Source organism: Paroedura picta, chromosome 4 (genome assembly GCF_049243985.1).
Source record: "Paroedura picta isolate Pp20150507F chromosome 4, Ppicta_v3.0, whole genome shotgun sequence".
NCBI classification, from domain to species: Eukaryota; Metazoa; Chordata; class Lepidosauria; order Squamata; family Gekkonidae; genus Paroedura; species Paroedura picta.
This window is the reverse complement of record NC_135372.1, coordinates 126,871,475-127,015,653: the sequence shown is the minus strand read 5'-3', so window position 1 is coordinate 127,015,653 and position 144,179 is coordinate 126,871,475. Positions and strand designations below refer to the sequence as shown.

Here is a 144,179-nt window from a genome sequence, read left to right as displayed (position 1 = left end):
GCAGGCCCGTGTAGAGTTGGACTAGATGGGCAATATGGCCCCTTCCAGTCCTATGACTGATCTAAACCTTCTTTGATAATCGGATCTCATTTGTCCTTGAAGGCAGGGGTAGGCAACCTGTGGTCCTCCATGGGCTACAATTCCCATGAGCCCCTGCCAGCAAACGCTGGCAGGGGCTCATAGGAATTGCAGTCCATTGACATCTGGAGGACCACAGGCTGACTACCCCTGCTTTAAGGCATTGGGCAGCAAATGAAAACAGGATGGGAGAAAGCTGTCAAATGCCAGGGGAAAGGACAGTTTTTCCATGACCTAAAGATGCTCAGCAGTCATGTGCTCCGTGGCCTCCTCACCAGGAACTATAGAAATGATACAGAAAGTAGGAAACCCTGCCTTTCCTTGCAATTGCACGAATACCTCAGCAAGTAAAGGTCTCAGTTTTTCCCAGTTGGGTCCAACCAGCCAAAGTAGAAGAAGTAGAAGAAGTAGAAGTAGAAGCAGAAGAAGAAGAAGAAGAGTTGGTTCTAATATGCCACTTTTCTCTACCCGGAGGAGTCTCAAAGCGGCTTACAGTCGCCTTCCCATTCCTCTCCCCACAACGGACACCCTGTGAGGGAGGTGAGGCTGAGAGAGCCCTGATATTACTGCTGGGTCAGAACAGCTTTATCAGTGCCGTGGCGAGCCCAAGGTCACCCAGCTGGCTGCATGTGGGGGAGTGCAGAATCGAACCTGGCTCACCGGATTAGAAGTCCGCACTCCTAACCACTACACCAAACCTGGCTCCCAAATCCACATTTTAAGTGAATAAATAACTGCTGATAGGAGCTACCATGGACAATATGGGCATCAACCTCAGAGCCCTTTTTGCAAATGAAAGAGAATATGGGTACACAATTTGGGCTCCTGAAATTGGAGTCACTACACAAAGCCTTTAGGACTGGCCAAACAGTCCCAACCAACAGTTGGGACCCTGACCTTGCTTTGCAAGAGAGACATTCTTTTTGCCTGCTGTTGCTTCTGGCTCCAGGTTCTCATTTCCCCACCCTCCAGCTCAAGGCTTGGCTCTCATCAGTGACCACGGGGACCCTGAATGGGAGATCACACCCTTCAGATTAGTCTTCCATGTACCTGTCCACACAGCCCTAGCCTGGAGTTCCTCTGGCAGCTAAACCAGCACTGTACGTAGGGCCTCGACGAATCCAGACCCAAAAGTAATATAAATAGGACAAGACTCTGGCTCTGCGTTTAAAGAGTCTGCCTTGAAAGACAACCAGTGGTGTCTGCAAAAGAGTTAGCAAATTAAGTATGCAAGAAGAGTCCTTTTGGATCAGACCAGTGGTCTATCTCAGTGGTCCTCAACCCCCGGTCCGGAGACCGGGACCGGGACGAGGACTGGGACTGGTCCATAGATCAGTTGGCTCCGGGCCATGGCTCCTCCTTGTCCTTTTCTCTTTGGTGCTCTCCAGCGGCCGCCATGGCTGGCGCTCCCCCTCGGCGTGGCACTTCCCCCCAGCGGGCGGCAGGAAGTCAGGGGCACCAGCAGGAAAGCAAGTGGAGCAGGGGCTCAAGCAGCGGTGGTGATGTCCCTCGGCAAAAGACTACCTCCCCGGGCCTCAGTAAAATTGTCAATTGACCGGTCCCCAGTGATAAAAAGGTTGGGGACCACTGGTCTATCTATTCCAGCATCTTGTCTCTCACAGTGGCCACTCAGTTTCTCTGGATGGCCAACAACAGGACAGAGAGGCTGAGGACTTCATAGGAACATAAGAAGAGCCCTGCTGGACCAGACCAATAGTCTACCTATTCCAACATCCTGTCCTCTGGAAGGCCAAGCACAGGGCACAGAGGCCGAGGCCTTCCTCAGATGTTGCCTCCTGGTTCTGGAATTCAGAGGCTGGTGGCTTCTGGACCCTTTTGACCACCATGGCTAGTGGCTCCTGATAAGCCCATTTTTCATGAATCAGTCGGATCCCCTTTTAAAATTGTCTTCACCTGTGGCCGTCACTACGTAGCCTAGCAGCGAATTCACTCGTTGCATAAAAAAATATTTCCTTTTTCCTCATTCCCCAAAAGTGAGCCCTGAAAACATCCCACGTTCTGCTGGCTGGGCAACATGTCCCAGGCCCAAGGGCAGCCAAGAAGAAAGACACCTCCTGCCCTTGCCTCCAGAATCTCAAAATAAGTCCATTGAAAGAGACACCGCTGTTTCCTCCTTTTGATCTCCTGCTATTTTTAAGCCACGGATCGATTCTCCATTTGTCACTGTGTTTATATTTGCAGATGTCTTTATTTTTAGCAGATGTATTCCCCCAGCTTTGGCATCCAGGGCCTGTTTCCCCACCTCTCCACTCATTATCCATTTCCAGCCCAGCATTGTTTGCTTCTATAGATCTCCCCTCTGTAAAAAGGCACTTGCGTTTTTTGTTGTTTTTTTTTTAAGCTGCCAGCCCTATCACTTACACTGATCTATAAATCCCCCTGGGACCATTCTGGCCTCTCAAGCTCTTTACATTGATTAACCTGAATGAATTTCGACTGGAGGCTGGCCAAGGTATTTCTCTGATATTTCCCGCTCGTCCGTGGAAGCCCCGCTTGGAACACCATAGAGGTGACATGGCAAACAGTCAGGGGAGGGAAAGAGCCCCATTTTTTTTTACCACTGAGGCAAGCCTGAAATATGCTGGGAGATTGTACTAGAAATTGGCCTGAATAAACCTTTCATTTCAAGTAGGATGTGGACAACATTGAGAGGGTGCAGAGGAGAGTGACGAGGATGATTTGGGGCTTGGGGGCCAAGACCTGTGAAGAAAGGCTGAAGGCCTAAGGAATATCCCACCTGGAGAAGAGGAGGCTGAGAGGAAATACGATGGCTTTCTTTAAGTATTTCAAGGGTTGGAGGAGGGCAAGGAGCAGTTCCTGTGGCAACAGAGGATAGGACCTGCAGGAATGGGTTTAAACTACGTGTAGCCAGCGTGGTATAGTGGTTAAGAGGCTTCTAATCTGGTGAGCCGGGTTTGATTTCCTGGTTTTCCACATGCAGCCAACTGGGTGACCTTGGGCTTGTCACAGTCCTGATAGTACTGTTCTCACACAGCAGACCTGTCAGAGCTCTCTCATCTTCACCTACCTCATAGCGTGTCTATTGTAGGGAGATGAAGGGAAGGGGATTGTAAGCCACTTTGAGATTCTTTCTGGTAGTGAAAAGTGAGGTATAAAAACCAACTCTTCTTTTTCTAGAACGGTACCAGTTAGATATCGGGGGGGGGGGGATTTCACAGTCAGAGTAGTTCAGCAGTGGAATTGACTGTCAAGATGGTATATTTGGCCCATTCCAATTCTGTGTTTCCATGATTTCCCCCTAAGGTTATATATCAGCCTTATAAATATAGCTAAGGGTTAAATCCCTGTAGGACCACCACCTGTCATATGAACCTACTTGACCATGTCGATCATCAGACACCCTGTTTTGGGTGTCACTGCCACCTGAGGCTAAATAGGTAGCAGTAGACCTGCCAGATTTGGGGTGAGAAATTCCTGGCAGTTTGGGGGTACAGCCTGAGGAGGAGAGGATTAGGGGAGGGGAGGGACATCAGAGCAATATTCTGTAATGTCTACCCTCCAAGCAACCACGTTCTCCAAGTAGACTGAATTCTCTAGTCTGGAGAGGAGTTATAATTCCAGGAAAGGGCCTTTTCAGTGATGGCACCACAACTTTCCCCAAGAAAACCTGTCTATCTTCCCTTGCCTGTTTCTTCTGGAAGTTGGTAGTGACTTCTTTGTTTGTTTGTTTGTTTGTTGTTTCCTCACTCCTCATTAACCCTCCGTCCCGTTTGCGTGTGTCTCATTTGTTTGTATTCTTATCATTTGATGGGCTTACATATATTTAAAGTTTAATGTTGTGCAATGTTTGCAGAGCTTTAACTGGAGAGCTGGGCGGAAAGATGGCATTGAATAAAGCAAACAAATAATTTAGATATGCGATCGGAGATCTATGACTTGATCTTCTGATTTTCGGAGGCCCTGAGAAGAAGAGCCCCTCCCCTGAACAGAAAAGGTAGGAAAAACAAACAGAATACCAAAGAACCTGGTTTCTTATTCCTACCAAATATAAAATCAGCCTTCGGTGCCATTTTGCTTAGAAAGATAGCATGGGGGGTGGGGGTGGGAATGTTACCTCCTAGTATTTATTTATTTGTTCAGCTTTTAGGCCGCCCTTCACCAATAGTCAGGTGGCCTATAACACTTTTTTAAAAACTCATACAATAAAATATAATTAAATCTTAGAATGAATCCGTTCAAAATTAATCAAGAACACGGCCCGTTTTTCCCAACGAACCAGTGATCTCATCAGTTGGAACACAAGAATCATAGAATCATAGAATCATAGAGTTGGAAGGGGCCATACAGGCCATAGAATCATAGAATCATAGAGTTGGAAGGGGCCACACAGGCCATAGAATCATAGAATCATAGAATCATAGAGTTGGAAGGGGCCATACAGGCCATCTAGTCCAACCCCCTGCTCAACGCAGGATCAGCCCTAAGCCCTAACTTCCTGTCCAGACTCATTTGAGGGGAGTGAGTCATCGGAGAGGGGCCTGTTCTGATCGTAAGGAATGCTGCCCTTGGCCTCAACCCCATGCCTGGTGGAAGAGCGCCATTTTGCAGGCCCTTCAGAACGTCGGCAGTTCGTAAGGGCCCAGCTCTCTGCGTACAGCTCATTCCACTTGCTCTCCAGATGGTAGCCCATTGACAAGAGTGCTGCCACTGCCAGTTTAAAGTCATTTAAAAAGCCTTTGGAGGCCTGATGAGGCCTACAGCATGCTGGGCCTGGATGCTCTTTATGTCATTCTCCCCCCATGACTTACCAAAATGGCCTCACCCCTGCCGCCCATGACTGTTTTGGCACTTTAAACGCTGCATGGGGACTGGACCAAGATTGGGCCCTCATGGCCTTTTAGCGTGACTTTGAAATGGTGGTGATGACGGACACTATCGCATCTTGTTTGGCCCTAGGATAAATATGGGGTTGAAGTAGAGTTGGTAGCCTCCAGGTAGCATCTGGAGGTTTCCAGGTAGCAGAGATCAGTTCACCTGGAGAAAAGGGCTGCCTTGGAAGGTGGATTTTTTGGGATTATATCCCATTAAAACCCTTCCTCAAACCACCCCCTCCTCAGCCACTACACCCCACACCCCCAAATTTCCTCTGAGGAAAGTCAAATGTGTCAGGGACTTTTCCATTCAGAAAACTAATTAAGGGGAGAATCGACGGAAGTTCTAGGCACCAGGTCTACCATAGCAGAAGGAGGCTAAAGACCCTTTTCTCCCACAAAGCTACATCTCAGGAGTTATCCAATGAAGTTGATGGGCAGCAGATTCAAGGTAGAAAAATTCTTCTCTCAGTGAGTAATTAGACTGCAGAATTCACTGCCAGGGGATGTAGTCATGGCCCCAACAATAGAAGACTCTGAAAGGGATTAGACAGATTTATAGAGGAGAAATCCATCAATGGCTACTAGCCAGGATAACTAAAGGGAACCCCTGCATCCAGAGGGAGTCAGCCTGAATACTAGAAGGGAAGGCCTTGGACTCTAGGGACTGTTTGTTGGCCCTCCAGAACAACGTAGCACGAATCATAGAATCATAGAGTTGGAAGGGGCCATACAGGCCATCTAGTCCAACCCCCTGCTCAACGCAGGATTAGCCCTAAGCATCCTAAAGCAATGAAAGAGGATGTCGGGCCTGGTCTGACCCAGCAGGGCTATGTTCTCATGGCTGAGCCTACTGGAAATCTGCTCAAAGTCCCTTTCCCTGAATTTCAAATATCAGTCAGTTCCAGGTTTGCCATCTTCCAGGTGGAGGCTGGAGATCTCCCAGAATTATAACCACTTTCCAGACAACAGTTCCCCAGGAGAAAACAGCTGCTTTGGAGGGTTTGGCCTTTTGCTATTATACCCTATTGAGGCTCCTCCTCAGGCCCCAGCCCCAAATATCCAACAACCCTAGTTCTGGGAATGTCCATCTATCAACATTGGTTTTACCAGAGCTGATTGTGGCTGCGATTATTTTTCTGACTGAAGCAAGACTGCAGCCTACAGGAAGCTGACAGAGTGCCACCCCCCCCCCACCCGCAACATTAACAGCACAATCCTCTTCCACAGGGGACAAATTAAAATCCCGTTAATGAACGTAAACTGAGTATTGCACCAGTGAATTGATTATTGATTCCTCCCTCTTACTTGAAAGGGATTCGGTGTCTGGCTTTAACCCGCAACATATTATTATGCTGACTAAATGACTTACGTCAGGGGTAGTCAAACTGCGGCCCTCCAGATGTCCATGGACTACAATTCCCATGAGCCCCTGCCAGCGTTCACTGGCAGGGGCTCATGGGAATTGTAGTCCATGGACATCTGGAGGGCCGCAGTTTGACTACCCCTGGCTTACGCTTTCAAAGCCCCAACGCACTTTCGGCTGAGAAACCGGCCCTAATAAATGACCTTCTTTGCCTCTTCCATAGAAGAGGGCAGCTCAGGACCGGCCATAATAACTCATGTGCCAGATGTGCAATTATCTCAACTTGTGCTGATGCAATGAACACACGCAACAGAATCCTGTGATGGGGATAATTTCTTTCAAATTGGCAGTGCTCATAGCTGGGGAACGTGTCGGGGAATTGCATGACTCATCAATAGTTTCAGGAAGGCAAGTTGTTGTTTTTCTTTTAACTTGATGAGTTGTGCATTGGATACTGAGAGACTTAAAGTCTTTGCTGCTTGTATCAAACGCTGCTAAATCTGTTTTAGGGTTTTTTTTTGTTGCTGTTGTTTTTGTTTTGGGTGGCATGGGATACATCAAGTGACAATTAGTTCCCTTCCCAAAATCGTAGATATTTATGCACGAAAAATGCAAGTTAGGAATCGTGCGTCCTAGCGGTTTGGCTCTAAACTATTTTTTTTTCCTCCAAAGTACAAGGGTGTAGTTTGTGTCGTAAGCAGCGCCATTCACCTATCTGGAAGGTCTGCTTTGTGAAGGATGGGGAGACATTGCTTTGAGAAGCGCGAATGAATTAATAACATGGGTTGGAGTGCACAAGGAAGAAAGGATTTATTAAATAGTCCTACGGAGGCGATAAACATTAGGGGGAACCTAATGGAGCAGAACTTCTAAGTGAAAACCTGGGAAAGAGGGAAATCAATTTCAAGGTAATGCTTTTATATTTACATAATTCTGGAGATGGGCAGTGGAGCTCAATGTTGGTTGGAGAAGTATGTCCACCTGGGCTTTTTTTGGGGGGAGGGGGAGTTGAGAGATGCTGACAGAAGCAGTGTTGATCAATGTTTAGAGGAGGAAACAAAGGGCATGTCGGCTGATTACTTTGTTTCTGGATTGTACAATGTGAGTTCACACTGCGAAGGACACATTTCCCGTGTAGTGCCTGCTGTGGTCATTTGCTTTCATGGCGGCCCACCTTAGCAGCTAGAAGCTGCCTTGTACAGAATTAGACCCTGGATCCATCATGATTTGTTTTGTCTATTCAGACTGACAGTGGCCCTCCAGGGTCTCGGGCAGAGGCCTTTGACCTCACCTCCTACCTGGTTGTGTTTTTTTTTTTTTAAAGCTGGAAATGCTGGGGCCTGAACCATCTACATGCCAAGCAAATGTTCTGCCACTGAGCCACAGATATTTGGAGGGGGGATAGTGTATCAGTCTCCACTCACCATACAGTATCTATTCATACGTCTGTTGTGTCTATCATGATGCCCCATTTCTTATTCCACTCTTGGAATTGGGGCCACTGTGGGTGGGCAGGTTGCAGGGGGTTGGACTACATGACACTGGAGGGCCCTTCCAACTCTATGATTCTATGATTCTTCCTCCAATAAGTGCACAGTTCTCCCTTTCACCTTTCTCAGTTCAGCTCTGCCTCTTGTCCCACCATGCCGATCTCGCTCTTTTCCGCTGCTCCAGACTGACCAAAGATCTATCTCGATCTACTCCCCAAGGCTGTTGTGTAGATGGAGCCTCCCCAGCCAAGCTGCTTGCCCTGCCACGACCTCTGTGAAAGGGTCACTTTACCCCCAAAGGGGTCCAGACCCCCAGGTTGAGAGCCACTGCTGTATGTGAAACATTTTAAGCATGTAATTTGTTGTTGTAAAACCAGAGCTGATTTATGGCAATCCCGCAAGGTTTTTAAAGCAAGAGACATTCAGAGGCGGCTTACCCTTACCAGCCTCTGCGTAGCAACCTGGGACTTCCTTGGTGGTCTCCCATCCAAGCATGAAGCAGGGCTCACGCTGCCTAGCTGCCAAGAGCATGCCATATAAGCGGATTCATCATCATCACCACCACCACCATCTTTATTGACTTCATTCTTATTTTAGCAGGGCACTGCAAGCCATACATTGCAAACCCACAAATGGTTGGCATTGGACTGGTGTAGCTCTTATCTCCCTCGTTTCACGGGGCTTGCGGGAGATTTCAGCCATTCATGCTTGGCAAAAAATGCTCTGACGCTCCAAGACATTATCCATGTGCTAAGTGTTGCTATTTTGAGGCATGCAGGTTAGGTTGCGACGGGGCTATCCATCAAGGCTTTTCATACTGTACTCGCCCATCAGCGCTGGATCTGCTGTATTTTATTATAACAACAGGGTTGCTAAATAGCAGCTCGGCTGTTAGCAAGTGCCCTTTTCTGTGCTACGCCATCCGTGGCCTGCGGGAAGGAGATAGGGCTTTGGGTCGGGGGCTGAAGTCTTTGATTCCCCCCTATAGATTAGGCCCCAGTATCAAAAGCAGCTGTTTGGACAGCTCCCGGAGCCATTCATCCTACCTGAAAACACTTTTCTTTGCAATTGTCTCCGCGTTCCTTTTGAATGACACCCATGGGCTTGTTTTTCCTCCCACTGTAAGATGGACCCCTCCGTTTGCCCTTCAGTGTGATCCTACACACGTCTGGAGCATAATGGGGCTGCAAGCAGTACAGAGTCAGATTCTTTACCTTTTCCCGCCTTTCATAGTTAGTTGTCTTGACTGGGACCTTTCTGGAAAAGGGCTTGAAAAACTGGAGATAGCCAGAATGGATCTCCAGCAGGGCCACCCAAGCAACCCAAGCCAGTTTGGCTCTCTCGGCCTCACCCACCTCACAGGGTGTCTGCTGTGGGGAGAGGAAAGGGAAGGCGACTGTAAGCCGCTTTGAGCGTCCTTCGGGTAGAGAAAAGCGGCATATAAGAACTAATTCTTCTTCTTCTTCTTGGGGCAGCATGGTGCAGGTGATGCCCCACAGTGACTAGACTGACAGTCAGTCCTCAGCTATACAGGAGGTGATGGGCAGTCCCTTTGGGTGCCTGCAGCTCTGGTTGAAGCCTCAGGGGCCATGCCATAAGGGCTTGGTTTGGACCTAGCTGGCAGCAGCAAGGGCCCGGGGCGATGGGTGGCCTTTGCTTGAGATAACAAAATACTTTGAACCTGTCCGGGGTATATCACTCATTCATAGTCCATCCAGAGCCTGTCTGTTTCCTCTGGCCTGCTTTGAAACCACCTAAGAACCTTAGAGGCTGAGCAGCAGAATACTAAATGTTGAAATGCAAACATTTATAACTGCTGATGTGCACACTTAAGATTTTAAAAACATCAATATTAATGGTACGCTATTGCACAGATCCAATACATGGATAAAGTGACCTAATACAAAGGACCAAAGGCATTTCAATCCCTCTTGGGGTCTTCCTCAGTGGTCCGATATTAAAATGCACTGATTATGATGATGTTAGCCATTCAGTTGGGTCTGACGCTTGGTGAACCCATGGGCCACCTGTTGCCGTGTTTCTTTGATCTTGCACTGCTTCCTTTAGTTGCATAAAGCTCTGACCAGCGTCCATTTGGATCGTGTCTAAGCACCGCATTCTTTGTCAGCCTGGTTTCCTTTTACCACTGACCAATCCTAGCATTGGACAAGAGCCTCTTGTGGCGCGGAGTGGTAAGGCAGCCGCCTGAAAGCTTTGCCCATGAGGCTGGGAGTTCAATCCCAGCAGCCGGCTCAAGGTTGACTCAGCCTTCCATCCTTCCGAGGTTGGTAAAATGAGTACCCAGCTTGCTGGGGGGTAAACGGTAATGACTGGGGAAGGCACTGGCAAACCACCCCGTCTTGAGTCTGCCATGAAAACGCTAGAGGGCATCACCCCAAGGGTCAGACATGACTCGGTGCTTACACAGGGGATACCTTTACCTTTAATCCTAGCATAATTGTTCTCTCCACTGAGTTGGATGCATGCTACAGCCGAAGTGAGTGAGCTGAAGTTTCATGATTTTGCCTTCCGGGGATCTATCAGCCTTTATGCACTGTAGTATTTCCTTGTTTGTGACTTTTGCTGTCCAGCGAATCTGCAATGTTGCAATAGGGGCTATAAGGTGGTCAAAGGAATTCAAAGAGGCTCCTGCTAGCATTAAATGTCTCCAGATATCTCTTTAGGAACACCTCATGCAAAATATGTATTTTCTGAAGTTCTTCCCTTCTTATTGCCCTGTCTTAGCCTGGATGCATTTTTGTATAATATAGACCAGCCTTTCTCAACTTTTTTTAACCATTGAGAAACCCCTGAAACATTCTTCAGGCTTCAAAAAAGCCCAGAAGTGGCGCAATCGTGCAGAATATAGTTGTTTATTTGTTTATTACTGCAATTTATTTCTCGCCACTCCCCGTAGGCTCGTGGTGGGTTATAGTTGGGAAGCATAGCTGTGTACACGCCGTCCCCACCCCACCCCACCCCCTCTAGGCCCATCATTGGCATTTTGGGGAGGAGGAGCACATTGACATGACCATGTATTGTCATATCACCTGATGAACATTCAGTACATTTGAAAAAATATATAAAAAATTAATTAACTCCCACCCATTTGGAAACCCTTCCAGGAGTGTCAAGAAACCACAGGATTTCATAAAACCCTGGTTGAGAAAGGCCGAGGTAGACCTACGAGAAGGCACTCAGGTTAAATTGTATGGCAAACATGCAGTTAACCGGTCCACGTTTTTGCTGTATGGAATAAAGAAGATTCTGTGCTTCATCACACACAGGCTGCCAGTCAGTTTTGACTTTCTAACCTCCAGGGGCAAGTCAATGCGGCGGGCACCACATCTCCACTGCCTTCCCTCCTGTCTCCAAATTCCTCCCACTGCCAGGAACAATCGCCTGTGGGCAACCTTGATTTGAAGCATCTCTCTGTGTTAGTCTGTCCAGGCGTCCTTAGCTGCCTCTTTGTCTTTCAATGGAAGTTTTTCATCTCCCACTTTCCCAAGTTTGGTAGATTACTGGTGAGGACAACGGCTGCCCATTTTGGGGTGAGGATTTTGAGGGTGGGGCCTGGGGAAGGCCTGGTACGAGGAGGGACCTCATGAGTATGTTATGCCATCGAGTCCCCCCTCCAAAGCTGCCATTTCCCCCAGGGGAACTGATCTCTCTCCTCCAGGGATAGCCGGAGCCCTGCAAGCTACACCTGGAGGCTGGCAGCTCTAGAGAATCCAAGCACCTGGGAAGGGATGTGTGTGCATGTGCAAAGTACAGGCCTAGACCATCTCCTGTCTCCATTCTCTAGAGTTGCCAGCTCTGGGTTGGGAAATATCTGGAGACTTGGGAGGGGGGGGGTGGATCGGGTGAGATCTGGGGCAGGGAGAGACCTCATATTGTTTAATGCTACAAAGCAGCCATTTACTCCAGGCAGACCTGCACATAGGGATTTTTTTAAAAGGGGGAGGGCGGTTTGCAAATCCATTCCAAAACCTCCGTGAAACTTAATTAGACCCTTCTCACTTTTAAATTTGTGAACTCTTCATCCTGTACCACTTAATAGGTTTTCATTGATTCAACGAGTAAGTTTTTTTTTAATTTCAATTATTGCGTCATTTCGTTTATTTAAACTTTTTTTGGGGGTGGGGGAAAGTTAAAACCAGCCAAACTCGCCCCCCCCCCCCGTGCTCGGCTCCGGCGGAACGGGTCCCTTTGGCCTGGAGATGGCCGGGATTTCCGGGGGATCCCCGGGACCCACCTGCAGGCTGGCAGCCCTACTCCCCTCCCTCCTGTCCGACTTGGCTCCCACCCACGAGGAGACCCGCCGCGCCGCCGTTGCCCTTCGCCTGCTTCGTGCCCGCCCGCCGGAGGCTGCGTGTTCCCGCACACGTCCGCTGCCTTCCTTCGGCTCGCCCGCGCAGGTGAGTGATGGGGCGGCTGGCCCACCTGGCCGAGCGCCTCCCCACGTGCCGCGCCGGCCCAGGCCAGGCCAGGCCAGGCCCGCGCCGCCGCCCGGGCGAATCGTCAGAGCTGGCGGGAAGGGGATCGCGGCTGGGCGGCGCGCCCCCGGGCCTCGGCGCTTTGGTCACATTGTTTTCGCCTCTCCTGTCTTGATTATTGATGAGGCCCATTTGCAGTACGTGACGCTGTTCTGCGGCGGGAACAAACGGGGCCGCGGGGCGGGGGGAGGAGGAGGAGAGCCAGCCGCCGGGCGGAGGGGAGGGGCGGGCAAGGAGCGCCCCTCCCCTCCGTCCGTCCCTAAGTCGTGCGCCTGCTGCGCTCCGGATCGGGGTGAGGGGGTTGCTCCCGAGGGGAAAGGGCTGCAGTGCAGCGCGAGCCCGTGCCACTTTACTCCGGAGCCAAGCACGACGCAGGATCGAAGGACGCGCCCTCCTGTCCTGGGCGCCATCAGCGGTCTGCGCAGTCTAGCGCCACAGCCCCCCCTCCTCCCCCGTGGATCGGGTTGCCGGCCTGTAAAGAGGATTAGACAGGTCCATAGGGGATAGGTCCATTAGTGGCTAGTAGCCATGATGACTACAGGGAACCTCTACATCCAGTATTGGGATGCAGGACTGGATGGACCACTGTCTTGATCCAGCAGGGCTCTTCTGATGCCCCCTTCAGCCGGGCCTGGGTGCTAAAGAGCCTTATGTGCAGGCTTGGAGAACAATGTCCTCACCCTATAATGCAGTGGTTCTCAACCTTCCGAATGCCGCAACCCTTTAATACAGTTCCTCATGTTGTGGTGACCCCCCAACCATAAAACTATGCAAGGGTTCTTTCACAGAAATTAAACCGAAACTGACCAATGGCACAATCCACTGTTCATGATTGTATATAAATTGTTTTTTTCCTGGAGTTTATCAGTTCAGTTCTGCCACTTGTCCCGCCATGCTGATCTCGCTCTTTTTGGCTCTTTTCGGGTGTTCTAGACAGACAAATGCTCTATTTTGATCTACCCCGCAAGGCTGTTGTGTAGATGGCGCTTCTCCTGGCCAAGCTGCTTGCCCTGGCGCAACCCCTGTGAAAGGGTCGTTCAACCCCCAAAGGGGTCCCGACCCCCAGGTTGAGAACCACTGCTGTAACAAGGCTAAATGGGATGTTATTTGCCTACAGGCTGTGAAAAGATTCAGCTGCCCATTTCCACACATTTGGCCTCTGTTAAAGAGGCAGAAGATATTCCAGAGGTAGTCAAACTGTGGCCCTCCAGATGTCCATGGACTACAATTCCCATGAGCTCCTGCCAGCATTTGCTGGCAGGGGCTCATGGGAATTGTAGTCCATGGACATCTAGAGGGCCACAGTTTGACTATCCCTGCTAGGCTTATTGGCAAAGTGAATACTAAGGCATCTGTGCTGATCACCACGAAAATGCCCCAATGCATAAAAATTAGAACCAACCAAAATTACCCCAAAGTTACTATATAGGCCCCAATGTGTTGGTTATCTGGGCAGGTTACCTCCCCCCCCCCCCCCGACAGCTGTGTGAGGTTGCATATGCTGTGGTCAGGCTTGGGTTGGAAGAGAGGGGAGGTTTTTTAGATGGGGTTTTGCTGCCAGATATAGGATTGTATTTTTTGTAATTGTATTTTATATGGTTTTAAACTTTGTAAACCACCACGAGCCGGCAGGGTCCGGGACTGGCGGTCAATAAATGTGACTGTAAATAAATACATATATATTATAAATAAAATACTTTTTCAAACAGAGTTCCCGGATGCAGAGTCTGGCCAGTTATTCTGTAGTAGGACGATAAAGAAGAAGAAGAAGAAGAAGAAGAAGGAGAAGGAGAAGGAGAAGGAGAAGGAGAAGGAGAAGGAGAAGGAGAAGGAGAAGGAGAAGGAGAAGGAGAAGGAGAAGGAGAAGGAGAAGGAGAAGGAGAAGGAGAAGAGTCGCCTTCCCATTCCTCTCCCCACAACAGACACCCTGTGGGGTGGATGAGGCTGAGAGAGCCCAGATATCACTGCTCAGTCAGAACAGTTTTATCAGTGCCGTGGCGAGCCCAAGGTCACCCAGCTGGCAGCATGTGGGGGAGTGTAGAATCGAACCTGGCATGCCAGATTACAAGTCCGCACTCCTAACCACTACACCAAACTGGCTCTGGAGAGCGACAAGGATGATCTGGGGCCAAGGGACCAAGCCCTATGAAGATAGGTTGAGGGACTTGGGAATGTTCAGCCTGGAGAAAAGGAGGTTGAGAGGGGACATGATAGCCCTCTTTAAGTATTTGAAAGGTTGTCACTTGGAGGAGGGCAGGATGCGGTTTCCATTGGCTGCAGAGGAGAGGACACGCAGTAATGGGTTTAAACTACAAGTACAACGATATAGGTTAGATATCAGGAAAAATTTTTTCACAGAGTAGTTCAGCAGTGGAATTGTCTGCCTAAGGAGGTGGTGAGCTCCCCCTCACTGGCAGTCTTCAAGCAAAGGTTGGATACACAGGGCTATTCCGCACCGGGATCCATGTAGCAAATTGTTTGCTGAATGAAAAATCGCCATTTTAAATAGTGGAATTCGGCGTAACGCATACCTGCCTTTGTAGTGGAATCCAGTTGCGTTTCTATCGTTTCCCACAGGGTTCCGGTCTCTGCAAAAATCGCTAGCCAGGAAGTGCTATTGCTAAGCTGTGTCCCGCCCCTGGCCATCAAGCAGCCAATGGGCGGCCGTTATCATGCTCCCAAACAGCCCCTTTCCCTTTAAGGAAGTTAAAAAAACACACACACCCGTTGCAACGAATATGCGTTGATTCGTTGCAACGGAGAGACCCATCCAGCTAGCAGGTGGTGTTTGAGCTGCTGTTTCATTGTTGCCACGCTCCCCCCGAGTGAAAAAAAAATCCCCCTCCCTCACGGGTGCGATTTTCGGCCGATAACAGTGTGAAAATAAAGTGAAAATAAACCAGCAAACGGGCTTGTGCTTGGTGACTTTAAACAGAGGGGCTGCAGCCAGGGAAGCCTCGCTGGGTAAACGAAGGCTCGCTGGTGCGTTGATCTCCGCTCGTTCTGAGAAAAAAAATGGCGATCGCTTCGCCGGAAGATCAGAGGAGAGAGCCAGGGGGAAGGACTTTGCAGAAACCGCAACAATGGTAACGCACAGAACTTTCCCGCTAGTGTTGCAGATTGGTTGCAGGAGTGTAGCGCTGAAAGCGCTACAACGAAGCGCTTTTTGCAGATCGGTTTCAGGAGTGTTGCAGATTGTCAACGACGTTGTGCATAATGGCAAAACTGTAGCAATTTCATTGTGCTATTTTGGACGAATGCGGAATGGCCCACACTTTTCTTGGATGCTTTAGGATGCTTTAGGCTGATCCTGCGTTGAGCAGGGGGTTGGACTAGATGGCCTGTATGGCCCCTTCCAACTCTATGATTCTATGATAAAAGCCTATTGCCTACAGTTCGTTGCTTTGTGGAATTGTAAACCAGGATATGATGCAATCTTAACTAAGTTACAGGGTTTTTAAGATGCACCTGAGATTCTTGAGGGAGATTTTTTTTAATTAAAAAAAATTCATTTTCAATTTGAAGAGATAAATGCCGGCAGTTCATCAGACCCTCCTCCTGCTTTCCACGTGCCATCCGAAAGGCACTTTCTATGGAGTCAAAAGCTCTGGGACTTGCTTCTGAGCACACATCCAGCGGCCACCTTGCTTGTGTTTCATAAAAACACGTTTCGATGCATCGCAGAGCTGTCTATAAAGAAAAAGCCTTGGAGCTTCTTAAAGACTAACAGCTTTATCATGTCATAAAACTCTCTGTGACGCAGGGGCCGGGTTGTTTGGGCGGCAACAGACTATGGAAAAAAATCTATATAATAACAGCTTTATAATCAGATCATAGGCAGGATCAGATCAATGGCCCATCTAGTCCAGCATCCTCTTTCACTCAGAAGACAGTACCCATGGCTCTGCAGGGGCAATAAACTGCAGAGGCCAAAGCATGTCGCTACCACCCAGCAGTTCATATTCACAGATAGAGTGTCCCTGAACATGGAAGTTCAGTTTAATCATCCCCAGCCTGGATAGCTCAAGCAAGCCTGAGCCTGGAAGCTAAGTGGGTCAGCCCCTGATAGCACATAGGAGGGTGACCTCCAAGGGATACCAGGGTTGTTACGCAGGGGTAGGCAATGGCAAGCCACCTCCAGACATCTCTTGCCTGGCAGCCAGACAATCTTAGGCTCTCCTGGCTATATTACACACATGGCATACAATAGTTAAATAATAAATCGTTTATCTAATCTACTAGCTATTTGGGGATCTGTACAGCATGAATCCTTTGGGTTCCTATTTAAGGGAGAGGCTTTCACTCCCTCCTCTGTCAGGGACTCCCTAATTCTTTTGTCAGCCCTGATTCCATTTGCCCATCATCTTAATTAGATAACTTCCAACTTTTAGGATCACATGAGAGGGCAGAAAAGATTTCTGACTGCTGTCCAGACACATTATTTTATCAGCTTTTCAAATTGGTCTGTCTCCAAATAGCTCTTGGATACTTCCTCTTTCTGATAAGGAGGATATCACAGCATGACCTAGTCCTAAGGCCCCGGCTTGTGTCCAGGGATGAAGACCAGGGAGAGAAGGGAGTCTCTTTCCTAATCCTTGTTGGATGTCGTAGCAGCTGCATCGTACTGAAATGATCTCTCAAAGAACTTCCCCACTGTCTCCGCAAGGTCTTTCCTGAGTGGTTACAAACTGAGTTTGCCCCCCCCCAAATGGAGTTGGGGTTCGTACGTTGTAAATAGAAGCCTCAATGTATGCAGAGCCCTGTTTGTACTTTCTGGAAGGGGTAATAGAACATCGGCAGGAATGTGGAATTTTCATTTCTGCAAGCTTCTACAATGCCTTCATTTTCCTCTGTGCAGGTGGGTGTTAGGAGAATGAGTTTCAATGCCCTGTGCTTGTGAGGATGAAGGCAGGAGATGGGGGGAAATGGCTGCTCTTTTTATCTGTTTGTTGTGTAAAACAAGCATCATAGCCAGGGGTGCGGAACTTCATAATAAGATTTCTGTGTGACCATTTGGAAAGAATGGAATTAGGCTTCTATGTTAAAAAGAACCAACATCTACAGAGGTGCCATGCAGGAGCGAAGGCTGAAAGCAGGGCTGTAGGAGAGGGCAGAATGCCAAGCATGGCAGGCCAGACCTTCAACAGAGTGGGGTGCAGCAAGGGGGTGAGAAAGGACTGCAGTCCAGAAGTGAAGAAGAAGAGTTGGTTCTTATACGTCTCTTTTCTCTACCCAAAGGAGTCTCGAAGCGGCTTACAGTCGCCTTCCCTTTCCTCTCCCCACAACAGACATCCTGTGAGGTGGGAGAGGCTGCGAGAGCCCTAATATTACTGAAGAAGAAGAAGAGTTTGGTTCTTATATGCTGCTTTTCTCTACCCGAAGGAGTCTCAAAGTGACTTACATTGGCCTTTCCTTTCCTCTCCCCACAACAGACACCCTGTGAGGGAGGTGAGGCTGAGAGAGCCCTGATATTTCTGAAGAAGAGTTGGTTCTTATATGCGGCTTACAGTCGCCTTCTCTTTCCTCTCCCCAAAACAAACACCCTGTGAGGGAGGTGAGGCTGAGAGAGCTTCGACAGGTCTGCTCAGTCAGAACAGCTTTATCAGTGCTGTGGCGAGCCCAAGAGCAGATGATATCGAGGTGCAATAAATCTTATCCCCCCCCCGAAATGCATGTGGGCTTGGAGCTGCTCTTCCAGCCTGTTGCAGGCATACACTATGGTCAGCAAACGGATCCCCAATGTGGTTTAATGGTTGGACTAGGATCTGGGAGAACCACATTTGTACCACTGCTCTGCCATGAAGGCTTGCTGGATGACCCTGGGCCTGTCACTCCCAGCCTAATCGACCTCACAGGACAATGTGAGGATAACATGGAAGAAGAGAAATGATGTTACAGGCTGCTACCAGGCACTCCCCACTGGTGAGAAAAACAACATATAATTTTTTTTTAAAGTTAACAAATGTTTTTTTTTAAAATATGGGGCTGGTTGTGGCACAGAAAATTGCCTTTCACATGCTTGCATCACGTGAAAGTAATACCTTGCTAGGGCATCTATCCACATGTTTATTCACTTGCTTTGATGCTCCCCAGAGAGCTAGCTTAGTGTAGTGGCTAAGAGTGGTGGCTTCTAATCTGACAATCCAGGTTTGACTCCCTGCTCCTCCACATGCAGCCAGCTGGGTGACCTTGGGCCAGTCACAATTCTTCCAGAGCTCTCTCAGGCTCACCGACCTCACAGGGTGTCTCTTGTGGGGAGAGGAAGGGTAGGCGATTGTAAGCCACTTTGGGACTCTCTGGGGCAGTGAAAAGTGGGGCGTAACAACGAATTCTTCTTCCTCTTACCCTGTTAGCTTCCCTGCATCTGATAGTAAGAAAAAAGGAAGTGTCATGCTTCCCCCCCCCCTTCCATGTTTTGTTAAGAACCTTTTATGTGTTTTTTTCTTCCTTGGAAACTATGTGTCACTAAAAACAACAACCCCAAAACAAACACAAAAAACCCCCACGCTATCACAACCCTAGATATTGTCTTAATCTTTTCCTTATCAGAAGACAGGAGGCAGGCTAGGAGTTAATTTCTAGATCTTTGGCTCATGAAGGATGGATTGTTCTCCTGGCAGTTTCCTAATGGAAATAAATGACTTTCCTTTTTAAAAACCAAAACATCTGATCAAATGGGGCTCTCCTCCTGTGGAGTTTAGAACTGTGTGGAGTCCCAATTCATCTTTCATTTGCTGGTTTGGGATGTGGGGGGGGGGGGGGAGAGTCTCCTTGAAATGCCGAGAACATCTAGTTGTGATTGTAAAGTGTACAGCCTTAGAGGGAGAGAGAGAAGGGTTGTTTCTTGCGACTGTTACCTGAAGAATTGTGCATGCACGTGAAAGCTTGTACCCAGAATAAAGTTTTGTTGGTCTTAAAGGTGCCCCTGGACGCTGCCTTTGTTTTCTTGTTCCTTCTACTCAGAGTGGGGAGAAGGAGGAAACTGAAGAGGGCTGTGCTGCCACCGTGAAATGAGGGTGGAGAGGGCAAGGACCAAATATTGATGGAGAGAGAACTGGTCCTGATGCTGCCTCTTGGGCAAACTTCAGGGAACAGAGGCGATGGCTGTTGAACTTTTTTATTTTCAGGGAATCCTTTTTGTCCATTGCAAGTTATGCTCCAGAGTGTACCATGGGATCGGACAGGATGATTGGGGCACACACACCTTGCCAGATATCCGCTTGGGTCAATCCCACCCAACCTCTATCCCTGCCTGATGCAATGTACAGCTTGCTGGCATCAACAGAAGACATCCCATTGTTTTTAGTGGGAGCCTACCTGTAGCTGTTTGGGGAGACGGCTGTTCCGAGGATCATGCCTCATTGCAGGAAGCTTGCCCTTTTCAGCCTTATGATTCTACAGCTAACAATGTCACCATTTCCTCCTCCACTTTATTCTTACAATATAGGTCCAAGGTCACTCAATAAACATACAAATATAAGAAGAGCCCTGCTGGATCAGACCACTGGTCCACCTAGACCGGCATCCTGTCTCACACAGTGGCCAACCAGTTCCTCTGGAGGGCCAGCAACAGGGCTTTGAGGCCAAGGTCTTCATAAGGACATAAGGAGCCCTGCTGGATCAGACCAATGGTCCTTCTCATCCAGCATCCTGTCTCACACAGTGGCCAACCACTTCCTCTGGATGGTGAACAACAGGGCATAGAGGCTGAGACCTTCATAAGAATACAAGAAGATACCTGCTGGATCAGACTAGTGATCTCTCTAGTCTAGCATTCTGTCTTACACAGTAGCTAACCAATTCCTCTGGTGGATCAGCAACAAGGAATAGAGGCTGAGACCTTCATAAGAACACAAGAAGATACCTGCTGGATCAGACTATTGATCCATCTAGTCCAGCATCCTGTCTTGCACACTGGTCAATCTGTTCTGCTAGAAGTCCAAGGCCTTCCTCTGATGCTGATTCCTGGCACTGGAATTCAGGTTTACTGCCTCTGAATGTGGAGGTTCCTGGCAAGCCAACTTGCAGCGGGTTACAGATAAAACCGCACATAAAAACATATTATGTAATAAAAGGTAAAGGTATCCCCTGTGCAAGCACTGGGTCATGCCTGACCCTTGGGGTGACGCCCTCTAGCGTTTTCTCGGCAGACTCAATACAGGGTGGTTTGCCAGTGCCTTCCCCAGTCATTACCGTTTACCCCCCAGCAAGCTGGGTACTCATTTTACCGACCTCGGAAGGATGGAAGACTGAGTCAACTTTGAGCCGGCTGCTGGGATTGTACTCCCAGACTCATGGGCAGAGCTTTCAGGCTGCATGTCTGCTGCCTTACCATTCCGCGCCACAAGAGGCTCTATCATGTAATAATCCTCATTAAAATAATACCCCTGGCGGAACAATCTTCAACCTTCCTAGCCACTGAGGCTGCCTCCCCATCTACTGTAGCGGAATTCCGAGTGCCGGTAACCCACCAGTTGTGATGGATGGCCTGTTGTAGGTCTTCTTGATCTTCTTTCCTTTTTTGGGGGTGGGGGAAGGATGCCTGATCTTCTGTGCAGGGGGCATATTGTGATAGGTGGTCCTTCAGACCGCGAAGGGCCTTAAAGGTCAGAACCAAAAGCCTGAACCTGATCCGGGCCAGAACTGGTAACCAATGCAGCTGCCTCACCACCAGCTGGATATGGGCCGTATCTAAGGTGTTTCCGTGAGGTCACTAGCAGCCACATTCTGCACCAACTACAATTTCCGGGTCAGGGACAAGCGCTGGCCCACATAGAAGAGAATTCTCTGGAAGTGAATTCCACATTTTAATCACTCGCTGTGTAAATAAGTATTTCCTTTTGGACTTTTATGGCAGACTAGAACCTGCGTCTCCCCAATCTTGGAAATGCCATGAAGGAACAGTTAACCCCCTTCCTCACTTCCGTGGCCCTGATCCAAATTGGGGCCCACCACAGCTTGTTTCTAAGGCCAAATAACCTGTCTGGAGATCCCTTTGCAGAACTGCAATGTCACATGTCAATTAACACGTCCCACGTACCAGGTCTTTCATTTTTTAGCCTTATTCTCAATTAAAATAAAATCTCGGCAAGCACATGCCCAAATTTTACCTCGTGCCCCCCATGTTACCCCTTCTGTCATTCTCTTTCTTATCCCTGTGTTTTGAAATGCAGATTGTTAGCACAGGAAGTTGTCTTCAGCACAAAGAGCAGAAAAAAGTTTCTGGGTAAAGGACTGGGCATAGTCATGGTCCACAGTTTTTGATTAAAACACTCCCTTATAACATTTCTCATTGCTTCAGGTTTGGGTGGCATTACTTTCTTTGTTGGTTGCACCCGTGGATATAAATAAATGACAAGAAAGAGCGCTGTGGGCTTATTCATTCTGAATGTGGAAAACCTATTTAAGAAACTGTAATTAGCCAAGATAACAAGCCTAATAACAACAGAGGAAGAGGAGACAGAATATAGAACTGCAGCCAAGAGACGGTTAGCGATTAATCAAATATCATTAGAATGCGCTAACCAACCATTACATAAATTCCCCCAAGAAGTGGCAAACCCATTGGTTTCCAGCCCGGCAGATCAAGCGCGAACACATGGCCCATTCTGACTTTCGGTGAATCGATGCTTTTAACAATGACGAAAGTGTGCTCTGAGGAGTACCAGATAACCTTGTCTAATTTAAAACTAAAACATGCATACGAGTGAACCAGTGAAATCCAATAAATTCACAAATTACTTCCCAGCCGCAACACTATAAAACACCTTAATGCAATTCTGGACTCCTTTGCCCCTTCCCTTCTTCAGAAAAGAGGAGCAAATCCAATATGAAACTGGGGAGGAAGGCAGGAGGCACCTGTAATCAATATGGCTCTGGCTGCATCATAGAAGGGTCAGGAGTGCTTGGAACCTTAATAGCATTTTTATACGGGAGCAGAAGGTGCTTGTGGATACGGCTGGCGTGAGTGCAGGTTTCCTGAGGCAGAAGCCAGGATCTCCATTTCTCACTTTGGAAGCAGTCCCAGGTGTGTTGGAAATGGCTGATGAATTTGCTCTCTAGACAACCAAACCCATAAAGAGCCAGTGGGAGCGTCTTTTCATTTCCAAAGTGGGGTCCGACAAGGCTGCTAACAGTTTTGTACAGTTCATGTTACACTGCTTCTTGAAACGGGATGCACAATATAGCTTGGGGAGGGGGGTCGACATATGCTGGACGCATACGCACAGCTAGAGCAGTTCCTCGGTGGAACAGGCTTCTTCGGGAGCTGCTGGGTTCTCTTTCCTTGGAAGTTTTTAAGCAGAGGTTAGAGTCTGTGAATTTAGGCAGATTGAAAGTGGGTGGGCAGAAGCTTAGCTCTTGTGGCTCTTTCATGCATGCCCAGGGAAATGCCGATCGCCATTTTGGGGTTGGGAGGCAAATTTCCTCCAGGCCAGACTGTCCAGGGATTCTGTTTTTTTGGGGGGGATGGGGGCATCATCCGGGCATGGATTTGCAGTTACTGTGGGTAGGCAGGTAGCTGTCAGTTTCCTGCATTCTACAGGGGGTTGGACTAGATGACCCTGGAGGTCCCTTCCAATATTATGATTCTACATGGTGTAGCCCACAGTTTACATCACCAGCTCGGTGACTCCACAGGTGTTGTTGGTATTTCATGCCGGAATCGGCTGTAGTTCTAAGCCCAGTTCAGGAATATCAGGAGACCAATGAAGTAGCAGCACAGGAAATGGGTGGCAACTGTTAGGCAAACTGTCGAAAGGCACAGACCCCTGTGATGTCTTTCTCTTTGGAATGCAAGAAAGGAAGAACGGAGGCAGATTCTGAACTGTGAAACCAAGTGGACATTGAAAGGTAAGTCCTTCTCTCCTACACCACTTGGAGGCCAGTTGAGGCTTCATGTGTCTTTAGTGCACAATTACCTGCTGAGTACCCCAATGCTCCTAATATCTTGAGGCGTAAATGTTGACAAGTGTTCCTTGTCTAAAATGGAGAGACTTACTTGGTTATGAAAAGGGATGGGGGCCTGGGGACGTCATTCTTTCCCAATGTGATTGGTGTAGGCCCAATGCAGCTGTTTTGAGTTTTGTTCCTTGAGATGTCTGAAATGTTGAGCCCCTTTCTCTTCCCTGGCCCCCATCAGGAAGGAGGCAAGGTCTCAGAAAAACAGCATAGTTTATTGGCCAAGAAGTTATGCTGGACGGTTCTTTACTCCACCAAGAGCAGAGAGAAAATGCCTGTTAGTTTATACAGGAAGTGCATCTATCTTAAGTTAAACACAGACCACAATGAACGTCAAGCATCAGCCGTGACATCAGCCAGACTTCTTACGACTTCTCTAGTCATCTGTTTTCTGCGAACAAAGATATTTCCATTATCTTTCATTTTCCTATAACATATGGCATGATCGATATTCTCCCAACAACACCTTCTACTATACCAGGTTGTATCACCCACCTAATTGCCTTCCATGCTGACATTGGGGCCGTCTGCTTTCTGGGGCAGACTGCTTAGTTGTCATAGGTCACCAGGTTATCTGAGAAAGCTTTCAGTCCAGAGGCTGGCATTTAAATATATATTAGGCTTGTGTGCCTTATATATCCACAGCGTTGGCCGCTTCGGGCTTGAATGGCTGCCGAAGCGGCCGAAGCACACGAGCCTAGAGGGACCCCCCCCTCTCACTCAAAGATTTAATAGTATTTTTAACACAGCATCTATAAGTCCCCTTCTTTCAGGGGCTGATTTCCAACAAACACAATATCCCAAATGTCTCCTATTAGAATTACAAATCTATCTATTCTTCAACAAGCATTCGTTTGATTCAATTCGTTCATTTTCAGACCCTTCACCTCCCACTCAGAGGCTGGACAATCATCCTAGACCAGGGGTAGTCAACCTGTGTTCCTCCAGAAGTCCATGGACTACAATTCCCATGAGCCCCTGCCAGTGTTTGCTGGCAGGGGTTCATGGGAATTGTAGTCCACGGACCTCTGGAGGACCACAGGTTGACTACCCCTACCCTAGACTATATGGATTCTGGTTCGTAGACCATTGCTTCAAACGGCAGTCCATGGGCATTATGATTTATGCACCGTGGTTCTTGCCCAAGCAGGCCGCTCTGAAGCAATCTCCTCTTTATGGCAATCCTGCACAAGGGAAGGATGCTGAACGGGCAGCCGTTCCAGTAAACAACCTGGGAACTGGGGGATGATGTTAAATGGAAGCAGATGGTCAAACATTTCAAGTAGGGTTGCCAATTCCCTGCTTCCAGCTGGCACCCTCTGTGCCCTCTGCTCGTGCTCAGAGAGGCCATGAGGGAAACTGGACGTTATAGTGTTAAAGAGAAAGAAGAAGAAGAGTTGGTTCTTATATGCCGCTTTTCCCTACCTGAAGGAGTCTCAAAGCGGCTTACAGTCGCCTTCCCTTTCCTCTCCCCACAACAGACACCCTGTGGGGTGGGTGAGGCTGAGAGAGCCCTGATATCACTGCTCAGTCAGAACAGTTTTATCAGTGCCGTGGCGAGCCCAAGGTCACTCAGCTGGCTGCATGTGGGGGAGTGCAGAATCGAACCCGGCATGCCAGATTAGAAGTCCGCACTCCTAACCACTACACCAAAAGCCCACAGAAGCAGTGATGCCACTTCTGTGTTGTTGTTTTCTCAGACAGAAATGACGTTACAGCATTGTACAAAACTGTTCTTGTCTCACCCCAAACCCTCCTGCAGGATTTGTTTGTTTTAATTACCGGTGCAGAGAACTTGTGGTAGTTTTCACCTCAGGAACCATCACAGTATTTGGGGCTGGCTTTTGACCTCTGTTTAAGGGCACAGAGCGAGCCAGGGCCCAAGCATCATGTCTGCTGGCACAAGCTTGTAACACAAGCTTCCCTCTGTATCCCACCCACACAATTCTATCCTATGAGTCATGGAAATAAAAAAAGGCTTATTTCTGAAATGACAGAAGGAGACCGTTTCATAGTAATAGGCTTGGAGCCTTGCTCAGGCTTCTTGGCTCAAGGGCCTTCCCCCTCCCTTCCGTGCCAGAGCCTTGGATCAGGCAGGGTTTCTTTCAGGGACAAGCCAGACAAAATCCTGGGAATTCAGTGGCTGGGCCTCAGCGTATTTTGTTTTTACAGTTCAGTTATCAAGGTGTGCAGGGTCTTGAGACTGTGGTGTGAGGGGGCGGGTGAAATAAAACGGTTCTGGAGAGCGGCTGTATTCTTAACTGGCCCAAACACACAGCCCCACATATCAGTGCCTGTATGTTTCCTGACTGAGGTGAAATGAACTTCCCCAGGTTAATTTCAATTATAGTAAATTGGGGGAAGGGATTTAACCCCACCTTTCTCCCTTCACAGTTCTGATCCTAACCTGGGTTTTAGACCCCTGATAACCAAATAATAATAAAAAATACTGGGCATTCCATTCACCAACCTACTTTCTTATCTGATTTGGCCCCGAGAAAGAATTAGCAGGGATTTCTTGTTAGAATCAGTTTGGAACAATGAAGAGGAGGAGGAGGAGAAGAAGAAGAAGAAGAAGAGTTGGCTCTTATATGCTGCTTTTCTCTACCCAAAGGATTCTCAAAGCGGCTTATATTCACCTTCCCTTTCCTCTCCCCACAACAGACACATTGTGAGGGAGGTGAGGCTGAGAGAGAAGAAGAAAAGTTGGTTCTTATTTGCTGCTTTTCTCTACCCGAAGGAGTCTCAAAGCGGCTTACATTTGCCTTCCCTTTCCTCTCCCCACAATAGACACCCTGCGAGGTAGGTGAGGGTGAGAGAGCCCTGATATCACTGCTTGGTCAGAACAGTTTTATCAGTGCCTTGGCGAGGCTGAGAGAGCCCTGATATTACTGCTCTTTCAGAACAGCACATAGTACTCCAGGTGTGGTCTGACCACTGCTTTGTATCATTGCATAATGCTCTAGTCATATCCTGAGACCCACAGCGCTGCCCTCTGGGGCACCCTCTTAGCCACATGTCCCCTCCACCATCACCATCGCACCAGTCCTCACAAAGATTTACAAACATTCCCCAGATCAAATAGTGCATTTGAAATACAGCGTGTTAATTGAGCATGGTTATCGGCAATGGCAACAGGGAAGAACCGGGGAGAATGATGATTCTCACCTCCTTATGTTCCATTCCTGTTCTCTCCTTCCTGAGACCAGAAGCTCAATTCCCCCCACGTCCAAATGCCGTATTCATCGACAGGATGATTTTACTCGTGCTGCATTCACCTCCACTAAAAATATGCCAGCATCCTGATATATGAGCTTGGCTCCATGTGTGTCAGAGAAAAATGAATTGAGAAATGCAAGGAAAATGTTTGAAGATATGATAGTAATTAATTCAGGGACCAATCTTGCAAGTCTTCAGTGTACAGGAAACTTCAGCAATACAACCTGGCGCTATGCGAGAGATTTATACGCCCACCTGAGACTCTCCAGAATGGTGGGGTGAAAGGTACCCCCACTTTTCTTGATGACATGCTCTCTGCAGGCCTGAAAATATGCAGTGGCAGGGCCTGAGTCAAGAGGGAAAGAGCAAACCATGAAATAGAATATTTGGGGGGGGGGGGGGATTTCAGTCTCAGACTGTAAATATCTGTAGATTTGGCTATGCTGAGATTGAGATATATTAATGGTAAATTATAAAATCAGAGTCCAGTAGCACCTTTAAGACCAATAAAGAAAACCTTTAGGTATAATGGTCAGGTGTTTGCATTTAGTAAGAAAGGAAATATCAGTCTGTACCTGTGCAAGTTTCTTTGTAAGGTTGATGGAGTTCCATTCCAAGCGGCTAAATGTGGTGCCTTCCATAAGGATAGATTCAAATGAGTAGCCGTGTTGGTCTGAAGTAGCACAATAAAACCAGAGTCTAGTAGCACCTTTAAGAATTTAAGATCTTAAAGGTGCTACTGGATTCTGATTTTATTGTGCAGACCAACATCGCTACTCATTTGAATCTATTTTAATGGTCAAGTATGTCACTCTGGAAACTGATAGTACAAAACAAGCTTGGACTGCTGATTGTACATCCTGTGCCAAAATCCAAACAACAGTGGGCTTTGCTGCCTTATTAATAATACAAATGGAACCTCACATGTGCATATCACTTTACTTTGACCAATCCTCACAAAGAATTCAAAGGTTTTGCTGCACATACCACAGAGACTGGTCTGCAGAATTTTTACAAAGGTCACAGTGGGAGCCAAAGGGCACACAAATGTGCATTACACTACATGACTATGCCAGGCAGTCCAATAGGGATAAAACGAGCAGGAAAAGTTAGCCAAAGAAAAAAAAAAGTCTTCAACAAACTGTTTGGCTAAATCCACGTGCATATTAAAAAAATTGTCTACAAATATTCAGCTTCCCCTTCTGCTTCTTATTTAATTCACAGTGTTAAAGACCAGCTTCTGCTGCGTGAATCGGTGACATGGGAGATAATGTGAAAGTAGGGGTGAACCACACTGACTATTATTCATCATGGGGGACTCTAGTGAAATGCCCAAAATGCAGGTCAACCACCGCTGGGGAGCAAGGATGAAAATCTGCCAAATGTACCCACCTCTGGGCTACACTCACCTACACTTTCCCTCATGATGGTGGAACTTTCAGGAAGTGAGTGCTTATTGATCAATGGCAAAAAAAGAGAGAGAGAAAAAAATTGTTGCCAATGCAATGAAGCAAGATTGCCGAGAAGTTTGCAGCAAAGGTGTGCCAGCTCTGATTGGAGTTGCAAAAATGATTAGACAGGAAATGTCTGACTATTGCCTCGCTTTTAATGGGCCATTTGGAAACAGTTGTCAAATTAAATCTGTAACTTGGAGCACCACAGGCTGTTGTGACTATGATTCTTTATGGGTTGCGCCTCTGAAATGAGGGCATGATCACCAGCTCTGCGCTCATGATGTGCCGACGTCTCGTTCCCTTTTGCAAACAAAGGTTGTAAGCAACCAGAAAGTTAAATGAGATGTCACAGGAACAGAGAACCTCCTTTGCTGGTGAACTTGAGACTTTTAATGTATAGAAAACTGGAGAAGTGAGGGTAGGGGTTGTAGTGTTGCATAACCTTGATGCATCAGTCTTGTATATGGGCATGCTGGGAATCTGGCTGCTTCTATGCTTTCCAGGGTCTTTTGTCCATAAGTGTGGCTTTAAAGCAATGTATACTGCAAGCCAGTGGTCCCCAATCTTTTTATCACAGTCAACGCTTGACAATTTTACTGAGGCCTGGGGGGGGGGGTAGTCTTTTGCCAAGGGATGTCGCCACCACCTGAGTCCCTGCTCCACTTGCTTTCCTGCCAGCACCCCTGACTTCCTGCTGCCTGCTGGGGGCGCTGCCAGTAGCAGCTGTGCAATGCCAAGCTGAGGGGGAGGCCCAGCCATGGCGGCCGCTGGAGAGCACCAAAGGTGAGCTGGCGGCAGAGTGGCAGGGCAGCCCCCGAGGCAGCAGCCGGGGAGGAGGACGAGGAGGAGCCGCGGCCTGGTACCGACTGATCCACAGACTGGTACCGGTACTGGTCTCTGGCCCAGGGGTTGGGGACCACTGCTGCAAGCAGCTTTTGACAAGGTGGAGAAATGGGTTCTCTCGTCAACTTGCAACTGACTCATGACACAGGCCTAGCCAGACCAAAATCCTGCAATCACAAAAGTGAGATATAGAGAGCAAAAGGTTGCAGGCATGCACCCAATCAGTGCCTCCTGCTGTCTGTGACCTGATCAACACCAAAGAGAGGCTTGCAGGATTTGACTTGCCACGCAAGTATGGACGATGGCTAATAGAATACTGACAGGTTTTGGAAGTTGTGCAGTCCTGTTGTTGAAATGGGGCAAAATACCAGATCCCAAATGTGATTGTGGTACAGTCCATCAAACTATTTTCCAACTGTCACATATGAGCATCGTGCTTTCCAGTGAGATGTGACAGAGCTCTTTGCACCCTCCATAATTGCGACTGAGTGGACAGAAAACCTGGCTACATATTTTATATTAAGATATGCTTCCCATGTCTAACTCTGCCTTACAGTAAATAAATAAATCAATGACTCATGGCAAACCCTCATGGGCTTTCTAAACCAGAAGATGAACAGCGGAGCAAAGAAGAGTTGGGTTTTATAGCCCGCTTTTCTCTACCCGATGGAGTCCCAAAGTGCCTTACAATTGCCTTCCCTTTCTCTCCCTGCAACAGGCACCCTGTGAAGTAAGTGGGGCTGAGAGAGCTCTGACAGCACTGATCTGTGAAAACATCTCTAACAGTGACTAGCCCAAGGTCATCCAGCTGGCTGCATGCGAAGGAGCAGGGAATCAAACCTTGCTCTCCATCTTACAGGCTGCTACTCTTGACCACTGCACCATGCTGGCTTTCACATCACTCTGGCTGACCATGTTTTAAAAATCCATATGCCAAGAGGTTGAGGACTGTGACTATTCATGATAGCAGTACTAGGTGATAGCGCAGACCTGGATCTTGTACACTGTTCCCTTTATGCTTCCCTCCAGCCATTGCCGTAGCTTTCCTCTGCTGCAGCGTTCACTTCCTCTGCCGAGAGCACTTCCCATGCCTAACAGCTCCGTGAACCGGACTGATGGAAATGCAAGAGGCAGGGGGAGGAAGGAGCTGCAGCCGCAGACGGGAGCCTCTGCAATGGCCGGAGAGAAGCAGGAGGGGAGCAGTGTCCTAGGATCCAAGCCAAATCTTTCCTAGCTTTGCTAAACAAATTGATAATTGTAATTAGGGTTGCAGCTCTGGGTAGGAAATACCAGGAAATGCCAGCTTGGTGTTTTGGTTAGGAGTGTGGACTTCTAATCTAGCAAGCCAGGTTTGATTCTGTGCTCCCAGCTGGGTGACCTTGGGCTCAACACAGCACTGATAAAGCTGTTCTGACCGAGCAGGAATATCAGGGCTCTCTCAGCCTCACCCGCCTCACAGGGTGTCTGTTGTGGGGAGAGGAAAGGGAGGGCGACTGTAAGCCGCTTTGAGACTCCTTCGGGTAGAGAAAAGTGGTATATAAGAACCAGCTCTTCTTCTTCAGTAATATCAGGGCTCTCTCAGCCTCACCTCCGTCTGTTGTGAGGAGAGGAAAGGGAAGGCGACTGTAAGCGTCTTTGAGACTGATTTGGGTAAAGAAAGCAGCATATAAGAACCAGCTCCTCCTCCTCCTTCTTCTTGTTCTTGAGGTTGGGGGGGGATATCCTTGGGAGGTCAGGGCTTGAGAAGAGACCTTAGCTGGGTATAATGCCATCGACTTTCCCCTTCAGAGCAGCCATTTTTTCGAGACAAATGGGTCTTAGCAATCTTAGGATCAATTGCAACAGTCAGAGATCTTCAGCTGCTACCTGGAGGGTTGGCAACTCTTGTAATGGCTGAAGAATGCTGTGTTGGTCCAAACCCTGAGAAATACAGTCATAATTCTGGATTAATTTTAATTCAGCGGTTTTCACTATGGAGCTTTCTTTTACAACTGGATTTTTTTGTTTGTTTTTGGAGTCATTAAGGGGAATTGGTGGGGAACATCTTGCCAGTTGTACAACATCTGTGTGGTGTTTCTGTGTCCTTCCTTCCTGCAGGCATCAAGGTTGGGCATGTTCAGAGAGGTGAGCGGAAGAACTGTTGGGCCTTGATTAATAGCCTGTGGACCATTGAGTGAGCTAGACCCTGAATTTAAAATCTGCACAGAGTTTTGTTTCCTTTTCTTAGTCTTTTGTGTTTTCTTTGCTTAAATCAGTGGTTCTCAACCTTCCTAATACCATGACCCTTTAATACAGTTCCTCATGTTGAGGTGACCCCCAACCATAAAATTATGCAAGGGTTCTTTCACAGAAATTAAAGCAAAACTGACCAAAACTGAGTGGCCACAAAGTGCCACTCAGCCCAGCCTACCATCTCAGGGACTTAAACATCACACACTCCTGACAAGCGCTCATCCAGTCTCCTACAAACTCCCAATAAAGGAGACTCCACCACCCTCCAAGACAGCATATTCCATCTACAAAAAGCCCTCGCCATCAGAAAATGATTTTTAACATTTAAGTGGAACCTCCTTTCTTGTAATTTGAACCCATGGCTCTTAGATGTAGTCTGCACAGAGCTTTTATTCCAATCCCAGGTCGATTCAGTCCCTGCCATCTCCACTGAATGCAATTTCCATTTTGATTTTGTCTGATTTAAATTTTCCCTCTGCAACAAGCATGTTTGATCCGGAGTGACGCTACCTTTTCTCTGCAATATCCTAGAGTGGATATAACCCTCAATATTTGAAGAATCGGATTGAGAAAGCATGAGAAGGCATGCGAAGCTCTGCCTGCTTGGAATGTGTTCCTAAACTCTGCGGTAGAGAAGCCCTGATTGGCCAGGGCGTCAGTTCCTGGTTTCCAGGATTTAAAGGGGAAGCCCTATCTTTTCTCAGCAGAAGCTCCAGAAGCTTAAACTCCTCTCATTAGATTTGCCTCTTTTTTTCTCTCCCTCCTCTGCTGTCTCCAATCCTCTCCCCCCCTACTTCAACAGCTGCACTTGGCTCCCCCTTCCCCTTCTGAGCTTCCCTAACCACATGCAGAACACTTTTCTGTTTCAATGGGGGGTGGGGAGAGGAATACCCAAGTTCAAATCCATCTGGATTCAGCAAGATCCACAACGGAATAAACAAAGTAAGTGCAGACTCTGCCCTAGTCCTTGTCTCTAAAGCTGCAGTAAACAAGTGGCCCCCCTCTTCAACATGACTACTTTTTATGTAGTTAAACCCAGTGATCATATCATCCCTTGCCCCCCTCTTCTCCAAGCGACACCTCACCAACTCCCTAGACCTCTCCTTGTAGGGCATGGATTCCAGCCCCTCCATCATCCTAGTTGCCCTTCCCTGAACACAGCTTCCTTTCTCTCTGGTTCCTGTCTATACCAAATTCTAGAGTACACTAGGGCAGTCTAAAACAGGTCCTCCAGATGTTCATGGACTACAATTCCCATAAGCCCTTGCCAGCAAACACTGGCAGAGGCTCATGGGAATTGTAGTCCATGAACATCTGCAGGACCACAGGTTGACTACCCCTGGTCTAAAACACTGGCCTGCGTTGTCAAAACACCACAATAACGATTACAAATGGGTTGCATCCAGACGGAATTCTTTAGCAGTGGCATGGAAACATCCTGCCTCCCCTCTCCCCCCACCCCCCACCAATGCAGCCTACTGATCTCCATGAAATCCTGTCTGGGGGCGACAGGGTATCTGGAGGACTGAGATGGGTGGTCTGCAGTGGGAAGGAGAATGGGTGAAAGTCGGCAGTTCCATCTAAATCCTCCCTTTCAGAAATATATATTTGCGTCTCTTTAATATCTGCTGAAAAAAATTGGGGTTGCAACATGCAAACTCACTCGATGACGCTTGTTTGCGCTGGGAAGCCGGCAACAATATGGCTGAGTGCGTTGCAAACAAACAAACAAACAAAAAGGACTTGCTAAAACAGAGGTGTAGCTATATTAAGCATTTGTACTGCCTATCTCTGCTGCACAGCTATCAGCCAGCACGGCTACATTGGTCTGATGTCGAAAATACCCCCTTGTGGCAAAGCTTAGAACAGGTTTGGATATTTAATTATAAAGACATAAAATGAGGGAAAGGTCGCAATCTGTTAATGACAGAGCAGTTACGGTTTAGCCATGTCTGCCGTAAGTTGAAAATGAACACAAAGAACAAACGTCGTACTCCAGGATCGCTGGAATTGTTTAATACTCAATTAGGGTGGGTTTTAAACCTGCCTTAATCTCAGCTATAATCACCCGGTTACTTATTCATCTTGACTCGAGCTAGCCCTTCCTTGCAATTAACCCCCCCCCCCCCAATCTTCTCTCTATGTGTAACGGTTGATAAAAGTCTGTTTCGTGGTATCTGAAGAAGTATGCTCGCACACAAAAGCTTATTATACCTTGAATAAAACTTGGTTGGTCTTAGAGATGCCCCAGGAGTCAAACTTTGTGCTGCTGCTTCAAACCCACATGGCTACTCACCTGAAAAGACTATTGCTGCAATCCTTAAAACACTTTCCTGGGAACAAGTCCCTAATGAGTAAAATTAGGCTTTCTGAATAGACCCACTTTGCCTTGCTCCCTGTGTCACTTTGTTTGAGAGAGGAATGTCATTTTGTTCTCAGAAACTGTGAGAAGCTTTTGTGGGAGAAGTCTGTGGTGATAGATGCCAGCAAAGTAGAGTTTTTGTCTATAAGTACCTTCATTTATCACTGCATTTAGAGGTCACAGTAACCTTCTAAGTATTCATGATGGACATAACCTTGGTGGAACGGATCAGCTTAAGATAAAGTTTTCCCCCCTACCCTGTTGCCTGATTTAGACAAGTATGCTTGCATGGGTTGTTCTAATTTCCCCCCCCCCTCCCATTCTACAAACGACATTATTTGGTCTTAATGTGAATCTTTGGGGCATTTCCGCACATAAGTAAAAACAGAGTTACACCAGCCGAATGGCAAAGCACAATTTTTTTTAATGTGCTTCCCAACCCCTCCTCACCTTTTGGCTGTCTTGCTTTTGTCTGCCACCTTTGCAATTCATTCAGGCAACCAATCCCCTTTCTCCAACAGTTTAAATGTCCCGCAATGCCCACTCATTTTTTTTATTCATAGTTTTCCATTGCAATGCCTATGCATGGAATCATAGATGCATAGTGCTTTTTAAACGCCACCCCTTATGGGATCACAAGTCCTTTGATACATCTAAAAATTAATATCGTTCCTGATTTGTGGTGGGGGGGAGAGAAAACTTTTGAGAGGCATGCTTTGTGTTACAACTTTGAAAAAAATTCTTTTATTTCTGGCATTGCCTGCAAGCTTGTCTGCCTATTTGTTGCTCCAGGAAGTCAGCCATTTTAAAAAAGAAATTGCCATCCCTGGAAACAAGGGAGAGGGAGGCAGGTGCAAGGGCAAGACGAGGCAGGCTGAATGGTGGATGTAGCGAGCAGTTTGCTGCCCTCCCACGAGAAACTGGCAGCAGCCAAGCATGGTCACCACCCTGCATAATCAGTCTGTTTGAGATAGGCTGATGGACTTGATGGACCACTGGTTTGATCAACAGAGCCTCCTGTTTTTCCTGCCCTTATGCATGGAATGTGGTCAAAGGCTCCCTAGTTTCCAACATTTTAAATTCAAATTGCAGTTACTGAATGTGGATTCCAGGCCAAATTGTAGGGTTTTTTCTTCCCCACCAACCTGGATCTTAGTGGGATTAAACCAGGAGAGGAAAGATGGAGACCATGTATATGCCCCAAGCCTTCCTGTCTAGAACCAGATGTCCTTTTTTTAATGTCAGTTCTCTTTTGGGTTTTGAAAACACTGATGAAAATGCCCTCTTTTGGGGTTGAATTGATTAGGGATATTCCTAGTGAGTAGCCAATTATCGCAGGTTAAATAGTAGGGGCGTTCCAAACAAGATTGGTCCTAGTGATCACATGTTTGAAGTAGTCAGCCAGGAACTAGGTTTTGCTTTTCAAAAGATGGTAACCCTATTCCTGCCTCGTGCCCATTTGGGACATTTGAGTGGGGCCACTGCACCCGTATGATTTTGTTCTAAACTTAGATGCTGCTTTGATTTGGAGGGGGGGGGGAGTAATGGTTCGGTTAAGTTATTTTGCAACTTATCAATAAAATAGTGAGTGCAAGGATTACAGACTGGAGGGACCAAAGTTAACATTGCCATTCTAGGCTGAGTTACACCCTTCTAAGCACATTGACATAAACCATGCTTGCTACAGGACTGGCTCCCTGAGTGCCAGAGGGGATGGGCGTGAGTGGCCATGGGAGTCTCCTCTCTGCCAGCTTGGGGTAGTGGTTAGGAGTGCGGACTTCTAATCTGGCAAGCCAGGTTTGATTCTCTGCTCCCCTACATGCAGCCAGCTGGGTGACCCTGGGCTAGCCACAGCACTGGTAAAGCTGACCAAGCAGTAATATCAGGGCTCTCTCAGCCTCACCCACCTCACAGGGTGACTGTTGTGGGGAGAGGAAAGGGTAGGCGACTGTAAGCCACTTTGAGACCCCTTCTGGTAGAGAAAAGCGGCATATAAGAACCAACTCTTCTTCTTCTTCTTCTTCTTCTTCTTCTTCTTCTTCTTCTTCTTCTTCTTCTTCTTCTTCTTCTTCTTCTTCTTCTTCTTCTTCTTCCCTCTTCCACCTAGGGAGCAAAGCTATGGGTCATCCTCTCCAGGGCCCAGGTCAGCCACCCCGGATGCCCTATGGCTAAGGCCACCCTGTTTAGGGTTGCCCTATAAGTCACAGTGTTCCCACCAATGAGCCCACTTGTTTTCCTGTGCTTTATTTCTGCTGGGAGAACCTTTTCTATGTTTGTCTGTGTTCCTTGGGATAAATGCGTCTTTTGTTTAAGCATTGCTAAGACCCTGCTGCGTGTTTATTCAAGGATAAACTCATCCACCTGTCTTTGCTTGTTCTGTTTGGTTTGAGCTATTGGAGCATTGATATATTTTTAAAAGAATGTGGGTGGGTCTGGAAAGGGCTTACTGGTTTTCTAATTTCTATTTTATGTTGTTGTCGAGGAGGGCATGCATAGAAATGAGCAGTCTCCTTCTGCGCAATCCTAAACAGTTGAACCCTTTAGAGCCCATTGAAATCAATGGCCTTTAAAAGGTGTCATTCAGTTCAGGATTGCCAGCTTGGTGTAGTGGTTAGGAGTGTGGACTTCTAATCTGGTGAGCCGGGTTTGATTCCCCACTCCCCCACATGCAGCCAACTGGGTGACCTTGGGCTTGCCACAGCACTGATCAAGCTGTTCTGATCCAGCAGTGATATTAGGGCTCCCTCAGCCTCACCTCCCCACAGGGCGTCCATAATATTTTGCTACTTTTTAACATTAACGTTTTCAACGATGGCATGCAACCAATGGTGAAGGGAAAGAGAAGATGCATTTAAAAAATTGCAGTGATTCATAAAAAAAGAACATGGCACACTTTCTCTCTTGTCGTGTCTTTCCAAAACATTGTAAATGTTGCCCAACATTCAATAAATTGATCCAAGCACTGAAAATTATGTCTTTGGTTATCCGTTAACTGAAGTAATAATGCAATATTACACCTACAATGAAACCGTCCAGCCTCAGAAGGAAATTCTAGCTTTTTCCCTACTTTGCAGCGATAACCAACTTAGCCGTTGTAAATAAATGGAGGACCCGTTCTCTGCCCCCTCAAGCTCCTTCACCTGTTTGCTTTGAATGAGCAGGCTTGGTTGTGTGTTTGATCTCCTTCTGCTTGAGAGATGATCCACTGAGTGCGTGCAAGAACGGGGAAACGCATGCACAGCTTCAGCTCAGGAAACAAAAGCAAACCCTGAAGTAGTCAGTAATTCTCTAACAGTTCATTTGCATTAAACATCTGCACCTATCTCTATTATATGGTACAAAAAGACTACATGTTGTGATTAATGAGGAGTCTCTAAAATCTATCAGCAACCCCCCCCCCTCTTTTAGAAGGAAGGAATTTCTCCTCCCTAGGACATTCTCTCTCTCTCTCTCTCTCTCTCTCTCTGTCTCTCTCTTTCACACACACACACACACGGTCACACCCATGAAGGGTCAAACTGTCAAATTTTGGCACTGTCATCTTTGTCCCCTTGCATTAAACCTGCAATTTAAAGGATACTCAAGGCTCTTCTAGCTGATAGAACACCCCCACCCCCAATTCATGTCAAAAAGTCTTCTTTGCCAATGCGGAAGGTTATCAAAATATTTGGAAAGATAAAAATGTTGCCCCCCAGAATCTTTTCCTTACAACTGATACTCGCCCCGCTTCTACGATAACTGATATACTGTTGTTTGATGACTGTGCAGGACAAATGGTGTCAGATGCACGACATGACCAGCTCTCGTAACTGACCTGTATTCGCGATCAACTACTGTCAAAAACTGCATCGTGCCTATTTGGGTTATGATGTTATATGAAAAGCTCTGCTGGGTTCCCATTCTTTGCAGCCCAGCATTCTGTTTCCAAACATAATAATTATTATTTGTTGAATTGTATGAAACAAGAAAGGTATGTTTGGGGCAGGATGGACTGATGGAAATCAAGGCATTTTTTTAAATTATGATTCAAACCAGCAAGAGCACAAATGGCTCAAATCTGTGGTGTAAATCATGATCCCTTTTTTTGCAATTTGAGCTGAAATGCACCGTATATAGTTGCTCTCATAATTCAAATATATTAGTTTGCAAGTAAATCCACGTGTGTTTCGTAGGGGTCCAATCCTTGGCCATGCTGCCTCATGCATGTCTGTTCAGGGCTCAGATTGGGGACAATTAATGAGTAATGGGGGCTGTCATTTGAAGCATTTCATAGCAGGAGTTTGGTCCGGCAGCAGAGAAACTTGCCTTCCATGGAGAGAAATCACTTCCTTCCATGGATATCCTCCAAGGCTCAGTTTGGGAGTGAAAAACCTCAGACCATTTCTGCACAGAGAGATAAAATTCAAGTGGCTTCCTGCTTGCACATGCAGGATGGTAAATCTTGCATTTGCAACCCTCCTCATACAAGACCCCTCCTGCGTTTTCCCTCTGCTCGATCGGGCTGCAAGGGAAAGCAATACGAACTTCTCCCTTTGCTCCTTGGCTTGTCAATCACAGCAAGCCACCAATCACAGCACAGCAGTTCTCTTGTGGACTGAAACTTTCTCACATACACCCCTAATCCCCAAAATTAATTTATTAAAAAAAAACACTTTTGCATTGCTATGCAGTACTACCACAACACGGATGCATTTTCAATAATAATCAACACTGCCCCGTTGCTATGGAGAAACGCCAGAACGATATAGCATCCCCCTCCCTTTTTGAGATGCGTGTTCTTTTGGACTTTATTTATGTCTAGGTGGATTTCTGAGATGCAGAACATGGTTCCTGGACCCCCAAAAGTCATTTTGTATAAATGGCTCAGACCCCTGTATGATTGGGAGAAGGCTGCTCAATCACCTGCCCCCCATTTCCCCACCTCATTTCCCACCTCCAGTAAACAGAAAATGGGCTGTGTTTTGCCTGCCTGATTCCAAAAAGACTGTGGACACTTTGCAGAAGATTTTATTTTACCTTTGACAATGTATGTTTGTGGTCATGCAGGAAATAGAGAGGGGAGAGCAGGTGCGAGGGTGGGACAATGCTGCAGAGATCATTGCACCTTTCCCCCTTCATGCGGGCTTGCCCCTGGTTGTTCACTGGTTGCTCATTGAAGGGACGTGTGATTGAAGGTGGTAAACCCAGTTTTGGATTTCATGAGTTTAAAATGTCCAAAATTCGACTCAGCTCCATGACAGCTTTGGGATGCCGGCGATGTCATGTGGAGGGGGCTGTAAAAGCCACTGACATTTGAAGGCTGTCCAGGGCAGATTCCTTGTGCAGAAATGGCCTCAGTTTGTTAAAGCTCCTCTCGACTCTGACATTGCAAAAAGCCAGTGTTCACAGGCTTCCAGGGTTGTTGTACAATATTCATGGACCCTTCCTCATGCACACATCCCTCCTTGGGATCCTGGCCAGTGACTTTACTTGAGGTGAGTCAGTGGACCCACATCTAGGTGCTGCCAAGGTCTAGAAACCACCAGCGACATTAAGGCCAAGGTTTATGTGTCTGATTCTCCACAGCATACACGGTTCCACCTTCATTTCTTCCTCACAATAACCCTGTGAAGTAGTTTAGAGAGACTGACTGGCCCAAGCGCCAGGAAGGGATTTGAATCCAGGGCTCATTCCGTACATGTTAGGCAATGCACTTGCAATGCACTTTAGAAGTAGATTTTCCTGTTCTGCACAGGAAAATCCATCTGCAAAAGGACATTTAAAGTGCATTAGCCAAGTGGGTGGAATGGACCCTGATCTCCTGAGGATTATAAAGCACCTTTGTTGTTACGCCATCACAGCACACTGTCCCTGCTCCGGATTCTTTCTAGGCCTCCTTCGCATCACTCAGACCTCCTTTGAGGCAACAGGCTCTCTGAATTTAGCCCCCCCTTTCTCTACCCACTTGGCATCTCTTTCTGAGGTAAATTTTCCAACAGGCCTGGAGAAAAATGTCACAGATAGGCTTAACGGCTGTTATTTACCAGGTGATATTATGTGCCTCCATTCTAGGAAATTTCCACACCTTAAACCTATACTAAAGGAACAGGACGTTTTTCTTCAGGCCTGTTGGCAACACTAGTTTGAAGCGAGAACTGATGCGGGGCTTCTAGGATTCACATCCAGCGTTTTGCTCCCTCCGCCTGCTCTTCAGCTCAGGTGTCTGAGGGTGCGCCCTGTGGCTTAAAAGGGGAACGTGATGTTTATGCTGAGAGGGTGTGGAATTGCGTGCCCGCCGTTGCTCATAACAGGAACAAACTGGAACCTGTTTTGCGAGTGGTTTAGGCCGTCCTGCTCAGCAAGACCTCAGCCGTTGACATTACGGAGGTTAGCTGTGAAGAAGCAACTTAATCCGTTGCCTGTGCCCCACGCACAGCTGCCCGTGTAGCATTTCCAAGGGGCGGCAATTGATTTCTGTGAAAGGACTATTATTCCTTCTAGGATTTAGAGCTAAAGTGCTGTCCTGATGCTTTTCTTGTTTGTTTTGCTTAAGAACCTAAAGAAGCCCTGAAGCGTCTAAGCCCAGGAGACGATCCCTATCTCTCTGCCAGATGCAGCCAGCAGGGGACTCGGGGTGGCTTGAATGAGTTTGGGAAAGTTGGTAGACATGAAATCTGATCCAAGTACTGGGCTTGGAAGTTCCAGCTATTGTTTGTCCTGCTGTACGTCTGCAATGCTGAACTTACCTGGCAGTTCACAGTTTGGAAAGTGTGTGTGTGCGTGTGGGGGGGAGTACATGCTGCTCTACGTCGCTTAAAGGGAGAGAACTGTTCTACATTCTGTTTGGTACATTCCTGCCTCTTTAGGAACATGGTACCACTATAAACTTTTAGTTGTGGCACTGATGTATGCAGGGGCATACATTTGAAGATCTTGGAGGCTCGTTTTGTCATGGCACACAGATTTGCAGAGCTGGGCGAGTTTCGTACGCCTATGGATCTCACACAGGCTCGTATTCCTTTACTCAGATATGCAAAATGCAGCTATTTCACTGGGGGAATCACTTTTTTCTGCTTTGCTGAAAGATGAGAGCCTATAGGTCTATGTATTCAAGTACTGTGGCTGCTCACTTTAAGGCACTGAAGGTGTGCACACACACATAGCCTTCCTCTCTGTTTCATCATGTCTTTCTCCTAGTAGCACCTAGTAGCATCCATATATCTATTAGTGAAGGTGTGGCCCATGTGTTGATGTCTAAATCTGTAGATTGGGGCCATGCTTACCTATAACAAATAGTCTGCAAACTTGGGGGACTCCCCAGATATGCAGACAAATCTGAAAACTTTTAAAAATACATTTGGGGGTGGCGTTAAATCTCCCCCCCAAAAAAAACCTTTTTTGTCTATGCATGTTCAGACAACTAACCTACCTCCTCTGGCAGTGGCTCCAGTGGTAGAGTTTACGGCAGCTGTCATAGGCTGGGCAACAGAAGCTGGACACCACTGCATTTGCTGGCAATCTCTGCTTGGTTCACTGGAGGAGCTGGAGCTGTGCTGGTCTACCAGGAATGGATGGAGCATGGGGAGGAGCTGGAGATGCGGCAGGGAGCTGTACCAGGTTCATCAGTGGCTGGCATCTGCATCTGCATCAATAAGCCACCCCCCTCAGAATCCCATCAACAAGCCCTGGACCTGTTTGTGTTATGATTGTTTATTGTTATACTGTGTTGTGTTTGGTTGCAATTGTTGGTTATTGGTGTACATGTTCTACAGACTGTTTTATGTATGGTTCTCTGTTATAATGTAAACCGCCCTGAGCCTCCGGGGAGGGCGGTATAAAAGTATGATAAATAAATAAATAAATAAAATAAATCTTGCCATGTTTTTATTATATGTATGATATGTGTTTTTGTGTTCTCTGCAGGAGAGGGATAGAGCAAGTGTTTGGTGAGCTTTGGATTGCTTTGAAACATGGGGCTGTTTATACTTTCACTTTGAATTCTGTAGTGGCTAGGGGTGATGAAAAGAGCAAGAGTCAGTCTTATCTACTTAACACTATCTTTGGAGGCTTGGCATCTGGTGGTTGGGCTTTATACCTGGGCCAGCTTGATGTGGTGGTTAGGAGTGCGGGTTTGAATCTGCGCTCCCCCACATGCAGCCAGCTGGGTGACCTTGGGCTCGCCACAGTACTGAGAAAACTGCTCTGATCAGGCAGTAATATCAGGGCTCTCTCAGCCTCACCCACCCCATAGGGTGTCTGTTGTGGGGAGAGGAAAGGGAAGGTGATTGTAAGCCACTTTGAGACTCCTTTGGGTAGAGAAAAGTGGCATATAAGAACCAACTCTTCTTCTTCTTCTTCTTCTTCTTCTTCTTCTTCTTCTTCTTCTTCTTCTTCTTCTTCTTCTTCTTCTTCTTCTTCTTCTTCTTCTTCTTCTTCTATGTGCCTGGGAAAGTGGGGAAGTTACCTTCCACAATGAGGTGACATGACATGGTCTGAAGGTGCAGCCAGTGGGTAAATATCACAATCTGTATATGTATATGAGCTTAGTTCGTTTCTTTTCTATAAACCAATTTTGCTAGACATGACAAGCCTGGTTTTTTAGAAGTTGACTGGGAACCTGACAGCAATAAGGGTGGGAGGGACATGAAGCAAGTTCCTGGGAATAAGAGCAATGATTGTGGTGGGAGAGTAGGAGAAGGAATGTATGCCCCCCCCCCCCATGTGTATCACAGGTTCCCACTTGTAATATAAACTTTGCAGTCAGGCAGGATTATGTGGAAAGATCCACAATGGTGTCAAGCTGGACTTAACCAAAAAGTTCATAGAGGATGTTTCTGCACCCCTAACCATGCCTGTCAGGGGAGTCTGCCAAGGACTGAGATTAGAGACCCGGAACAGAATAGCCTTTAAGAGCAGTGAGAAGCAGTAGTAACATAATTAGGAGGCCTTCAGAAGAGTAGAAGCCAGGGGTAGTCAACCTGTGGTCCTCCAGATGTCCATGGACTATGATTCCCTTGAGTCCCTGCCGGCAGGGGCTCATGGGAATTGTAGTCCATGGACAACTGGAGGACCACAGGTTGACTACCCAGTAGATGCCATTTGTTGAGGCCCAGGTGCAGACCCGTATGTGAGAATTGCAAGAATGCCCAACTTCACAAAAGTGAAGATCTAATTTAAATCTGAGAGTGTCGATGGAGGGCCAAAAGATATTCTTATGTATGAGAAGTCTGCAGTCATTATTTTTGAATGGCCTTTCAGATAAAATGAAGCAAGCATGAACTAGCAGTTGTATATATATTTTAAGAAGACATGTCAAGTTTTGTTAACCTCATATGGCATTGGAAGCTGTAAGATAATCAGCTACAAGAATGGGCATCCTTACTAGGTGAGCCAGTTAACTATGTTAGGAGATGATTTAAAAATTCTATAAGGAGGGGAAGTTGCATTGATCGAGAGCTTATGGACTCGCGTAATTGCTCTCCTTTCATTAGAATCGTAGACTTGGAAGGGACCTCCAGGTTCATCTAGTCCAACCCCTTGCAGAATGCAGGAAATTCACAACTACCTGCCTACTGACAGTGACCCCATTTCCATATCCAAAGCACTAACCTGGATTAACAGAACAGAGCTGTGAAAATACCAGAATAGCCAGACAGGGCTGTTGAGGGAAATTGTGCAGAACATTTCTGTCTGTAAGCTCATGACCAATGCCTTAGTACAGGGGTAGTCAACCTGTGGTCCTCCAGATGTTCATGGACTACAATTCCCATGAGACCCTGCCAGCAGGAGCTCATGGGAATTGTAGTCCACGGACATCTGGAGGACAAGTTGACTACCCTTGCCTTAGTAGTCACAATGGCAATGAATGGAAGGAGAATCCTTGACCCATGGAAGCAGCTGTAGGCTTCTGAGTTGCCAATGAACCATGGCTGGTTCCACCCTCTCCATCCCTTCTGTATTCCAGCCCTCCTCCCTTGCCTGCTATAAAAAATACCCTACATATCTGCTATGCTGTGGGGGTGCTGTGAATGAGAGGACCAAGGAAGAATGGTCAGAGGAAAGGCAGCTAGATTGCATACGGAAACTGCAGTAGTAGGGACTCATTGTTCTGTTCTCCATCCTGGATGGAACGGTGCTATAGGATGAAAGTGTCATCTACCTCCAGTGGATCCCTTTTCTCATGAAGATGGATCAGCAGCTAGTTATTCAGGGGGAGATGGCATGGCTGTTTAAGAGCTGCTTGATCATGTTTTTGGACAGGCGAGCTATGAATGAACGGCACGGGCAGAGGGTTGGGACCGGATGGAGCATACCTGCTTGGCATTCAGAGCGTGCAAGCGTCATTCCTTACCCTCTCCGTATTAAAAGATCTCATGAAGCAGCTGGTGGGAAAGACCGTTCACAGCCGGAGAGCCCGGGAGAGCCCCTGTCAGTCGGAAGAGATAATTCTGAGCTAGATGGCTGCGGCTCAGAGACAGAATCCCTGCTTTGCATGTAGAGGACCCCAGGTGCAAGCCATGGCTTTCCCTCGACACAGGGGTGAAGTGGTGAAGCGGTTTGAGACATGGCTTAAGATCTGGGACACCGGGTGCATATCCTCACTCTTGTCAGGGAGCTCATGACCTTGGGCCAACAATGAGGATGACCTGAGGCCCGGAGACCAAGCCCCACGAGAAAGGACTGAAGGACCTGGCCATATTCAGTCTGGAGAAGAGGAGGTGGTGCAGGGGGACATAACTGCTCTCTTTAAGAATGCAAAAGGCTGTCACTGAGAGGAGGGCAGGGAGCATTTCCTCTGTTGGCAGGGGAGGACTTGCAATAATGGGTTTAAATTCTGGGTGGAAAAGTACTGGCTTGGCTATTGGGGGGGGGGAATTTCACAGTCAGAGTAGTTCTGCAGTGGAATCAATTGCGTGAAGAGGTGGGGGAGCTCTCCCTCACTGGCAGTCTTCAAGCAACGGCTGGACAGGTACTTCTCATGGATGCTTGAGGCTGATCCTGCATTGAGCAGGGGGTGGAACTAGATGGCCTGTGTGGCCCCTTCCAACTCTATGAGTCCCTGTCCATTTAACCTACCTAGAAGGTTGGCAGGGAAAAGCACAGTCAATTTGCAGCCAACTAATGTTGGCGCCAAAGGGCTTCAAGGCAAATGGATGTCGAGAGGTGGTTAGCCATGGTCTACCTCTGCGTAGCAACCCTGGACTTCCCTGGTGGTCTCCTATCCATGTATCAACCAGGCCGGATCTTGCTTAGCTTCGGAGAGCTGATGAGATAACGCTAGCCTGGTCCATTTGGGAAAGAGCACCTATCTCTCTGGGTCAGCCCTCAACGGTTAGTTATGAGGGTAAACTAGATGAAGGGAGAGCCCCCCAGTCTCCTTGGAATAACGATGTGGTACAGATGAACTAGTCAGAAAGAGCTTCCTGTGCCTGAGACCATGGAGATCCACTGCCAGTCGGAGTACCAAAAGTCTAGGGCCGACCCAGGACCATCTAGAACAGGGATTCTCAACCAGGGGTCCATGGCCTTTCCCCTCCTGCCTTAGTGGACTCGGCCACAAGCTAGGGAACTGGCTGTGTCTATTGCTCCCCCTCCCAAGTATGAGTTCTCGTGTGGTTTCTGTGCCTGGGAAAGGAAGCACCTGCCTGCCTGCTCCCCCCTTAAATCGCCTCCTGTCTCTCCTCCCTCAGTCCTCCTGGAGCCTGTCCGTTAACGCAGGTGGTGATGTCACTTCCAAGGAAGGTGTGGCAGGGAGGCGGGCCATTTGACATCACTTCCGCCCCCCCAAAAAGTCTGAAAAATTATTTCAGGGGCTCCTCCATGGTCAAAAGTTTGGAAAAGGCTGATCTGGAACAACCGAAAGGTTCGAAAATACCAGCCAGAATAAACAATCCCGAGCTTGCTAGATGAATGGTCTGACTCATTATACGGCAGTTTCGTATTACTGTGCTAAGGGCAGTCTGTGTTTGGGGAGGGGCCATGGCTTAGCAGGGGAGGACATGCCTTGCACGTAGGAGATCCCAAATTCAATCTCTGGCATTCTCTACTTAGCAGTCTTTGGCAACTCTACTTAAAGCATCTCAAGCAGTAGATTTTGGAACGGACCCTGGAGACTGGCTGCTGGTCAGAACTAGACGGTATTGAACCGGATAGACCAACAGGGTTTTCCATTCCGGTGAACAGACTCCAGTTCGCAGCTGCCCCTTTTTGCAGACCCTGGGCCCTTCGCATGCCTGTTTCCCCTGCACAGAGCTTTGCAGTTAAAGAGCCCCTTTTCCTATATTGAACCGGCTGCCAAAGAAAATCCTCTTCCCAGGGAGCGAAGGAACGGGAACTTGTCAAAGCGACAGTCGTGACGAGGCCCTTGCCAAACCCAGCGAGCCAACAGCCGGTTTGATTTCCTAAACACAAGCCGGGCTGAGCTTCCGCGCACACTACCAGTGGCCGTCAGCATTGTCTGAGCGCATGGCCGAAGTGACTCCTAGCCCGTTTCGCAAAAGGAACCGAGCGGACTTGCGTGGCTGAACCCAGTCAAGACGTAACAACGTCCCCTTCTAAACCTGCTTTATTCCTCCACCTCCTCTGGGCCTACCAGACTCTGCCCAACAGCATGGTAGGAGTGACAGCCTACAATGCAGGAAGTGAGTCAAGTCACAGCTGACTTAGGGTGGGCTTGTAGGACTTCCAAGGCAAGAGGCGTTCAGAGGTGGTCTGCCCTAGCCTGCCTCTGGGTCATGCCTCTGGTGTTCCTTGGAGGTCTCCCACCCAAATACTAGCCAGGACCATCCCTGCTTAACATGTGAGATCCGATGGGGATCGGACTAGCTCAGACTATCCAGGCCACCCATGGAATGTAGGCAGTAAAATTTATGGAAATATGAATGGGAATCCCTTCAAGTGGTGGCTATTTAGTCCCACTAAAAGGGCAGGTAAGCACCTTGAGAACGCTTAGGGTCTTCATGGTGTCATCTCTAGATATTTTGGATATTGTAGTCCAGGGGTAGTCAACCTGTGGTCCTCCAGATGTTCATGGACTAAAATTCCCATGAGCCCCTGCCAGCATTTGCTGGCAGGGGTTCATGGGAATTGTAGTCCATGAACATCTGGAGGACCACAGGTTGACTACCCCTGCCATAGTCCACTCATCGTCTGCCCGGCATCTGCCCGGGTAAAATGGCCAGGTGGAGAAATAAAGTTTCTGCAGACTTTTTTGTTTGCCAACAGCTGTTTCTTTGTCTTTCTTTTGCAGTGACATCTGTTTGACCTGTGTTGCCTAAAAATGTGTCCAGACACGTTGTGGATTCGTTGCACAGTGTGAGAAATAAAAGGAAAGGAAAGAACAAGTGTTTCAGGTGTAAGTGGCCTTAGTTATTTAGATAAACACCAAGAAGAAAGAGATTAGGTGGGAAAGTCTGGGGCGGGGAGATGTCAGGGGATGAGGCCGCTGTGTCACCTGCCTGCAGCATCACAGACTTGACAGGAAGTTTATGGATAGAGCTGGCCACATAAGCACTGCCATGAGCTATGTCTGTGCAACCCCTTGGATGATATTTCATTGCCAATCCAACACAGGAGCTGTCACACGTGTGAACCACACAGCTAAAGATATATATCAGGTGTGGGGCTGGCCCCTGGGGGGGGGAGCATAGTTCAGCAGCAGAGGCCATGGCTAGCATTCATAAAGTCCCTATTCCAGTTTTTTGGGGGGTTTCACAGCGAAGATTTTCAAAAAATGAAAAGCAGCTGTTGCCAATGGGATGATAGAATGAAAATGGGGGTGGGATGGATTAACCCAGGGGTAGTCAAACTGTGGCCCTCGAGATGTCCATGGACTGCAATCCCCATGAGCCTCTGCCAGCGAATGCTGGCAGGGACTCATGGGAATTGTAGTCCATGGATATCTCAAGGGCTGCAGTTTGACTTGCCCCTAGATTAACCCTTGCTGCTATTTTGCTCCCATCCACTTGCTTTTCCCATCTCTCTTTGGATCTGCTACCGCAGGATTTCCCCATTTCCTTTACTTCTGCTCCTTCCTGACAAAGAACCTGTGTTCTTATTGGTGCCAGCAGCTAATCTGAATTACTGGAGGTCCTTGTGTTTTCCAAAGAAAGCTGCCCTTGTCCGGAAGAGTATGCGTAACCTGAGATTTCCTTTGTACCCACTGTACTTTGTGTCTCCTTTACCCCTTCTAAAGTGCATTATGGTTTGCAGGCTTGGGCTCTCAGCTTTTGCTTCTTGTTTTATCCAGGCTGAAGAAATAGTCTAGGGAAGTTTGCTTATAACTTTGTGATGTTTTAATTGCTCCCAGTAAAGTATTATTTCATTCACACAATTTCCACCGTCATGCAGAAGGTCCCAGGTTCAGTCCCTGACATCTCCACTTAAAAGATCAGGCAGTAAGAGATGTGAAAGACCAGAGACCATGGAGAGCTGCTGCTAACCTGAGCAGATCATACTGGTCTTGACGAGCCAATAGTCTGATTGAGTAGAGGGCAGGATTTTTTGGAAGTCTTAGGAGCTGCTGGTGAAGGGAAAGATGGGAAAGATTCACACCTGCAAATGGACTTGTAATGGGGGCCTGTAGGCCAGCAGGTTACAGTGGTTAAGAATCATGGCCTCTATTATAGAACAGCTGGGTTTTATTCCCCACGCCTCCAACTGCAGCCAGCTGGCTCATCACAGTCCTGGTAGAGCTGTTCTCACAGAGCAGTTCTGTCAGAGCTCTCAACCCCACTGGTGTAATGAACAGGAACTCTGCACATGCTCAGCAGCACATACAGCAGAATAAAAGGCCACCAAGCTGTCCAGGGTGATCTTTTCCCTGTCTTTCTGCCTGATGTATATAACACTTCACAATACAGTGGGATGGAGCTCAAACATCCTTTGTCATGACCAATGGGTGAGTTTTTAAAGTGCTCCAACACTGGGGAGTATCACAAGCAGAATACTTGCTAGAACCCTCTAAGCAAATGCTGCGAGCCAAAAAAAAAATTGTGTGTGTATTTGGATATATATTTGGAACCATTTCTAAATGGAAGCATAAATGATAGAATTCTGCTCTGCTGTCTCTAAACTGATTTCATTTAAAGAAAGAAATCCATAATCAAATCCCACGACAGGCTCCACGGCTTAATTTCTGGGAGGAGGAGACTCAGGCTGAGATATTAGGTAGGGAATTCAACTGGAGAGAGCCACAATGAAAATTAATTGTATCAAGAGTTGTCACGCTGCCATTAGAATAACCATGAAGCATTACGATCTTTTTAAATATTAAAATTAATAGTGTTAAAAAAAAAACCAACAACAGTTCAGCCCAATTTAAAACACTTGGATACCAAATGGAAAAGATGGGAAACTGCTCCTTAATGGAAACGGAAATCTTTCCCTTCGCCTGGCCCGTGCAAATCCCAAACAGGTCTGAGTCCTCGGATTTACCCTGGAGCGGGCCTGGGTCTGCAACCAGAGGGGTTCACCCGTTTAAACCCCCTTTTGCGATCAATTACGGAGCTGCTCTCAATTCATCAGCCAGCGATTTTTGTATACTTTTAAAGCACCGGTATCTGCACAAAGGCTGGATGGCAGGAGCCGGTGAGGGCGCCGGGGGGGGGGGGGAGGGAGGGAGGAGGAGAGACTGTGCAGATCGTGCAGAAACCAAGCGCCCCCCCTCTTTCCAAACTCCTCCGTCTTGGTGCCCCAAACGACGGCGCTCCAGACGTGTCCCCCCTCCTCCATGCAAAGTCGCAGGACAGCCCTCCACCTCCCCCCCCCCGCCTTCCCCTGGACGCCCCTTTGCTGCCGCTGCCCGCCCCGTCGCGGGCCGTCCTGCCCGCGCCTCCCTCCCCTCCGTCTCTCCCTCCCTCCCCTCGTCCGCCGCCGCGCTCCGTGGGTGGGTGGCCGAGGGGAGGACTGCGAGCGCCTGGCTCCCTCAGCCGACACACAGTCCGGCGCCGCAGTGGTGGCGGCGGCGGCGGCAGCAGGCAGGCAGGCAGGCAGGCAGGGAGGCGCGGAGCGCTGTCCGCCCCCTCGCGGTGCTGAAAGGCCCGGGGCGCCGCGCCTGCCGCTCTCCTTGCCTGCCGCGGGCTCCGAGGAGGGCAGCCGGCCGGGGGAGCCCGCCGCTGCCATGGGCGCCTCCGCCTCCGCCGCCGCCCGCCAAAGTTTCCCGGTGCCCAGGAGCGAGCCCAGCTGAGCGAGGACGCCTCCCCAAGTCTCCCGCCTCTCCGCACGGAGAAGGTAAAGCGGCAGGCGGCGGCGGCGGGGACGGGACGGGGACGGATTCGCTGCCTCGTGCGCTTCGGGGCGGCCGCGGCGAGTGAGTGAGTGGGTGGGTGGGTGGCTGAGTGGGTGGGTGCGTTTTCGGCAGGCAAAGGGGCGAGGAGGGACCGAAGGCGCGGTGAACAATTCGGCACGTGAAAAGAGCGAGCGAGCGAGCGAGAGACCCCCAGAAAGAGAGTGGGTGGTGGATTTGACGCCCCCTCCCCCGCAAACGCACAAAAGGGAGAGCGCCAAAGCGTCCCCAGACCCCAATCCTGCACGGAGTTAGCCCACGCTGACACTCGGACTAGAGTAACTCCCCCTAAGATTGCGCCTTCGTCACCCATCAATTCCCGGGCTGGTTGTCGCAGAGGGGGGCAAAAAGGACAGCTTCCAACTTCGCAGGAGGGTTGAAGCAGTACCTGAGGGAGGGGAAGGGTCTCAGCGTCTGGGTGAAGCAGGGTTAGGGGCAGCTATTCCAGGGGAGCGAGTGCGAAGCGGGAAGGGGGTGGGCACCTTTTCCTGATCAGTGGCAGCGGCGAACATTCCAGCTCTCCACTGTGCCTCTAGGCAGCAGGACTCGCACTCAAGACCCTTGGAATGCCCTGGGACAGGAGAACGGGGTCATGTAGAGCAGGGGCCAGCAGGTGGGCTAGAACATGGGAGACCTGGGATGCAAGCCCCCACTCAGCTTGGAAGCTCGCTGGGTGAACTTGGGCCAGTCCCTCTTGCTCAGCCTGACCTACCTCGCAGGGTTGTTGGGAGGACAAAACAGAGGAGGACAGGATGATTTGTGCAACCTGGATCTCCTTTGTTTTTAAAGAACTTTAGAGAAGATAGAATCCCACTTTCGTGGTGTGAAGAGATGCACAGGAGTTTGTGCAAGATGGGGAAAGCCCTCCACAGCTGGTGCTCAGCCCTCCTCCAGATTTGTGTGCCTGGAGTCTCTCCAACACACCACAGAAGTACTACATAATTTACTACAAGCAATCCTAGGGAAAACAGGGGCTACGTGCAGACCCCCCCCCTTAAAGGGGTTTGAGTCCACCTTCTTCTCTAGCACTGTCCTCCCCACACATACTGCTAATTTTTTGAAGGAGAAGCTGCTGGCTGCAAATCAGCCATGCAGTACTGGGGGGGGGGCATTTAAGTTTCTCAACCCGAAAACCTGCAAACTGTAGAGATGCACATCTCGGAAATTCCCCTACAAGAGACCTGCAATGGGGGAAGACCAATCCGGCTGGGTGTTGTGGGATTCCCCCCCTCCTCCAAAGCTATCTGCCCCCGCACATACCAACTGTAGCAGAGCCAATCAGCTCCCGCCCCCAGCAAGACTCTTTTGTAAGAGAGATTCCTTTGGAGAAGAACGTGTAGGAGTACGGGGTGCGATACGACAGTCCTTCTAAACCAGGGGTAGTCAAACTGCGGCCCTCCAGATGTCCATGGACTACAATTCTCATGATGCTGGCAGGGAAATGCTGGCAGGGGCTCATGGGAATTGTAGTCCATGGATATCTGGCGGGCTGCAGTTTGACTACCCCTGTTCTAAACCAACCAGTCAAGGAAGGGGGATGTGAGGGATGTGTGGATGTGTGTATACATAACAGATCCCACATGCACACATCACAGCAAAAGTATCCCATAGTCCAAAATGAAAGTTGTGCTTCTTCAAGCAGAAATTCTTTGTCTGGGCGACATTTCTTTCACCAGAATCAGAAGACAACAGAAGTTCCAAGCTTATTCCTAGATTCAGTGTAGTGGTTGGAGCACCCGATTCTGACCTGCGTAGATTCGGGTTCAGATCCTCACAAAGTCCTGGAACTCACTGAGGGACTCTGGGCCAGGCACTCTCACCCGGACCTACCTCACAGGGCTGTAGTGAGGATAAAAACGGGGAGAGCATCTTGTGCCCCTCCACGAGTGCCTTGGAAGCATGGGGGAGATAAAGAGGGAATTTGAGGAATGGGTATGGGTTATTTACAAGCAGAGCAATCCTAAGCAAGGTTATACCCACCCAGCCTGTTGGCTGCAATTAACTTAGAAGAAACTTGCATAGGGATTGTGCTGCCAGTCAGAGAAGGGGGCTGAACATGAACAACTTTCACTCCAGCTTCTATAAAGCTGAATCACGGGGTGTGTATGGTATCAATACTTGACCTGGATAGCCTAGGCTAGCCTGATTTCATTAGGTCTTGGAAGCTAAGCAGGATTGGCTCTGGTTAGAATTTGGATGGGAGACCTCTAAAGCAGGGGTAGTCAACCTGTGGTCCTCCAGATGTTCATGGACTACAATTCCCATGAGCCTCTGCCAGTGCTGGCAGGGGCTCATGGGAATTGTTGTCCATGAACATCTGGAGGACCACAGGTTGACTCCTCCTGCTCTAAGGCATATCAGGGTGTGATGGCAGGGGCAAACCACCCCTGAACATTTCTTGCCTTGAAAACCTCACCGGGGGTTGCCCTAAGTCAGCTGGGACCTCCCTGGTCTCTTCCACTTTTGAAAATTGCATCTAGTATTAATGGCATTAATGCATTTCTGATGGGCTTCAGCACAAGGGAAAGGCACAAGTATTTGGATGCAGCCGTGGATCAGGCTTCCCCCGGGCGGTTTCAAGGAAGCAGCTTGACTTTCCTGTGTGTGGTGATGAAGACAGATTCCTCCAGGCAGTACATTTTCAGTTAGGAGAAGAAACGGGAAAAGTGGCTGTCTCCTCCAACCCCTCGGCCTTTCCACAGCAGGGACTAGGAGCACGAGAAAGAGAGAGAGAGAGAGGGAGAGTCAGAGAGGAACTTTCTTCTTAGAAATGTGATTTAAAGGAGGAAGCATCTCAAGGAGTACTTAAGGAAATTGGTTTCCCATCCAAGGATCAACCCTGCTTAGCTTTCATGATCTACTGTGTGGCTTTGCCACACCATTCCACAAACTGGGATCTAATGACATCCACCCTGCCATCTTGGACTCATCTACTGGTGCGTTACCTGCCACCATGTCTCATCAGTGCCTTTCTAATGTCTTCATAGGAGAGGCTCACAGTGCGGTATTGGCCATCCCATAGCATGAGTGCCCTTCTGCTCCATTCATAGGACAAGCAGGTTCACAATGTGAAACAGCTATCATTAAAACAGCCACCTTCAACATGTCAGTCTCTCAGGATTCATTTAAAGGTGTACAAAATATGTCCCTGGATGCATGACAAGTGAAGCAGGAGTCAAGCCCCCTCCCCCCATAAAACGTTTTTTTATATACAAAACAGAAACCCTTCAGTGCTACATGTGTGATATTCCCCTCCAGAGAAAGAACTTTCCGCGGGAGAGCTCTCGGTGTCTGGGCTGTGTGGGTGGTATGTGTGTTGTGGGGTGCGCACACAGGTGCTTGAGCCTGTGTGTACATTCTTGGGACTGACGTCTCTGTCCCCCAGGAACAAAGGCTCCCTGAGAAGGAAACTCTTATTTCCTCCTGCGTTTCTCTCCTCCAACACAGGATCACTCAGGGCCATTTCTGACGTAATGTTTTTGGAGGAAGAGGTTTGGAAAAAAAAACCCGTCACTGCAGAAATGAAAAATCTACATGGAACTCTGCAGGAATTGTCTGCTTTCTCCTCTTCCCTGCAAAACCAGGACAGACTTCTCATTCTGACATGACAGATCTCTACCCTTCCTCAGTGCATATTCAGTCATGGGGTGGGGGGCGGTTGAATTCACTATACAGAGAGGTCAGAATCTTACAGGCTGGGTAAGCAAAAGACCTTCTGATGGGTATTTTGTTATTGCCAGCAAGTCTCAGTTGACTTAAGGCAACCCCATAAGGCTGGAGACATTCAGGGTTTGTTAGTCATTGCCTGCCTTATGGTCTCCCATCCAAGTAGCAACCAAGGCTGACCCTGCTTAGCTTCTGAGATAGGACATGAATGTGTTGGCGTAGCTCTCCTAGTGCGGTACTTTATCAGAGATAAATGGATAGGTCTGAGTTTTGTCTTTCGAGACGTCCATGGACTACAATTCCCATGAGCCCCTGCCAGCATTCGCTGGCAGGGGCTCATGGGAATTGTAGTCCATGGACGTCTGGAGGGCCGCAGTTTGACTACCCCTGACTTACAGCAACTTCATGGGATTCTCGAGGGAAGAGACATTCCAGGGTGGTTTTCTTTTGCTTCCATCTTGCCTAGCAACCCTGGCCTTCCCTGGGGGTCTCCCATCCAAATACTAATCAAGGACACCCCTGCTTAGCTTCCAAGATCTGGAAAGATTAGGAGAGACCAGCAGGTTATTCAGATCAGGGCAAATTAATAAAATAGGTGTAGTAGGTCATTTGGAGTGTAATCTAGTGACAACTGTGAAAGAGACACAGTGAAAGGGGTTGTACCCTACCCTTCTGCTTAGCCAAATTGGAAGAAGAAGAGCTGTTTATATATATTTTGTTACTGTTTGAAGGAGTCCCAAAGCAGCTTACAGTTGCCTCATCGTCCTCTCCCTACAACAGACATCCTGTAAGATAGGTGAGACTGAGAGACTTCTGAATGAATGGTGACTGGCCCAAGGTCACCCAGTTGGCTGCATGTGGAGGAAGGGGGAATCAAACAGTTCTCCAGATTAGAGTCCGCCACTGTTAACCAGGACATCAGGCTGGCTTTCAAAACCTTCTCCTGGCCCACAGAAACGTCCTCCAATAAAAATGGCTTTTCTGCCCCTGGATGAAGGATCTTGGGATGAGAAGGTCGGTTCAAAAGTGGCTGAATGGAGTGGAAGGAACAAGCCAACTTGCCCTTACGTAGAGTTAGGAAACTAGGTTGACTCAGCCTTCCATCTTTCCGAGGTGGGTAAAATGAGTACCCAGCTTGCTGGGGGGTAAACGGTAATGAGTGGGGAAGGCACTGGCAAACCACCCCGTATTGAGTCTGCCATGAAAACACTAGAGGGCATCACCCCAAGGGTCAGACATGATCCGGTGCTTGCACAGGGGATACCTTTAGCTTTACCTTTTTAGAGTTAGGAATGCTCCTGATGGGGCTTATCAAATGGTCATGTATCCTTCATGTGTTCTCCAGCCCGCTGCATGACCACATGAGTCCTGATGAATTCCATGCTGGGAAATTGATTCCCAGGTATGTGGGGGCCTAATTCTGACAATGCAGGTAAGAAGAAATGGAGCATAAGCATCACCTGTGGACCATTTTCTTGACCTGAAATCACCCTAGAGAGCTGCTTCTTGCTCTGTTGGGGAAATGTGTGTGTCATTGATCAGTGCCCCATGGTTGCCCCAGAGGGGGCCATTTCAGTTTTATTTATGTTCATTTATATTTAAATTTATTAACCGCCACTCCCAGACCAAGCCGGTCATGGCGGTTTACAATAAAATACATAAAACAGAATAACAAAATAGATATCAAACTTAGCAGCAAAATCTCGCCAATTCCCTCCCAACCCACCAGTCCAGACCTAGGATACACTGCCTGCTGACCTCGGGAGAAGTCACCTGCCTAGATGGTTGGGCATCTGGAGGGCCTCTAAGGGCAGCACCCAGATCTTCCTTAGCCCGGCCTCAACCAAATGCCTGGTGGATGAGCTCCATCTTGCAGGCCTTGCAGAACTGTGATAGCTCCACCAGGGTCCTTAACTCTCCTGGGAGCTCATTCCACCAGGCTGGGGCCAGGACCAAAAAGACCCTGGCCTTGGTCAGCAGATTCAATCCTGGGGGGGGGGGAGGCTTAAACCCGTCCTCCTGTGTCCCATGATCCCGATCTGAATTGGTCAGTGCTTGTCTGGGAATTAAGATCTCACAAGGAATTTATGATTTATGGACTCAAGAAGGACACAAATTCAATGGTGTGTGCAGTTAGGTCTTCAGTTTTTGACATCTGTGCCCCTATCCCATATACTTAGCAAGGGCCAGGGCTGGGTCCATGTGTGGGTTGCAATTACCCCAAATTTGTATAGTTCTCCCCCCCCTGAAAGCTGTGAAGTGAGCAATGAATTTAACCTGGTTATTCATCTGTCTTCAACCAATAGATTGATTACATTTCATTAAACCTGCATACCGCCCAAGCCTTGATATGGGTGCTTTTTGGAGATATCAAAAGGAATGTGAGACAACTTGCAATTTTAATGAATAAAAGCTGATGTGCTTTGCTAGAAGGAAAAAACACCTTTCGTACTTGCTTTTCCATTTCTCTTTCTGTTTCACCAGAGTCCCCCCCCCAAAAAAAAGGTGAGAGGAAGCAATCAACACTGCTTATTAACATTTCCCATCATTGATTAAACTGCCTCCCAGGTTTAATTGAATGAGGATTTAGTGGAGAGCATGTCCATCCGAGCCTAAGAGAGTTCAAATTCTCACCAAGTCATGAACCTCTTTGGGTTGGCCATTTATCTCACAGGATACTATGGGATTTCTCCTACCCTTTCCATGACGACCACACTGCACTCTTGAAGGGAGAGGAAGACCCAACTGTAAAGCTGAAGGATAGAATCATAGAGTTGGAAGGGGCCATACAGGCTATCTAGGCCATCTAGGGCAGGGGTAGTCACGAGCCGAGAATCATCTCTCCATATTACCCTTCTTTCCTTAAACGAGCCTGACCTCCCTATTGCCAATCTAATGAATTATTTAAAACCAGTTTATGTCTTGTGACTCACATCAACCACGAGTAAAGAGAGACAGTGCTGTGGATGGGACTCTTAACACTTACCGTCAGCATTGTGTGTGAGTTGGGGGGCCCTGGGGATGTGGAATCATAGCACCATAGAGCTGGAAGGGACCTCCAGGGTCATCTAGACCAACCCCCTGCACAATGCAGGAAACTCACAGCTACCTGCCCACCCACAGTGACCTCAGTTCCATGGCTATGGTGTAACCTTATCAGAGCTCAGAAGCTAAACAGGGTCAGAGCTTTGATGGAAGACCACCCAGGAAGGTTTTGTAATAGAAGAGCTGGTATTTTGCATCCCGCAGGATGCAGGGGCTGGCAGGGGCTCATGGGAATTGTAGTCCATGAACATCTGGAGGACCACAGGTTGACTACCCGTGCCGCAGGAGATTCAGGGCTTGTCTACATGAACAAATCTCAATGTGTGAAAATTTTATAATAAGTTTGTATGATGTAGTACCGGAACTCATTAGGTTGGTAGATTATGAGACTTGGGTTAGTTTTGAAATGTATATTATTAATAAAGTTGTCATTTTAAAAAAAGAAGCTAAGCAGGGTCAGAACTTGGAGGGGAGACCACCCCGGAAGCTTCAGTAGAAGAAGAGCAGGTATTTCATATCCTGCTTTTTATTATCCAAGAGAGTCTCAGTGGCTTACAATCACCTACCCATCCTCTCCCCACAACAGATGCTCCCGTGAGGTTGCTGGGACTGAGGGAGCTCTGAGAGAACTGTGACTGGCCCAAGGTCACCCAGCTGGCTGCATATGGAGGACTGTGGAATCAAACCTGTTTCTCCTGATGAGAGGCCGCCACTATTAGCCACTACACCAATGGGAATGGCAAACTATGGCTGCTTTTCCCTTGCCATGAAAGTTCCTTGTCGAGGTTGCCAAAAAGGTTGTGACGGACCTAAAGGGTCCATATTTTCCAGCACATGGCATTAGTGTTGAGCACCGCACATCTGATGCGGTAGATCTGTGCCTAACTGGTGTTTTTAGATCAGGTAGAGTTACTAGAAGTAACCATTGGTTTTTACCACCATCTGGGGATTTATATGACAATACTTCTGTATGCAATTGTAGTTTTTTTAAAATGTTTATGATTTTTATGGGGTATTTTGTTTTTATTGTTGTAAGCTGCCTCGAGACGACATAGTCAGGGGAGGCGGGATATAAATTAAATTAAATTATAAACAAACAAACAAATAACCGAAACTCAGGTTTTAGAGGGTGTGTTTATGTCCCCTAAGCCTGGAAAATATGTGACTTGCTTGTTACACGAAACGGCCGGCAGAGTTCTCAAATAGAGATCCCCCGGGTAGAGTTCTCTCCCACTGTTCAAGCTTGGAGCTCCGACACAGTAAGGACTGAATGGCCCTTGTGTGTTTGTTATTCAGAGATGCAGAATCTATCTCAGACAGACTCCTTTGGGGGAGAAACATTCCAGAGGATTGACTTAACAGGTGGATATACCGGAGGCGTCCGGAGTAGCCTTATCTGATCTATTGTCTGTCTTTGTGTCAGAATTCACAGCAGACGCTCTGTTTTTTTTTATGAAAGAGCCTTACATTAAGCCAGGCGATTGTTCATCAGGCTTGGGATGGGGAGGGGGGATTGCCTGCTCCAGCTAACCGGGATTTCCAAGGCTGTGGACGGCAGTCTCATGGCTAAAAGTTGTCAACGGCCCTATAGGCCCCCGCAGAATCTGGAATAAGCAACAAATTCCTTATAATACCTTTGCTCAGGGCCAACCAAAATGACAGAGAACATTGTGCGAGATTCTGAGCACACTGGAAATCTTCATGAGGCAGGATGTCACAAAAACTTAAAAAAAAAAAAAACCAAGAACAAGGAGAGAGAAAGCTGATTTCTCCAGCTCCTAAAGACTGCATTTGCTCTGGGGAGAGTTGTTGCGAGTTTGCGCCGTTTACTTGGACAGAGGTCCAACCACCAGCAGAGAAGAGATCACTCACCAACACAGCCAAGTTGTTGCAAATTATTTACAGTGATTTATTTACATCCAGCATCCAGCAATACATTCAGCGGAGTTTCAGAATGTCCTGCTTAGCTCTCAATGAAGAAGGCAGACAGAATAACACTGGGCATATTTCATATATACAGTTTAACAGCCAATCACAACAGTGCTGACTCACTCAGGTAATTAGCCACAGGTGCAACACCTTATTGCATCATCCCAATGCATTCCTATGGAGACTCAGGCTGACAACTAGAGACATGCCTGGACGTGCCCCTTACATGCCTGGACATGCCCCTGGAATCCATTGCATTGACATACATTTATAGCAGTGACTGTATGATCAATACTTGACTGCCATATACTGACAAGAGTTGGTGTTTAAGAGGGAGAGCCTCTGTTCAGCATGGAGAAAGTTGCAGCTTCAATCCCCGGCATCTCCAGTTTAAAGGGTCTGGGAGGAAGTGATTTGGAAGTCCTCAGCCTGAACCTCTGGAGGACTTCTGCCAGTCCCAGTAGACAGGACCAAAATGGAAGGCCCAATGGCCCAGTTCAGTACAATTAGGATAACAAAGTAGTAATGCACACAGGAGGATATGGGCAAACAAGAAATAGAACACTCACCTCTTTTTTATTACCCAAGAGACTTTGGGCTCTGGCTGAATTTATTGGTCTCATGCAATTATTTTACAACTGAGGAAGTCCAGAAACGAAACTAGCTATTACCTAGGATACTAGCCTTGGCTGTATTTGATGATGATGATTAAAGATACTGAAGACAAGAAACTTTTCTTCTTGCTCAGCATAATGTCGGCCTCCAGTTGAAATACACAAGTTCTTCTGAAATGTACAGGACTGAATGAGCCACATGGTTTTTTCTCTTCTCTGGTTCTGTATAAGGCAGCTCAGTGTATTCATTCATTTATTTTTATACTTGCTTGCCACCCTTCCCTGGAGCCTCAGTGCTGCTCACACAAACACAATACCATCATGATATATAAAAATAAATCTATAACATTTATACTTGTCAACTTAAAGGACAGTTTAAAACACACCAGGAATGTAAAACAGTAACTAGTATCAGTCTGCTCAATTCCATAAGGAAGGGGGAGACTTAAAAGTGTTCTTCAGTGCAGTTTTTTGGGTGGAGCTGGGAAGGGAGGCTGGCAGTATCTTGGGTTAGATGTTATTCCTCAACTAGAAGCCTGGCAGAACACCTCTGTTTTGCAAGCCTAATGTTCTGTGGGGGCCTGATCTTGCCAGGTAGAGGATTCCAAGAGGACAGGGCCAAACAGGTCCTGATCCTTGTTGAGACCAATTTCATTTATTTTGGCCTGGGGACCCGCAGCAGATTTTGATCACTAAACCTTAGTGCTCTCAGAGGAACATAGTATAAAAGACAGTCCCAGACCATTTATCCTGGATTCTTGAGGCTGATCCTGCATTGAGCAGGGGGTTGGACTAGATGGCCTGTATGGCCCCTTCCAACCCTGTGATTCTGTAATCCCATGATTCTATGATTTAGGGCTTTTAAAGGTGATAACCAAAATCTTGACTCTGATCCGGTCTCCAATCTGGAGCCAGTGCAGTATCTGTGCTCTCCACTGGGTCCCAGTTAGGCTCCGCACTACTGCATTATATCTTGTATATTCTTGGTAAGTGGGCTTCCAAAGTGTCTGTCTAATATAGATAGCCTACATTGCCTGTTTGTAAGTACAGTATCAGGGGGGCACCATAATAAGAGAGTTCATTCATCCATTCCTGAAAGAAAACAGATCCATGGGGCCCTTGTCTGCTTTGGATTAAGCCGGAGACTCTATCCATGCCAAGCTGGCAGACCAGCATTATGCTGTGTAGGGGTGATGTTATTCTGCATGACAGAACTCTGGAGATATTCAGGACACCCACCCAGCCAACTCTTGCATCCATTTTAGAGATATCTGAGGATAAGTTTTGTCCAACATTAGCAGAAGACGGTTGGGTGAAAAACTCACCATTTTAAGACTTCTTTAAACTGAGATGTGTGCATGTGTTTGGGAGGGAGGGGGATACTTCTGTGGATCGCTTTCTGGAGCTGGCTTGAGCAATGGAACAGAAATCTCACAGCAGATTTACACATCTATAGAGTCCATGGCTCAGTCGGTTTTTAAAATATGGGAGTTGACCTGTGCCGGGTAGGAAAGGTCAAAATGATTTTACCCTTAGAGCATTAAAGGTTTATTACAGGTTGGTACGTGGCATCAAAGATGTTGCGGTGTTGGTAGGCCAGAACGTATCCCCCAAATCTCCAAAACTGACAAGGTTTTATTTCCTCTCTGAACAGATGAATGCTTCCCTTGAGAGACTGCACAATCCCTTGGGGTTCAAACCACACACTTACGATGATCTGGGGCTCGTCTCTCTATTCTCAGCCTCATCTCCTTGCAAGGCTGTTGTTGTGACCAATGGGAGCTGACTCCCAGTTATGTTTGCATAGGATTTCAGCCTGTCAGGGGTAGCAGAGAACCAAATGTTTCTTAAGGGAACAGGCTGTATATAACAAGTCCTTGGTTATACTGGGAATCATGGAGAGATTGTAGCTCAGTCACCACACGTGTCACATGCTTTGCATGCATAAAGTTTCAGGTTAAATCCCTTGCACTTCTGGCTAAGGGATGTCAGGTAAAAAGCCAGGAAAAACTCCAAATTGTTGCTGAACACACCAGGTTAATTGATCCAGAGTCAAATCACTGCTCTGTCAAAGGTGTAGTCTGCATGGGTTTTTTACCCACTCCCAGACTGACTAAATCCCTGCAGTCTACACTGAATTTGATTTCTATTTTGATTTGGGGCACTTTAAATTCTCTCTCTGCAACATGCACGATTGATTTGTGGTGACCCTACTTTTCTCCGCTATATCCTGGAGTGGAGATAAGCCTTGCTATTTCAAAAACCGCCATGATTAACTGTGTAGATGTCTCATTTTTGCGAATTAACTCACTGCTCCTTGCCTCGGAGCAAAGCAGTCTTCCCTGATTGCCCAGGGCATCAGTTCAAAGACTTCCTGGTTCCCGGTTGCAAAGCTTCCCTTAAAGTTACTGTGCTCCAGAAGCCCTAACTTCTCTCAGCAGAGATTTGCCTCTTGTTATTCCCCCTACTCTGCTGTCTCCAATCCTCCCTACCCCATTCAAGAAAAGAAAGAGACTCCTGCTGCAATTGGCACCCCTCCCCAGGAGCCAGAAATAGGTGGGATTTGGGACAGGGATGGACCTCAGTGGGGTATAATGCTCTGGAGTCTATCCTCCAAGGCAGCCATTCCTGGAGGGTTTTTTGTTGATGATAAAATGATGGAGGTCAAGAGAAACCTGATGGTCCTCTGACTTCCTTGGGAGAAGGGCAAGATCAAAAATGAAATCTTCCTGCAACATCCGGAAGGACCCATCCCTCAAGGTGAAGTGCTTGTGGTGCTGTCGAAGATCTACAGAAGTTAGCAGCAAAAGCGCAGTGGAGGTAACTGAATACAAGCTTCGATGAGGAAAGGGTAGGATCCCTACATCTTCTGAAGGACCATGACCCAACTCCTGGTCCCCAGACCCTCTGTTGCTGCCCTGTTGCCCCAACACCAAGGTCAGGTTTTTCTAAGTGTCTGTGCCCCCTTTTGATTTCTCCAGGCAGGTTTTCAAGGGGTCCAAATGCAGACGGTAATCAGGAAGAGACAAACTAGGCGCCTCAAATAAAAATCCAAGACGGAAAAATAAAGCCAGGCTCAGAATTGCAGCTGCAGCTCCTTATTGTAAAAAAAAAATAAGAAGGGGGAAAAAGAATCTCTGCTGTAAAGAGCCGGCAGCAAAATGGGCACATTTCATCCTGGGATGCTTTAACGTAATGTTTTCCTCTGGCAATATTAATATGACTTCCCCAGATGTAGCGATGTCCGGCACAAGGTGAATCTAAAGGACCCGTTTGATTGTCTCTTTCCAATGGCAAAAACTGACAAATCTCCTTGTTTCACCCAGAACTTACTTTGCAGTAAGCGCACCTTACTGTTAATGATAGCCACCCATCCATCACTCCGATACAGACATGCCTTTCACTGTAATAGCCGGAGTGATAGATGAACACCTTACAAATGACTCCGGCATAACCATAAAGACGGACACGTCTGACGTAATCTATCAGAAATAAAACTTTGTCTCTGGGATTTATTTATTTATTTTGGCCAGCCTGGTTTTGCAGCAAGCACGCACGCACACACACACACACACATATCCAAAGACACATCTGTTGCTTCCAAACAAGAGACAAAGTGGCAACGGATTTCAGCCTTTGCTAAGGAGGGACGAGGTGTTAGATTTGCAGGGCTGGATCTCCTGATGTGGTTGTTTGGGCCCTACAAAAGCCGTTGGGAGGGTTCGATTTGGACTGAAGTCATGGGGTTGGGAAAAGGGGTTCACTGAGGGTTGCCAACCTCCAGGTGGGGCCTGGAGACTCCTTGTTTTTGCAACTGTTCTCCAGACTACAGAGATCAGTTCCCCTGGAGAAAATGGTTGCTTTGGAGGGAGGACCCTGTGGCCCTGTGCTGAGGTCCCTCACCTCCTTAATCCCCACTCTCTCCAGGTTCCACCCCCAAAATCTCCAGGTAATTCCCAACTCAGAGCAAGGAACCCTTGGTTTAAGACCCTATTGCCTATTTGCCCTAATGCAGGGGTAGTCAAGCTGTGGTCCTCCAGATGTTCATGGACTACAATTCCCATGAGCCCCTACCAGCAAACACTGTTGGAGGCTCATGGGAAGTGTAGTCCATAGACATCTGGAGGACCACAGCTTGACTACCCCTTCCCTAATGTATCAGTTCGGATGATTTAAAGGAGATTTTGGCAGACAGTCTTTCCTCCACTTCACAAGCCGCATCTAACAAAATTCTTTTTTCCCTACACTGTCATTGCATGTACAGAAGTCCTTCCCCTTTGATCAGGTATCCCAGGACCTCACTGATTTATACACCATAGAATCATAGAGTTGGAAGGGACCTCCAGGGCCATCTAGTCCAACCCCCTTGCACAATGCAAGAACTCACAACTACTTGCCCACCCACATTGACCCCAATTTCATGCCCAAGTGTTCTCTCCACATAAAGTCTCCAGAATCCAGCTTGGCCTGGAGGAAATTCACCTCAGAAATTCCCTGGGGATGCAAGGAAGGGCCATAAGAGAAAAACACTGGCACATCCATTCCTGCCCACCCACTCACAATCTGCCTAAGTTCGTAAAATCAGTATTTCTGTCGGATGACTATCTAGCCTCTGCTTAAAAACTTGCAAAGAAGGAGAACTCACCACCTTCCGAGGGAGCCTGTTCCACTGAGGAACTGCTCTCACTGTCAGGAATTTCTTCCGGATTTTTAGCCAAACTTTTGTTGAATTAATTTAAACCCATTGGTTCTAATCCGACACTCTGGGGTAGTCAAACTGTGGCCCTCCAGATGTCCATGGGCTACAATTCCCATGAGCAAATGCTGGCAGGGGCTCATGGGAATTGTAGTCCACGGACATCTGGAGGGATGCAGTTTGACTACCCCTGCTCTGGGGCAACAGAAAACAACTCTGCTGCATCTTCTGTGACAACCCCTCAAGTATTTGAAGATTACCTCTTAGTAGTCTTCTCTCCACACTAAACAAATCAAGTTCCCTCAACCTTTCCTCATATGACTTGGTCTCCAAACCCCTCACCATCTTCATAGCCTTCCTCTGGACATGCTCCAGTTTCTCTACATCTTTGTTCAGTTGTGGTGCCCAAAACTGAACACAGCACTCTAAATAAGGTCTAACCAGAGCAGAGTAAAGTGGTAACATCACCTTGTGTGTTCTGGACACTATACTTCTTTTAATACAGCCCAAAATCCCATTTGCCTTTTTAGCTCCTGAGTCACACTGCTAACTCATGTTCGGTGTCTGGTCTACGAAGACCCCCAGACCTTTTTCACGTGTACTACTGCCAAGACAAGTCTCACTCATGAGATAGTGATGCTTCCACCTTTTATGGACGGGGACCCAGGTGAAGATGGGGAATGGTACAGCGTAGTCCAATCTTGTCAGATCTTGGAAGCTAAGCAAGGACCATTGCTTATGGTTGCCAGCTCACCCAGGCAAAAGCAGTCCAGTCCCCTCCCATGCTTTGGCCATGCTTTCAAGGTGCTTTTGCAGCTGGATTTTCCTGTGTGAAACTGGCAGTCTTCAAACAGCAGCTGCGCAGATCCTTCACCTCTTTGATAATTGGGGGAGGGATGGGATCTTTAGCCGTCGTGTTAGTAGATTGATGTTTTAATGGGAATTTTAATGGGATTAGTTGTTGTGACCCACCTCGAGCCTATCGGGAGAGGCGGGAAATAAATCTAATAATAATAATAATAATAATAATAATAATAATAATAATAATAATAATAATAATAATAATAATAATAATAATCCTGGATGCTTTAGGCTGCTCCTGCATTGAGCAGGGGGTTGGACTAGATGTCCTTCCAGTTCTATGATTCTATCTGACGTGTGTGGAATGGCCACTAGTTTTGCACCGTGGAACTTTCCCCTTTCCCATGCATTTCAATGATCCTGAGAGTCCCTCTCCCGCAGTCCACAGTGCAGTGTGTGGTTACACAGGAAAAGGCCTCCCCGTTAACAGCACCGAGGCTGCGGAATTCCCTTTCCCACAAGGCTTCTTTCGTCACTTCCTCTTAACATTTGTCAAAGGTTGGCTCAAGCCCTTCTGTTTGGGAAGCTTGTGATTAGAAGAACCTGCCGTTGATGGTCGGCATCAAACTGCTCTGCAAATGTGTAACAGCTGCTTGAGAGGCAAGCGAAGCATGCTGAGAACTTCTCAAGGCACAGATATCAGCACTGTCCCCTGACCCTCGCTGCAGATCCCAGAAACCACGGGGGGAGAGATGGGAGGGGGAAACGGCAGATCTCCCTTCATTCCAATGGTGGACAGAAGCCATTCCTCTCAGTCCTTGTTGCTCCACTGCAGGGAAATCATTGATTAACTTGCACCATTTATATAGCAGAGACTCATGGCAGATTGCAAGATTTTTAAAGAACTAATAAAACCACCATCATCCACCCGTACTGTCATTAAGCTCAGATGACAGCATTGGCAATCACAAGAATGACAGCGCTTCATGGTTGGTTTCAAGAGTGGCCACCTCTCTTCTGATCCCCCACTCTTCTGCTTGCAGCCAGCTGGGTGACCTCGGGCCAGTCATTGTTCTCTTAGAGCTGTTCTTGTTCTGCTAGAGCTCTCTCAGTCCCACCCACCTCACAGGGTGTCTGTGGTGGGGAGAGGAAGAGAAGGTGATTGTAAACTGCTCTGAGACTCCTTCGGGTAGTGAAATCGGGGTGTAAAAACCAACTCTTCTTCTTCTAAAGAGCCAGTGAGTCTGTCAATTTATAGTGATCCCAGACAGGGGCAAGTGAGAAGCAGAGGTTGTTTGCCATAGCCACCCCCTGCTGGGTCTTTCTTTGGCCATAGCCACCCCCTGCTGGGTCTTCCTTTCTATTCTCCAGGAATACCTGAAGCTGCCATGCCACTGAGCCATCATGGTCAGCACTGTCTACTCAGACTGCCAGTGGCTCTCCAGGGCAGCCTTTTTCGACCTTTTGGCCATGGAGGAGCCCCTAAAATAATTTTTCACTTTGAGGATCCCTGGAAGTGAAGTCAGTTGGCCATGCCTCCTGACCACGCCCCCAGAAGTGACATTATCACCGCATTAACAGGCAGGCTGAAGGAGAACAGGGTGGAGGAGAACCAGGGGGTGGTTTAAGGTGGAGGAGGCATAGAGGGGTATAAACCATGAGAGAACCCACTCACGCTCGGGATGGGGATCAGTGGAAGTGGCCAGTTCCCTAGTTTCGGGCAGGAGGGGAAAGGCCCCCTCCAGAGATCCTGCAGACCCCTGGGGATCTATGGACCCCTGATTGGGAAAGCCTGCTCCACGGTCACAGGCAGAGGTCTTTCATGACACTGTCTGCCCAGTCCTTTTTAACTGGAGGCAACAGGCATCGAACCTGGGACCTTCTGCATGCAAAGTGATCCTGCTTAGCTTCCTAGACCTGGGCGTATTCTGCACACAATAGATAATGCACTTTCAATGCACTCCAGAAGTACATTTTCCTGTTCTGCACAGGAAAGGACAGCTGCAAAAGTACATTGAAAGGGCATTATCCTGTGTGTGCAGAATGGGCCCTGGCTAGATGGGGCTCTACCATGCTATCTTCCCTCCCCAAAATGTTGGTACAAATGACAATACAATCAACAGAACGAACAGTGTGATGGAAGCAAAGCCACAGCACGGGGAGAACATTGCCATAAAAACAGTCTCATCAGTAGAACGCACAATGAGGTGAAGATGGATTACAAATTTAGAAAACAATGCAAAAAAAAAATTAGCTTGCCAGGTACAATAAACAATGCCATGGAAATCACCTAAATGTTTCCCAGACATTAAGGCCGCAAACCCTGTTCCCTTTGTCAAAGCACCCTCCTGAACAATTCTGTTTTGCCCATTCTGAAGAAGGAAGGAGGTGCAGGAGACAACGTGGCTGTGTGGGTCAAACCATTCCACTGGGGGGGGGGGAGGTGAGCCGCAGAAACTGTTCAGGTGTGGGCAGCCCCTCCCTCGAGGAAATCTGCCACCTGAATCACAAGTAAATTTGCATTCACCCTTTGGAAATCACTGTGGAGAGAAAAATATCCAGCAGACCATTCAGTCATGAGACATTCTTCTGAAAAGCCTGACTCCCAAGTTAGACTCCCAAGGCTGTGAATCGGATGCCCATAAGGATATAGAAGTATGTAGCCATTAAAATCTTTGACCTGCTGCTTTTTGTTGGGCTTGCAGTGATGGCATGTTTGCCTTTGGCTCATGCCACAAAATCTTGACTAATGTCCCAAGATTCTTTCAGGTGGGCGGCTGGATCTCCCTCTCCCAAGTCCCCCCCTCCCCCCGTCCTGGGTTCTTAAACTCTCTCAGGCCCTTGTTCTCATATCTCATTCTGAATATTATGGCTACCTCTTCCTGCCTTTAGGTATTAAGCTGTACATTTGAAGATAAGGGGGCACATTTTGCAAGATCACAGACTGTTGGAACAAATGGCACAGCTCCCCCTCTCCCTCTCCCTCTCCCTCTCCCTCTCCCTCTCCCTCTCCCTCTCCCTCTCCCTCTCCCTCTCCCTCTGTGTGTGTGTGTGTGTGTGTAGCAAGCTGGACCTCGATCTGCTTCAGACGTCTGTATGTTATTAGCTTCAGCAAGGAAACGTTCTATGTAGCCGTTACTATTCTCTCAATAAACGACTGAAGTTATTTCTAAGACTCAGAGTTTATCACGAAGAGATGGGGCGATCCGGTACCCTCCCACATCCTTGCAAACAGGCAAATGGATGCATAGAAAGGGGGGACTGCAAAACAGGATGGAGCCAGGTAAACCTGTGGCTATAATTTGCTGTGCAGTTCTGGACGGAGCACACAGATGTTTTGAAATGCATGTGCTGCTCAGGGTGGGCAACCCCCAGGCGGCTACTGGAGAGCCCCCAGAATTACAACTGAGCCCATGGCTCAGTTTTCCCCAGGGAAAATGGCAACTTTGGGAGGTGGGCTCTGTGGCGTTGAACCCTAATGCAGTCCTCCATGACCCACCCCCTCCCCAGGCTCCAGCCGCCAGATCCCCAGGCATTTCCCAACCCAGCCCTGGCAACCCAGGTGAGCAGAGCCTGTCCTGTCCTGTCCCCTGCTGAATGCAAAGGCCCGCATAGCTCTTGCTCAGGAGGAGTTCAGTGCAGAGGCCTTGGGCTTTGTACGGCACTAGAACTTCATCTTGTCTGATGCTCGTGCCTCTGGGGGGGTCGAGAGGTTTTCCCCCCTTCTGTGCCGGTGGGGAGGGACATCTTAAAGGGGGCTTAGCCTGTGATTCATTGAAGCTGCCTTAACTGAGTTACATCACTAGATCATGTTGCTTGGTGTCTTCCGCTCTGACAGGGTATGGATTTCCAAGGTTTTCAGGCAAAGATTCTCTCCCCCCACCCCAAGCTCTGCAATCATTTCAACTAAAGATGCAGCAGACAGAACCCAGTTCCTTGTGCATACAAAGTCTGCACATACCACCACTGAGCCATGGCCTCCTGCCCCCAAGTCAGCGGCTGGCTCCCGCTTAGGGGGGCCAAATGCTTCTGTCCCTTCCACGGACTCTTAATGGAACGTTATTTATCATGTGACCTCATTGACCTCCGTGCCATGAAAAAGCTCCAGCTGCCCATTTCCGCACATTAAATTTCTGCTAAAAGGATAGGGCAGTTTCCTCTGAGCTTGTTGGCAACCTTACAGCTGCCAAGAAGAAGAGCTGGTTTTTTTTCAATACCGTACCTTTTTCTACCAGGAGGAGTCCCAAAGTGGCTTACAAATACCTTTCCCTTCCTCTCCCCGCAACAGACACCCTGTGAAGTAGGTGAGGCTGGGAAAGCTCTAAGAGAACGGCTCTGAGCAAACAGCACTGACAGGACTGTGACTAGCCCAAGGTCATCAAATTGGCTGCATGTGAAGGAGCATGGAATGAGATTAGAGGCTGCTGCTGTTAACCACTATATCATGTTGGCTCTCAAGGGATTCAGGGCTTGAACTTAAGCACCCCTTGGCTTGAGGAGGCAGAAAATCTAAACTCATGAGCCGAATACGTGGGAATTCAAGAGCCAACTTGGTGTAGTTGTTAGGAGCATGGACTTCTACTCTGGCAAGCCAGGTTCGATTCTGCGCTCCCCCACATGCAGCCAGCTGCGTGACCTTGGGCTCGCCTCGGCACTGATAAAGCTGTTCTGACCGGGCAGTGATATCAGGGCTCTCTCAGCCTCACCCACCCCACAGGGTGTCTGTTGTGGGGAGAGGAAAGGGAAGGCGACTGTAAGCCGCTTTGAGCGTCCTTTGGGTAGAGAAAAGCAGCATATGGGAACCAGCTCTTCTTCTTCTTCAGTAACATCAGGGCTCTCTCAGCCTCACCTCCCTCACAGGGTGTCTGTTGTGGGGAGAGGAAAGGGAAGGTGATTGTAAGCTGCTTTGAGATTCCTTATGCTAGAGAAAAGCAGCATATAAGAACCAACTCCTCCTCTTCTTCTTCTTCTTCCTCCTCCTCCTCCTCGTGTCCTCACACTTTGGGATTCCCTTCCCTCTCGAAGGGCCTCATGTCCCTCACACCTGCCTTGTCCCCGCTGTCCGTCTAATGACCCACTGATGGCCTAATAAGTTTACACACAGCGTTCCTTTAAATCACTCAGGCACGAGAGGAAGCCATAGGTGAGAGCCTCCAAACATTCATCTTACGCAGCACCGTGAGATTGGTTTTTCATTAGCTATAAAATTAAACTCTGCAAAGCAGCTTTTTCATCCTGACAATTATGGAAACATTCAAAGAGAACCCATGCGCCTCTCCTCCTTTCTCTAGTTGGGATGCGGGGAACTTGTGTTGCTCTGGACCTCCTTGAGGATTTCCTCTGTACGGGACGAGAAGGGAAAACTTGCTTCGCCTTGCCCCGTAAGCTCTTTGGGCCCAGCTAGACAGCGTCTGACATCACATCTTGCTAGAGTTGTTCAAATCAAATTGCAGCAGGTAGGACCTCATTTTGAATTGAGGAGGGAGGTGATCTTTGACAGGGGCTGTACAGATACCTAGTCAGGAGGTAATCTACAAATCTTTGGGAATTTTAGGCAGCCCCTTCTTTCTATTTGCAAAAAAAGCTTTTTGCACGAGAAAGGGCATTGTATAGTGATTCAGAACAGTGGATTCTAATCTGGAGAGCCAGGTTTGATTTCTTGTTCCTCCACATGCATCCAGCTGCGTGATTCTGGGCCAGCCATAGTTCTCAGGACTCTCTCAGCCCCACCTCCCTCACAGGGTGTCTGTTGTAGGGAGAGGAAGGGAAAGGCAATTGGAAGCTGCTTTGAGATTCCTTCGGGCAGTGAGAAGCGGGGCATAAAAATTAACTCTTCAATCAGTGAAGGCTTTTGTACCCCTCAACTTCATTATGCAGATAAACCCACACTCCCTTGGCTGTTTTTAGTCCCAGGGAAGAAAATAAAAATCCCTGCAAAGAGAGGCTGCCTGCCTGCCTGTTACTCTTCCAGAGCTAATAACAGCTCTGGGGGCAGATGAATTAAGTGTCCAAGAGATTTTGATTGGTGCAGCCAAGTAGGGTTGGAAGGTTGGCAACCTCCCAGTGGGTGAACAGGGGGGGGGGGAATGTGGCTAAATTAATATTGTGGGTACAAAGCTGAGGAAGTCTAACAACGAAACTAGATGTTACCTGGGATTCTAGGTTCTATTCTGGGTTGTTTTGTTTGTTTTGTTGATAAGAACTTTTCATCATGTTCAATATTGACCTCTAGTTGGAACACACAAGTCCTTCTGTGCCTTGCAAGATTTAGAAGGAGAAGAGTTGGGTTTATACTTTTCACTGCCCGCTTTTCACTGCCCAAAGGAGTCTCAATGCAGCTTACAATTTCCATCCCTTCCTCTCCCCACAATGGACACCCTGTCAGGGAGGTGGGTCTGAGAGAACTCTGACAGGACTGCTAAGTCAGAACAGCACTATCAGGGCTGTGACAAGCCCTGAGTCACCCAGCTGGCTGCATGTGGAGGAGCGGGAAATTGAACCTGGCTCACCAGATTAAAGCCACCGCTCTTAGCCTCTACACCAGGTGTAGTCAACCTGTGGTCCTCCAGATATTCATGGACTACAATTCCATGAGCCCCTGCCAGCAAACACTGGCAGGGGCTCATGGGAATTGTAGTCCATGAACATCTGGAGGACCACAGGTTGACTACCCCTGCTCTACACCACACTGACTATGACACATAGTTTCTTTTCCTTTTTGCATGCATCCTCCTGTGTGAACATCCCAGTGGGGCCTGCAGATCTCCCAGAATGCCACTGGATCCCCAGACTTCAGAACTGGAGGTAACAGTTGTTTGGAAGGGCAACATGAGGCCCCTCCCTTTCCCAAGAACCACCCTTCCCAAGTCCCAACCCCAAATCTCCAGGAATTTCTCAGCCCAGAGTTGGCAACCCTGGCTGGAAGGATTAAACACACTTTCTCCCAGCACCTGAATTGGGGGTCTGCTCAGCTGTTATTTGTCCTTTAAACACTCTGTAATAACTGCGTAAATCTTTTCAGCATCTTGTCCAGGTAGGCCTTTTATCTTCACCTTTTCTCATACCTGCTAGCTCAAATTGTCTGGCAGCTGAGAAAGCACAGGGTGCAGGGAGGTCACCTACCTAGCAGAAGGCAGATACCAGATTCAGATAACATTCCTTTCAGACTTCATTAGGCTTGTGTAGAGACACACCTGCAGTGTGAATTTTGCTGCTGTGTAGGGGAAGAGTGTGGGCTTGTGATGGGCTGCAGAGGCGCAGAGCAGGGCCCACTCTGCACACATAGGATAATTGACTTTCAATGTGCTTTGGCAGCTGGATTTTACTGTGCGGAACAGGAAAATCTACTTCTAAAGTGCATTGAAAGTGCATTATCTGTTGTGTGCAGAATGGGCCCTGGTCAGGCTTCCACGGAAAGCCAGAACGGACTAGGATCCCCTGCACTCAGTCTGGGGATGATGGCGGATGACCCTTCCATAATGGACTTGCTGCAAAAACTATGTGTATCACTAGGGCAAATAATTTTATATTTATCTGTTTGTTTAGGGATCTATATTAAACCTCCTGTCTTTGGTGCTGAGGCCAACATGTTTTCCAGGGCTGGGGAAAGGCTATCCATCTGCCACGTTTTTGTTCCACCTCTCCCCCAGGGAAGCATCCTCGGTTCTTCCTTACTCTGTTTATCATCACGACAACCCTGCAAGGCAGTCAAAGCTGCCTTATACCAAATGCGAGGGCTCAGGCTCGGCCGTCAGCAGGACCCCCCCCCCCCCAAGCAAACACGGCTCCTGTTCCACTCCCTGGCCTTCCTCTATTTTTGCCTGCCGTCTTTTCTTCGGACGCCGAGGAAGTGTTCTTGGGATCACACGCCAATGTCCAGCCTTCGCCTGGCTCCCCTGGCAGGGCCCTGACCAGGGGTAGTCAAACTGCGGCCCTCCAGATGTCCATGGACTACAATTCCCAGAAGCCCCTGCCAGCATTCGCTGGCAGGGGCTTCTGGGAATTGTAGTCCATGGACATCTGGAGGGCCGCAGTTTGACTACCCCTGGCCCTGACCCTCGTGCTCCGGCTGCATCACCACATCTGGGGGCAGCTGATGTCACGGCGGAGCAGGAGCGGTGCCAGATGAGCAATTCCGTCTCGCCGCCGCTGATGTAATGGCCTCGCTGCCGGCCAGTCCTTAAGACGTTTACATCCAAACGGCCTTCGGCTGGCGGAGAAGAAGACCGAATCCTTAGCACTGTTTCCCTGGCCGAGCTCTGAGTGATGCCTGCACGGAAGGACTTCAGCCCTCCCCCCTCCCCCAGCCTCATTATCGTGGCCCCCTGGAAAGCGATTGTCGGTGCTCACATTTGCGGGGATGAATAGATAAAGCCTTGGCCGGAGAGCATGAGAGCTGCTCCCACAAAGGGACGGCAGGAAGCCCTACACAGCTGGGGGGGGCAGCATCTGGACAATGCTTGGCCCAGGCCGTGCACAGCTGGCCTGGCTCCCGTTTCTCTCTCTCTACTCTGGTGTCTTCCCTCCCCATCCCCTAAAGTAAAAGGCTAACTGCAGGATGGCTGGAGGAGGAGGGTCCACTTGCCCATTCCCCCCTCGGCCACCATGGGGAGGAGGAAGCAGAGTTGCCAGCTCTTTGCTGGGCCCATTCTGCACTTGTTGGATAATGCACTTTCAGTGCACTTTAGAAGCAGATTTTACTGTTTCGCACAGGACAATCCAACTGCAGAAGCAGAGGACAATCCAACTGCAGAAGCGGTAGGAAAACTGCTAGAGATCTTGGGAGGGGCCTGGGGAGGACAGGAACTTCAGTGCGGAATGAGGCCATACAGTCTACCTTTCAAAGCTTCCGTTTCCCCCAGAGGAACTGATCTCTGAATTTTAATTTTGGGGGATCCCAGGAGACTAGGAGAGGAAGTGGAGAGTATCGCTGCCTTTAGCGTGGGAGAGCGGAGCTCTGGTTCCCCTTCCCTGGCAGCCCTTAGAATCATAGAAGAATACTGGAATCATAAGAGTTGGAAGGGACCTCATGGGTCATCTAGTCCAACCCTCTGTACTATGCAGTCCCTTGAAGGGGCTTCCCTCCCCCTTTCACTGGCGTGGCTCTGCAGTGCTGCAGGGATGTGAGAGGAGGGCTGCGGGACCAAGGGGAGCCTTGGCAAAACCTTCCTGGTGTTTGTGCTTTTGTGCAGGCTCAGCAGAAAAGAGCGGTAGGGGGTGGGGAGGGTGTCTTCTTGCTACCCTGCTGGCAGCTGCTGCGGCCCGTTCTCATAGGCTAGTGTGGGACTGCTTTTCAGCCAGAATGCTCATGAGTACATCCCAGGCCAGTCAGTCTTTCTGCCTAGCCTACCTCGCAGGGCTGCAATGAAGATAAATCAGAAGGACCCCTGTGTACGTACTCAGTCTCTTGGAGAAAGTGCAGGGTGCCAATTCGGTAGACAAAAAATGACAGCTCCTTTCCTGGTTTTTAGCTGTCCTGGATAAGAAAGACGAACCATGAGCTGCAATAAAGGGAATACTGTTGGATTTGGGAAAATCGCCTCTAAGGAGCTCAGGGCACCACCTGGTGGCTCCCCCTCCCTCCCTCCCTCCCTCCCTCCAAACCACCTTGTGAGGTAGGTTTAGGCTAAGGCCCAATAGTGACATGCCCAATAGTGGAGGATGGCAACCTTAAACCCAGGAACAGAAAATGGCACATGGAAACCTCCTCCGGCATGAATGTAGCCACAGTAGCTGCAGCTGGGCATTTGGACGCTGCCCCTGCCATTGGCCCCACAAGCCTCATGCAGCCCCCTCCCCACCATCTGAATGTATCTTTCAACGAGGAAGGGGTTTGCCTCTCCATCTGGGCTTCAGACTGCCTGGAGATTTGCTGGAGAGGGAGGGAACTGGTGGGTGGAGGGCAGGGAGGGATCCCAGCAGGGTCCAAGGCCACTGACTCCACCCTCCCAATCAGCCATTGTCTTCAGGTCACCTGCTGCTCAATAGTAATCGTGAGAGTTGTGCTACCTGGAGGCTGGCACATCTAATTGGGGCCCAGTAGCTATTGGCAAGGCTAAAGCTGGATCGGGACCCGAGCCAATAGAACCACCAGACTCCACTTCTAGTGGAACCATTGCATGGAAAATTCCAGAAATGATGACGTGGTTCTGACACACAATCTAGCCATGTGCTACCCTATCACAATTGTGTTAACAATTCAGAAGAAGAGAATAACTGGCTTATTTGTACCCTGATTTTCACTACCCGAAGGAGTCCAAAAGTGGCTTACAAACACCTTTCCCTTCCTCTCTCAGACCTTGCCCTCTGCAGGGGCTGAGAGAGCTCTAAGATAACTTCTCAGTGAGAAAAGCCCTAAGAGAACTGTGACTTGCCCAAGGGCCCTCAGCTGGCTACATGTGGAGGAGTGGAGGAATCAAACCCAATCCTCTAGAATACAGTCCATTTCTCTTAACCACCATACCACTCTGGCTTTCAACTGAGGAAAGAAAGGGACGGGGTGGATGAACTGCAAGGATATTTGTATATGATCAAAGCAGGTCCTCAAAATTAATCAAGAATTCGGGAAAAGTAAATATCTTCACTCTGCAAATAAGCAACTACAACGCGGTTATTTGTTTCAAATTTATTTGGATGGTGTTTTTTTTTTAAAGGACTGTTTAAAGCAAGAGCTTATATTCATTTCCTTTTCTCACAGCACTCCAAAGATTAATTGCCTTCCCGTTCGTAGGGAAGGAAGTCTTTGTGAAACAGCTTAGCCCGGGCTTTTCTTCTCTGGGGACAGGAGAGGTCCCTGAAACTTTATCTCTGCAGGTTCCCAGCACCCATTCAAAATGTCCCCAGCTATTCTCCGTGTGAAAGCATAAAATATATGCAGGTATGATGAAATGGCATACATTAGCTACTAGTTTGGCCTGATCCTATAGCCCGATGTGCTGAGGCAAGCATATCCCATACAGTGTTGCCAAGCTGAAAGCTAGAGATACCGTAGTTTCCTTTTAAGTGTGCAGGGCTTTGGGAGTGACGGCAAAGACCATTTTCTTTGCCTCTGTGCTCTACCGGTTCTCGTCCTCTCCCTTATCCTTGCCTGCGGGGAGCACAATGAGAACCCTGCTGGCTGTAGCAAACCAGAGAAAGAGACAGCAGGCACCGGCATGCCCACACAAACACCCTTCTTCTTTCCTCCGTTTTATCCTCACGGCAACCTTCTCAGAGCCAGCTTGGTGTAGTGGTCAAGAGCAGCGGCCTCTGATCTGGAGAAGTGTGTTCCATTCCCCATTGTTCCTCCACAGGCAGGCAACTGGGTGGCCTTGGGTCAGTCCCAGTTCTTTCAGAGCTCTCTCAGCCCCACCTACCTCACAGGGTGTCTGTTGTGGGGACAGAAAAGGAAAGTGATTGAAAGCCGCTTTGAGTCTCTGTTGGGTAGTGAAAAGCGGGGCTCTTCTTCTTCTTCTTCTTCTTCTTCTTCTTCTTCTTCTTCTTCTTCTTCTTCTTCTTCTTCTTCTCATTATCATTAAGCAGTGTCCTGCATGGTGCAGGGGGTTGGACTAGATGACCCAGGAGATCCCTTCCAACTCTATGATTCTATGATTCTATGAAATCCCCACGAGGCCAAGGATGGCCTTGGGCCAACTACTGTCTCTCACCTTATCCTACTTCACAGGGCTGTTGTGAAGATAAAAGGAGGGGGGAAAGCAATGTCACCTACCCTGAGCTTAGAGGAAAGATGGTGGAAGAAAAGGGCTGGAGTCAGAAATGCTTTTCATGGTTTTGATTTTCATGGACTGACACTTCCCAGAACGCTGCAGTAACAGGATCGGGAAGGGCAAGCCGGTCCTGAGCTGTCCCCCTGCTGAGTGTGAGGCAGCTAGAAGAAGATCCCCTCTTTCCCCCTTTGGCAAAGTTATGGTTTCAGTGCCACTTTCCCCCGTTAGGCCTCTGTGACTGCCTGTCAGGCTCAGGATGTGGAGAGCAGGGGAAGCCACGCTCAAGGTTTCAGTCAAAGCGGAGCGCCGGGCAGAGGGAAGCAGAGTCCAATTGCTTCTCAGGGAGGCCGCGTTGGCAGTTGGCTCACGTCTCAAAGTCAATCGCTTGTCTGTGTCAAAATGAAATTTCGTTCTTAAAAACAACAGAGGCAGAAGTCTGGGTTAAGTACAATGGAAGCAGTTGCACCTGTTGTTGCCCAGGAACGATTTCATTCACTTCTGCGGAAGACAGATGTGGGCAAGCGGGAAGAAGAATAGGCCGCTCTTGGCTCAACAAGCCGGCGACTGAACTGTGTGCGGCGTTGTGGTGGGGAGGGTGGGGACGGAGGCTGGCGTGCGCTCGCTCCTAAGTGCAACAAGCAAAACGTCTCTGACTCTGTATTTTGCCTTTCTGCCATCCTTGAAGTGTTACCTGTAGCATCAGGCTGGCCCATAGAAGGAGCGCTGGTGTAGCATAGTGGCCAAGAGACTGGACTGCACTCTTGGGGGCTCTGGATTCAAATTTGGCTCTGCCACAAAAGTGGTCTAAGGCCTGGTCTCAGAAACTGCTCTTCCTGTATTTTGGATACCAAAGACTAGTGCTTCTTCTCCAGCTGTCCTAACAATGAGCTTGCTTCCTTGCCTGTCTGTGGTTTTTTCGTAGTTTCTTCATGCTTTGAAGACATGAATGTTTCACAGTCAGAGTAGCTCAGGAGTGGAATCGACTGCCTAAGTGGGTGGTGAGCTTCCCTCACTGGCAGTCTTCAAGCAGCGGCTGGACAGATCCTTATAATGGATGCTTTAGGCTGATCCAGCACTGAGCAGGGGGTTGGACCATATGGCTTGTATGGCCCCTTCCAACTTTGTGATTCTATGAAGCTGCTTTGATAGTCAGAGTCTTGGTCCTTCAGAGTCTGTATTGTAAGCCAAGGCTGGCTGCAGTCCTCCAGGGTCATAGGCAGAGGCCTTTCACATCACCTACTGCTGGATTATTTTTTAAACTGGAGTTGCCAGGAATTGAACCTGGGACCTTCTGCATCCCAAGCAGATGTTCAACTACTTTTGATATAATTTGAGAAACCGTGGAGAAAGAAAGCCCTCTGTTGCGTGGTTAAAAGCCTCTTATCAGGAGAATGGGGTTTGATTTTTCCGCTCCTCCTCCACATGTAGCCAGCTGGGTGACCTTGGGCCAGTCACAGTTCTCCTAGAGATCTCTCAGTCCCACCTACCTCACAGGGTGTCTGTTGTGGGAAGAGAAAGGGGGGGAGTGATTGAAAGCCACCTTGAAACTCCTCCAGGTAGTGAAAAGCAGGGTACAAAAAAGCAGCTCTTCTTCTTCTGGGGGGTGAAGGGTGGCTGCCATGCAGGGAGTGGGGCAGAGGAAATAGAAGAAGAAGAAGAAGAAGAAGAAGAAGAAGAAGAAGAAGAAGAAGAAGAAGAAGAAGAAGAAGAAGAAGAAGAAGAAGAAGAAGAAGAGTTGGTTCTTATATGCCGCTTTTCCCTACCCAAAGGAGGCTCAAAGCGGCTTACAGTAGCCTTCCCTTTCCTCTCCCCACAACAGACACCCTGTGAGGTGGATGAGGCTGAGGGAGCTCTGATATCACTACTAGGTCAGAACAGCTTTAGCAGTGCTGTGGCCAGCCCAAGGTCACCCAGCTGGCTGCATGTGGGGGGAGTGCAGAATCGCACCTGGCATGCCAGATTAGAAGTCCGCACTCTTAACCACTACACCAAACTGGCTCTCTTTTTAAATTACACATTCACAATACAATACTCATGAAGGATGATGAAGCATCCAGAATGGACAACTTTCCCCAAATAGCAATGCTGGAGCAGGATCAGAAGAGATCCAGACTTCCCACTGAGCAGACCACCCTGCTTCCCTGCAGTCTTGGTGAAAAGGACCCAACAAAGGCAATCGTAGAAAAGCCAGATCCCCACGATGCTCTGGGGGCAGTGGGAAGAACCCTGGGCCGAAGCAAACACAGCATGGAAAGGCCATCAGCCTTCAGGGAGGAGGGGAGGACATGCCTTTAAAGAACTGATGGCTCCTGACCTAGTAGCCTGCCTGGGGAATCAGGGGGGGAAACCCTATTTCCTGCAAGGGGATGCTTCCACAGAGGACATGAAGTCTTAGCAAATCGTGCACGTTGATCTGAGTGGAACGAGGTTGCCAGCGTCTGGTCTGGAAGGGTGCTTCGCCAGTGCTTTTAATAGCTGCCTCCGTAGCGATGAGGAAAGCAGTCATTGCTGTTGCCCTTCCGGCCAAGCCGGCTGCTAGAGAGGCTGGAGCCCTGTTTGGGTCACTTGCTGGCTCTTTCCCCAATGGAAGCAGATATCCCTTTTTGCATTTCTCACGTCTTTAAGTCCAGGGATCAGAGGGGGGTGAGTAGAATAGGCACGTTATCTCCCTTCCACTCCCAAGGTGGCTTTTGCCATCTCGGGTCAATAATGACTGAAGGAGGGCCGGTTCTCGGATGACCCGAAGGGGAGGTAGTAGCCTGAGGTAACAGCATGTCAGGAGAGGAACCCCGGTTCAAATTTACTCTGCTCTGGTTTGGCCTCACTTGGAGTACTGTGTTCAGTTTTGGGCACCCCAGTTGAAGAGGGATGTAGACAAACTGGAGCATGTCTAGAGGAGGGCAACAAAGATAGTGAGGGATTTGGAGACTAAGACATATGAAGAATGGTTGTGGGAGCTTGGTCTGTTTAGCCTGGAGAGGAAGCGACTGAGAGGGGAGCCCAGGAAACCCTTCCAGGGCTGTCAAGAAACCCCAGGGCCTCACGAAACCCTAGCTGAGAAAGCCTGCTCTATAACCCAGCCACCCTGGTGGTGCTGAATCTGCTGGGTTTTCAGCACCATGGAAAGAGATTTCTTTTTCACCTGTGTCTGGAGCCACCAGCCTTTTTGAGTCTACAGGCAGGGAATTCTGCCACGGCCTGGTGAGCTCAGCAACAAAATGGCGGCTGCAGGAGGTGGAGTCAGCCCCAAAAGCATTGCCACAGATTAACTTCAGTAACCCAAACTTCTAGATTAACTTCTATAACCCATAGCAGATTCTTGCACTGTGGCTGCAGCTACTGTCAAAGGAACGTTGTAAAAAGAACCTGCACAGCCAAACAAATCTCCACTAGTTAATCAGGACCCTGGCTAGGCAAAAGGCCTACAGGTCCCTGCCCACTTCCTAAAAACACTCAGGCACGGAAAAAGTGCCGGTGGCTGCCAGGGTGGCCACGAGCACCACAATGGGGACCCCCGACTCAGGCTATTTCCTGAGTGATGATCCAGGTTCCGATTGTGACATCGCCCCTCTCTTTTTGATTGGCCTCACATTCTGTGTTTCGCTTTGGGGCAGATTTGGCTTCATATTGCTTTTTATGCTATAAACGACGGAGCTTTTAAATTATGGCGCTGCTTTAAAAAAATTTTTTTTAACTGCATGCTGTTTTTATATTGGGTTGCAAATGAGTTTTGAAATGATTATGCTCTTGGCTCATTAGTTTTCTAGCGATTGCTGCTTTTTTGCCATGAATTAATGACTTGGATATTTATAGCTTTGTGATCTCTTGTTGGTGTTATGAGAAGCGGGGACTTGTAAACAGCCTCGGACGTCTGTCGGTGGAAGGAGGGGGCGGGCATCAGAGCTGTGTCATTTTATGTATTTGATAACTGCCTGATTCTTTCTTGGATCCTGGCCCAAGAGTCACTTATGAAATACCCTCAGGTCTAAGGGTAAAATTGGAGAGCCTGATAACGCTGCATACACTCCAACCATCTGTGAGTAGCAGAGACAGTCTCCATATTTTGCTGTCTGTTCCTGTTATATCTGTTTGGGAAAATGCCCTTTTACAGTTCCCTTTCGTGCATGATGGCAGAATTGTCATTCTCCGGGACTCGTTCCAGTGGACTGGATGCACCTTGCATCTAGTAATCATCTGCCTAAATACCTCCATGTGAATACTAAGGAGAGTAAGCCCAGAGTAGTGGTCAGCACAGTCATCACCTGGGAGATCTAGGTTTGAATCCTGAGTCTTGTCAGGAAGCTGACTAGGTATTAAGTTCTCTAACCTCCCTTGCTGGCATAGCTGGCTCGGGGTTGTTTACTACATTTTAAATCCATACAAAATCTACCTTGACTATAATATAAACAATAAAATTCAGTACTTCAGTATAAAAACACAGATCAGTCAAACCCACTAGTATCTGAGATGCAACATATCACATCACTCAAAACAAAGGAATCCCCAGGACTCAACAAGGATATTGGTTTCTTATCTCACTACATATGCCAGCCTCATCCATCTCTTATATCTGCCTTCTTTACAATCCACTCTTCATTTTTTTTCATTTGGGACAATGGGACTGTGATGTTATGTAATGAAGCACACAATGTAATTTAAAATCTAATTCGGGTGGAGACTGACCTTAGTACAGCTTGTCACTTGTGGGGATGCTTCCTTGCTTGGGTGGAGACAAATGGGGCTAGTAAGAGGTCTCTTTTTATTGTTTGTGGTCACAACTGGAAAAGCATCTGCCATTAATCTTAACATTTGTATCCCCTTGTGTTTTTGTGAACGGCAATTGAACCCAAAGAGCTGATGAACTTTGCTACTCTAGCAAATCGTGATTTGACTGTGACAAACGTCTTCATTATGCTCCACGTTTGTTGGATATCTCCATGATGGTGCTTACTAATTTACTGCTAATTTGCTCTCTCCTTATATCTGTACTCCTGTCCCATTGTCTGAGGAAGTGTGCATGCTCACGAAAGCTCACACCTAGGATAAAAAATTGTTGGCCTTAAAGGTCCCATTAGACTCATATTTTGTTCTGCCACTACTACCTATTAAAGCTTCTGGTGTCCTGCCCACTCGTTGCTTCTTACATCCAGGGGGATGCATTTGTATAGGGGCCTGGTAGAAGTTCTGTCCTTTTTGGCCCCAGCTAAAAGTCTGGAAGAAGAGCTCCATCTTGCAGGCCTGCAGAACTGAGCTAGCTCTGACAGGGCCCTCAGCTCTTCTGGGAGCTCATTCCACCAGGTAGGGGCCAGGAGAGAAAAGGCCCTGGCCCTGGTTGAGGACAAACATAGCTCTCTAGGGTCAGGGATCACCGGCCTGGGTAGTCTTCTGCCAGTTATGTACACTTGGCCTAACCCACCTCACAGGGTTGTTGTGGGTATAAAATGGGGGAGAGATGGATGATGTAAGGTGCTTTGGGAACCCACTGGGAAGAAATGTTCAGGAGGGCATTTTTTTAAACAAAGGGGCTAGCTTGGCAACATAAAGGAACCACACAGGAGGTGACTTCTATAGGGGATAGTATTGTAGAGCAGACCTTTTTTTTCTGTGCCAATACTGCATAATAACACCTCTTTAAGCTGGTGGGGCCAAAAGATTATGAGGATTCATTTACAAATGAACCAGAAGCATTTCTTTGAGGTCAGATAGATATAAACCTGGAAAATGGGTACAGGACTTTGTTTTAATATATGATAAAAGCTTCAGGAGTTTTATATGCACAGAACTGGAGAACCTGAAGAATACCTGCAAGAGAGGATGGGCTGTTAAAGATGACAGGGGTTGCAGAGAGGGCTAAACTTAAGCCATGATTAGAGGAAAGACAAGAAGTCTTGTGAACGAGACCTTGTGTGTGAACAAGACCTTGGGGTACTTGTGGATTGTAAACTAAACATGAGCAGGCAGTGTGATGCAGCGGTAAAAAAGGCAAATGCCATTTTGGGCTGCATCAACAGGGGCATCACATCAAAATCACAAGATGTCATAGTCCCATTGTATACGGCACTAGTCACACCACACCTGGAGTACTGTGTGCAGTTCTGGAGGCCTCACTTCAAGAAGGACGTAGATAAAATTGAAAGGGTACAGAGGAGAGCGACGACAATGATCTGGGGCCAAGGGACTAAGCCCTATGAAGATAGGTTGAGGGACTTGGGAATGTTCAGCCTGGAGAAAAGGAGGTGGAGAGGGGACATGATAGCCCTCTTTAAGTATTTGAAAGGTTGTCACTTGGAGGAGGGCAGGATGCTGTTTCTGTTGGCTGCAGAGGAGAGGACACGCAGTAATGGGTTTAAATTTCAAGTACAATGATATAGGCTAGAGATCAGGAAAAAAATGTTCACAGTCAGAGTAGTTCAGCAGTTGAATAGGCTGCCTAAGGAGGTGGTGAGCTCCCCCTCACTGGCAGTCTTCAAGCAAAGGTTGGATGCACACTTTTCTTGGATGCTTTAGGATGCTTAGAGCTGATCCTGCGTTGAGCAGGGGGTAGGACTAGATGGCCTGTATGGCCCCTTCCAACTCTATCATTCTATGATTCTATGATTCCTTTAGGACTAATTGGAGACCCTTTATAGACTTCTTGCATGAAAGAGGGGTGGGGAAGATCTGATGACTTGCAGTTTCAAGGAGTAAAGGGAATAATTTTTAAAATAATTTTAATCGGAATTTAAGGGAATGATCTTGCTATAACATTGAAAACTTTGAATGACTGGATCATTGTTTTGGACCCGGTCAACTGGAAACTCAAAAATTACCACATCTATTCTTTCTTTCTTCCATTCTTTTCATTGGCTGCCCAGGCATCTTGGAGTTTTAACCACTTAATTCCTTACATATTCCTTATTGAAAACATTTCTGTTTTGCCTTCCTGCTCAAATAGGGCCTCAAAGAGGGCAAATGACATGAATATTGGCTCCTCTTTCCTCCCCCCCCCCCCAAAATAAACACCTGTGAACTATTGCTAACTTCAATGCAGGCACGGCCAACGGGTGGCTCTCCAGATGTCCATGGACTACAATTTCCATGAGGCTCATGGGAATTTTAGTCCATGGACATCTGGAGAGCTACCCTTTGGCCACCCCTACATATGCATCAGCTTTCTCTTTTAACTTCTTCCCTTTGTTATTGGAGGTCACAATTCACATTAGATAGCTTTACATTTGCATTGTTCTCCAGTTTCTGTAGTCATAGCCTTACTGCACTGTTTATTGCAGGTTTTCACTGTCTGGCTGAATCACTTTTTTCATATTTTGTAAGCTGCCTTGACTCTCTGGTGGCTATAAATTATAATAAATTATAATATACTATATTTGAATTGTCACACTCAGATATTTGACTGGTAGAGGATGTTCTACAGAGGTACCTTCGCAGGATTCTTGCTGTTCCAAGCAACTCTGTCTTCTGGAGCTGAGCTGGTGTTATTTGCTCAATGCTCAGGATGTCCAGGTGTTTCTTGAGACCTTTAGGCACTGCTCTAAGGATTCCAGTGACAACTGGCACAATGTTAGCTTTCTTCTCCCAGAGGCACTTTTTAAACTCTATCTGTAAGTCTTTAGCTCTGTCTGTAAGTGGCCATTCCGCACCGGGATCCACGTAGCAAATTGTTTGCTGAACGAAAAATCGCCATTTTAAATAGTGGAATTCGGCGCAACGCATACCTGCCTTTGTAGTGGAATCCAGTTGCGTTTCTATCGTTTCCCACAGGGTTCCGGTCTCTGCAAAATCGCTAGCCAGGAAGTGCTATTGCTAAGCTGTGTCCCGCCCCTGGCCGTCAAGCAGCCAATGGGCGGCCGTTATCATGCTCCCAAATAGCCCCTTTCCCTTTAAGGAAAGTAAAAAAAAAAAAAAAACACCCGTTGCAATGAATATGCATTGATTCGGTGCAACGGAGAGACCCATCCAGCTAGCAGGTGGTGTTTGAGCTGCCGTTTCATCGTTGCCATGCTCCCCCCGAGTGAAAAAAAAAATCCCCCCCCTCACGGGCGCGATTTTCGGCCGAAAACAGTGTGAAAATAAAGTGAAAATAAAGTGAAAATAAAGTGAAAATAAAGTGAAAATAAACCAGCAAACGGGCTTGGTGACTTTAAACAGAGGGGCTGCAGCCAGGGAAGCCTTGCTGGGTAAATGAAGGCTTGCTGGTGCGTTGATCTCCGCTCGCTCGGAGGAAAAAAAATGGCGATCGCTTAGCCAGAAGATCAGAGGAGAGAGCCAGGGGGAGGGACTTTGCAGAAACCGCAACAATGGTAACGCACAGAACTTTCCCGCTAGTGTTGCAGATTGGTTGCTGGAGTGTAGCGCTTTCCGGAGGGTGAATCCACTTTTTGGGATTTCCCTGAATGTGCTACAACGAAGCGCTTTTTGCAGATCGGTTTCAGGAGTGTTGCAGATTGACAACGACGTTGTGCATAATGGCAAAACTGCAGTGATTTCAATTAGTAACCAATGTTCTATTTTGGACTAATGCGGAAAGCATTAGTATTTGGTATTGGGATTTGCGATCTTCTCCTGTTCTTTCTTTTCTATTCTGCTGTCTCCTGAGATTACAATGTCAATGATCCAAACAGTATTTCTCATTTTTTCTACAATTCTGATATCAGGGGTGTTATGCTCCAGGTGTTTATATGTTTGTAATCAGAAGTCCCAAGGAAACTTTGTTACATTATTCCCCAACATCTTATCCAGATGGTGCTCCCATGCATTCCGGACTGATGGTAAACCATACTTCTTCCAAGGACTCCAGTGTAACTTAGCTGCAGTTCTATTGTTCTTTATGGTCAGAATGAGCAATTTTACTGCAGGCACCAACCATACACTGACTACTTCATCCTTGTCTTGCAAACTCGACATTTTGTATCATCACTGGTCTTATGAATCTTGGCTTTCATGCTTTTTGTTTCCTTGTGCAGCAAAAATAAGTCTTCTTCTTTGCATATAATATTAATAATAATAATAATAATAATAATAAGATTATTATTATTATTATTATTATTATTATTATTATATTTATTTATTTATTTCCCGCCACTCCCTGTAGGCTCATGGCGGGTAACAATAGTATAACAATAGCAATAATAATAAAGCTCCAGGCATTACACAGTCTGACATCGCACACACCACAGATGTGAGGTATATTTTGAACTGTTAGTAACACTTTGTTGGACTGTTAACGTTTTCCTGCAGTCTTTTAGCAAGAGAACACACACGGACTTGGCTTCCTATCAGCTGAGGACAGGTTACTGCAGAATAAATGATGCTGGGGCTAGCAGGCAGAGTACTGTGTGATAGCAGGAGGGTGGGAGAGGCTACGCCTGTGATCAGAGAGCCCCAGCTTTCTTCAGAGAATCGGTGGAGAGGAAGTCGCTGTGGAGGGTATATGGCAATCTTCTTTCCCTTGCTTTCTTTGGGAAAGCGACAGCTCCATTTGCAGACTTGTGAAACAGACATGACATTTTATTCCTTTCCTCCACGTGCACATGAGTCCCGCAACACTGGAGGGGTCGTGTCCTCCTGCCTTTTCCCGCAGTGCCTTGCACAGTGACGGTTATCCATGTGAGTCATCAAGGGGGACATTGCTTTCAGGAGCAGCTGTTGCAGGGGCTCTTAACCATTAGCTTGCTACTGGCCCACTAAATATCTCTGAATGCCCCCCCAGCGACAAGTACAAAACTGAGACATAAAAACTAGCCCTCCAAGGAAGGCCATTTTATTTTTATAGGTATATTTCTACGACACGGACATCTCAGGCATACATTCAATCTTTTGGCCAGACACAGCTCTGCTGACTCCTTAATACAGGGGTGGGCAAACTGCGGCCCTCCACAGATACCCATGGACTACAATTCCCATGAGCAAATGCTGGCAGGGGCTCATAGGAATTGTAGTCCATGGACACCTGGAGGGCCGCAGTTTGCCCACCCCTGCCTTAATATTTAGGTTTCAGTCCCATTTGCTCCATGCCAGTTTTTTCCACCAGCATCTGGCTCCCATTTGCCCACTTGTGGTGGGAGATCTCCCACTGCCCGCCTCTGCTGCTACCAGGAAGGAGCATGAAGGAACTGGGCAGCTAAAGAAAGGGCCTCAAATGTTGTCCCTGTATGATGATGAAAGTTTCAGTGCCACTCAGAAATGACATCATCACACAGGAGGCAGTGCTCACAGCATTAAACCCCCCAACTCCATATTTTCCATTCAGTTTGGGGCAAGTGCTAGAGAATCACACACCCAGGACAATGACATCACTTCCAGGTCATGCTGGAAGTCGCATCATTGCACCAGATGACAATTGCACCCACCTCCCCCATCTCCTGCCATTCCCCGGCAACTCTACTGAGGAAGAAATGTAGGGTTTTATCCCATCAGGCCATGGAAAATAGCACCTTTCTGCAGTCAGAGACCATGTGGAAAGAGGGGCCTGCTGAAAACCTGTACTGCTCCTCATTTGTTCCTCCAAAGTTCCTAATGGCCCCAGGATTTGTAGATGAATCATGGTTAATCATGGCACTTGCAGCTCCTTTTTCAACGAAGGACATCAGAGAACCTATATCCTCCCCCCACAAGTCAAGCAGGCCTGTGGGTGCCTTGCTTTCAAGACAAGTGAGAAGCCAGGATGGTTTGACATTGCCTTCCTCTACAGAGTCCTCCTTGGTGGTCTCCCTTCCACATACTGACCCTGCTTATTTTCTGAGATGGGGCTGTACCATGCTACCTTCCCTTCGTCTCCAAGAAGGCACGCGATAAGCATTTGTCTTCCTGTTGTGTTATACCAGACTCCTGGATAGCTTTTCTAACATAAATAGTTCCTGGATAAGCACAGGGTTGTCTCACACTATATCTGAACACACATGAGCACACATGAAGCTGCCCTATACTGAATCAGATCTTTAGCCAATCCATATCAGGGTCTGCTCAGACTGGCAGTGGCTTTCCAGGGTCTCAGGCTGAGGCCTTTCATCTAACCTGCTACCTGGTCCTTTTAAATGGGGCTGCTGGGGATTGAACCTGGCACCTTCTGCATATGAAGCAGAGGTTCTTCCATGGAGCCACAGTCATGCAGCTGCTCATGCAGCTCAAAAGGTATGAGGTATAGGATTATTTTGCATCTTGTGCTTTTCTATAGAAGGAATTCAATTTATTACAAATTCAATTCAATTACAAATTCGCTTTACCCTGTTTACTGTTAATGGGGAAGGGGTTTCAAAGTTTTTGCCCTGTTTAACCTGCAGGCTTAAGCCCTAGTTCGGAGTAGGGATGCCAACTCGGGTTAGGGGAATTCCTGGCGATTTGGAGATCGCACCTGTGGAGGGCGGAGTTTGGAGAGGGGAGGGAGCTCAAGAGGGACACGATGTCATAGAACCTATGCTTTGAACCCGCTGTCTCCTCCCAAAGAATTTATCACTGTCATGTCCCAGTTGTAATTTCAGGGGAACTCCAGTCTCCATAAGAGGTCGGCCACCTGGCGTAGGAATAAATCCCTCTGACTATAATGTGCCAAACTCCTAAGTAAAGAGAGCTAGGATGGTTGTGTGCAAAATGTAGCTGATTAGGTAGTGATTGTAGGGGTTTGGATAAGAGAGATATATAATCCCACATAGTTAGACTTCGGATTCTGGAACGAAGAAAATGCCCTCTTGTGAATACGGACATTTTCCATGGCATTAAAAGCAATTACACTAAAATAAAAGGGGAAGGAAACACAGTGGGAAAGAGTTTAGAGAAGCTTTGAGAATTAATATCGTTGTCAAAATCAGTACAGTTAAACCAGCCATCCCACAAATGAACATGTTCCAGGTTATTGCAATGGGACAGATTATTTACTAGAGAGAAAAGGAAAGCCAAAATAACCACAGCTGAACAAACAGAACAGCAGTCATAAAACTGGGCAACATGAGAAGATATCGGCTACTTGGGCATTAACTGTCAAGAACTGCATTAATTCAGAAGCAGATCTGAGCAGAATCAATTACTCTTTGAGTCGCAACTCATTCCGTTGTCCTTCAGAGATGAGGTGCAGGCCGGCTGTGGGGTCTCTTTCCTTTGCATACCTGCACTGCCATTTTATCGATGCCTTGTGTAATTATAGGGCTTGGTGTGCACGGTGCCTGGTGCCTGTAACGGTATCCGGAACCAGAATCAACGGGGCACCAAATACCGACCGGAACCAGAGACATCTCTGCTGGCTGATTCACACGTTACAAAGTTAATGGGTTGGAGCTGTAACTGCAAGAAGTCTTTAGAGTGCATGTTTAGAACTCGGTTCCCAGGCAGTTCCAGATCAGGACCAGATGATGAAGAAGAAGAGTTGGTTCTTATATGCCGCTTTTCCCTACCCGAAGGAGGCTCAAAGCAGCTTACAGTCGCCTTCCCATTCCTCTCCCCACAACAGACACCCTGTGGGGTGGGTGAGGCTGAGAGAGCCCTGATATCACTGCCCGGTCAGAACTGTTTTATCAATGCTGTGGCGAGCCCAAGGTCACCCAGCTGGTTGCATGTGGGGGAGCGCAGAATGGAACCCGGCATGCCAGATTAGAAGTCCGCACTCCTAACCACTACACCAAACTGCAGAAGGAGATACCCTATTTGCCCTACTAGGGAAACTTAAATGTACTTGTCAGTATGTGACCAGCCTGATCCCATCAGATCCCAGAAGTTAAGCAGGGATGACCGTGGTGAGTAATTGGGTGGGAGACTTCTGGGTCTTTAAATAAATAAATAATACTAAATATTTTGTTTGTATAGAGCCTGAGCCCTCTTAGCCCAAGGTGGTTAATGATATATTAAAATAATGCATCAGCCTTTCTCATCTTTTTTTTTACCATTGAGAAACTCCTGAAACATTCTCCAGGCTTTGAAAAATCCCGGAAGCGGCATGAATGTGCAGAAATACAGCAGGGGAGCATAGCTCCATACATGACTGCCCAGGACCCCTCTCCTTACTCCCTCCAGGCCCATCATTGGCCATTTTGGGAGGAGGGGGTGGGTTGACATGATCATACTTGGTCATATCACCCAATATATAGATTATGGCCGTGAAAGTTGGAGCATAAGGAAGGCTGAGCGTCAAAGAATTGAGGCTTTTGAACTCTGGTGCTGGAGAAGACTCTTGCGAGTCCCTTGGACTGCAAGGCGAACAAACCGGTCAGTCCTAGAGGAGATCAGCCCTGACTGCTCCTTAGAAGGCCAGATCCTGAAGATGAAGCTCAAATACTTTGTCCATCTCATGAGAAGGAAGAACTCCCTGGAGAAGAGCCTAATGCTGGGAGCGATCGAGGGCAAAAGAAGAAGGGGACGACAGAGAATGAGGTGGCTGGATGGAGTCACTGAAGCAGTAGGTGCAAACTTAAATGGACTTTGAGGAATGGTAGAGGACAGGAAGGCCTGGAGGATCACTGTCCATGGGGTCACAATGGGTCGGACACAACTTCGCACCTAACAACAACAACACAGACATAGATATAGACATAGATATATAATTATTTCCCACCCATTCAGGAAACCTTTCCACGGCCATCAAGAAACCCGCAATACAGCATAATGTCTGAATGCAGTTGGGGATGGAAACTCATGGATCAGCAGCTTTTGTGTCTGGGTGCGCACGTGTGTGCCTTGAAGCCTGATCAAATATTTGCGGATAATAATGAAGGGCTTTTCTCTCCCCGCTCTCTGCCTACGTGGGCCAACGCATGATTCCGCTCAGCTCCTTTTCTGGAAGAAGAGCCCTTCCTAAGTTGCATGCAGAGACTTCCTCCTTTCTCGGTAAAGAGCAGCAGGTGAGAAAGGATGAAGGAAAGTGAGCCTGGCAGGTTTTTAAGAGGCTCTTCAGCCTCCTCGGGAGGAACGGCAAAAGGCTGCGACTTCATTTAAGATCACACTTGAATTGCCTATCGGGGAAAGCAAAGGGGAGGTGGGGGGAGGAGGGGCAGACTTATGCATATTTATCAGGGGTGCAAAAGGTTGATGGTGCGCATTCCTAAGGCTGCCTGGTGACATTCCTTGTGGCATTAAATGGAACTGTGCGTACAGCAAGCTGGCAGTCAGACTTCAGCTTGGCCCAAACAAGAGGAGATGGTGGCAGATTGATGTGCCAGCAGCAGAGGCGGGGGGGGGGGGGGGTGAAGGTCTGGGGAATCTGGGGCTGCTGTCCTGGGCTGAGAGTCTCTAACTCTCCAGGGCCCTAGGGCTGACAGGTGTGGGTTGGGAATCATAGAATCATAGAGTTGGAAGGGGCCATACAGGCCATCTAGTCCAACCCCCTGCTCAATGCAGGATTAGCCCAAAGCATCCTAAAGCATCCAAGAAAAGTGTGTATCCAACCTTTGCTTGAAGATTTCCAGTGAGGGGGCGCTCACCACCTCCTTAGGCAGCCTGTTCCACTGCTGAACTACTCTGACTGTGAAATTTTTTTCCTGATATCTAGCCTATATCATTGTACTTGTAGTTTAAACCCATTACTGCGTGTCCTCTCCTCTCCAACCAACGGAAACAGCATCCTGCCTTCCTCCAAATGACAACCTTTCAAATACTTAAAGAGTATTTGATACCTGGAGAGGGTGGAGTTTGGGAAGGATATAATGCCACAGAGATGTTCTCCAAAGCAGCCATTTCCTCCAGGGGAGCTGCTCTTGGCTGCCTGGAGATCAATGGTAATAACAGGAGATCACCTGGAGCTTGGCAACTCTACCTGGCCCCAACCATTCAACCAAAAAAAAAAATGAGAAGAACTGGCTGTGAATGTGGCCCCTTGCCTCTTCATGGCTTGGGGACCAGCTGGTTGGTTGGTTTGGGTCTCACCCTGCCTATCTGCTAGTCCCCATCTCAGGGGCCCCCTTGATTCAGCCTGGGGGCTCAGGTGTGTATGTGATGGGCGGGTATCTTTATCTCCTTCTGTGCCTTGAACAGCAGGTGGATGTCTGTAACTCAGCAGTACCAGTTTTTTCCATTGCATGGAAATCAGCAGAGTCAGGTTGAAAAAGTGCAACCCAAACCATAGCCCACCCTGCATCGTTGCTCCCCTCCCAGCTCAGTAGCCCGGAGGTAAAGCCAAGGCACGGGAGCCAAGGGGGCTACTTATGTGCGGAGCATTTTGCACAACAGAATGGATAATAGAAACCTATGTAAACTGCAGCTGCTGTTGATACAGTGATGCCTTTTATGTATCTGTCCCCACATTCAGGCTCTTTTTCATGCTGCTTACAAGCAAGAACTATGACATTTGTGTGCCTCTTTCTAGTCTAAGGGGACCTCAGTGTGGGATAAATGGCTCTCCTCTCTCCCTTTTGTCCTCACTGGAAGTCTGGAAAGAAGAACAATTTCAAAGTAGCCACAATGATCTGTTGCACCAAAATTAAACAGGAGTTCAGGAGGAGAGAGCTGGGGGAGGGGAGGGGTTATACCCTGCTTTTCTCTACCCGAAGGAATCCCCAAATGGCTTACAAGCTCCTTTCCCCTCCTCTCCCTATCACAGACACCCTGTGTGCTAGGTGGGGCTGAGAGAGCTGTAAAAGAACTGTAAAAAGAGCTGTAAAAGAACTGCTCTGCGAGAACAGTCCTGAGAGAACTGTGGCTAGGCCAAGGTCACCCAGCTGGCTGCACGTGGACGAGGACAGAGGAATCAAGGCCAATGCTCTTAACCGCTACACTGGAGCAACGTGGCTACCCACCAGAATGCAATATCACCCAGTGAGCTTCAGGTCACAGTGGGACTGGAGCTTGGGTCACCCAAGAACTGATGCCCATTTGTCTCCACATGCTTCCATTGTGTGGTGGGGGCGGGGAGTGCTCTCAATTCACAGCTAATTTGTGGTGACCTCTCAGGGGGGTTTCAAGGCAAGAGACATCATCAGAAGCAGTTTGCCATTGCCTGCCTCTGTGCAGGAACCCTGAATTTCCTTGGTGGTCTCCCATTCCAGGGAGGCTCTGCTTAGCTTCCAAACTCTGATGGAATCAGTCCAGCCTGGGCCCTCTGCATCAGGCTTCCATTGTGTGCCTTCAACATCCCCGCTGAAACCAACTCCCGGGTATTTCTCTGGGCCTGGTTTGTGCCCTTCATTTTCAAGAGTGTGAGCACAATTGCAGAGGTGCAGAGGAGAGCAAGGAGGATGATCCGGGGCCTGGGGACCAAGCCCTAGGAGGAAAGACTTGGGAACGCTCAGCCTGGAGAAGAGGAGGCTGAGCGAGGACAAGATGACTTGAAAAGTTGTCAGCGAGCAGTTCCTGCTGGCAGCAGAGGACAGGACCTGAAGTAATGGCTTTAAACTATATGTAGAACAATACCAGTTAGCTATTAAGCGGGGGAAATTCACCGTCAGAGTAGTTCAGCAGTGGAATGGGCTGCCTAAGGAGGTGGGGAGCTCCCCCACACTGGCAGTCTTCAAGCAGCAGCTGGACAGATTCTTATCCTGGCTGCTTTAGGCTGCTCCTGCATTGAGGGAGGGACGAGATGGCCTGAATGGCCCCTTCCAATGCTAGGATTCTGAAAGGGAATTTGTATCTCTGGCTTGCATCGCTTGTGCAAATGGCATTGTTAAACTCGGCCAACGATTCTCGACCATCTCCTGATTCAGACTCCTTTTCCGCCCCCAAAAAGAACAAAGCAAAAAAAAATCTGCCGTGATGCTCTCCTCCAATTCCTGCCGGCAGTTCATCAAGCAGCGGAAAGATGCCCACACTCGAAATGCTCGCTGCTTCAGAGGCAAACGCCGTGCCAGCCTGTTGTTGGGCAGCCAAGTCTCCGGCCAGGCTAATCAGCTCTAGAACACGCCGAGTCCAGTTACGGAGGGAACCTAAATCTATTGGCAGGAGGTATTGGCAGCTTAACACCAATTAGCACGTTAAAATACACTTACTCTCTCAGCCAATTTACTTGCCACTTGAAGTAATTAGCTCCATCTGTTTGAGCGGAGTGCAGGTTGGAAAGCTTGGCTTTGGAATTGGGGGGGGGGGGGAGCACCAGTCCACAATTTGTGGGGGCTCTGTTTATGAGCAACCGCAGCGTCATCAGCACCTTGTGAACAGGAACGCTTTAGAAAATTCTCCAGGTAGTCTATTAGAAATCTCATCAAGGGTTATAATTAGGACCACGGTCTAGAGAGCTCAGTGTCAGTCTGGAAATTGGGGATTTGTCAAGTTTAATCCCAACTGGACTCCTCTTAGCTGATTCCCCCCCCCCCTTCCCCGGCCACACAGTAATTCTGGCCAAAACAGGACCTGGAATTGGTTCCCGTAAAGAAAGGGAAAATGTAGCCTCAAAGCTAGACGTCCGATGATATCAAAATGAACAACTGAGGGATACAGTGGTCCTCTTGGCCTTCCAGGTTTCCGGCAGGATGTTGAGATCAATTTTAACAACAGGTTTTAGAAAAGATTTGGACGAACCAGAGGACGGTCAGTGCTACAGTACAGCTCCGATATATTGGAGATTGGAGAGGGCAGCTTGGATTACATTGCTAAGAAACCTTGTTGGGTCAGAATGAGCGATTCTGCTGTTGAACTCCCCCTGTTCAAAGCAGGTGATCAGATGTGCACCACTCAACCAGGCTGTTCATTCTGGGCCAAGCAGCTGCAAAGGCCTGCCACCCTGGTCTGCATCCGGCTTACTCAAAACTGCACACATGAAGAGGCTGCTGATTCCAATTGATCGTTGGCCACAAGCTCCACTATGGAGTACGATGCTTAGGGGTTCCTAATGTGGGGTCCATGGGCATTGGGTTGTGGCCCAACACCTTCCCTGGTGCCCATCAAGTGTGGGTGGGGATCTGTGAGGCTCTTGCCCAACAGGGCTTCTGATTGGCCATTGCAGTTCTGTGCAGGGCTTCTGATTGGCTATTGTGGGTTACAATAATATTGCTCCAGTTGCAGTCTCCACTATAGTATTGGTTTTTCTCTCGCATTCCTCTTTTTCAGTGTGTTTTTAAAACGGCCCTCTTTCCCCCTCGCACTGCAGCTTCCGAGGTGCGGTGAGTCTTGCCCCCAGCAGCCATTTTGTGATTCACTCCCACTTCGGCAACGGCCATTTTGCAGCTGAGCCCAGAATCTGTGTCAGAATTCCAGCGGTGGCCACAGGTTCAAAAAAGGCCAGGGACCCCTGATGAAGACGAACACCAAAGGGGAGGGCTTTATGGAAGCACAGCATTCATAGATGATTGGTTGATATGATTTGGGAGCAGAACATTTACACAGCAAGGATGGGGGAGTCGTAGAACCCAGTTCGGCTTATGTGAGATGGTACGTGGGTGAGAAGCCATTTGTGTTGTAATGCACAACTAGTACAGAATGCAACGATGCAGCCTGCTGAATACAAAGAGATCGATGAGCTATCGAACGCAGCGCTGGAAAATCAGGTCTCGGTTTGCAATTGGCAACTAGCGTGGGTTTGAGAACCCCCAATTAGAATACTTGTTGGCCAGTGAGCGATGTTACTCAGTGACAATCTTGTATGGTGTTAGGGAGAACTTCCTAGATCAGGGGTAATCAAACTGTGGCCCTCCAGATGTCCATGGACTACAATTCCCAGGAGTCCTGGGAATTGTAGTCCATGGACATCTGGAGGGCCGCAGTTTGACTACCCCTGTCCTAGATTATTATGTGGAATCATACAATGCCTTTTTTGTCCGTCTCTGCCCCCACTTGACTCCCACTGGTTGCCGTTGGAGGGCTGGCAGCCCCTTTTGGGGCAGGGGAATGGCAGGATGTCTGGCCCAGGTGTATTTTTTTGAGTTTCTCTTTGTTTTGATAAATTCTGTGCTACCTTTGGTATGCTGATAGTTCACACACAGAAAGGCTAACTGAGGAATTACACATGAGTAAGAAGATAAGAGAAGCCAGGCTGGATCATGCCAATGGCCCATGCAGTCCAACACTCTGTCCAACACACAGTGGCCAAAACCCAGGTGCCATCGGGAGGCCCACCAGTCGGGTCAGGACTCCAGAAGCCCTCCCACTGTTGCCCCCCAAGCACCAAAAATGCAGAGCATCACTGCCCCACACAGAGTGTTCTGTCTATTCCTTGTGGCTAAAAGCCTCATGGATCTGTGCTCCACGTGGTTATCCCATCCCTCTTGAAGCAGTCAGTGCTTGTAATGGCCACCACTTCCTGTGGCACTAGATTCCCGTGTGTTAAGTACTCTTTGGGTGAAGAAATGCTTCCTTTTATCTGTTCTAAGCTTCTTGCTCATTTCATTTCCTTGAGGGCCCAGGAGTTCTTGTACTGTGAGAAAGGGAGAAAAGTGCTTCTTTCTCTATTTTCTCTGCCCCATGCATAATTTTTTTAAACATAGTTACCCCTCTGGAGAAATGGCTCACGAGAAGAGCTACTGCCAGCTTCCCTTCCCTTCAAGAAAACCGATGCATTTAAGTAATCTCATTTCGCCACTGCAAGTCACACTGCTTGGTTCTGCCAGATGGTTGTTTTGAGAATTGAGTGCAGTAGCAGATCGGTGATCTACAGATGCAAGGACTGCAAATCTTTCCCACGTGACCTTCTTCCTCAGCAGGCATTTTCAACCCCAGGAAACTTTATTCCCAGGGCTGTGGGATGCACAGGGGTCAGGAGGCTTCAATGGGGAACAGGAAGAGGGTGAAACGGCCTCATCTTGGAGCTTCACAGAAGAAGCAGGATGCGTGATTTCAGTTTTGTCCTCTTCCCTCTCCATCTTGCAGCCTATGGACCTGTGTAGCTATTACTCCACCTGAGTCCTACAACTCTGGAAGTGAAGTTTCCTGGGATCAGAAAGAACTGAAAAAGGAAAGGGAAGACGGAAAAGATCTGCTACCCTCTGTCCTTCTGCTGCTGCATCACAGAAGCCAACCCCCTGGGACCCAATCCACAATCTTTCCAGCAGCTTGCATTGCCATAGCACCTTTTTAGGGTTGCCAACTTCCAGATGGTGGCTGGACATCTCCCGCTATTACAACAGACTTCCAGACAATAGAGGGAATCGTAGAATCATAGAGTTGTAAGGGGCCATAGAGGCCATCTAGTGCAACCCCCTGCTCAATGCAGGATCCACCTAAAGCATCCAGGGCCTGTTATGCACATGTTGGATAGCACACTTTCAATGTGCTTTTGCAGCTGGATTTTCCTGTGCAGAACAGGAAACTCCACTTCTAAAGGGAATTGAAAGTGCATTATCCAACATGTTTGGAATGAGCCCAGGATAAGGATCTGTCCAGCCACTGCTTGAAGACTGCTGGTGTGTGTGTGTGTGCGCGCGCTTACCACCTCCTTAGGCAGTCAGTTCTACTGTGGAACTACTCTGACTGCGGAAATTTCCCCCCCTGATATCTAGCCAGTTCCGTTCTCCATGTAGTTTAAATACATTACTATGGGTCCTCTCCTCTGCTGCCAACAGGAACTGCTCCCTGCTCTCCTCTAAGTGGCAACCTTTCAGATAATTAAAGAGAGCCACCATGTCCCCTCTCAACATCCTCTTCTCCTCAGCCTTTCTTCATGGGCTTGGTCTCCAGATCCTTGATCATTCTTGTCGCTCTCGGAGAATGATCAGTTCACCTGGAGAAATTGGCCCCTTTGGAAAGTGTAAGAAGGATGGGGAACATGTCAATACAGACTGGTATCCCCATACCTATGTGAGCCTGTGGCCAGTATTATACTATTAATATATATAAAGACTTGTCACTGATGAAAGAACTGAAAACGGAGATTACCTGGATTCTGTTTTGACAGAAGTCCTAATGAATAAAGAAACAAGGAGAACCACAAAAATAGGACATTTTTCTTTATTTATCATATTGCCAGTGGATAGGTCTGTTCCTCTCTGTTCACTTTGGAAAGTGGACAATTGCATTATACCCCAGTGAAGTACGTCCTGTCCAGCACACCCACCCGAAAAACCCTGTCTTCCTCAGGATCCACCCCTAAAATTTCTAGATATTTCCCGACCTGGAGTTGGCAACTGTATTCTTTTTTCATCTCTCACTGCTCCATCGGGAGATGCTCATACCTCTATGCTGCTCAATTTCTGTCAAGGTCTTTCACCCCTTCCTGTCCCATGTTCTTTTTTCCTCATTCCAGCTGCTCCTTTCTTTCCCCCTGACCCCAGAAACTTCTACTGAATAAATCAAAGTCGAGGAGACAAATTAGCCTTGTTTTCAAACATCTAGCTTCATTAAGGAACCGTGCACATGAGTACTCATAAGTGCCCAGAAATGCTTTCTGCTCACCTGAACATTCGGTGGAGTATCAAGGTGAACTTAAGGACAGCTGCTATGCATGGCTGTGAGAAACCTGGTGTAATTTAGGAGCTTTCTGCAATGCTTGAGAAGATCCGTGTGGGTTTCATATGTTCCCCTGGAACTCCTCGACTGCTGAGGCAAGCCATCATCATGAGGTAGACTCACTTGGAAAAAAAATCTTGTCCCTTTAAGAGAAGCTTAATGGGATGTTATTTAGAAGGCTCATATCTAGCTGGTGCTGAGGTATCTGCATTGGTTGCCAGTTGTAACCCGGATCAGGTTCAAGATTCTGGTTTTAACCTTTAAGGCCATCTGCAGGTTGGGCCCTGCCTATCTGAGGGACTGCTTATCTCCTTCTGCCCCCCACAGGGCTCTTCTTTGCAGGTGCTAATGTGCTGGAGGTCCCTGGCTCAAGGGAAGTGTGTCTGGCCTCAAACAGGGCCAGGGCCTATTTGCTCCTAGCCCTGACCTGGGAGAGCTGAGGGCCCTGATGGAGCTTCCTATGTTCCACAGGGCCTGTAAGATCTCCATCTCTTCCACCGGGTCTTTGGTTGAGGCCAGACCTAGGAAGATCAGGGATCCCTCCTCAGGCCATGTGAGAACATCAGGTGAACCTCATACCCTGAGATAGACAACTGTCTGGATAGGCTGAGTGGGGAGGGGGGATTTCCCCATCGATCTTGTGAGGCTGGTTTTATATGTGGGGTTTTAATGGGGTTTAATGGGGGGTGGGTTATGTAAATTGCTTGTGAGACTGGTTGGCTAAAAATGGAATAATAAATAAAAATAAATAAATATTTTCTAAGCGGTGTTGGAATCTGCCTTGAGTCTAGAGTTGTCGTCCCTTCAAGCCACCAGCAGGGTCTGGGTCTGGGTCTGGGAACTTCTGGAGATTTAGGGATATAAGCGCAAGGAGGACAAGGACCTCTCCAAAGCATCCGTTTTTCTCCAGAGGAACTGATCCCCGTAGTTTGGAGATGAACTGTAATTCTGGGAGATTCTCACATCTTACCTGGAGGTAGGCCTCCCTGCTTGAATCTCAGAGAGAAAGGAGGGCGATTAAAAATAAACAAATGGATATTTCCCTCCATGCCATGAAAAGCTTCAGCTTCCCATGTTTGATCCTGTATCGCAGGGGTAGTCAACCTCTGGTCCTCCAGATGTCCATGGACTATAATTCCCATGAGCCCCTGCCAGCATTTGCTGGCAGGGGCTCATGGGAATTGTAGTCCATGGACATCTGGAAGACCACAGGTTGACTACTCCTGCTGTATCGAATGAACAGGACAGTTTTCTTCCCCGGGATCTTGGCAACTCAATACAGTGCACAGTTTTTGCAAGGAAATCTCATTCTGAAGGGACCCAGTGGCAGGAACCTTCTCAGCTGTCAACCCTGAACTGTGGACCTCAGTCCCTGAGAGGGGTGATGGGCATCTTCTCTGCAGGCCTTGGAACATAACTGGAAAGCACAGCAGTTCCAAGCACCAGTGAGATGAATACTCTTGTGGTGATGCACAATTGGGCAAAGAACCTGGACCCACCCATTTCAATTAATGCTCCCCCATGGGGAAAAGAACAGAGATTCCAAAACCAACCTATATGTCAATGGAACGATTGAATAATGGGCCCCACTGATCTGGTAAATGTTCCTCATGCTTCCAGTGAAGAGAGACTTTGTCTTCAGGATTTCCCCCACTCATGAAGGATTAGGGTAGCCCAGTGTCAGGCCCTGTCCTTCATGTTTAGGATCTGAGAAAAAACACACTTAAAATCCCAGGATGGTCAGCTTTTGTTGAATCATAGAATGGCACAACATCAGCTCCGGGTTCATGCTAGAGTTGGCATCGTGACTGCTAAATCCGCGGGTTCAGAGGTGGACACAGACGCTGGAAGTGATTTGAGCTCTTTATTAAGACCCCAGCATGGTACAAAAAGGACTGGACTGAACCAAAGGAAACCCACAACCAACCCCAGCTTATATACAGAAGCCAAACAATTGATCAGGGGTAGTCAAACTGCGGCCTTCCAGATGTCCATGGACTACAATTCCCATGAGCCCCTGCCAGCATTCAATGGCAGGGGCTCATGGGAATTGTAGTCCATGGACATCTGGAGGGCCACAGTTTGACTACCACTGCAATAGTTCTTCCCACCAGAGCATGCTATTGGTCAGTTTGACTGTAAACTGACTTGATTTGGCAGACGGAGTCTAGCCACGCATTGGTCAATCTCAGCCCGGCCTTGGACCTCCAGCTTGGTCCTTGTCAAAATGACAAATGCAACAATGATGCTGATGCAAGGACATTTCCCCCGCATGCCTCCCCCTCTGCCAGCCTACCAAGTAGCAGTGGTAGGGTCACCAACTTCAGTGTGGAAAATTCCTGGAAATTTAAGGGTGAAGCCAAGGAGGGCAGAGCTTCCATATAGTCCATCCTCCCTCGCAGGCATACACAGCAGAACCGATCTTTGCTCTCCGGAGACCACTTGTAATTCGAGGAGATCCTCAGGGTTGTTGGCAGAACCCGGCAACGTTAAATGACACGTGTGAAAAAGGAACAGCACCTTCCACGGGGTAACAAAAGGAAAGCTAGTCAGATAAATGACATGAGTGAAACCCTTCTATCTACAAAATGGTGTTTCTTTTTAGCCCCAGAATGCAATTCTCAGGCTTGCTTCCTGGTTCTTGTCTCCTGTTTCCTTTCCTGACAGCCATGTAGCTGGAAGCTCAGAAATGTTTCCCTCCCCCCTTAAATTAAAACTTTTATATCTTTAACTAGTTCCATCTCCCAGAGCAGTTATTTATGAATAAAAACCTCACTATGCCAACAATAATCTGGCAATAACAAATCAGCTCCATTTTACCGCACAGATAATGATGTTTTCTTTAAAACATATGTCCTGCTTTTCTCCCTTGTGGGCACCCAAAGCTGCTTATCACATTGTTCTTTCCTGCTCCACTATCTCACAGCAAAAACTAGAGGGAGGGTTGGGGGCAGGGACAGGGTGGGGGCGGTGTGGAGAGTGTGATGGCCACAAGGAAAACTTGGAAGCAAGAGCAATAGCTCTAGGAATTGCCAGAAACTCTATGGTAAACCCATAGAGTTTCCTGGAATTCCTAGAGCTACCTTCTTCACGTCCATGTTTTCTCCAGAAAACATGTCATCATGCTCATGAGACCAATGAGTTTTTAAATTTTCTGGACTGCAGTTGCTTAGAGGGCTGGGGGCAACAGGAGCTCGGAGGAGAGCATCCCCTATCCTAACAGGGTGCTTGGCAGGCCTGTGATGGGTCCAAACAGCCCGCAAACTTCCATGGAAGAGCAGGGATCAGAATCCAGTCGCCATATGCCCGAGGCCACCACTGTAACCACTGGGCCGTACCTGCTCTCTCACATGCCGGTGCACCCAAGCACCTCTATGAATTTCTGAGTTGCAACGCTGTCAGCTGTCAGGTGTCGTCTCATGGTTACCCATGCCTGTGCTTTCCCCCTCGGATTTACTTTTTTCCGTTGTCCCAATCGGAGACCTTGCAAGATTAACGACTCGCTGATTCTGCACATCCCTAACAAAGAGAGGCCCTTGCAGGTTGTGACGATGCCCTGGGGACCGTTCCGTTGGGCCCTGCATGCAAAGCTTGCTGTTTTCGTACTCTGCAGCCATCTTGGAGGGATTTCTGCAAAGCCGGGGCCTCTGCCTTGCACCCAGGTACAGGTGTGGGAAAGGATTAATGCAGCATTCACTGGGACAGCTGCCAGCCAGCCAGCAAGCGCTCAGTCATGTGAACTTTCCTTATAAAACAAACCCCATATTCTCTCCCACCCCCAACTGCCTTGTTATCAGCTGGGGAAAGAAGCAGTTTGGAGAAACTCCAGGCGTTCCGCTCTACTACCCCCTATTAACTTCCTAAGCACCCTGGAACCTTTGCATGAAATAATAGCAAGGAAGCTAATTAGGGCAATAAACCATGATGATTTTTTTTTTGTTGTCGAGCACTCGGTGGAAGTGAATGTAACTTTCGAACTTCCACTTTATCGTTTTTTATTTGTGCACATTAGCGAGTGTAGTTTCTTGCCATCCTCTCTGCCAGCTTCTGTAATGAGACATTACTTTGCAGTCAAAAAAATGAAGCGGGGGGGGGGAGCTAGGAGCCCAAATGGAAGCCAAAAAACCAATGGAATCTGGGGAAGGGGGGCGAAATGACGGCTCATTTTGGGGCAGGGTTCTCTGTGCTCAAGATTGCATTTCCTCTTGTGCTCTTTGATAACCCTGCTGTGTGTTGGGAATCAGAAACTGAAGTCTGTAAGACAGTTTGGAGGGGGGGGGGGCTCGGGATGAGAAATTTAATTTTAGAATGTTTTAAAATGTAATTATGAACGTTTTAATTTATGCTGTAAACCACCCTGAACCCACTTGAAGAAAGGGTCAGTCTATAAATCTAAGAACAAGAGTTGGTTTTTATACTCTGTTTTTTACGACCCAACGGAGTCACAAAGTGGTTTGAATCGCCTTCCCTTCCTCTCCCCACAACAGGCACCCTGTGAGGTAGGTGAGGCTGAACTAATCTGCAAGAACAGCTCTAATAGGTCACCCAGCTGGCTGCGTGGGAAGGAGCAGGGAATCAAACCTGGTTCTCCAGATCAGAGGCCGCTGCTCTTAACCGCTACACCATGCTGGAGGATAAGGAAAAGCAGGAGCAGGAGAAGGAGGCAGCTAGGGGCAACACTGAAAAGTGTGTGTGTGTGTGTGGGGGGGTAAAGCTGCCAACAGCACAAAGGGGTAAAACACGCATGGCATCCTGCTTTCAAACACAGGATGGTAAACCTTGAGTTTGTAGCCCTCACAGGAGACCCCTACCATTTTCCCCCTCTGCCCCTTTGCAGCTTTTTGCCTCCTGACAAGGCAGCAAAGAAAAGCAAAACGAATTTCTCCTTCTGCTGCTTGGCCTGTCGGTCACAGCAAGCCACCAATCACAGCACAGCAGTTTTCTTCTGTACTGAAACTTTCTCTCTCCCCACACAAGCCCAAAATTAATGTTTTGTAAAAAAGACACTTCCGCGGAGCTATGCAGTAATGCCACAACACAGATGCATTTTAAATAAAAATCAACACTTCTGCATTGCTATGGAGAAACAGCAGAATGATACAGCATCTCCCCCCCCCCTTTTGGGAATTTGTGTTCTTTTGGACTTTATTTCTGTCTGGGTGGATTTCTGAGACACTGAACATGGTCCCTGGAGCCCAAAAAGATATTTTGTGTAAATGGTTGGCTTAAAAACAAAGCGCTCAGACCCCTGTATGATTGGGAGAAGGATGCTTGATCCCCTCCCCTCTTTCCCAGCTCATTTCCCACCTCCCCACATTGGGGAGATGTGTTGCTGTAGTGCCCTTGGATTAATTCTGCCCTACTTTTACAATGTTCTTCCCATTTGCTTAACATGGGCTTGCCAAACTCCAGGTGGTGACTGGAGGTCTCCCAGAATTGCAACTCATCTGCAGCGGACAGTGATCAGTTCCCCTGGAGGAAATTTTTGCATTTTTTTTTGGCATTATACCCCGCTGACATCCCTCCACACCCCAGGCTCCATTCCCAAACCCTCCATGAATTTTCCTACAGGCAGCCATACTGAACTGCTGTGATGTTTCTTGTTGACTCTTCTTTGGCTCTTGATGCCTCGGAATTAGGTGGTGGGGGGGGGGGCAAGAGGTTTTCTCCTGAAATGGGAGGCCCTGCTTGGTGGTATTACCCTCCCCCCCTCCCCCAGACCCAACTCTCGTAGGATGCTACCTGGCAGTAAACCGCATGCCTCCAAATAAGGATCGATCCCTTAATTGAAATGTCGCTTGTTTCAAAATGCTGGAAGAAAGTGTGTGGGTGAAATCTCTGGATCAACATGGCTGTCCTGTTTAAATTGTTGTGTTGTTGTTTTTTTCTTCTTCTCTGGGTGAAGCTCCTTTCGGTCAGTTCCGGGAAGCCCAAAAAAAAGAGATTAGTTCCCATCCTTCAGTTTAATTTTCTCAGTAAGCCCCTTGCTCTGTGTCAGAGGCAGTGAGGAAGTGCCTGCTGGTTTTTCTGAGGCTGGCGGGACTATTTTCTTCGGAGAGATGGAGATACAGGGTTCTGGCCTTGAGTTGCCAATCTCCAGGTGGGGCCTGGAGATCAGATCCCCTGGGGGAAATGACTGCTTTGCGGTGTGTGTGGGGGTGGATTCTATGGTATTGCACCCTCCTAGCTAGGGTTGCCAGATGCCCTTGACTATCAGTGGGGGTTGGGAGGCTGGGGCTGCCGGATATTGGGAATTTTCTGGAGATGTGGGGAGGGAGCTGGGGGAAGACAGCGCCCTCACTAGGATACAGTGGCATAGAAGCCACCCTCAAAAGAATCCGTTTTTTCCATGGGAGCTGATCTCTGTAGTCTGGAGATGAGCCGTGATTCTGGTGACCCCCAAGTCCCACTTGGAGGCTGGCCTCCCTACTTCCAGCCCAGAGTTGCCAATCATAGTCCTCACAGATATGAAACCCTGTAAAGCCAGGGATATCACATGATACAGTAATATTTTGGGATATCACATAATACAGGATTAATAATAACTTTATCCTTATAACCTTCCATTCACTAGCAATCCCAGGGCGGGTAACAACAAAATTAAAACATTCAATACAAACGAATCCAGTAATTCATAAACAATAAAACATTCATTACATAGATTTAATTAGGTTCTAAAATTAATTAAATAGGTTAAAAGCCATCTCTTCATAGAATTAAAATCCTTCTGAGGGGAGGGGCCTTGGTTGGCGTTTGGGTAGATTATCAAAGAGCATTCCCAGATTACGGTCCAGTTCTTTCAAGTTTTTTCTCTTCCCCTCCCTTCCTTTAAACCAGCCTTTCCCAACCTTTTGACCATGGAGGAAACCTTGCAATATTTTTTCAAGCTTTGAGGAGCCCCGGAAGTAGTGACCTGAAGACCCTTCAGAGAAGTGGGCATGGATGTGGAGCAGGCCAATCAACCAATCAGGGGTAGTCAACCTGTGGTCCTCCAGATGTTCGTGGACTACAATTCCCATGAGCCCCTGCCAGCAAATCCTGGCAGGGGCTCATGGGAATTGTAGTCCACGGACATCTGGAGGACCACAGGTTGACTACCACTGATTTACCGTTTCCACGGTGGAAAAAGAGACTAGGCCGGTAGAACAACTGGGGAAGTGAGCTCCAGTGGGTCTAGTGATTTTCAGCGGCCATCCGGAGTTCTGGGAAAGGCCGCAGAGCCCCTGGGGAGCTCACTTGTAACCCCAGGGATCCCTGGAACTCTGCTTGGGAACCCCTGTTTTAGACAGTCAGGGAGCCATCGAAGACTAACCAATCCAGACAAGCCAGCAGAAAGTTAGTTGTGGGGCTGGCGACGTCTCCTATTGCCTTTGCAAGATTGCTTTATTTGTGTCTTTGAATGGGGTGCCGATGCAGCGGCAGCCTGGATCCTGGCTGGAAACATTATCTTTGACTGCTCAAGGTTTGATTAAGCTGCTCAAGCCCGCTGCAATTAGCGTTGGGGCTGGAACAGACAGGTCCCCAGAGAGCCCAGAGCTCCAAAACTCGCAGCGGCCTCATCAAGGCATATTGATAGAAGCACAACAGCTGGGACCGCCAAGTGGCCTTTCCTGCCCATAAAGTAGCAAAGTCGAAACTTTTCGCAAAGAAATATCACCCTGCGGCTAATCAGCGTAATCTGTAATTAAATGCACCAGGCTGTAATCATGGAATGACGGGGACGGTGCCTGATCCCGTTATCAACCCGCCACACAGCCTGAATCTTGGGGACACCATCTAGAGCAGGGGTAGTCAAACTGCGGCCCTCCAGATGTCCATGGACTACAATTCCCATGAGCCTCTGCCAGCAAACGCTGGCGTTTGCTGGCAGAGGCTCATGGGAATTGTAGTCCATGGACATCTGGAGGGCCGCAGTTTGACTACCCCTGATCTAGAGGAACTGTCAGTTCCTTTATTCACTGTGAGAGCCCTTGCAGCTCTGCCGCTTGATTCTCCTCTAGCCACAGTCCACAAAAAGGCACCTGGGCAAAAATACGACAGCCGTGCTGTTTCCCAGGGGAAAGGAGGGGGCTGAGCGTTCTGCGGTGAACCGAAATGCCTCCTGACTTGCATGTAACGTCCTTTGTTGTTCTCCTTCTTGCTGTTGCAGATGGAAAATGCCTCCAATTCTTCAGCGTTCCATTCCACCTTATCTGAAGGAGAAGACCTGATTTTTGGAACACTGTATTCGCTTTTTGGTAAGGAGAAAAAGCAGAACACAAAACAAAACAAAGCGTCTCTCAGCGAGGCAAATAAGCTACCAGCAGATCTGGCAGGAGCACATTCGGAAGACCTTGGTGTTTGTCTGCACGCGTCATTTATTGATTTGAAATGCGTTGCTTGTTGTCGCCTTCTGTACAGCTGGAAGAGACCAATCGTTCTTGTGTTGGGAGAAGGCCCCTGGGCACCTGAAATTGCTTGGGGATTGAAATTCTGGCACAACATTTGGTCAGTGGATTTGGATACAACCCTCAACCATCTCTGTCATCTGAGCTATAATAAGGGATAATTGATGCAATTCTAAACAGGGTTAAGCCCTTCTAATGAAATCATTGGGCTTAGAGGGGTGTAACTATGTTGATGAGCCCCTTGTAGCGAGCAGCAGACTTGCAGTCTCAAAGCTCTGCCCATGAGGCTGGGAGTTCAATCCCAGCAGCCGGCTCAGGGTTGACTCAGCCTTCCATCCTTCCGAGGTCGGTAAAATGAGTACCCAGCTTGTTGGGGGGGGGTAAACGGTAATGACTGGGGAAGGCACTGGCAAACCACCCTGTATTGAGTCTGCCGTGAAAACACTAGAGGGCGTCACCCCAAGGGTCAGACATGACCCGGAGCTTGCACGGACCTTTACCTTTACCTTCAACTATATTTAGGATTACACCATAACAGCAGTAAAACTCTGCCATAGGAACTAGTTACATGCTCCTCGCTTTCTGAAGAGAAAAGGTCGGCCTGGCTGAAATTGTGAGCTTTACTTCTAATGCTGATAATTTTAGGATTTTATATGATTTAAACCGGTGTTGTATCTGCTCTACAACTTTAGACCACTTTATCTGGCATATTTCTTCACACACGGAAATCTGGCTTGTCTAAGAAGGATTCTAAGCTTTTCCCTGACACATTTTCTTTTTGGAGATGGGGGGGGGGGATGCAGAGTATTCAACCGTACACTCTTTAATTTTGCTTGTTTGTGTAAAAGACTTGTATACCCCCTTCCTTTCTTTATGAATATTCAAGCTAGTTCACAGAGTTGTTTTTTTTAATTAACAACAAAAAGCATAATTAAAGAACAATAAAACCCATCAATCATCATGTCAGCCGGGCAGTGGCTTTGTTTAAACGACAGCACAATTTTCGTACAATTCAGAAACTAAGGAGGAGGAATGGGAGTGAGAGTGGGGAAATAAGCCACAAAGAGCTGAAGCAAAGCTGGTGCCTGCAATAATCACTTGGGAGAGGCCCATAAATGGGCCACCATCATAACAAAATGTTCTTCTCTCAGCTAGGCCCCTGAGTCACCTGGGCCCATTCTGCACACGTTAGATAATGCACTTTCAATGCACTTTAGAGGTAGATTTTGAGTTTGCTAAGAAAACGCTAGAGGGCATCACCCCAAGGGTCAGACATGACTCGGTGCTTGCACAGGGGATACCTTTCTCACTCAGCACAGGAAAATCAATCTGGAAAAGCACATTGGAAGTACATTATCCAATATGTGCAGAATGGGCCCTGGAGAGGAAGAGAGCTGGATTTTTATGCCCCACTTTTCACTATCAGAAGGAGTCTCAAAGTGGCTTACAAACACCTTTCTCTTCCTCTCCCTACAATAGACACCTTGTGAGGTAGGTGGAGCTGAGAAAACTCTGACGTAACTGCTCTGTGAGAACAGCCCTAAGACATCTTGTGAGGTAGGTGAGGCTGAGAGAGCTGTGATAGAACTGTGACTAGCCCAAGGTCACCCAACTGGCTGCACATGGAACAGTGGGGAATCTAACCTGGTTCTCCAGATTAGAGGTCGCTGCCCTTAACTGCTGTACCAAGAAGGGCTTCTTAGGATAACCTCAACTGATGGGCAACTTTGCATAAGAGAACACATCCTTGAAATTCTCCATTTGGCTGGTGGAGTCTAGGGAAAGCACTCATCTTTGCTTCTGCAGATCAAACTGGTCTTCAGACATTGCTTCCAAAGCACATTTTCGGAGCCAGAGTTCACGTGCTTTGGTCAGGGTTGCAGGGACAAAATAGCCTAAATAGAGAGCTGATGTCGCACACATGAAGCTGCCTTGTACAGCCCCAGACCACATCAAGGTCAAGGTATTGTTGGCGCTAAGTGGAAGGTGCTCTCTTCGGTGGAGGTCTTTCACATCATCACCTCCCGCATCCTTTGAGCTGGAAATGCCACAGAACAAATTTGGGGCTTTCTGCATGCCAAATTTACATTCTACCATGAAAACAACCAAAGAGGGGAAACAATCCCAACCCCAAGAGCAGAAAAAAATAGCATTATGCCAACGAAATGGCGTAACACTAAAAAATAACACGCCTCCAGCTGTTCCTCACCTTCTGGCTCTCTCGCTTTCCTCTGCCGCCTTCTTGCGCTTCTTAGCAATTCGGATGCCTGCTTGAAATGGCGGAAGAGAGCAACACGTTTACCCATGACTTTCTTCTGTCTGTCAATCAAGCCAGGCAGCCAATCACCTTTCTCCATGTTTTAAAGGGCCAGTGACGGCAGCTAATTTTTTTAAAAAATAAAACTTCCCCATTGAAATGCCTATGCATCTAGTCATAGATGCATAGTGCTTTTTATAATGCCACCTCTTATAGAATCAGGAGCCTTGAATCTTTTAAAAATTAATTTTGTTCCTGGTTTTTTTTTTGGGGGGGGGACTTTAGAGAGGCATGTTTTTGTATTAACTGGGGGGGATTCCCCCCCTTTGCCTGCACAATTTAAGGCCTATTCGTTGCTCCATGCACTTTTCTTTTAAAAAAAAATGTTCAGGGGAGAAGGGAGGCACGTGCGAGAGTGGGAATTGGAGGCTGAGATAGCGCTACTTCGGCTCCACACATTTCCTTGGCGTGTGGCTTACTGGTTGCTCTCCTCTAGCTTGCACTTTTTAGTTAGGTATTCCACTTTATGCGATTTCCCAGCTAGCGCTTTAAAATGGTTTTCTGCTTGGACACTGGATGTTGGCGACGTCGTGCAAAATGCCAAAAATATGGCATCTTCAAAAGGTATTTCCCGATATTTATCAGGTGCAGAATGTCCCCAAATCTTCCAATTTAGATCAAAAGGGTCAAGCTGCAACACATTTATGTAAACTGCACAATCTGACAATTCAGACCCCCTAACCTTTTTATTGATATGTGCATTGACCCTATAATAACTATTTTATTTTTAAAATAAAGCGCCACTCCCGGCCAATAGCGACAAAGAGACTACACAACCAGTCAGGAAGTCCGTGATGGGAACTCCGTCCCTGCCGTGAAACCATGAGGCGACCTTCAGCAAAATAACGTAGGGGAAGAGCTCCGTCTGAACCCCTGAGCAAGCTCTGGAGAAGCTCAAGCTCACGGTTATGGATTGCAGCCCCAGCAGCCATTCGGGGCTATACTCACTGCCTTAGCGTGAGAACAGAAACTCGATACACGGATCCCAGCCATCTGCCTTCTCTGGGATTTGTCTGTTTCAGACTTCCAGAGGCGGCAGGGGAAATTAATCAGTGTCACTCCTGCCAGCCTCCTGGAGATGCTTAATGATGCACCGGAAAAGGGATCACCACTGTCAGGGAGAAAAGGGATTGATGGTCCCCTAGCAAAAATAACTCGCAAGAATGAAGGGATCGACCTGGGTGTCTGATCAGGCGAGTGCTCCGGGGGGCCTCCGGAGAGGCGATGAACCAGATTCTGCACACGTTGACAATCCTGGTCCGGCACATATCGTGCAAACGGGGCAAACCGGCATCGCTTTCCCGAAAATGAATGATGTCAAGTTACGCACATCTGCCCAGCCGAGCTCGAGGGACCTCAGCTTTCGTTTTGAAAAGACAACGATTCCCCAGCTCTTATAGCAGGAGGGAAGGGGGCTAAGCAGGATCGGTAATTGAGTGGGAGACCCCCAAGGAAAGCCCTGCAGGGGGGAGCAAAGGCAAACCTCACTGCAGGTCATAGAATCATAGAATCATAGAGTTGGAAGGGGCCATACAGGCCATCTAGTCCAACCCCCTGCTCAACGCAGGATCAGCCCAAAGCATCCTAAAGCATCCAAGAAAAGTGTGCATCCAACCTTTGCTTGAAGACTGCCAGTGAGGGGGAGCTCATCACCTCCTTAGGCAGCCTACTCGTGACTTGACAGGCTTTATGTCACAAACGCAGCTCTTAGAGTCTGTGGGGTAAGCGATACCAGCTGTAGCCATAGAATGATAGCAGCAGAGGACAAGACCTGCAGTCATGGCTTTCAGCATTGTGTAGAACGGTGCCAGCTACATATCAGGAAAAAATGTTTCCCAGTCCGAGTAGTTCATCAGGGGAATGGGCTGCCGAAGGAGGTGGTGAGCTCCCCCTCGCTGGCGGTCTTGAAGCAGCCGCTGGACAGACAGCTAACCGGGAGGCCTTAGGCCAGGCTTTTTAAGCTTTTGACCGTGGAGGAGCCCCTGAAATAATTTTTCAGACTTTGAGTAGCACCGGAAGTGATCAGCTGACCACACCCTCTACTACACCTCCAGAAGTGACATCACTCCCTGCCCCATGAGCTCGCCTTGTTCTTCTTCCCCCTGCCTTTTCTACTACTATTTTGACTCTGCCTTAAGTAGGCTGGAAGGAAGAGTAGGAGCTGGGAAGACAGCCTAGACCCTGCCCCCATATTATGCCACTCCAGAGCTCCCGTGGACCCCCGTCAGAACCCCCATGGACACCCAAGTGTCCATGGACCTCTGGTTGGGAATCCCTGCCTGAGGCTGACTCTGCATTGAGCAGGAGGTTGGACTAGATGGCCTACATGACCCCCTTCCGACTCTAGGATTCTGTGGTTTCCGGTTATTGCCAGTGGAGCTTCAGTGGTGGGTCCAAGCCACAAAATTATCAGACCACCTTCCCTTTTCTGCCATGCATGCAAACATATACACGGCTTGTAAAAGGCATGCCTACACACCTCACTCATTTTTGCATTGCATCTGAAGGGTTATGGGGGCCACCCAAATAAGGGCTTTTTCCTTTGCTGCCTTCATAGTGATCGTCCCAACCGCTAAGTGTTCACAGCTGCCAGAAACACCTGGCCCTTCTTGGGAGTGGAGCCAGGTGGGAGGTCCACACTCCACACAGCATCAGCATCTCCAAGAACTGGTACCAGAGGATCCCAAAGTACACTGGATCTTATTGCCTAAAAGGCTTCAAAGAGCACCACGGACATGTGCTCTAAATAGCGATCTCCCACCAGCCAAGAATAGCTCAGCATCCCCTCCCGCATTACTGCTGATGCCACATTAGAACAAGGATGGAAATAGCAGTCACGATCTCATGCCAAAAGTTTCTTGAAAAGGCACGGCGGGCTGGGCGAGCTCCCCCTCCTTCCCCGTGCCACCGGCTGACCTAAATTATTGCCTTGTCCTTGATCCCCCAAGCAGACCTTAGCCATCATCCTGATCTCTGAGTCAGACTGGCCGTAGCCTCCCCGTCGTAATCCCTGTGTCACTTTTAGTGACAGTTTGTTCTGAAGCCAGGTTTAACAAAAGGCAGGCATCCTCCCAGGAGCCCTGTCCAGCAGAAAGCAGGTGTTTTGTTCTCCCTTCTCTAGGTTACGGTGAAAGAGGGACAGGCGGCCTTGTCCCTGGAAATTCTAGGCCCAGAAGTTTGACCTCAAAGGGCCTGCCACTGCCTGCCTGCCTAATTGGGGAAACACACCGGTGTAGGCTGGCTAGTATTCCCTGAGGACCAGTCCAGGGTAGAAACAAGGTATGGAAGGGGGGGGGGAAACCTAAAGCCCCTTCTCCACGTGCACCACAGTTAAAATCCAAATTGATTAAGAGCAGTGGCCTCTAATATGGAGAATCGGGTTTGATTCTCCACTCCTCCTCCATATGCAGCCAGACCTTGGGCCAGTCACAGTTCCCACAGAGCTCTCTCAGCCCTACCTGCCTGACAGGGTGTCTGTTGTGGGAAAAGGAAGGGTAGGCAATTCTAAGCTGTTTGCAGGGGTAGTCAAACTGCGGCCCTCCAGATGTCCCTGGACTACAATTCCCAGAAGCCCCTGCCAGCATTTGCTGGCAGGGGGCTCCTGGGAATTGTAGTCCAGGGACATCTGGAGGGCCGCAGTTTGACTACCCCTGGTTTAGAGACTCTTCTTCTATGGAGTACACAGGTTTGAGAAATGAAGCACGCCGATAACAAATTAATCTAGCTTTGTTGTTTTTGCCTACTGAACTCTTTGGCAAAAGTCCGTTTTAGGGACTGAAGGGTTTTTTTTCCTGCTTCTTTAGTTTTAAAGGGATAGAATGATTGTGGTGCTGGGGATTCCTGATAAAATGTTCCATAAAAACCACAAGAGATTAAGGCAGACTCAAGCCAGTGGTACTACTTGGACCCAGCACTGCTGAGCCGTTAAACTTCCCTATACCACCTAAATGCTTGAAAGGCCTCAGGTGTAACCCTGCTTACTGTGAAACCTCTGTCTAGGGCAGTTGTTGGTGCTGCTTCTTTGAATGCTGCTGTTTAATTTATAGGGTAAGGCTAGCAAGCAGGAGAGGTCCCTGAACTCAAGGGGTTTACTGTCAGAAGTGAAGCCAGAAGGATACGTTTACAAGGTACACAGGTACTTGGAACACAACATTGCACCGGTCACAGTTATTCCCAGCTCCAATTTAAGTTAGAGCAGGCTTTCTCATCCAAGGTTTTGTGAGACCCTGGGATTTCTTGAAGGCCCTGGAAGGGTTTCTCGAATGGGTGGGAGTTAATTAATTTATATATGATCATGTTGAACCTCCCCCTCAATGGCCAGTGATGGGCCTGGAGGGGGTTGGGAGGGGAGGGGCCCCAGGTGAGCATGTCCACAGCTCTGCTTCCGAACCATATTCTGCACGATCGTGCCACTTCTGGGGTTTCTCGAAGCCACAAGAATGTTTCAGAGGAAGCCACTTTGGGTAGTGAAAATCAGGGTATAAAACACTTGTTCTCTTGAGAGCCAGTTTGGTGTAGTGGTTAGGAGTGTGGACTTCTAATCTGGCGAGATGGGTTTGATTCCCCGCTCCTCCCCCACATGCAGCCAGCTGGGTGACCTTGGGCTCGCCACAGCACTGATAAAACTGTTCTGACCAAGCAGTGATATCAGGGCTCTCTCAGCCTCACCCACCTCACAGGATGACTGTTGTGGGGAGAGGAAAGGGAAGGTGACGATAAGCTACTTTGAGACTCCTTCGGGTAGAGAAAAGTGGCATATAAGAACCAACTCTTCTTCAGTAATATCAGGGCTCTCTCAGCCTCACCTCCCTCACAGGGTGTCTGTTGTGAGGAAAGGAAAGGGAAGGTGATGATAAGCTACTTTGAGACTCCTTCGGGTAGAGAAAAGTGGCATATAAGAACCAATTCTTCTCCTCCTCCTCCGCCTCTATCTTTCTAACCAAAACAGCTTCCAAAATCCGTCCCTTTTTGGCTACCCTCAGGCAAGTGAGACAGTCTGACTCAGCAGTCTCCCTGCACTGTTAATAAGCAGCCAATACGATAATAAACCTAATGGATACAGTTAATGAAGCCATAAGCAAAGGAGACCCAAATTATGCTTTGCAGTAAAAATCACAGTGGAAAGAAGGATGGAGGGTTCCAGTTTTTTTCCTCAGAATTAAACATATATCAGCTCTTAAATGTTTAAGGATGGGATAGTTCGGCTGCAGCTTTGGTGGAGAAGAGGCTACATCAAGCATGATATATTTTCGGCATGTTACTGTTATCATAATATTGAATTTGCAAACTAATCTATTAGGAAGCCATTCCGACCCCTCCCTCGTGTGCTCCAATTGTATTCAGGTCCTCCTTTGCCATTGGAGGGGCAAAACTCTTTTTAAATGAAATTAGCATGACTTAATAGAAAAAGGAAAATCCTTGGCATTACATTTTAATTACTGCTGTTGTCTCAACTAAGTTCAAACAAAAGAGCAGCTTCAGTTGGATTTGCCATAATCCAGGATGTTCCTTCTTGCATTTCTTTGGTGTGCACAGTATATTATTATAGGAAGCCTATCCTCATGAGAAAGAATGCCCTCCCTGTCTCCTCTCCACCCCCTACCCCCCCCCCAAGGCTCGGTTATTCCTGGGAGGACAAATTGCACTTGAAGATACTGAAAATCAAGTCTTTGTAACCCAGTTCATTTACCTGGCTCTAGGCGCTTCTAAAAGACCAGTTCTAGAAGAAACCATGTTAGCAGTCCAAGTTGCTTCACTTGTCTAAGGGATGATTTTACACTTGCTCCTTTCAGGCATTACATTTCTGGTGCTCATATTGTACCTCACATGGTGCTCATTTCTGCCTCACATATTGGGAAAGCAGGCCCAGTACAGATATTTGGGCATGGGTGAGGACAATTTAAAAGTACAAAAGACAATACGTATAATTTCCAACTATGGTTTGTGCTGCCCCAAAGCCACATTTGCAAGGGTAGGTGTTCAAAATCTGCAACCTGCCCCTTTCACCAAGTGGCTATGACGTGTAACAAGAGTCGCCCAGTAAACCCAGTGCATAGGATGCAACTCCAGGTTATGAGACTGGAGCTCCAGAAGCATACCTGGAAAAGGCTCCTGTGCTTTCTGAAATCCTTTCTGGGACAGGAAGTAGAGAATTAGATGGTCAGGAAATTGAACTTGCCCACCAAGGTGGAACAGCTCAGGAAGACACTTTTAAAAGGGATTAGGACTCTAGACAATTACGATGTTTATTGTATGTATTGGAGCCAGTGTAGTATAGAGGTTAAGAGTGGCAGCTTCTAAGCTGGCGAGCCGGGCTTGATTCCCCACTCCATCGCATTCAGCCAGCTGAGTGACCTTTGACTCATCACAGCATTGATAGTGCTGATCTGACTGAGCAGTCCTGTCAGAGCTCTCTCAGCCTCACCTCCCTCACAGGGACCTTTTCTGTACCAGGAATTTGCCTCGACTCACCACTAGTCTAGTAATGGGGCAAATTCCCGGTTCTGCATGATATTGCCCCCTGGCTGGGGCTATTCCAGGCCTGGCCCGACTCAGGCCCTCAGTTGCCCCGGGACAAGGGAATGTGAATAAATCAGTGTTCCCTTCCCCCTGCCCCGCCTGGGTGGCAACAATGCTATTCAGGCCCAGCTCCTCGCCACCCTCGCCTGATGCACAGCATCCTGGAAGGGACACAAAATGCCCCAGGTGACTCCTCTGTGCAGCATGACAGAGCTGCCTGGGTCATTTCTTTCCTTTTAGGAATGTGGTATTGCACCCAAATGCAATGCCACGTTCTTAAACAAACAAACAAAAAAGGCCCCCACTGCTCTGCAGTGCAGCAGAACCTCACTGCCCCTGCTCCCATGCGGAAGCACAAATCTAGGGTGGACAAAGTGCAACAAAATGTTCCTCCATGTGGGAGCAGAAAGAACTGGGGCAACCTGCCCTGGGCTCAAACACCAGGAGGCAGCCCATGCAGGAAAGGTCAGAGTATCTGTTGTAGGGAAAGGAAGGGAAGGCGATTATAAGTTGCTTTGAGAGTCCGCTGGGCAGTGAAATGTGGGATATAAAAAACAACTCTTCTTATCTTGCTTTTACTGCTATCTTTGTAACCCATTTTCTGCATTATGCTATATCATGTCTTAGACAGGTCTGCATTGTTTTCTAATCCTGTAATTTTCGAATGCTAGATAGATGATGGATGATGATGATGATGAAGACAGACAGAAAGACAGATAGATGGACAGACTTGAGTCCCAGTGAGAAGAGTGGGTTGTAAAAGAAGGAAAAGTGTAAGCCAATAAGATTAGTAACTCTCTTTGTGCTATTAGTTCAAACTGGGAATTATCCATTTTGCATGTGGCTACCTGTATAGTCATAGATCCTGCCACCTGAAGTAGCATATATCAAGAGTCCAGCAGAATCAGGCTAATACTCCTTTTGAACCCTGTTTCTCCCATGGCCAACCAGATGTCCCCGTTATTGTCCCACAAGCGGGGGCCCAGAGAGCAAAGTCTCCATCTGTTTGTATATTCCCAGGAAATGGCATTCAGAATTTGGAAGTTCAGTGTCAGTAATAGCCACTGAGGTCGCTGAATGTGTTCAATCTTTATTGAAAGCTTTCTAATCTAGGGGCTACCACTACCTCTCATGGCAGCAATTTCTGCAAGTTAAGAAGTATTTTCTGTCTGATCAGCTTCATTGAGAGTCTCCCAGTTCAGGTATTTGGGGAGAGAAAAGGTTTTCTCACTACCTCCCCCCAGCCCATGCACAGTTATGTAAACCTCTCTCACATCCCCCCCCCCCCAAGTTGTACCTGATGCTAATGTAGAAGTGGGGAATAAAAAGTTAGACATGATGCCAATTTGCAGTCAGGTTTGGAACTCATAACCATCTGTGGATGACAGGTGGATACCGTTCCTTCCTCAAACCACTTGTTGACTGAATATGCGATGGTGCGCCTTTTCACTGTGGGTATTGCCTCTGATTTATCCTCAGGAGTAGTGTCTCTCTTGGGAAACTCTCTCCTCCTCCTGGTAGCCTACCGGAAGAGAGCCATCTTGAAACCTGCCGAATTTTTCATTGTGAATCTTGCCATCAGCGATGTGGGCATGACTGTGATCCTTTTCCCCTTGGCCACACCATCTTTCTTCGCACACAGGTAGCTTCTTTCTTTCCATCCTTATTAATATATTTTTTAAAATAATAATTTACTTTAAAAGCAATACACTACATAGAGAGCCAGTGTGGTGTAGTGGTTAAGAGCGGTGGTTTCTACTCTGGTGAGCGGGTTTGATTCCCCGCTCCTCCGCACGCAGCCAGCTGGGTGGCCGTGGGCTTAGTCACAGCCCTGATAGTGCTGTTCTCACAGAGCAGTAATATCAGGGCTCCCTCAGCCCCACCTACCTCACAGGGTGTCTGTTGTGGGGAGCAGAAAGGGAAGGCAATTGTAAGCCACTCTGAGACCCCTTAAGGTAGTGAAAAGGTAGTGAAAAGCAAGGCATCAAAACCAACTTTTCTTATATTAGAGAACTGCTATTTCTTAAAGGGAAGTGAAAGGCAAGGGAGAAAGAGAAAGATACACCCAATTGAATGCAGAATTCCAGAGAAAAGCTAGAAGAGATAAGAATGCCTTCTTAAATGAAAAGTGCAAACAAATAGAAGAAAACAATAGAATGGGGAGGACCAGAGATCTTTTCAAGAAAATTGGAGATATGAAGAGAACGTTTCATGCAAAGATGGGTATGATAAGGGACCAAAATGGTAGGGACCTCACAGAAGCAGAAGAGATTAAGCAAAGGTGGCAAAATTATACAGAAGAACTATACAAGAGCGAGCTTAACATCCCTGATGACCACAGTGGGTTAGTTACTGACCTGGAGCCAGACATCCTGGAATGTGAAGTCAAATGGGCCTTAGGAAGTCTGAGCAACAATAAAGCTAGTGGTGGTGACAGCATTCCAGTTGAACTATTCAAAATCTTAAAGGACGATGCAGTAAAAGTGCTACACTCAATATGCCAGCAAATTTGGAAAACTCAACAATGGCCACAGGATTGGAAAAGGTCAGTTTACATTCCAATCCCAAAGAAGGGCAATGCCAAAGAATGTTCAAACTACCGCACCATTGCACTCATTTCTCATGCTAGCAAAGTTATGCTCAAAATCCTACAAGCTAGGCTCCAGCAATATGTGGACCGAGAACTTCCAGAAGTACAGGCAGGATTTTGAAGAGGTAGAGGAACTAGAGATCAAATTGCCAACATACGCTGGATCATGGAAAAAGCTAGGGAGTTCCAGAAGAACATCTACTTCTGCTTCATTGACTATGCTAAAGCCTTTGATTGTGTGGAGCACAACAAATTGTGGCAAGTTCTTAAAAAGATGGGAATACCAGAGCATCTTATTTGTCTCTTGAGAAATTTATATGCAGGTCAAGAAGCAACAGTGAGAACTGAACATGGAATCACGGATTGGTTCAAAATTGAGAAAGGAGTTCGGCAAGGCTGTATACTGTCGCCTTGCCTATTTAACTTGTATGCGGAGCACATCATGAGAAAGGCGGGATTAGAGGAGTCACAAATTGGGATTAAGATTGCAGGGAGAAATATCAACAACCTCAGATATGCAGATGATACCACTCTAATGGCAGAAAGTGAAGAGGAACTAAAGAGCCTGTTGATGCGGGTGAAGGAGGAGAGTGCAAAAGTTGGCTTGAAACTCAACATCAAGAAAACAAAGATCATGGCAGCCGGCCCTCTCAATTCCTGGCAAATAGATGGGGAAGAAATGGAGATAGTGACAGATTTTATTTTCCTCGGCTCCAAGATCACTGCAGATGGGGACTGCAGCAAAGAAATTAAAAGACGCTTGCTCCTAGGGAGGAAAGCTATGGCAAATCTAGACAGCATCCTAAAAAGCAGAGACATCACCCTACCAACAAAAGTGCGTTTAGTCAAGGCTATGGTATTCCCAGTTGCAATGTATGGCTGCGAAAGTTGGACCATAAGGAAGGCCGAGCGTCAAAGAATTGAGGCTTTTGAACTCTGGTGCTGGAGAAGACTCTTGCGAGTCCCTTGGACTGCAAGGCGAACAAACCGGTCAATCCTAGAGGAGATCAGCCCTGACTGCTCTTTAGAAGGCCAGATCCTGAAGATGAAACTCAAATACTTTGGCCACCTCATGAGAAGGAAGGACTCCCTGGAGAAGAGCCTAATGCTGGGAGCGATCGAGGGCAAAAGAAGAAGGGGACGACAGAGAATGAGGTGGATGGATGGAGTCACTGAAGCAGTAGGTGCAAACTTAAAAGGACTCCAGGGAATGGTAGAGGACAGGAAGGCCTGGAGGATCATTGTCCATGGGGTCGCGATGGGTCGGACATGACTTCGCACATAACAACAACAACAATTTCTTAAAGACGTTAAACTTTTTTTACAATACAGAAAAAGACAAATAGATATTTTCCTGGAAGACAACTTTCAAGAGGAAAGTACACGGGGGTGGGGAAACTTACACTATTTCAGCGTCATAATATCACATCACATACCACATGCTACATATTTTCTGAAGTATATAAATTTACAGTTTACAGTTTATAAATCAATTATTTCCATCTCATTTTTTACTGATCAGAGTAGGTTATTAATCAATTATATGCTTGTAGCTAGATCTTCCTCTAAGGAGCTCAGAGCGACTTCTGCAACAAAGCCTACACATCATATGATACTCAGCCCAGGCACACTGTGTTAGCCCCCTGCATTTTCTCCCCAATAAGCCACAATAATTTAAGTCTATGGCTGCAAGGAAACGGAAGGGAGGCATGCATGCAAGCACTGTGCCTGCAGCCCATCTATATAGGGGCTGAGGGTCTGCCCCACATTTTTGTCCCCTTCCCCCTTGCCCTTAATGGGCTTTTTTCTCTTTTTCGTAGCTGAGCCATCCTGGAGCTCAACACTGGAGCTCATCTGGGAAGTGGTAAAGGGAAGGGAAAGCGATCGTAGTTGGTATCAAAAGCAGAAGAGTAAGACAGACCTGCACTGGTTGCCCATCTATTTTAGAGCACAATTCGAAGTTCTAGTTCTTACCCTGAAGGCTCTCGGTACCAGAAGGACTGTCTCCTGCCTCACTGACCAGTGTGCCCGCTAAAAGATCTGCCCATCAAGCCCTGGTGTCAGGGTGGCCATTGGCCTGCTAGTTGTCATGAGCCAGCTGCTGCCAACTGGCTCTTCTGAGGATGAGCAGAGCTGTGGGGAAGCACCTCTACCAGGGCAGCTAGAAGAGCAGGTGGTGCATTCAGAGGCTACAGAAGAGCAAGTGGGAGAACCACAAAGCAGGCTTGCTTCACACTATGCGGGGTCGTCTAGAGCAGGGGTAGTCAACCTGTGGTCCTCCAGATATCCATGGACTACAATTCCCATGAGCCCCTGCCAGCAAATGCTGGCAGGGACTCATGGGAATTGTAGTCCATGGACATCTGGAGGACCACAGGTTGACTACCCCTGGTCTAGAGAGTAGGCTGAGCCAGGAGGGCTAGCAGAAGCACTCCCGCCATGCCATTGGCTTCGCTCTAGGACAGCAGCGGACCCTCAGGCTGAGAGTTCCCCCAAAACAGCTGCAGGTCGTAAAAGACAGTGGGGTCAGAAGGAGTCAAAGGCGGAGCACGCACTTCATGAGACACCAAGGCCTGATAATTGACTCTGAGTCATCTCCAGAGGAGACCTGAAAGGAATGCTCAGGTCTTTAAGGGCAGCAGGGGCCGGTGCTCTACATGGAAGCAACTATGCTCCTTGCCTAGCTGACCACCATGCTGAAGCTCTGCCTAGACCCTTGCCTCCCAGCCTTCCTGACCCTGACCTTGGAATGACTGTGGACCAGTCCCTGCCTCTCAGTCCCGGAACAGAAAAGGCATGTGGTTTTGGGAAAGCCCCCTCTCTGCCTGAACACCCCCTGGCATTCCAGACCATTCCAGACTGATGAAACCTGACCCACACCCCCAGCCTGGCCTCCAACCATGACAGTTCATGACACTAGGGGTGGGACATATCTTGCCCCTGGCTCCCGTTGCCTGCCGGCACTACATCAAGCAGCAGGGCAAAAAAAAAATTCAAAAATTTTATTTATTCATTCATTCATTCATTCATTCATTCATTCATTCATTCATTCATTTACTTATTTTTATATACCGCCCTCCCTGGAGGCTCAGGACGGTTTACAGGAAACAGGAAAAAGCTACAGATAACATATGGTAACAACAGGTGATAACAACAATAACAATTAACATAATAACAATAACATGAGAGAATAACGGAACTGCAAAGAGCCTCAGCTCAACTCTTACTGAGACCCAGTGGGTTGTGTAGATTCACAGCAGTCATAGTAGGGGGGGGGGGAGGGCTTGGGGGCCAATTGGAAGCGATGGCTCGGGTCGACAGGTGAAGATACATCACTTCAGTAAAAAGCCCGGAAGTGATTTCACGTCTCTAGGAACTGCAAAAACTCTACCTTATAAGCAACTCTCACTGAAGTATTATCATCCCTCTCTAGGACTCAAAAGAACACCTGTGGTTTTACCATAGAGTTTCCAGTGGTTCCTAGAAGGGCATGATGTCAGTTCAAGAATTTTGCCATCGCCCAATGAGACCCTCCATGTCCATGCTCCTCTCAGCCTCACGCCAGCTTCCAGCCATGAGCTGCCAACCTGCTCTCTGTGAGGTGGGCACTGACTGGAATGTCCTCTCCCTTGAGGTTCACCTGTTGCTGCCAGTTTCACTTTCTTTTAGCAGCCAGGCAAAGACACATCTTTCACACAGGTTTTGAATTAGGAGTTTTAGCTTACTTTTTAACGGTCCGCTTCTGTTTCATGGACAGATTTTACAATGTTTACGGCCAATGGCTTGGCTCTGTATTATGTCATTTTAATGGCAAACTGTTTCATGCAGGACTAGGAAGAGAGGGAGTAGAAAGACCTTAAATAAAGAAAGGAAATGCCTTCATTTCTGTATTTAACATGAGCTGCAGAACCAAACATTCTGAGCAACAAAACTTTGTGCAACGGAGGCAAGTCTTCTTTGTGGAATGAAGGGGAAACGATGCTTGTTCACTGGACTGGATCTTGAGGGCCAGTCATGCTAGCAGAGGTGTCTCCCCCCAGAAGTGTCTCCCCCCCCCAGAGGTGTCTCCCCCCCTGGCTTCATGGGAAGGCTCTTTGGATCAGAGGAAAATCACCTTTGGTAGCACGACAGATTTGTAGGCTCCAACCCATTGGCTTGGCTTTTTAAAAACAGAGTATGAAAATGAATGACGAGCTATAAACTTAAAAACAATCTCTATAGGCTGAGGGTTTGTTTGTTTATTTTTAATGTAATGCATAGATATGTTGGAGGAAAGACCGTCCTGGAAGCTGTGAACGGCATCCACGGGGCGAAAGGATCTCTTTGCACCTGCGACAGCCGAGCCCAAAACGCCTTAAGGGAAAGCCATTTATTTTGCTTATCTCTCTCTTCCAGGTGGCTGTTCAACCATGCCATGTGCACTTTCTATGCCTTCTGCGGAGTCCTCTTTGGCCTGTGTAGCCTCACCAGCCTCACAGCGCTAAGCACCGTTTGCTGCCTGAAGGTCTGTTATCCGGCATACGGTAGGTGCTGGGAAGCATCGCCCCGATCGCCCGCCCTCTTCCTCGCCCGCAGCACTGCCCCGCCCCGCCGTCTCCTGCCTTCCTGCCACGCCCCCTTTCACAGGGTTAGATGAGTCACGGATCTCTTAGCAACATCTCTCCTAGGAGGGCTTTCCATTAGGGAGGCTATTCATCAAATGCTTGCAATGGCAGTAATTAGCACCCAAAAATAATACACCAGCTACCCATTTTCCGTTTTCATTTGCATATGCAGATTAATCATCAGCCGGTCTGCTGGGGAGGGGGGGCAGAGGACAACTTCCTTTTCAACATCACTAGTCTTTTGTTTTGTTTTGTTTTCTCTCTCTTTACAACATACAAACAGTGTGGGATTTTTGGCGACATCCTTAAAGGTAAAAAGGTAAAGGTATCCCATGTGCAAGCATTGGGTCATGTCTGACCCTTGGAGTGATGCCCTCTAGCGTTTTCATGGCAGACTCAATACGGGGTGGTTTGCCAGTGCCTTCCACAGTCATTACCGTTCCCCCCCCCCCCGAGCAAGCTGGGTCCTCATTTTACCGACCTTGGAAGGATGGAAGGCTGAGTCAACCTTGAGCCGGCTGCTGGGATATAACTCCCAACCTCATGGGCAGAGATTTCAGACTGCATGCCTGCTGCCTTACCACTCTGTGCCACAAGCGGCTCTGACATACTTAAAAGAGGGGTGGAAATGCAGAGAGGGAAAAATCCAGATTGCCTTCTGCACATGAGCAAGTTGATGAAAGTGTCACATAATCTGAGATCACAAAGAATCCACCTTGAGGAGTCATCCCTTTTCAGCCCCTTTGCGGGATGGATATGGATCCACAGGAATGCAGCCCCTGGGTGAAATGTAGGCCATGAAACAACCTGTGCGGCCTCAGAGCTACCACTTATAAATGTGCAATCTAGAGCCAGCTTGGTGTGGTGGTTAACAGCAGCGGCGAGCCTAATGTGGCGAGCCAGGTTTGATTCCCCGGTCCTCCACATGCAGTCAGCTGGGTGAACTTGGGCAAGTCCCAGCCCTGTTAGAAACTGTTCCCACAGAGCAGCCTCTCTCAGAACCCCCTCAGCCTCCCCCACCTCACAGGGTGTCTGTTGTAGGGAGAGGAAAGGGAAGGCGACTGTAAGCCACTTTGAGACTCCTTTGGGCAGTGAGCAGCAGGCTATTCTTCTTCTTCACTGTTCAAAAAACCAAAGATCAAACATGCAAGACTGGTTGATTGACTGGTGAAACAGATCAAATAAAAGTGAAATGTTTTAAACACTAATTTAGTAGAATTATAGAAGAAGAGGAGGAAGAGGAAGAGGAGTTGGTTCTTATATTCCACTTTTCTCACCTTTTACTCTTTACTTACTGAAGAAGAAGAGTTGGTTCTTATATGCCGCTTTTCTCTACCCGAAGGAGTCTCAAAGCAGCTTATATTTGCCTTCCCTTTCCTCTCCCCACAACAGACACGCTGTGAGGTGGGGGAGGCTGAAAGAGGCCTGATATCACTGCTCTGTCAGAACAGCTTTATCAGTGCTGTGGCGAGCCCAAGATCACCCAGTTGGCTGCATTTGGAGAGGGAGTGGGAAATCAAACCGGGCTTGCCAGATCAGAAGTCTGTGCTCCTGACCACTACACCAAACTGGCTCTGTATATACATATACATATGGCAGCCATGAAACAAGGGCATTCCAAATGTGTCCTTCCTAACCTTCTGTCTGAAGTAACTCACGCAACCTTCTTTAGAACAGCCAACTTAGCAACATATATCTTCTCTTCAAACAATGGTTGAAATAAAAATATACTACAAATAAAGTGTACTGGCTTGATTTGCAGACAAAGCTCTGCTTCTTACATTAGCCAATAAATTTCCTTTGCATCGAGCTAGAATGAAGAGCATCAATCCTAAGGATATTTCTAGTCTGTTGGCACCCGTCTTGAGTGCTAAGCGTGATTCACGGCCTGCTTATCCCCCGTAATGTCTAGCAATGGATTTCAGACACATTGTACCTGAGATGGGGAGCTGGGCTTGACTGCGAGGCACCTCAATAACCGGCAACAAAAGAGGCCGTAGGTTCTGCAGAGAGAGTCTAAATTGAAAAGAGGACGTTCCTTCCTATGAATCATCACCAAATTGAGAAAGAGTACAGTGACTTCTCCAATGTGTCTCCTGGGAGGCAAAAAGAGACACATCATGGAAGACACGGTATTTGTGAAGCGGAGTAGTGGAGGGAGATTGCTGTATTGTTGATTCTGAACGGAAGCACCATGACAGCATTGCTGAACATGACGCTCGCTGGAAGTCAGGGCCCCTGACAAAAAGAATGTCACTTCATTAACTAATAACATCAGTCATAACGAACTGCTAGAAGACGGCCTCCTTAAGTGCGAAGAAGCTGCTGCTACAATGGTGATCCTCAGCGTGAAGCCAATGGTGCTCACTGTTGTATTTCCAGGTTTTTGCTTGTTTCTTCTCTGAGACATCCAAGCTGTCATGTAAACAGCCATTCCTGGTTTTCTTCCACGTCCTTAGAGCAGGAGGCACAATAATTCAGAAGGCCTCACCTTGGGACTGTGGGAAGCGCCCATTCATAAAAAGCCAACTGGATCACAGGGAGATGTTTGGTTTAGGACCTCTCAACCGTTTGCGATTCCCCCATCCGCCATTTTGTGGTGAGCCACACCTTCCGTGGCGCCCATTTTGTGGCACTGGTTGGTACCCTTTCTCAGAATTAAAAACATTATTTATTTATTATTTTATTTTTATACTGCTCCTTCCTGAAAGCAGGCTTGGGGCGGTTTATGTGAATAAAACAAAGATAAAAACACGGTTAAAACATCGTTAAAAACCTATCCTCTTCACCTCTTAATAATTGGGGGAGGGATGGGATTTTTAGCCGCCATGTTAGTAGATTGATATTTTAATGGGAATTTTAATGGGATTGGTTGTTGTGACCCGCCTCGAGCCTATTGGGAGAGGCGGGAAATAAATCTAATAATAATAATAATAATAATAATAAATCTAATAATAATAATAATATCCACCAGCTAACTCTATTGGAGAGCACTACTTACAGGGGGCGCCAGGGAGAGGAAAGAGGCCTGTATGATTTCAGGCTGAGCCTGGCAGAAGAGGGCCATTTTGCAGGCCCTGAGAAACTCTGACAGCTCAATGGCTGATCTCAACAGTTGATTCATTCCCTCAGGCTGGAGGCCAAGCAGACATCCATAGACTAAACAACGCACTCAGTACTTGGCTCGTATCTTAGAATCATCATAGAATTATGAAGTTGGAAGGGAACTCCAGGGTCATCTAGTCCAACCCTCTGAGGAATGCAGGAAACTCACAGCTTCCTGCCACCTACAGTGATCCCAATTTCATGCCCAGATGATGCCCCCCCCAAAAAAAATAGAATCCCTGGCCAGTCTGGCTTAGAGGAAATTCTCCTCCTCCTGACTTTTATAGGCTGGCTCACAAGGAACTGCCTTGGTTGTCGTGTAAAGCAGGAGTAGTCAATTTGTGGATCCCTAGATGTTCATGGACTACAATTCCTATGAGCCCCTGCCAGCATTTGCTGGCAGGGACTTATGGGAATTGTAGTTCATGGACATCTGGAGGACCACAGGTTGACTACCTCTGGTGTAAAGTATGTCCCAGAGAAGACTTGCAGCTCCATTGCAAAACATGGCTTGGACAAGGAAGAAAAACAATCCAGAAGGAGAAAAAAGGAGAAAGATGGACCTTTCCAATATGCCTTGGAGCATCACTATGATGAATCATAGAAGCTCCCGTCTTTTATCTTCACAACAGCCCTGTGAAGTAGGATAAGGTGAGAGACAGTAGTTGGCCCAAGGCCATCCTTGGCCTCATGGGGATTTCATAGAATCATAGAGTTGGAAGGAACCTCCTGGGCCACCTAGTCCAACCCCCTGCACTGAGCAGGACAACCACAACCCTATCACTGACACTGAAACCTATCACCCCCTTGAGTCTTCACAGAATCAGCCTCTCTGTCAGATGGCTATCCAGCCTCTGTTTAACCTATGTTTGGAAACAGGCCCCCTGAACAGTCTTTTCCAAGGAATAAAGGCCAGGAATTCTATTGAGCCTCAGGGTCTGTGGGCTTTTAAAAGAGGTGCCCCAGGCTGCTTGTGCCATAAAGTGTTTTCTGGCAGGGGCTCATGGGAATTGTAGTCCATGGACATCTGGAGGGCCACAGGTTGACTACCCCTGCCATAAAGCATCCATTGGCCACTAGATTTATTGTTGTCTACCAACAAGGCCCTTGGTGCTATGCTTTAAACATTTTTTGGAGAGCAGTCTCTCCTTCGCTTGCCATTTTAGACTCTGATTCCCCAGGGACTGTGAAACCCACTTGCACCCGCTCACTGGCTTATCTTTCCTGCAAGGCACTTGTGCATTTTCGGTGCTAGCAAATGAATAATCTCAGCATATCTTTAATTGCTTTAGTTTCAAAGACATGTTGTCCCTATAGACGTCTGAAGACTTAAATTAAGCTTTTAGAAGATCAGAGTCTTTAGGCATTAAGCAGGGGAGGAGCGGGACACAAAGAAACTCCCGCTTGCATGGCACACACAGAATACTCTCTGATTTTAATAAAAAATTAGATTTCAATTTTCATAAAAGGTCAGCTTTTCTGCCACCGTACATTTTTTGTGCATGGTAGCTCCTCCCTAATTTTATAAGGAAGATGCCAACCCTAGGCAATAGATCCTAAATGCCAATCGAGAGTCTTAAAGGGCCAAGCATGATTTTAAAATACAAAAGAAGTCGCTGCTCCAGTTGCACGTTTTCCCCTCCACATGGTCTAATCTCTGACTGCTCGCTGTTTCTTCACGTCTGGGATACGTGATAGAAAGTGGTAAATCTACTTTCCTGGATTTACCACATAACACTTTAAAAATGGCCGCACCATGAAACAGCCTTGGTGACGTCATTTGAATAAGCTGCCAAAAGTCAGAGGCTGTCGCCAAATATTCTTTGTGCAGAAGTTCCTTATCTCTTCCAGCTTAACTAATTGCTTCCTGCTGTCCCCAACAAGGTGTCTCCAGCTGGTTCATGAATCAGTTCTAAATGACCAGGGACCCCTCCCCCTTTTGAAAGAGGAGAGCATTTAGGCCATGTTGTTGTTAATGTTCTTTTACAGTCATGTTATTACAATCATGCAACAATTTTTAAAAAAATGAATGGTGACTGATTATGCACAGGGCAGGAAATCTGGGATGGTGGCAGCAGGGCAGCCCTGATTGTGCATGATGTTGCTGCCATCCCAGCCCTGGCCCGATGCAGCACCCCGGAAGACCCATGGCAAGGGAATGCAGAATTTTCCATGTTCCCTGGGATGCCACGGGCGCAAGTGGGGGCTGGGTCAGGCCAGCGCTGTGCATAATTGGCAGAGCCGGGCCTTTCAGCCCAGCCTTTTCCCCAACCTACGGTGTCCCTGCAGGGACACCGCACGCCCGTCACCTTGATGGGAGAGTGGCATGTGTGGTGGTACCCCCATTCCCCCCTGCTCCCGCCCTCCCACTTTTGCTGCCTCCAGGCAGTGTGCCGGGCTACGCGGGGCAGCCCACATACTCTGGGGGATTCCCTCCACCGTGAGTACACGGGAAGTGCCGGGGCAAAAACCTGGAAATAACAAGGGTTATTTACAGGGACAGAACCAGAGGACAGAAAGCAGGAATTAATTAATCAGGGTGAAAATAAAGCAACAAAAGGAAAACTGCAAACAGAGAGGGTGTTTTATAGAAACAAATTTACTTAAAAGCTTTTTAGGGGGGGAAAAAACCCCACACTGCTTGTGAGGTTAAATTTCTCATGGCCTTTGTTTTCAGATTTAGCCTCAAGCCACTGCACAGCAACATGAAATCTTTGTACTTTCATGAGGAGTGAATGAAGCTTCTTCTCTTTAGCCCCATTTCCATTTCTCTCATCTACTCTTGTCTTTCCCCAATTACATTTTAGAGCCGGCTCCTCAGGCCAGGAGCCCTGTACATCTAATGGCATGATAACTAATAAACTGTGTAATGCCCATTCTTGATCGGGGGAAATTCCTCACCGAAGCAGGCTCGTTAATGAAAGAGGAGGGCCAGAGCAGCATGCAAGAACAGTGCCTACCCACTCCTGTCCTTGTGCCATTTGCAGCAGCTGCTGGCCCCACCCTTGCTCTTCTCTCCGCTGTTCTTTTCTCTATCCATCCTACACAAATGTGCAGATGCAATGGTTTGTTGGATGAGAATCCCTGGGGTCCAGAAGCCCTCCTTCTGCTGCTCCTACAGATGGTGCCCCACCTGCAATCGCCTCCCAGTCCCCCACTTTAAGCCAGAGGAAGCTTAAAAGAGAAGGCCCTGAGAACATCATGAGCCATGCTCAGAATGAGCACAAGTCCATGAGACAAAAATGATGACAGGGATTCCCCTTGGGGCTTCCTGCTTTCTGGTGAGAAGAATCCCCAAGAGGAAAGCAAAGGAGAAGTTGACCAAGGCACAGAAAGGACTTTACATGCTGTCTGACTCCGAGTGGCAAATATATATTAAAATTAAAATACAAATATTTATTATTAAGTGCACATTAATAGTGGTTAGTGAGTGCAGTAATGGTTAGAAGTGCAGACTTCCAATCTGGTGAGCCGAATTTGATTCTGTGCTCCCCGACTTGCAACCAGCTGAGTGACCTTCCGCTTGCCACAGCACTGATGAAGCTGTTCTGACCAAGAGGTAATTTCAGGGCTCTCTCAGCCTCATCTACCTCACAGGGTGTCTGTTGTGGGTAGAGGAAAGGGAAAGCAAATGTAAGCTTTGAGACTCCTTCAGGTAGAGAAAAGCGGCATATGAGAACCAACTCTTCTTCTTCTTCAATAATATCAGGGTTATCTCAGCCTCGCCTCCCTCACAGGGTGTCTGTTGTGGGGAAAGGAAAAGAAAGGTCAGTGTAAGCCGCTTTGAGCCTCCTTCGACTAGAGAAAAGTGGCATATAAGAACCAACTCTTCTTCTTCAGTAATATCAGGACTCTCTCGGCCTCACCAACCTCACAGGATGTCTGTTGTGGGGAAGGCAATTGCAAGCCGCTTTGAGACTCCTTCGGGTAGAGAAAGGCAGCATATAAGAACCAACTCTTCTTCTTCAACATCAAAAAGATTTTAAAACAAATACATTCTCAATGGTTGCGGCTCAGGGATCTTCATCAGTGGTCAAATAACCTGTTTGCATACAGTATTACAATCAGATCTGGGTAGTGCCATAAGAATAATAAAATGTGAAGCTCTCAACAATATGTAATAATAATTTCAGGTGTGGAGCTCTCAGTTAAATATCAGAGTAGTCTGTGAGTAGATGGGCAGGAAGGGATGTGCCAGTGTTTGTCTCACATGGCCCTTCCTTGCATAACCAGGGAATTGCTTATCGCCACTATAGGATGGGAGGTCAATTTTCTCCAGGCCAAGCTGGATTCTTGGGATTTTTTTGGGGGGGGGATATCAATGGGGCATTAAATTGAGGTCACTGTGGGTGGGCAGGTAGTTGTGAGTTCCTGCATAGTGCAGGGGGGTTGACTAGACGACCCTGGCGGTTCCTTCCCAATCTATGATTCTATGATTCTGGACTGTTCCATGTATTATTTATACATTTTTATGTAAACTGCCCTGAGCCTCCGGGGAGGGCGGTATATAAATTGAATGAATGAATGAATGAATGAATGAATGAATGAATGAATGAAGAACCACAGTGATTCTGAGTGGTCCACTTACCATTTCTGATCGTTGCCCTGATAAGAACCTGTCGGATGGAAAGGAGACCAGGGGCTTTCTGCTACAGGCAGCGCCAATATGCTGCTTTGTGCGGCCTCCGTGCCATCCCTCCTCCCAAGGCAAACGGGATTTACTCTTGCATACTGAGAGGATAATGCAAGCCTCACATCTGAAGCTTTCTATCACACCTGACATTAAAGGTAATGTGTTGAAAAAGGCTTCTGAAAATATTTGCCCGTGCTGCTCGGTGGGCGCGTGTAAATATGCAGTTTCGTGCTCAAAGGGCTATTTGTCAGGGTGTTTGCAGCAGCTTTCCACGCAAGGTGAGGAAGGAGGCCATGCATGCAAATAGTGCTCTCCCCAGCCACGCTTTGAAAAAAGAAGGTCATTTGTAGACAACGTAAATCTGGAGCCTTAAAAATGTAAATCTTTATCCACAGCAGGGTGTGTTATCACTTCCTGAGATCAATTTTCTAAGAGACGGAAACTGAAAACAGTACTTATTCCAGATAAAGACACTTATGGAGAAGGAGAGGGTGGGGAACAGCTCCTAAGAGGATCAGACCCGCAAGACGCAGGCATGAGCACACCAGCACCTCCTAATGAGGAACAACCAGCACAATCACTAGCCAAGTAGATTCTAGTCTATGAAAGCTTAGGGTGGAATAAAAATGGGGAAGTCTGCGTGGTGCGTATTTTTGCTCGAGGAGAAAAAAGCTCTTAGCAAGGACGTTGGATTTGCAAGCTAGTTGGGTACTGGTTCGGGAACACTAATGACCCAGCCCCAAACAGAAAATGTGCATCTGCACTACGAACAAGCAAGCCAAAGAACTCAGCCAGCCTCTGCCCCAACTTCCAAGCTGATGTCTGCTGTAACCCCATTTCCTCTGCCCCATAGCCACGTACACCAGGGGCTTAGCCTAAGGGCTCCTGTGCCTCTTTTCCTTCCTCCAGCATGAACAGCTTCAGAGCCCTGGTCAAGTTTCCCTCTTGCGCAACTCAGTGCTCTTGCTCACTGCCATGCACAAATGTGAGTGAGCTGCTGAGGAGGCCAACAGGGGCCCTCCACCCAAGAAGTCATCCCAAGATTTAAGTTATGGTGGCCATTCTCTGTCCATGTACAGAACAGCCGCTGGTGGAAAGAAAAGGGCTGAAGAAGGAAACCAGCTAGCTCAGCCTTTGTTACATCGAGAAACCCCTGAAACATTTTTCAGGCTTCAAGAAACCCCAGAAGTAGCACAATCATCCGGAATATAGTTGGGAAGCATGGCTGTGTAAAGCTTCACCCAGGGCCCCTCCTCTTCCCATCACTGCAGGCCCATTGTTGGCCATTTGGGAGAGGGGTAGGTGGGTTGACATGACCATATATGGTCATATCATCCAATAAATGTTTAACAAATTTAAAAAATATGTTAAATTAATTAACTCCTAATTAACTAATTCAGGAAACCTTTCAGGGGCATTCATGAAACCCTGGTTGAGAAAGCCTGATCTAACTCCTAGAACAGAACACCCAAGCTCTACGTCAGTAGAGTAAGTGGAAGAAGAAGAAGAAGAAGAAGAAGAACGCATGAATGGTTGGCTTTCATACCCTGCTTTTCACTACCCAAAGGAGTCGCAAAGCTGAGCAGAGCAAAGTTTGCAGCCTGAGCAGAACAGAACTGCTGTCATCTTGAAAAGGGCCATGGGTAGTGCAAGGCCCTGCCTGCCAGGCTCTAAATTGCTGCTGAGCGGGGCTTCCTGTGTTAATGAGCAGCCTCTCATGCAGGGACACTGGTGGTAGATCACCCTTGGGCTAACTTGTGGAACAAAGCAGGAAGGCCCAGCAAATAGTCAGACCCTTTCAATGGCAGGGATTCTATGACTGTCTGATAGGAGGGAGAATCTCAGAGTCATTGTGGCAGCAGGTTGTTACCCAGTTTGTTTTTGGTAGCTCTGGAGAGTGAGGGGCACAGGTACCATTACAGTGTGTCTGTGGGGGGGGGAGACTTGGGATAGCAGGGGGGGGCAACCATCCAGGGGCCAAGGCAGAGCTTGCAAGTCTGTTGAAGTCTTGTGATGCATGATGATCAACAAAGCGGTTTTTTTCTTTATGAAGAAAAAGCAGCCTTCTTCCAAGTTCATATGAGGATCATCAATTCAGTTTTAAGATATATATATGGGTTTGGGTTAAGTTGAGATTTCATTTTAAACTGGGTTATTTTTCAAATAGGAAGTTATTATAGCTGAACTTTCAAAAAGTTGAATAAGATGGGTTTCAAATTTTGAAAACCCGTTTTTTTAAAAAAAATGTTTATAAAAAGTCACATTTTTAAAAGCTATATTGCAAGGTATAATTGAATATATAGAGATATAAGCTATCATTTTTTCACTCCAAATATACAATACACAATATTGGTCTTTAAATAATTTTATCTATTGACCCACCTGAGTTACTTTGGCTTCTATGGAAATATTTTAACTTGGTTAAAAAAAATCCCATATTTGGTTAAGCCAACCGAACAAATACTGTGGTTCTTGTTTCTTTCATTTACCTGCAATGGGCATTCTAACAGCAATTAACAGAGTCAGTGTTAGTTATTGCTTTAGGATGATTAGGGCTGATCCTGCGTTGAGCAGGGGGTTGGACTAGATGGCCCCTTAGATGGCTGTATAGCCCCTTCCAACTCTATGATTCTATGATTCTATTCCATATATACTCGTTCCACTACCTACCTTAGAAAGCATGCAACATGAGATTAGGGTGTAGTCTGCATGGAACTGGGTGCACATTAAAAGTGGTTGGTGAGTGCAGTAGTGGTTAGAAGGGAAAGGAAGGTAAACTGCTTTGGCACTCCTTCGGATAATGAAAAGTGGGGAATAAGAAAATATTTCTCCTTTTTAAACCAAGCTGTCCATCAGTCGAACCAACCTCACATGTCATAAGATGGCAAAGAGGTTGTATGCTGGGTCATAACTACTCTGCCCGTCCAGCTTATTTTGAGTGGAATCATATCCCTTTCCCTTTTTTTAAGTAGATTTTTATTTTTCATAAAAGATAGAAATAGAATAGTTATACAGAATATACGTGATAGAGATTATATAAATTATAGTTTGAGAATATTTTGGTAGAAGCCCCCTTCTAGTCCAACATACATTATGTTCTTAGATAATTCAAATAAGGACCCCATTGTTCTTGAAAAACTTCTCCCGTTTTCCCATTGACGATCAGTGTCAATTTGGCCATTTTGGCCAAGTCCGCCAATTTAGTCAGCCGGTCCTCTATCAAAAGTAATTGTGTGTTCCATTTTCTGGCCACAACTAATCTTGCTGCTGTCTTCATATAAAAAAATTAACTTCTAGTTTGCGTTGGGAAGCACAGCAGTGGTATACGTAATAGCATATATTCTGGTTTCAATGGAAAGCTTAAACCCCACATTTTCTGCATAATAATATGGACTTTGGCCGAATATTTGTACACTTTTTCACATTTCCACCACGTATGATCAAAAGAGCCAACTTTATCTAGACATTTCCAACATTTGTTATCACAACTTTTTGCAGTTTTAGCCATCACATTCGGTGTTACATACCACTTATAAAACATTTTATACCAATTTTCTCTAAGAATTTGATGGTTAGTAAGCTTAGGAATTCTAGACCATATATATTCCCATTGTTCTGTTGTCACATTCATCTCAATATCTTGCAAAATCGTATCCCTTTCTGACCTTTTCTCTGACCCTTGTCAACCGGCTGCCAGGTAGGGAGGGTTTTATGGAGCGTTGTCGCTAATCTTGGGTTAAAGGTAAAGGTAAAAGGTAAAGGTAAAGGTATCCCCTGTGCAAGCACCGAGTCATGTCTGACCCTTGGGGTGATGCCCTCTAGCGTTTTCATGGCAGACTCAATACGGGGTGGTTTGCCAGTGCCTTCCCCAGTCATTACCGTTTACCCCCCAGCAAGCTGGGTACTCATTTTACCGACCTCGGAAGGATGGAAGGCTGAGTCAACCTTGAGCCGGCTGCTGGGATCGAACTCCCAGCCTCATGGTCAGAGCTTTCAGACGGCTGCCTTACCACTCTGTGCCAAAAGAGGCTCTTGGGTTAGGGTTTTTTTAATGCTGATTTTATGGGGGTAGGAGTTTTAATGGGGTTTTATATGCTCTGTAACCTGCCTCAAGTCTATGGATTATGGCAGGCTATAAATTTAACAAATAAATAAATAAAAAGTCCTAATGGAATTTTTATAAGAGGTTTAAAAAAATTAAATGGGACATTCTCTCTCTCCCCCCCCCCCCTCTCTGTCACAGGCAATAAATTCTCTTCCAGTTATGCCAGGGCACTGCTAGCATGTGTCTGGGCCTATGCCCTCATCTTTGCTGTGGCTCCTCTAGCCAACTGGGGCAGTTATGGACCAGAGCCCTATGGGACCGCTTGCTGCATCAAGTGGAAAGTGTCAACCAGAGAGGCAAAGTTCTACATCATGGCGCTCTTTGTTTTCTGCTATATCATCCCGTGTGTCCTGATCATCATCTCTTACTCACTCATCCTTTGGACTGTCAAAGTGTCCAGGAGAGCGGTAAAGCAGCACATGTCACCGCGGAGCAAGACCAACACTGTCCACAGTCTAATCGTCAAGGTAAGGCAATGGCTATAAGAGTGGTGACCAGGACTGCGACTAGGGTTGGGCCAGCGGGTGTACCGTCCTGCACAGAGCACTGCTTCACCCCACAGTGAATAGGCTTTAAACTGTGACATTTGAAGATGGGGTGTAGAATGGGAAGATAGTCAGGTACAACAAACCAAATCCTCTTCTGGCTACTATGATTGTAAACAGGGAAGCATGCTTGAAGAAGATAAGAAATAACAGGAGTGGCTAACCTCTTCTCCCTGGGGCTAGATCCTTTCCAGTCAGGCCAACATATAGCTTAGTAGATAGCTAAGTGTAAAGAGCTTGGCCTTGATCTAGCCAGCTTGGTGTAGTGGTTAAGAGCGGCAGTTTCTAATCTGAGAAGCCGGGTTTGATTCCCTGCTCCTCTCCCACATGCAGCCAGCTGGGTGATCTTGGGCTCACCACAGCACTGATAAAGCTGTTCTGACTAAGCAGTGATATCAGGGCTCTCTCACCCTTACCCATCTCACAGGGTGCCTGTTGAGGGGAGAGGAAAGGGAAGGCGAATGTAAGCCGCATTGAGACTCCTTTGGGTAGAGAAAGTGGCATATAAAACCAACTCTTCTTCTTCCTTACAAGCTATATGGTGCAAGTACCAAGAGTGCTGTTCTCAGCAATATGTTCATATTGTGCTGCCAGGTCTCCCAGACTGACAGGAGATCTCTGCCCGGCAGCCCTTTTATCCACATTGATGGGCTGGCAAGGGGCACATATGAGACAATCATCAGCAATGTGGTGTTATCATTTCTGGTGTAACCTGGAAGTGACATCACCATGTATGGGAAATGCTCTAGCATAGTGGTCCCCAACCTTTTTATGGTTGAGGACCACCTCTGTGGGTGGGGAAGAGCTGGCGGCCCGGGCACCACGCATGCGCGTTAGCGCTCCCTGGTGGTGAAAACGTGCATGCGCGGAGCTGCTATGCATTGACGTTTTCACCACCAGAGGGCGCTAACGTGCATGCGCGGCAGCTCCACGCATGCACGTTTGTGTCCGCTGGCATGCCGGCGGCTGCGCCTACCTCTCTCCCCCCCCCCGCAGCAAAAAGCTAGCCGGGCCGTGAGCGAAACGGCTGCTTTGGTGGCCACTTCTCTCGCGGCCTGGTGAGCTTCTTGCTATGTGTGTGTGTGGGGGAAGAGGCAGGCGTGGCGGCCCGTTACCAAGGCCTTCGCGGCCCGATAGCAAGCCGCGGACCGGGGGTTGACGACCCCCGCTCTAGCATTCACCCAAACCTCTATGGTTAGCCCTTATACACTGACCAGTATGTCTTCCCCTTTATGCATGGGAAATACAAAGGTATGCCTGGATCCTTATATATGCTTCTGTTTTGTTCCTTCAGACCTCCTGGAGAACCAAGTACAAAAAAAATCCCTTAGTACAGATCACTTTTAAAAAACTGTTCCTGTCACACAGGTTTCTATGTGCCATGTAGAGAAAAAATAATAATATGATACATGCATTGAAGCAGGCAAAGGTAAAATATAATCAGTACGGCAAGATGGTTTGCTCGCTCATGCTGCACGGCTGTCTGTCACGATTTGACAACTTAATTTAGCTGAGCATTCCACTTCCCCTCCGGATTCTTGAGAATTTTATCTTTGGTACTCTGGGACTGCTTATCTGAAGGCGAGAGGAGCTGCAGAGTTTGTTTGTCATCCAACTGGGTGCAGTTGCCAGTTCGTAGGTTCAAATAACTACCATTAATTAGAGACTCGTGCAGTTCACAGAATCACAGAATCATAGAGTTGGGTTTGTGAGAAAGATGCCTTTCATGACAAGGACCTGATCCAAAACTCTACATTTTCCAGGTGGTATCCGAGGCTTAAATATGCCAGATCTTTCTCTGGATACCCAAATGATCTAACAAATGCCCATCATAGAAAAGCCTTTAGTTCTGTAAGGTTTCACACATTCCCTTCCGCCTCGAAGCGACATTGTTGTGAGAGGCGAGGTATAAATTTTAAAATAAATAAAAATAAATAGATTGTTGGTTTTGCCCTTGCAGGCTTAACCACGTGGAAGACCTTACCCACCACGTCCTATATTGCCCACTATAAAATGCCATTCAGATCAGGCCAAACACAGAACCGTCTCAGGACCTGAGAGTGATAACATAATATTTCTTTTGGCTGACATTTTGCCTCCTGTCACTTTAATGGTTGCTAATATAATTTCCTCATTATTATTAGAAAAAGGTTCATTTTAAGTATGGCTGAGGAATCCTGATTTCAGTTGATGTATAACTTTTATTTTAGTCTGCATTTGCAATTTCCCTGTTGTTTATACTGTCACACACACACACAGACACACACAGAGAGTTTTGCTGTTTTAATGCTTTGTCTGCATGATTGTTATGGCTTCGGCTCCAACAATAAAATTCAATTCATTCATTCATTCAAAATCATAGCATTGGAAGGGACCTCCAGGGTCACCTAGTCAAACCCCCTGCACAGTGCAGGAACTCACAACTACCTGCCCCTACCAAAAATCTTCAGAATCCAGCCTGGACTAAAGAAAATTCACCTCAGCAATTCCCTGGGTAGGCAAGAAAGGGCCACAAGAGACAAACACTGGCACACCCCTTCCTTCCCACCCACTCACAATCTGCCTCAGTTCATAAAATCAGCATTTCTGTCAGATGACTATCTAGCCTCTGCTTAAAAACTTGTAAATAAGGAGAACTCACCACCTTCCGAAGAAGCCTGTTCCACTGAGAAACTGTTTTAACTGTCTGAAAGTTCTTCTGGGTGTTAGCCGAAAACTCTTTTGAATTAATTTGAACCCATTGGTTCTGGTCCGACCCTCTGGGGCAACAGAAAACAAATCTGCTCCGTCTTCTATATCAGTGGTCCACAATCCCTGGTGTGGGGACCGGGACCGGTCCGTGGATCAGTTGGTTCTGGGCCGCAGCTCCTCCTTGTCCTCCTCCCTGGCTGCTGCCTCGGGGGCTGCCCTGCCACTCTGCCGCCAGCTCACCTTTGGTGCTCTCCAGTGGCCACCATGGCTGGGGTTCCCCCTCGGCATGGCACTGCGCAGCTGCTGCTGGCAGCGCCCCCCAGCGGGTGGCGGGAAGTCAGGGGTACTGGCAGGAAAGCAAGTGGAGCAGGGGCTCAGGCAACGGCCATATCCCTCGGCAAAAGACTACCTCCCCCCGGGCCTCAGTAAAATTGTCAAGCGTTGACCGGTCCCCGGTGATAAAAAGGTTGGGGACCACTGTTCTATATGACAGCCCTTCGAGTACTTGAAGATGGCCATCATATCACTTCTTAGTCATCTTCTCTCCAGGCTAAACAGACCAAGCTCCCTCAACCTTTCCTCATATGACTTGATCTCCAAACCCCTCACCATCTTTTTAGCCCTGTTCTGGACATGCTCCAGTTTCTCTACATCTCTCTTCAGTTGACGTGCCCAAAACTGACCACAGTACTTCAAGTGAGGTCTTACCAGAGCGGAGTAAAGTGGCCACATCACCTCATGTGACACTATATTGCTTTTAATACAGCCCAAAATCTCATTTGTCTTTTTAGATACTGGTTCACACTGCTGGCTCATGTTCAGTGTCTGGTCCACTAAGATCCCCAGATCCTTTTCACATGTACTACTGCCAAGACAAGTCTTACCCATCCTCTAGTGATGCATTTGATTTTTCCTACCTAAATGAAGAACTTTACATTTAACACTATTGAAATTCATTTTAGCCCAGTTTTCTAGCCTGTCAAGATAATCCTGCATTCTGACTCTGTCTTCTGGTGTTCTTGCTAGCCCTCCCAGTTTGGTGTCATCTGCAAATTTAATAAGCACCCCCTCTATTCCTTCATTCAAATCATTTATAAATATGTTGAACATCACAGGGCCCAGGACAGATCCCTGGGGCACTCCGCTCATCACTCCTCTCCAAGAAGATGATAAAGATACACATGCAGACAGAATGCTAATTTGAGCTCCGTATATAGCCTTCCAAAGTGAGGTTGCAAGGGAGGTCGGGCATCAGGAACTCTTGACTATAGTCCTCTGCAGATATTACACTGGCATTCCCTTCACACAGATCAGGAACTTGCTTACCACATAGGAACATAAGAAGAGCCCTGCTGGATCAAACCAGGAGCCCATCTAATCTAGCATCCTGGCTCACACTGCGGCCAACCAGTTCCTCCGAAGGTCCAGCAACAGGGTGTAGAGGTGAACCGCAGCATGGTGCTGAAATCAGTTTCTGTACTGCTCCATTTATTTGCCACCCTCTCTCCGGAGATTCCAGGCAGCTCGCAGCAAAATAAATTACACGGAAAATAAATATAATTTGGGGATTTTAATTCATTAATCAATTTTAAAACATTAAAGCCACAATCAAATACTGATTTCTCTTAATCCTATAGGACAGCCTTTCTCAACCTTTTTGACATTGAGAAACCCCTGAAACAGTCTTCAGGCTTCAGAACCCCCAAAGTGGCATGATCATGCAGAATATGGTTGGGCAGCAGAGCTGTGGACAGGCCCAACCAAGGCCCCTTTAAGCTGCATCATTGGCCATGGGGGGAGGGGGGAAACAGTTCAATATATATGGTCATATCATCTGAGACATGTTTAAGAATATATATACATATATAGCGATCCCCATCCTGTGGGCCGCGGACCACATGTGGTCCTTCAACTAATTGGAGGTGGGCTCCAAAGGACGCCTTCTCCCCCCGTCCCCGGCCCTTTACTTCATCCCCCCGGCCCTTTACAACACACTTCATTGTTGTGGAGTGTCTGTATCTTATTTTGAAGGGATGTTTAGACATTACCATAGCGATTAGAGAGCGTTAGGGCAGTGGTTGAGAGTAGAGGAGTAAACTACCCCCCCCCCCACCGGGCCTCAGTAAAAGGCGTTGAGTGGTCCCTGGTGATAAAAAGGTTGGGGACCACTGTATATGTGTGTGTGTGTGTGTGTGTGTTTGTGTGTATGTATGTATATGTATGTATGTGTGTGTGTGTGTATGCATGCATATATAATTAACTCCCACCCATTTGAGAAATCCTTCCAGGGAGGTCAAGAAACCCTGGTTGAGAAAGCCTGCTAGAGGCGATTAATGTCATACCTGCACCTTTGGGGGCACATGTGCACCTCATGCCACCAGAATCCAGAGACTCCAGGACTTTGGTTCAGGCTGACCGGCCATGGCTCACCAAGAGGTTCCTCTGGGGGATCCTCACCAAACGGCAATTCCCCGGATTCTCTGGAGGAAGCCTTGGGAGTGCAAGTGGTATTCAGCCAGTTGCCGTAGTGTAGCTATTCCCCCTGCGTGCCCATCAGAGCTCGTTGGAACCGTTTCCGGAGTGCTGCGAAGATGTGCCAACAACCTCAGCCCGCTTCCAGATTTTATCCATATGCTGCAAATGGTGGTTAAGAGGAGCCAAGCCTCTAACGGGAGTCCAAATTGATAACGCTTGCTTTTGGAGAGCTGGCACGGGCAGCAGGGCTGGCAGACGCTACCATTTTCATGCTGCTTGTATGTATCGTCTCGTCCCCCCACCCTGCTTTTTGTCTTCCAGCTCAGCATCTCCGTCTGCATTGGGTTTCTGGCTGCGTGGACCCCCTACGCCATTGTTGCCATGTGGGCAACCTTTGGAGATATCCGCCAGGTGCCAGTCTTGGCTTTCGCCCTCTCCTCCATCTTTGCCAAGTCCTCTGCCACCTACAACCCTCTGGTGTACCTGCTGTTCAAGCCGAACTTCCAGAAGTTCATTTCCAAAGACCTGTCGCTGTTGCACGCCATCTGCACGGTCTTCTGCTGCAGCCGGCCGAGGGTCATCGCCCTGCGCTCCTTCCACACTCAAGACGGCAGGGCTTCCGTGAGGCTCTCGACTCCTTTCGCCGAACACCGCGGCTCCTGCAGGAATTGCTCGGACACCTTTGAATGTTTCCGCAACTATCCACGGTGCTACAGGCTGCCCCCGAAGGCCGACCTGAGGTCCAAGACTAGCCCCCTGGCGATTCTGTCCGATGGGAGGGCTTGCAGGCCAAGTCTGAAGCGAACCATGCAGGTCATGGTGCTTGTGACGCGGAAGAAGACGGGGATGGGGACTGTGAACGTGGCAGGGGATGTTCTACCTGCCAATATTGTGAAAGACCTTATGTGAGCATGGCGAGAGGCACGGGTTTGGAGGCAGGGGTTGGCCCCTTTCTGCCTCGTCCAATGGGAATGTTTTACTACAGCATCCAAATCCATCATTTCCCCATAGGCATGGTGGTTCCCAAAGTGTGCTTTGCAGGTTGTAGGATACTGCAAATCTGACACCAGCATTTATCAGTCTATTTCTTTAAAAAAAAGAAAAAAAACAGTTGTAATTTTGCACCGACATTTTTACACCTGTTTTTTTTTTATTTTTAAAGAATAGCAGAGTAAAAACAATTCTGGATTGTTGCTGTTGCAGTTATTGCAGTCACAGTCTTGCAGTGGCTAATCAGGTTGTGTGGCACAAATGAGAGATTGGTTCCTCCTCACTGCTGATGCGCTGCTGTCCTGGGCAGACTATTTTGCTTTTGACATTGGTTGCCCGGCTAATGGGCAGTCAACAACACATGACAGCTGTGACCAGAGGGGAGGTACCAGTGCTCACGGGGCCACATTCTGAATTCGGTCAAACCCATGCGAGCAATCTTGCACACGGTTGCTGATCAGGTGGGTGCAACTGACCTGCTCTGCATGGTGGATCCACCACTTGGCCGGGCCATGCAATCAGCACAGCCTGTGGGTACCATTGCTCATGCAGTCTTGGGATTGGCATCCACAGCCGCATCATCACTGGGTTCTCCTTTGCCCCATTGTCCTTGTCAACAATACAATGGAGTTCCCTCCTGTACCGGCTCTGACAGGTACAGTCACAGCTCACCGTTGAACTCATTGTTTGTTTCCCCCGCGTTCTTTTTTTGTTTTAACAGAAATCATGGTGCTAATCACGGTGCTAAAAACCAACCAAGGTGCTAAACCAACCAGCCTCTGACAGTTGTGTAACAATGCTGAAAACATACAGGTTCCCCCATCTATACCTGGGATTAATGTCACCAGTCTACCTCACACAATAGGCTCATGGAGGCAGAACACCTTAATGTCTAGCGCAGGGGTAGTCAACCTGTGGTCCTCCAGATGTTCATGGGCTACAATTCCCATGAGCCCCTGCCAGCAAATGCTGGCAGGGGCTCATGGGAATTGTAGTCCATGGACATCTGGAGGACCACAGGTTGACTACCCTTGGTCTAGAGCACTTGGGGGTTTCATGGCCTTCAGTATAGTGGCATCCATCAGTATTTTTAGAAAGCAACAATCCATGGCCTAGAACCCACAGTTCTAGAGAGAGGAGGGCCAGCCAATGGTCACTCTACACCAGAATGTATTTTCTTGCCCCCCAAAGGCAAAGAAGATACTGGATTCCAAGGACATGGCCTCATTTACACTTGGAGTACATATCTTATACTACGAGCTCACTCAGTATTTCATCATCATTTTTACATCAACAGCAGGACATTCCCTAATACAAAGGGGCCAGAGCTGGAAGACAACAGAATTTATTGAAGATATGAATTACAAGGGCCCTGAAGCCAATGAGATTTCACTAGCATTCTAATGGATAACTTTGTTCTCTAAGAAGAACCCAATCACCATGGAATAGCTACCCTAAGCTGGCTAGAACCATCGAGGAGGCTAATTTTATTATAACTTTGCCTGAATTGACAATGCTGTTGACATATATATATATGTCATTTGAGTGTGAGTGTGTGAGCACAGCAACACACACACACCGATCTTTAAAGATTATGCGGATATAAGGAGATAAAATACAGGTTTTCAGGCTACAGGGAAGATAGTGTGGGAAAGAATATTCCCTTTCTGCAATAAATTGGAAGAGAAATGGGGGTGTGTGGCATGCACTTAGCCATTCAGTCAGCAACTGGAATTATGTGATCCAAATGGAGGAACCAGAAAAGAAATTGAATTCAGTGCCCTCCAGAAAAATTGGAACAGCATATGGAACAATAGCAAGAAAACTGCAGGCGACCGAAATGAATGGAGCACACATATTAGGGCTGAGACGAAAGGCACAGCATACAAGGAGTGAGAAGACATGACTGTGTTGAAAATACTAGAGAAACATAACTAAAACTCAAGGCTAAAGTTCTCCAGGTCTTCTGTTGTGTACAGAGATTGTGGGGCTAGGAACCTCTGCTTAGGAATCATTTTCCCAACATTGTCTTCATTTTAGCATGTCACTGTGAGTAAGGAACACTGCTCTCTCTGCAGCTCAGCTCCCCAGTTTGGAAAATGAGCCTCTGAGTTTGGCCAAATTCTCCTCCAGGGAGAGATTGCACAGGGAATTCTTTAAATGACTGGAAATGGTATCACAGTGATTAGAATGGCAAAACCATGAGAGAACATTCATATATGGACATGTAGAGATTATAAATGTATCTCTTAAAATATGGTGGTGGAAAGTGTTGTCAAGCCACAGATGAGTTATGGTGACCTTATTATTGGGCTTTCAACGCAAGATACATTCAGAGCTGCCCTGGACTCTGTAACCCTGGTCCATCTGAGTATGAACCAAGGCCAACCCTACTTTCACAGACCTGATAGGATTGGGCTCACCAGGCTACCTAGGTCAGGGCATCCCTTAAGACAGAAAAAAGATTTGCCGTACCTCATATACCACTCCATTCACAGCAACATCTTTCTTGTGTCCTTCATCCCAAGAGCCAGCAGTAAAGGCACTTGCTTCAGAGAAAGGATCTATATTCAAGAAGAGTAAGCCGGAGGACCAGACAGGATGCAATCCTATGCTCAAAATCTTGGGGAAATCCAGTAGCTATTTCTTCTGCATGAGTCTCAATGAAATGAAAAGGATTTGTGCAAGAAAAGCATTGTTGTACGTTTGCCCAGGCTCATTTCCATGTGGTTTATATAGGAAAATCTCTTTTGGATTGCACTTTGAATTAGTGCTAAGGAAAGGCACAAACTGCATATTTTCAGTTTGGTTCAGCCACAAACCTATAAAATCAGGGAGTCTGGTTCGCAAACTGATGCGGTTCATATAGGTTACTTAGCCATTTAAAATTTAACCCCCTGTTTTCTACTCCCACTGCTCTTCATGGGGATAGAAATCAGGGATTAAAATGTCTCCAAGTCATTTAAAGCGAACATCTGAGCTGTTTTTTTTGTGAAAAGCAGAATGGCCACAAACTTCACAAAGTGCCCCAAAATTTGTGAAAGTTCATGGCGGTTCAAGTTTATGACAAACCATTAACGGGTGAAAATTCATAATGAACTTTAGTTCATCAGCTGGTTTGTGTCCATCCCTAATTACTACATTCCCACAGTAATCCTGTGAGGTAGACCTTCAGTATTTCCTCTAGGAGTTGCAGCTCTTTATGGCTGAATATGATATTCGGCTGGGTTGTCCATTGGTTGCTCCAACATTGATTGCCAACTCCTTTTGCTGGAGGAAATGTTGGTTGGCTTACATGTGCAGCAGAATGAGGTGGTCACATGGTGCCCAAGGGCTTGGGAGGGGTGCACAAGAATGGACAATACCACTTGGGATTCTGGGGGGAAAGGATTCCACTTTTTTTCCTTTCCATTTATAAATTATTTTCTGTATGTAGAAAACTAAGATAACACAGAAATCATTACAACAGTACTTTTCATTCTGGTGTGCTGTTTGTTTTCTTAATTTTCAGGGAGTTTTAAAAATACAGCCCTTGCCACCTACAATCTGAAGTGGTACAGCCATCTCAGGATTTTATAACCTCATTCTGCTTCATGTCCAGAGTAGGCAGGGGTAGTCAAACTGCGGCCCTCCAGATGTCCATGGACTACAATTCCCAGAAGCCCCTGCCAGCATTCGCTGGCAGGGGCTTCTGGGAATTGTAGTCCATGGACATCTGGAGGGCCGCAGTTTGACTACCCCTGCCTCAGATATTGCACAGCAAAAGGAATGGGCTACTTTACTGTGAGAATGTACTAACCACCTGATCCCTAGTGAGTCAGTGAATTCATATGCCATGACCCCAGGGTGGTTCCAGTCACCTTA

The 144,179-nt window shown here is 47.7% G+C and overlaps 1 protein-coding gene across 1 annotated transcript; it reads left to right on the top strand.

The window, feature by feature from the left end:
* Positions 1-49,283: 49,283 nt before the first annotated feature.
* LOC143836367 (opsin-5-like) lies at positions 49,284-141,211 on the top strand. The gene is made up of 6 exons (XM_077335596.1): positions 49,284-49,561; positions 105,504-105,591; positions 116,057-116,219; positions 121,563-121,690; positions 133,753-134,081; positions 139,647-141,211. Exons 2-6 carry the CDS (start codon positions 105,504-105,506, stop codon positions 140,232-140,234), a joined length of 1,296 nt encoding a protein of 431 aa, XP_077191711.1. The 5' UTR covers positions 49,284-49,561; the 3' UTR covers positions 140,235-141,211.
* The last annotated feature ends 2,968 nt before the right edge of the window (positions 141,212-144,179 follow it).

What these genes read in the sequence shown, in the direction of transcription:
- LOC143836367 (XM_077335596.1), top strand. Translation starts at nt 105,504, where the DNA reads ATGGAAAATGCCTCCAATTCTTCAGCGTTCCATTCCACCTTATCTGAA. An exon ending in CCATCTTTCTTCGCACACAG is followed by an intron (nt 116,220 to 121,562) that starts GTAGCTTCTTTC and finishes TCTCTCTTCCAG; the next exon opens with GTGGCTGTTCAACCATGCCA. An exon ending in GGTCTGTTATCCGGCATACG is followed by an intron (nt 121,691 to 133,752) that starts GTAGGTGCTGGG and finishes TCTCTGTCACAG; the next exon opens with GCAATAAATTCTCTTCCAGT.